This window comes from Malania oleifera, chromosome 4 (genome assembly GCF_029873635.1).
Source record: "Malania oleifera isolate guangnan ecotype guangnan chromosome 4, ASM2987363v1, whole genome shotgun sequence".
In the NCBI taxonomy this organism is placed as follows: Eukaryota; Viridiplantae; Streptophyta; class Magnoliopsida; order Santalales; family Ximeniaceae; genus Malania; species Malania oleifera.
The window spans coordinates 103,152,541-103,296,719 of record NC_080420.1 but is presented as its reverse complement, the minus strand read 5'-3'; the positions used below and the strand labels follow the sequence as shown (position 1 = coordinate 103,296,719).

The following is a 144,179-nucleotide window of genomic DNA, read 5'->3' as shown; positions in this document are numbered from 1 at the left end:
TGGATTCGAATTTTGCAGGTGATTTGGATAAATATCAATCAACTACTGGATATATTTTTACATTTTCTAATGGTCCAGTGAGTTGGAGGTCTACATTACAGTCTACCATTGCTTTGTTTACAACAGAAGCAGAGTATATGGCAGCTTCAGAGGCTGTTAAGGAAGCTATTTGGTTGCAAGGCTTACTTGAAAATTTGGGAGTTGTTCAGAAGTATATGGTTGTATTCTGTGATAGCCAGAGTGCTATTCACTTGGTAAAGAACCAAGTCTACCATGCACAAACGAAGCACATAGACGTTCGGTTTCATTTTATGCGGGATATTATTGATGGAGGGAAGATACTTCTTCAGAAGATTGCTACAACTGAAAATCCTGCAGATATGTTGATCAAGATTGTGACAACAATCAAGTTCAAACATTGTTTGGACTTGATCAATATCTATATTTCACAAGCTGTTAGTATGGTGAGCAGGTATATGCATGATTCGGGTAAAGGACATTGGCAAGCTATGAAATGGATTTTGAGATATATTATGAATACGATTGATATTGGTATAATATTTGAGAAAAATAATATTATTGATCAACGTGTTGTTGGATATGTGGATTCGAATTTTGCAGGTGATTTGGATAAATATCAATCAACTACTGGATATATTTTTACATTTTCTAATGGTCCAGTGAGTTGGAGGTCTACCTTACAGTCTACCATTGCTTTGTCTACAACAGAAGCAGAGTATATGGCAGCTTCAGAGGCTGTTAAGGAAGCTATTTGGTTGCAAGATTTACTTGAAAATTTGGGAGTTGTTCAGAAGCACATGGTTGTATTCTGTGATAGCCAGAGTGCTATTCACTTGGTAAAGAACCAAGTCTACCATGCACGAACGAAGCACATAGACGTTCGGTTTCATTTTATGCGGGATATTATTGATGGAGGGAAGATACTTCTTTAGAAGATTGCTACAACTGAAAATCCCGCATATATGTTGATCAAGATTGTGACAACAATCAAGTTCAAACATTGTTTGGACTTGATCAATATCTATATTTCACAAGCTGTTAGTATGGTGAGCAGGTATATGCATGATCCGGGTAAAGGACATTGGCAAGCTATGAAATGGATTTTGAGATATATTATGAATACGATTGATATTGGTATAATATTTGAGAAAAATAATATTATTGATCAACGTGTTGTTGGATATGTGGATTCGAATTTTGCAGGTGATTTGGATAAACGTCGATTAACTACTGGATATATTTTTACATTTACTAATGGTCCAGTGAGTTGGAGGTCTACCTTACAGTCTACCATTGCTTTGTCTACAACAGAAGCAGAGTATATGACAGCTTCAGAGGCTGTTAAGGAAGCTATTTGGTTGCAAGATTTACTTGAAAATTTGGGAGTTGTTCAGAAGCACATGGTTGTATTCTGTGATAGCCAGAGTGCTATTCACTTGGTAAAGAACCAAGTCTACCATGCACGAACGAAGCACATAGACGTTCGGTTTCATTTTATGCGGGATATTATTAATGGAGGGAAGATACTTCTTTAGAAGATTGCTACAACTGAAAATCCCGCAGATATGTTGACCAAAATTGTGACAACAATCAAGTCCAAACATTGTTTGGACTTGATCAATATCCTGCAAGTCTGAATAATTTTGGAAGGCGCCGATGATGTGGAACTCCAGAAAATGTTGGTGACTGAAAAATTTGTTGAATTTATCGTCAAAGTGGAGATTTATTGTTTTTGTCCTACATTAGTAGAATACTTCCACCTTAGTATAAAAGGTTGTTTTGAATTTTTTATATTATTTGTCCCACATTGGAGAGAAGTGTTTTTTAGACTTGAAGTTGAAGCTATATAAAGAGCTCAATTCTTCATTTGTAAAACACACCTCAAAGTTGTACTTTGTCAAGAAGTAGTGGATTGATCATCAACGCCCGAGGACGTAGGAAATTCTATACCGAACCTCGTAAATTTTTTTGTCTTTTTCATTTTACTGTTTTATTATTAGTTTCTGCATTACTTTAATTTCTTTTATATTCAATAGCAATAGTTGTAGTATTGGTGTTTGGCACAAGTGGGGTGCCTGACACAACATTGCTCGTGTAGTCAGATGGTGTAAACTTGGGATAGGTTGGGTTAACTAAAAAAAGTAATTCATGGTGAACTTTAGAAACCAAATATGTGCATCTGGAAGTACTACTTGCCCACAAATATCTATCCTAAATTACACTCTTAATTAGTCACTACTTAAATGTTAAAAATATAATTCAACTATTTGTTTTTAAAGCATCCATAGTGAATTTCCAAGTGCATGTTTTCAAATCTTATTCCTTACACTTTAATCAATCCTTCCTCTCTTCAAAAACTCAAAATCAGTCTCCAATAAGGTGCAATCTACGTCTACTCTAGGTCATGCTTGGTCGTTATATGCTCAAAGATTGAAGGCTTGTATGCGCCTCCATATTATGTAGTTGATTTGTGGGGGAATCAATGTGTAGTAGTTTATTCATGTCTTGGTTTGGTCCTCCTTGTTAAAGAGTATAGTGGCGGCTGCGTGAAAACCAAGAGTTAAGGAAAGAGTCAAATGTTAAGAGGTGTCAGGGAATGTTTATAAACTTATCTAACTTCTCAAATAAAATATGCATCCAACTATATAAATATACTTCTAAGTATGAAACTAAAAACCTTCTCAAAACATATGCATACAACTATTTAAATATATTTCTAACTAACATGGAATGGGTTAGAATGAGTATTTCCAAATCTTACAGTAAGAATGACAATTGCTTGTAATTTCATATTAATTAGACTAAAACGAAATCAATGTCCCTTTTCCTTACAATATACCATCTTATTCTTTGTAAATAATATTATATTCTTCTTCAGTCACTATTTCATTCTCAATTCCGCGAACCAAACATAATATAAAATAGTAAATTTGAAATATATATATATAAATATATATATAATTTAAAATTATAAAAAATCCTTATAACTTCTTATTATATCCATAAGAGTCAGGAAATTTGAAAATATGCTTACAACTAGTAAAAAATATAAAAAGTGGATATTAAAAGGGAAAAATTATCCTTTCTATATATGCAGAGATGATGATCTCACCAAAACTATTAACTAGGTCAATCAAAGGTTTACTTACTATGGTTTATATGTTGCTAGTTGTGCCGTAATTGTCTTTTTTTAATTGAAATTTTGTTATGGCTTGATTGCAGATCTTGCCATATGTAGGATCTCTGGAAATGCAATCATGACTGAAAATGTTCTTAATGGAAGGAAGAGGCGACTAGACTATGGTGCTGCGGTGAGTACCTGCGCAACTTGTTGACCAAGGGTTTGAGATTTAGATCTCTGCGAATTCCAAGTTCACATGAAAATTGAGCAAGTTCGAATGTAATTCGGGAAACCAACTTGTACCTGAGATAGGAAGTTAAATTTAATAGCCACTCTTTCTTTAATTGCAGAAGAAATCTTCTATAGAGGTCCTCTAAGCATTAGTTGATGCAGGGCTTCACTGACCAAAATTATTACTTAAGTTTTTTATTTTTTGGTGTGAAGTAAGTGATTTATGTGATCTGGTTACGAGTATTTGAAGAGAGGAGAATTGGGAAGGAGAGAGGAGTGGAAGGAAGAGAGGGATTGGAAAATAAAACGCCTTACCTCAAATGTTCTCTAAATGTTTCCAAGGATGAATTTGCCTTCAAAGGATCGATTTCAGTAGTTGAGAAGCATCTCCCCCTCGTTGACGGTGCAGAGGTCTAGGTGACAATGTTGAGGTCGACTGACGGTCTCACATGGCAGAGGAAGGAGATGACCAACCCTTGCCCCTGATGCCTTTTGCCTTTAACGTCAATGAAATAGTGAACTAATAAATGTACATCCTTTATGGCTATGTGCTATCAATGTTTGTGTTCCAAATCTGTAAATTTCAATTTCGTATATTTGAAATATATACATTAAGTGCAAGCGTGCGACTTCCAAATGCATGCCTGTATTATATACATCAGTTCTAAAAAATGCTACGGCTTTCCATTCTACCCGCCACGAATAGACGGCAAAGAAAAAGCTACTTCATTAGAGAAACAAAGCAATTACGGTACATTTACTCATGCAAACGTTCCATATTCAAAAATGTTGTTTGCATCAAAGGAAAATATCCAAGCAAACCAATGGAATGCTATTACACAAATATCCATGACATTCACTATCAAAACAGACTTGCTACTCCAGGAATAAAATCCTAGGAACTCTTTTCAAAAGTTCACGAGTAACCAGATTGGAAGTAAATAACAACATATCTCAGATTACTCCTCCTCTAGATTAATTGAGTCCTTGAATTTCCCATAGAGAATTTTCTTTAATTCACTCATCTGTGCAACCACAGATTCCTTTTCTTCCTCAAGTTTCTCCAACTTCTTACTGTTCACCTCTTTCATTTGCTCTATCCTGCTCTCTACTTCTTCATTTGGCACGTGAGCGAATACTTCCCCAATTTGGAACCGAACAATTTCCTCATCAGTGAGAATCAACTCATTGCTTGCATCTTCTAGATTGTCATTTGTTTCCTGAAGAAAAAAAGCCATTAACTTGCTTATCAAGAGAAGATAATTCAAGAAGTTGCAGATTTAAATGAAAATACAAATGGTCCACCCCCTTCTTTCTTTCTTCAACCCCTGCTCCCCCCTTCCCTTCCCCTTATACATGCCTTTCTTTGATAACACACTAGACAAAAGTATTTGGCAAAAGCATGTTACAGGTGCAACCGAAGTACTCATAGCAAAAGGATTTGACAGTCTTCATAACCTAAAAGCAAACACAAGCTAAAACAGGATCTAAGGTGTAGAGCTGAAGATATTCCTGCAAGAGAAAATATAGCTCAAGGAGGTTTCTGCTTCCCTTTTGTGATCAGTTGGAACCTGTTACTCTGTTAGCCTGAGTGGCTACATGATCCTAATTGCCGTATTTTGATGATAACAACCCATTAGTGGTTCTTAGTTAAACTAATCTTTACATACTAAACTGTGGCAGGTATAAGTGGCAAAATCACACAGATACGAGTTCTAGTGCAAAGATCAAGCGAACATTCTCATAGGCAAAGATCGAGTAGACAATCAAATAGGCAAAGATCAATAGGACACTCAATCGAAAGAGCTCAAGCACATATCAATGGAAGCTAATGTAGAAACATATGTAATGGGGAGTGTTTGAGGTAATATTTGCTGTAACTCTTGTAGTTCTATTTCACACATGTTTAGCAAGAGTTGAGCAAATTGCATGTGCATACTAGTTTGTAAGAGTACATAAGATATCACCGAGTTATAAGTTCGGTACTTATGAGTTTTGTCAAAACAAGAGTTTTATAAAAATATCCTTTACTCAAATGTATTTTTATATGGGACAAGATTTAAATCATATTAGTGTATAATCTTTTAAAGACTTGGTCCTGGTTGGGTTCAAAACCTCATTTATGCACCACTCAAACTCCTCTCTTGAATTTCTTGAAACACCCTTTAGTATTTGGAGCATAACTTTTTCCAGAGAACTCCAAAAAGGACATCTTGGTATCTACGGACAGCTAAGAAAAAATCCCACAACTTTTGTATTGAAGTTTTCGCATATGAGAAGGTTTAGATAATGAACAAACATGGGCAAACCGTCGACGGTTTGCCAAGTGCATCAACGGTTTCAGGCAGAGAGCTGAACGATTTTCTTGCCTGAGGAAACCGTCGTCGGTTTGCATCAGGTTCTGAACCCCAACGACCATTAAACGGCTAGTTTTCAAAGCAAACAAATATTTTATTTAGCCAACGGCCATATAACAGCTAGTAGCCCAATTTGCCTATAAATACAAGTTCAAAGACTTGTTTAAAGATTGATCTTAGTGATTAACATCTTTAGTATATCATTCACAAGCACTTTGCATTTAGTTTATCATCTCAAGTGCTCAAAATCTCTCTTACTCTTTAATCTTGTGTTGATTCATTACTTAAGAGATTTGTGTGAGATTTGTGGTGTATCAAATATTTGCTCATTCAAGGAGCTTTGTTTGTAATTCATCTTCTTGTTGCAAAAGGTTCTTGGTAAACTGAGTTGCGAAGAGTTCTTGGTGAACCAAATCGCAAGGGTTCTTAGTGAACCTTACTAGAAGGCTCTATGTGAGTGTGAAAGGATTTGTTCCCATGGTGTAAAGGCTTTTCCGCCGATGAAAGAGGTTGTCTAGTGGATTGTGGAAACCTTGGGTGTGACTCAAGGTGTGGACATAGGCAAGGCGCTGAACCACGTTAATATTGGTGTTGAGCTTTTCTTCCCTTCTCTTTAATTTATGTCTTGTGCATGATTTATATTTTATATATTGTGATATAATCATTTGTATCTCGCAAAGATTTTACATTTTGTAGAGAAAAGCGAAAATACACAAAAGGGTCCATTCATTCCCCCACCCCCCCCCCCCCCCCCCCCCCCCAAAAAAAAAAAAAAAAATCTAGACTCGACTCTAGGGCCAACAATTGGTATCAGAGTAAGGTGCTTATATTATCGGATTAACTTCTAAAGTGGAAATATCAAAATGGCATATATGGTGAACACCTCTTCCCTAGGACAATCCTTAAACAAAGTACCGAAGTTCAACGGTACCAACTACCTCTCGTGAAAAAATCGAATGATCGTCTTCATTCAAGCATATGACTTGAATTTATGGAAGATCATCTCAAATGGAGACTTCTCCTTCACAAAGAAAAATGACAAGAATGAGGTTATTCTGAAGACAAGAACGGAGCTATTAACAAGCGAAAAGAGGTTAGTAGAACTCAATTTTAAAGCAAGACATTGTCTTAACTGTGCTTTAAATGATAATGAATATAGTCGGATTTGCGGATGTGAAACTGCAAAAGAAATGTGAAATATGCTCCAAAACATCTATGGAGACACACCTCAAGATAACCAATCAAAAATATGCATGCTAGTTAGAGAATATGAGATGTTTAGAATAAATGAAGATGAAGAAATCACATCCATGATCACTCGGTTCATTCACCTCATAACCAACTTAAAAGTGTTTGGCAGAACTTTTACACTAGAAGATTATATTCAAAAAGTTCTCCAAATTTTACCCAAGTCATCAATGACCATTGAAGAAGCTTAAAATCTAGAGGAGCCTAAGAAAGAAATAGATTTTGCTTTTGGTTCATTTAGTTCGACTCACCAAGACACATTAGAAGAAGATGAAGATAATGAGGATGATATAGCATTCTTCACAAGAAAATTTAAGAAACTCTTAAGTAAGAGAAGACAGTTGGGTAGGCAAATAGGAAGAGAAGAGTCGAGCGATAAATGCATTAAATGCTGTGATTGCAATAACACTGGGCACAAAATGACATATTGCCCTCTCAATCAAAACAAAGGGAATTTTCTAAATAGGGATCATAATACCATGAATGGTGCTACTTGGGATGAAATCGATGGATTATCCACCGATGATGAAATAGAGAAAGAAGCACACTCTTGCCTCATGGCAGACGAACAAGACGAAGTAAGTTCGGATGAGGATGATTATGCTCCCTCTTATGATGAATTAAGGATCACATGCACTAAAATATATAATGAATTAGTTGTGATCAAAAGAAGGAACAAAAATCTGGAGGAACAATTGTCAAAATGCAAACTAAAGGAACCTTGTCTTTGCTCCCCCCTAAAAGAAGAAAATATCTCCCTAAAAATGGAAATTGAGGAGCTTACCTCAAATACTCAAAAATACCGTGAAATTTTTCAAGAAGAAGTACGAAATTTGAAAAATCAAATTGAAAATGTTTTAAAAGAAAATACTCTCTTGAAAAAGAAAGATGAAGATCATAGTAAAACGATTGACAAATTCACAAGAGGAAAGGAAAATTCCAATAAATTCTAAGGAGTAAAAAGAAATCATCTTTACAAAAAGAATTTAGGTTATGGTTCCTCTTTTAAATCACATGGTTATGCCTCATCAAGTAAAAATAGGATTAATAAGACAAAACATTCACATACAAACAAAACTTGCTTGTATTGTGAAAGAAAAGGGCACATTCGATTTTCTTGCCCTTTTAGAGGTGCTAGAGGCAAAGCAAGGAAGCTAGAATGGGCAGTTAAGAAAACCAACCCCTTGAGACCCAAGGAAGAATGGCTACCTAAACAAACTACCTAATCTTGTTAAGCTATTACTTCCTTAGAACCTAGGATTAGGAAATTGATAGGAATTAGGTAGATTTAACCATACCTAAGCAAAAAGGGATAAGAGATGACTAAGAGAATTTATTTAACGCAAAATTAGAAACACTTGTCACAAATAACGCTCAAAGTATAAAATCCCAGTTTACGCATAACAACTGCTTGATTACTACGCTGGGGACTTTAAAAAAATTAAGCCAATATTGATGAGTTGAAATGTTAACACCAATATGATCTTTAAATCGTATATATCCTCATTGATTGGTCACTCTTTATAAATGAAAGTATTGGGTATAGTTACGGGATGCACACCCTCACAAGCTCTTTATTCAAGCTTATGCTTTAGGAATAAATTTACGGGTGACATTATAAAAACCTTCTATTTCTGAGATGAACAACCTATGTCATCTACTTTTGATTAAAATCTTAGAAGCATGCCCAAGAAACCCACCTCTTAGAGACAAGAGATGTCTTCCCTAGTCATATGAACATATAATAGTAAAACTCTTGAATATGCATAGTCAGCATATTTCTTGCATAATATTGAGTCTTAGGGAAATTAATCATATAAACAACATGAGTACTACATACCATCCAACCCCTAACTCATTTTAGAACATTATAAGCCAAAAGAAAAGTTCCTTTCTTTTTGATGATGATCAAAGGGGGAAAAGTAGGTTGGTGTTGTAGGTTGGGTACTATAGGTGGGTGTATTAAATACAAATTTGTAGTGTTACTTAAAATGATTTTAATGGAAGTTCAGATTTGTTACTTAATATGTTTTAATGAAAGTTCATGTTATTTGTTAATTTGTCTTAATATAAAAATGAACTTTCTAGTTTGTATAATTGTATGCTATAGCTCCAATGGATATAAAGCATCTAGTTAAATGGTTTAATTTTGACTTATATGCATATAGTAAGGGGGAGAAAATTTTCATCTCATTTAACAATATGCATAAATTAAGGGGAAGCTTACAATTATATCCTATGAAAAACCAAGGGTTTGTCATCATCAAAAAGGGGGAGATGGTTAGCCTGAGTGGCTACATGATCCTAATTGTCGTATATTGATGATAACATTCTATTAGTGGTTCTTAGTTAAACTAATCTTTACATACTAAATTGTGACAGGTATAAGTGGCAAAACCACACAGATATGAGTTCGAGTGCAAAGATCAAGTGAACATTCTCATAGGCAAAGATCGAGTGGACAATCAAATAGGCAAAGATCAATAGGACATCGGAAGAGCTCAAGCACATACCAATGGAAGCTAATGTAGAAACATATGTAATGGGGAGTGTTTGAGGTAGTATTTGTTGTAACTCTTGTAGTTCTGTTTCACACATGTTTATGGAGCACAAGTTGAGCAACTTGCATGTGCATACTAGTTCGTAAGATTACATAGGATATCACCGAGTTATAAGTTTAGTACTTATGAGTTTTCAAAGTCAAAACAAGAGTTCTATAAAAATATCCTTTACTCAAATGTATTTTTATATGGGACAAGTTTTAAATCATATTAGTGTTATAATCTTTTAAAGACTTGGTCCTGGTTGAGTTTAAAACCTCATTTATGAACCACTCAAATTCCTCTTTCGAATTTCCTAAAATACCCTTCAGTATTTGAAGCATAACTTTTGCTAAAGAACTCCAAAAAGGGCGATCTTGGTATCTACGGAAAGCTAAGAAAAAATCCCACAACTTTCGTGTTGAAGATTTTCACAGATGAGAAGGTTTATAATGAACAAATAGGGGCAAACCGTTGACAGTTTGGCCAGGTGCATCAATGGTTTCAAGCAGAGAGCTGAATGATTTTCTTGCCTGAGGAAACCGTCGACGGTTTGTGTCGGGTTCTAAACCCCAACGGCGATGAAACAGCTAGTTTTCAAAGTAAACAAATATTTTATTTAGCCAACGGCCATATAACAGCTATTAGCCCAATTTGCCTATAAATACAAGTCCAAAGACTTGTTTAAAGATTGATCTTAGTGATTAACATCTTTAGTATATCATTCACAAGCATTTTGCATTTAGTTCATCATCTCAAGTGCTCAAAATATCTCTTGCTCTTTAATCTTGTGTTGATTTATTACTTGAGAGATTTGTGTGAGGTTTGTATTGTATCAAATATCTGCTCATGCAAGGAGCTTTGTTTGTAATTCATCTTCTTGTTGCAAAGGGTTCTTCGTGAACCGAGTTGCAAAGGATTCTTGGTGAACCGAGTTGCGAAGTGTTCTTGGTGAACCAAATTGCAAGGGTTCTTAGCAAACCTTGTTGGAAGGCTCTTTGTGAGCGTGAAGGGATTTGTTCCCATGGTGTAAAGGCTTCTCTGCCGGTGAAGGAGATTGTTTAGTGGATTGTGGAAACCTTGGAAACCTTGTACATAGGCAAGGGGCTGAACCACATTAATATCGGTGTTGAGCTCTTCTTCCCTTTTCTTTAATTTATGTCTTGTGCATGATTTATATTTTATACATTGTGATATAATCATTTGTATCTTACAAAGATTTTACATTTTGTAGAGAAAAGCGAAAATACGCAAAAAAATCCATTCACCCCCCCCCCCCCCCCCCTCTAGACTCAACTCTAAGGCGAACAAAACCCATAAGAAAAATGTAAACCATTCATTCCCCAAAGAGAAGCAGCAGTTATTGCCCTTCTATACAGTAAATGATACCATGCTTCAGGTTATGGCCAATGATAGCAAGCGATAAAAATGAAAACAAATGGCATTGGCTTCTCGCATAACTAATGCTGTACTTTAAAAACATGAAAGGGAATAAAATAAAATAAAAAATTTTTTTCCCAAAAGCTCCCTAGTCACATGACATGGAGAAAGGTGCTCGCTTGTTTCACCAGATTCTAAACACAATGCAAATATCAAGACTAATAGCCTTGTAAGGCCTCCTTAACTACAACAAATCATTAGTATTAATCTTAGAGCCAAAGTCCACATGCATGCCCTAATTATGAAGGGAGCTTTCACTTTCCAAATAATATCATTCAAAAGGCATAACTAGAAGCATTATGAACAAGACAATCGAAGACAAGGAACCAACAAAGTCAACAAAATCTCATCCACCATATCATCCCAAAAATGAATGGAATTCCCATTAACAACCCATGAAATAAGCATCCTAGAGTTTGCATGAGAAGCATTACTACATCGTCTAGTATCCCAACCATTACCAATGCATCATACTCACTTCTAAGTTCTAATAACCTTATGCCATAGAGAACAATCCTCCAAGAGAAACCTCCATAACCATTTTCCAACTAAATATATCCTTTTGGACACCACATTACCAAGACCCAAACCCTATGCAGACTTGGGTTTCGGATATAAGGATTTTGGGTTTTTGGAAGAAAGAAGGAATGATGTTGTGGAAGTGAGCTGTGTTTGCTCTTTTTTGGATTTTTGTGGATTGACTGCAGAAAATAAAAATTCTCCCCCTTTACTATGGGATAGAGTTGTTTTCTTGCTCTTTTTCGGGCACATTTTTTGGGATTCTTTTGGGGAGTTTTGATGTTTGATATCCAATAGGATTGAAGGAGTGATTCATTAGAACTATTTGCTTGGCTCCTTTAGGAGGATGTCATATTCTCCAATGTAGTAATTCCTACTCTATTCTATTAGGGATATTCTTTTTTCTATAAAAAGGAAGAGAAAAGAAGAAGAAGCTGATGCTACCATTAGTAAAGTGCAATGAAGACAAACGAGTACACCCAAAGAAAATCAAACATCCCAAGTTAAAATAAATACATGGGGAAAAACCAAAAAAATAAAATTGATTCAAGGCTCTGGGAATTAGAAAAATAGTTACTCTGTGTTTGGGAGCATGGAATTAAATAAAACATAGTACAAAAGTGTATTGACTTTCTTCCAAATTCCCAAATAAATCCAAAACCAAATCCAAGTCTTAAAATCCATGCTCCCAGACACTACCTTAGGATACATGTAATTGATCTCGACTGTTTAAGATAAGGCTATCCTCATTATGTGGAGTTAAGCAATATTGTAAACACCTTAGCATGTTAAACAAGTAGGGGAAGGGATAAAAAAAAATCCCAAGAAGTCCTAAAGATGGCATCATTGGTACTTCTATATGCTAGAAATTAGCATATAAAATGACAAATCCTGATCACAAAACAATCCAGGCAAAAGCAGCAAAGATTTGAAAAAAAAAAATTAAAAATTAAAAAGAAAAGGAAGAAAAGAAAAAAAAAAAAAAAATTAGCTTACATCCCAATCAGATGAAAGAAGTTTTCAAAGTTTCCTATCACCATCCCGCCCCGCCCCGCCCCACCTCTCCCCCTCCCCCTCCCCCCAAACCATCACCACCTACCCCCACAAAAAAAGGAAAATAAGTTTCATGAGTTTTGCTATAAATTCATTTTAGATCATTTTTCATAGTGTATCACAATGAGGTCTTTTCCACCACATTTACTACTTCCACCATTGTGTTTCCAATGAAGCCTAATGAATTTAATTTTGCTAGTAATACATTCACTTCATGAAAACCTAGCAAATTGATCTAATTCCTAGGACCACAAAATGCCTGGATCTTAGTGGCCATGCTATTGTGTAACTTTTCTTCATTTATGACATCTTTCTACATTTTTTGGGAATGTGATGCCCATTCCCACATTTGTTTTAAGGTTGGAATCTAGTGTCATTGTAATCTCACATTCCCCGGTTATGGACTCCCCCCCATGGGCAAGATTCATGAAACTCTTATTTTTAGGACCAAATTACCATAATTATTCTCGCTGATTGGAAATTAATGCCACATAGTATAGTTTTATTACACATTGTTATTATATATTTATATTTATATAACGATAAATTATTATAACAAAAAATAGAAATATATATATATATATATATATGTTAATACAATGGTTGAAATTTGGGACTCCTTATCTTCCCCCTCCCCCCCCAAAAAAAAAAAAAAAACCCCAGAAAAATCATTTTAGTTAATTGGATTATTAAGCATTGACTTTTATTTTTAAACTTATGGTGGTTGACATTTTTAGGGCAAAATTTTAATTTGGTATGCACTCTCTAAGTAGGTTTTTTTTCCTAAAAATATGATTATTCTTCATATATTGTTGATTAAGAATATGATAGTAACCTTTTTAAAATGCCTACTACAACAACAACAAAACCAAGCTTTAAATCCCACTAGGTGAGGTTGGTTATTTGAATCATTTTCCACCAATTTATGCGATAATAGACCATTTCTTTTGACAGATTCAGGGCAAAACAAAACAAAAATATTTCCACAAGGCAAGCATCCCATTCCTTGGGATGAGATCCCCATAAAATATCATTCCATTGAAATATTTTTTATCCTGCAAACACAATGCTGGGTCAGCGTAGCACTACTAGCACAGTGGGTTTCTAGTTTACCCAGAATGGAGTGGCCACTTGACCAGCCAGGCAGCCACAAGCTGTTTTGGGAACAAATCCACTTTTTAGTTGACTTATTTGCTCAGGTAATGATCAGAATAAATACAAGATAAATGAAGCCTAATTATCTCAATAAAATCCTTCTCTAAAGCTTCAAAAAAACAAAAAAAAAAAAGGGACAAGGAAGTCATTTAGAACTTTATCAAATAACTAATTTTTATCAAAGAAGCTATAGAAACCATTAAAAAAGGCAGTAGTTTGAAAGGCTTGTTTGCTCTCTTAACATCTTGGTCTGTACCCACATAAACTAACTCAAGTTTTAGATGCATCTTGATGTGTCTCCTGATTCACATATCAAGACATTGCAATTAGGCTATAAAAAAAAACAGCAATGCTGAGGTAAAAATTAGGCAAAAGAATTTCAATAAATAAATAAATATTCCTCTGCAGAAAGGCTCCACATTTAAAATTTGGAAAATAACTGAAATGTTGGTTTTTACAAAATAATAAAAAAGATCATTTGCCACAAGAAAAGTTCAGGAGATAAAATGTTGAGCGACGAAAAAATAGAATATCCAAAATGTAAAAGTTGCCAAGATGAGAATGCTTAGATGGATGAGTGTTATAACACTGAAAGATAAATTAAGGAATGAACATATTTGTGATAAGTTATGTGTAGCTCCCATAGAAGATAAGATAAGGAAGGGACGACTTAGATGGTTTGGGCACTTTCAACGTAGGCCACATAAAGCGCCAGTGAAGAAGAGCAATTTAGTTACTGAGAGGGTTGTAAAAGGGTTTGTGGTAGACCTAAAATAATTTGGAATGAGATAGTGAATAAGGATTAATAGCTCTAAATTTGTCAAAAGAAATGGTCTATGATCGCATAAATAGACAGAAAAGGATTCATATAACTTACCCCACCTAAGGGGACTTAAGGCTTGGTTTTGTTGTTGTACCTTCCGTTCCTTGCCTATGCCAATTTTGTGCTTAAAAAAAGGGGGAAGAGTACAATTTTAGGGCTTATGCTGCTGTCACAAAACCATTCTTCACTCTCAAATGAGTATAGTATTCTGTCATTGAGAAAAATGAGCAGAGCACTCATCAACTAAAGCGGTACTCATGTTTCATTGTGTTGTTAAGATTCAAAAGTTGCTTTTTTTTTTTTTTTTTAGTAGTTTGCCAATTATTATCAACTTTTTAAGCTAATTGTTTTTTTTCTTTTTAATTAGAAAAACAATATGCAAGAAATATGGTTTTTTTTAATTGTTCATTAGCACCAAAAGTTTAATTTTTTTAATCATTTTTTTCTTGATTCCTTCCCTTAAACAACATAAAGTTCATTTTTTATGTTTTCATTGCCCATTCCCTTACTTTTTATTGTTTAAGGAAAGCAAACACATGAAATATGATTTTTCTACTGTAAAAATTTAAATGAAAATTTCCATTTTGCCTATTGTTCATATATCAATATATATGTATCATTTGGAATAGATTTTGGAAATTTTTATCAAATCTTACAATTTGACTCAATTCATGATTCTTGATCCCGAAAGGGAATTTTCAATGCATGATTCAAATCTCAATTTGAGAACCATGGCCAAGGGATTGCCAGCCTTCTCCCTCTATTTTCTTATTCTTTTCTTCTCTTCTCCATATCTAGCATTAAGTGTGATTTTTTCATAGAATCTTTTTAATTTATTTCAGATTTACAAAAAATATAATGAAGGAATGTAATTATAAAGTGAAAATTTTGGTGATCTTTAGATTGCATGTGAAAACACATGTCCAGTATTGGAAGGACGTGATGAGAAAGTATGAAACAAATAAATACAATGCTTTTTTTATAGTAAAAAAGGATCTATTAACTAAAAAAATAATTACAGAGAATGGAGAATAAGAAATCCTCACGGTAAAAACAGAAAACCAAGGAAGAAATGCAATTACATTAAAGCTGCCTTCCAATCTCTTTGAATATCAGACAGCAATAAACCCTCAAAATCCCAAGAAAATGCACCCAAAAAGAGGCATAAAAAATGACTTTCTCCCAGAGTAAAGGAGGGGTCATCTCTGAAAATTCTGTCATTCCTTTCAATCCACAACACCAGCAACACGGAAAAAACGGCACAGACCCAAAAGTTCCTTATTTTATTCTCCCAAAAGCCTCAAAACTTTACCTTTAAAAAAACAAAGATAGATTCCGAAGCCACCCACTCTTCTCCAAAAAACCAAAAAGATTATTGTACATGTATCTCGGCACCTTGCAATGAAGGAATAGATGGCAAGAACTCTCATTTGAGCCACTACACACAACATACAAATATCTGGACTAACAGCTTTCTAGGGTCTCCTAATTTGTAACACATCATTCGTATTCCTTGTAGAATACAAGAGTCCAAATGAAAGCTAAATGGGACCTTTGCTTTCCAAAAAAAATTATTTAACAAGAAAGGGCCATGGTTAGTGGATTTTGTAAGATCTAAGAAAAAAGACTTTGGTGAGAAAGACCACAAAGTGTCCCCAATCCAAAGCCTCATGTCCTCCTGCAAATTTGGCAAGAAAGAAACCAACACACTCAGCAAACTAGTTAATTCATCAACCTCTCTCTCATTGAGACTCCTAAAAAAGTAAAAATCCCAAGAAAAAGAGCCCCCCCACCCTCCCCCCTAAAAAGCTGAAATTGGTGCTTCATGGATAGAGGAAAGTCTAAACAAGTGTGGCACCAATAGCTCCAATGAAGACTCACCAACCCAAGTATCCTCCCAGAAATGAATTTTTTTTCCCCAATCGCCAATTTGAAACGAGTAAAAGGAATGAAAAAGAAAGCTAATTGTGAAACAAACTTCCAAGGACTTGCATGAGTAGCAATGCCACTTCCTTTTGAATCCCACCCATTCTTTGCAAACCATATTTACTCTCTATTACTTTATACCTTAAGTAATTAGGTTCTAAAGGAAACCTCCATAAGCTATTTCCCAAATAAAGAAATGTGATCAGAAACAAAATTACCAAGACCCAGGCGTCCATCAGACTTAGGATTCCTAACAACATCCCAACTAACTAGGTGATCCCTTTTGTTCTCGCAACCACCAAACCAAAAAATTCCTCATGATCTTCTCCAACTTCCTAGCCACACTGGGAGGTAATTTAAAAAAGGATAGGAAATAAACAGGAATGTTGGCTAGGGAGGCCATAATATGCGTAATTCTACCTCCTAATGAGAGATAAGCCTTCTTCCAATCTTCCAATCTATTGCCCCACTCACAATCACAAGATCTCATAGAACATCAGACAAAGGATTTCTACAAAGAGGAAGACCAAGACATGAAAATGGCCAAGAAAGGGATTCAAAACCTGCTAAAGATCTCAAAGTCTCAAAATCCCTACCACACAGACTGATAACCACTAGACCACTCTTAGACAAGTTGATTTTTAAGCCCGAAATTCTCTCAAAAATTCTAAGCAGCAGAAGAATCTTATGAATTTTGCAGCATCATTCTCAAGAAAAATAATGGTATCGTCTGCTAAATAAATACATGTTCTTAGCAGCCCAATGATCAGACAGCTCTTCAGAAAATGTGTAAACACACAATAAAAATATAATATTATGTTATACTTGAATGAGAACAAAGAAAAATAAACTGTCTATCGAATAGATATAATGTTTGAGATTGTGTGCGAAAACATATGACCATTATTCATTCTTTTTAGTGTGTGTGTGTGTGTGCGTGTGTAGTGCCTGTGAGTATTAAATTATCAATTTATTAAGTGCAAATATAGGGCATACTGATCTACAAAATTTTTAGAAGAACATGAGCAACAAATCAAATAAAAATATTTCAAAATCTTAAACGAACTCGAAATAATAGAATAAAATCAAGAATGAAATTAAACTGATATTTGCATTTTTCTCTTCATTTAAACTTCAAAATAGGCACCTTGGCGGTCTTTATCTCGTCTTCGAGTTCGTGAAATCTGTTGTTCAATCTTCCGAACTTGTTAATGTTCTGCTGGTCCTCCCAAGTCACCTCAGTATCGGAACCTCCACCCTGCAAATAAATTTGTGTATTTGTTTCATCCAAAATGCTAAAATCAAAAAGGAAAGCACATTAAATATAATATTTAGAGCTAAATTCGTTAGGGTTTCGTAAAATTCGGAGCTTCAGTTAAGGTTTTACGTTACCTGCTGCATTTTGATTCAAGAAAGCGATGATGATAGCTGAAAAAGCAAAAACTTGGAAGCGACTTTCAACCTGCGAACTCAGCAAGCTATCATGGCAGGCTGCAAATCACGATCGGGCTGGAGCACTGCGGCGAGCTGGACGAGCCAGTTGGAGTCTCCAGTGAATCTGCAGACGACGGCGCGACGGTTTTGGTTGGATAGAGCGGGCAGCACTGCCACCGGAGAAGGAGAGGCTCGGCGCCGTCCAGTAGGAAGGGAGGAAGTCAGTTTCAGGGAGAGAACTCAGAGAAAGGGAGGGAGAAAAGACAGAGGAGAGATGAGTTGGCATTTATTACGAAAATGACATTAAAATCATCAACATGCGAACCCATGCGGACTCTCGCAAAAACGGATCATATTGGATTCAATTAAATAATAAATTCATGATATATAGATTAAATAATTTATTATTTCCATCATTAGTAATATTTACCATATGATAAATAATTTATTTCAAAAAATAATAATTAAAGTGATTTTCAAAATTATAATTTGATAATTATTAAATATTTAATAACCCATCAAAAAATTATAATATTTTATTTTTCATATTATGAAGTTAAAGACTTTTGTTTTGATAAAGAGAAATAAATATTTAGACTTGAGTTTGAATGTAAATATGAGACAAGTCTAGAGGTAGGTGAGTACAAGAGTTGGAATTGTGGAACTAATTATTGGCTAATAGAGTTTATACTAGTTAGATTGATACTAATAAGCATGGGCATATGGATTATCAATTAAATAGACATTAGTTTTTAATGGATAGATGGATATCCTTAAGATAAAATTCGAAATTTTTCCACGGACTCATTTAAAGGTGGTTAAAAAAAGTTTAAATCATATTGAATGTATTTAATATGCGATCGATAATAAGTCAGTTTAAGTAGGTCAGATTCAATTTATATTAATGAATTTTTATCTATTTTGCCAGGTATAAAATCACCACTGTGTATATACAGAAAGCAGTTCTTATTAAAAACCAGCGGGAGGAATATCTTAATTAGATATAAATTTTCCAATTTATATTTTCAAATATTAAGTTAGTCTTTATAACATCAACTCAAATATATTTTAATATTAAACAATTATATAATTAAGAATTTATATTTATTACAACAATAATAATTTTTTTTATTCAATTAAACTTTTCATCTAAACTATTTCAATGTTTATAAATTGAAAAACTTTCACAAAATAACTATTTTTTTTTTAAATAAGATGAAGTACAATGAAAATTTTAAGAATGCAAGTAATAGTGTTTTCTTACAATTTCTTATTATTTCATTCAACATATAATAAAAAAAAAAAAAAATAGACATTCACATGGTAAATTTATAGTTAAGGTGTGTACTCCATTCAGTGGCAGACTTAGAAATTTTCTTTAGCTGGGCAACACATATATGTTTATACATAAAAATATATATATATATATATATTAATATATATATATATATATATATTAAAAAATGCATAAACAAGTTTTCAAAATTAAAATTTTCTAAGTTTGAGATTGAGAGCTCTAATGTGTAATATAAAAAGAGTTATGGGTGTCAAACCATTGTGGTGTCCCTTAAAAAATATTTTGAATGATTTTTATGTTCACCAATTTAATAATAATTTTTTCACATAAGTTGGATTAATATTGCAACAATCCTACTATTTCATAATTGTAGTGGGATATAATCACATTTTTAATCTAAATATTTTATATTTTACTATATAATATGTTTCCTTTTAGGGGCACTTGCCCCCACTATTTTATTACCTAGGTGCGCCACTGGCTCCATTGACGATTTGTTATGAATATTCCATTATTACAACTACGACAAATTGTAAAGTTTGAACTAGGATGGAGTCAACCCAAAAAAAAAAAAAAAAAAAGTCTTTTTCTAAAGCGTACAAGTTTTTTCATTGAAGTAGAGTCGTTGCAATTCCTCCATTGAATGAGAGTGGTCATACATTTCGTTTTTGTTCATTTCCCTTCAAAGATTTAAATGGATAGCAAGATAACTAAATAAGGTATTTAATATATATTTTTTAAATTAGAGAGAGAGAGAGAGAGAGAGAGAGAGAGAGAGAGAGCACGTCTTTTATAATCAATCGTCGAGGTTGGTACTTGAAATTTTGTTTTTTCTTTCTAATCACTAGTCTCAAAGAATCTTTGAGTATCTACAAGATCATTTAAGCTTTTGATGGCATCCATTGAAGAGCAAGGGAGGGAACAAACATTATGAGCCAGCAGAATTATGCATAAGATAAAACGAAATAAAGAGAGTTGCTTGATAAATTGTATGGGGAAATAAAGTAATTGGGCGTTCCCACACAAAAAGAGAACTTGTTTTGAGGATAAATATAAGCCTTGAGTGGAAAGTGAAACAAAAAGAGCAATTTGTTGTGTGGTACTTGTTACTTAAGAATTTTATGGATAAAGAAATCAAGCTTGATCAAGTGGTGCTTTAGGTTAGGGTAGAAGGTTTACAAAAGGTTATTAAGAGTTGGGAATGGTTCAAGAAGTGGGAAAGCATTTCTGCATGCATTTGGTTAAGGGAAGAAAAACAAGGAGGATAGAGTTGAGAGGGCGAATATGAGTAAGGCCTAGGATCAACACTTGTGATCCTCCATAGGCAAGATATTAAGTGTAAGGTTACTATTTGGACAAAACCTTATCTTCGTAGAAAAATTCCTTAGAGCCACCTTCAGTGTTTTGGCAAGTGTTGCTGCCAAAATTTATCCAGAAGAATTTGTATTAATCACAACTTCAAACATCTACTAAAAATAAAAGAAAAACAGCTTGGAAGACTCGGAGTATACCTCGGAGGACCGCTCTAGTGCCTAGATTATAGAATTTGGAAGGATTATGTGATTGCAACAGTAAAGAAGTGAGTGAGAATGAGATGAGGTGAGATCCTTTACCTTCCTTCGGGAGTCCCTTTTATATGCATTTGAGATTCCTCTTTATTGATTTGTTGCTAATAGGTATTTATTTGGGTTATAGGGGTTACGTTTTGGCTATGAATATGTTACTAAGGAGTAAAAATTGGTGTTCTAACCCTTTACTTTAATTAATGGACGTTACCAACTTTATATTGATCCCTCTTTAATTAATGGACGTTACCTCCTTTCTATTGATCCCTTGATGTCTTTTCATCCTATATAAGTTAACGTTGAGTTTAATGTTGGGGTCTCTTTTAGGTCGTATATCAGTTGCCCCCCTAAAGTCTTAGGGTTACCTTTTTGGCTCAACAGTATATGTCCCAAGAAGCTTCCTCAACCTCATGATTCCGCCACAATACCTTCACTAGCGGTATGTCCTTGGTACGTAACTTCTAAACTTTAAGGTCCAGAATATGAACAGGTACTTCTTCGTACGCTAAAGTAACCCTAATTTCCAAGTTCTCGTAACTAATGACATGCGATGGGTCCAACACGTACCTCCTTAACATGGATATGTGAAACACATTGTGGATCCTCAAGAGTGCTGGAGGTAGTGCAATCCTGTAGGCTACTAGACTCACTCGCTTAAGAATCTCGAATGGTCTGATATACCTTAGGCTTAACTTGCCATTCTTTCCAAATCTCATCACCCCTTTCATCGGAGAGATTCTCAGGAATACCTTATCCCCCACCTCGAATTCTAACTCACGGCGGCGAACATCCGCGTAACTCTTCTGTCAACTTTGAGCTAATTTAATCATTTCTCGGATCAAACCTACCTTCTCAGACGCCTATTGCACGAGTTCATGTCCTAACACCTGACGTTCACCAACCTCATCCCAATAAAGAGAAAATCAACACCTCCGACCATACAAAGCCTCGAACGATGTCATCCCGATATTCGTCTGGAAGCTATTGTTATAGGCAAACTCCACCAGTGGCATAAACTGTAACCAGCTAACCGAAGTCTAACACACAAGCCCATAACATATTATCCAAGATCTGTATTGTTCTCTCCAACTGTCCATCAGTCTGGGGGTGGAACGCTGTACTGAAAGTAAGCTTCGTCCCTAGTACTTCCTGCAAGCTCTTCCAAAAACAAGAGGTAAACCTGGAGTCTCGATCTGACACAATAGACACTGACACTTCATGCATTCTAACTATCTCCTACACATACAGGTCTGCTAGCCTACTCAAAGGGTAGGTAACCTTCATCGGTACGAATTAAGCAGATTTCGTCAATCTATCCACGACCACCCAAATGGCATTCTGCCTGTGAATTGCTTGCGGCAATTCGGTCACAAAGTCCATGGAAACATGTTCTTATTTCCATTTTGGAATAGCTAAGGGTTGTAATGATCCTGCCGGCCTCTGATGTTCAACTTTCACCTGTTGACACGTTAGACACTACTCCACAAACTGAGCAATCTACCTCTTAATACCAGTCCACCAGAAGGTCTCGCACAAATCTCAATGCATCTTTGTGCTACTCAGATGTACTGTATACAAAGAACGATGCGCTTCCTCCAGAATCGCCCTTCTGATCTCGTCGTTGTTTAGAACACATAGCCTAGTTCCAAACCTCAACACACTTCCCTCAGAGATGTTAAAATCTGCAGCCAACCTCTGCTACACTTTCTCCACAGTCTCAACTAACTTTGCATCATAAGCTTGCGCGGCTCTAATACGCTCAACCAAAGTCGGCTGGACCACCAAACTAGTAATGAAAGTCTGATGATCACCGACCACCAACTCAATACTGAGGCTTTCCAGATCCCACCTAATATGATGTTGAGCTACCACTGCAAATACCGCCGCATGCTCTGACTTCCGACTCAGCACATCAGCCACCACATTAGCTTTTCCCAAGCGATAACTTATGGTGCAATCGTAGTCCTTGATCAACTCAAGCCACTATATTTGCCTCATATTCAACTTCTTTTGTGTGAAAAAGTACCTAAAACTTTTGTGGTCAGTGAAAATCTTGCACTGCACACCATACAAGTAATGTCGTCAGATCTTCAGTGCATATACAACAACAGCTAATTCCAGATCATACGTAGGGTAACTCTTCTCATAATCCTTAAGTTACCGAGAAGCATACGCTACTACCTTACCCTACTGCATAAGCACACATCCAAACCCTTCAGAGACATGTTGCTATAGACCACAAAATTGTCATCCCCCGAAGGAATGGTCAAAACCGAAGTGATAACCAGACGGTGCTTCAACTCCTGAAAACACTGCTCACAATCCTCTGTTCAATCAAACTTCACCCCCTTCTTGGTCAATCATGTCAGAGGCCCAAACAACGTAGAGAATCCCTCTACGAACCGACGATAGTAACTCGCCAGTCCTAGAAAACTCCAAACCTCCTAAACACTCTTCAGTCTCACCCAGTCAACCACAGCTTCAATCTTTCTATGATAAACTAAGATACCGCCCTTAGACACCACATGGCCTAAAAACACAACCTAGTTTAACCAGAACTCACACTTCTTCAGCTTGGCATACAACTTCCTTTCTTGCAAAATCTATAGTACCAACCTTAGATGATTTTCATGCTCTTTCGAACTCCTCGAATATACCAGAATGTCGTCAATGAACACTACTACGAACTAGTCCAGGTACTCATGGAAAACCCTGTTCATCAGATCTATGAACACCGCTAGAGCATTCGTCAACCCAAAAGGCATAACTAAGAACTCATAGTGGTCATATTTGGTTCGAAAAGCAGTCTTTGCCACATCTTCATATCAAACCCTCACCTGATGATACCCTGACCGTAGGTCAATCTTTGAAAAGATCTGCATCCCCTGCAGCTGATCAAAGAGATCATCGATACGAGGTAAAGGGTAACGATTCTTCACAGTCACCTTATTGATCTCGCGGTAATCAATGCACATGCGCATCGACCCGTCCTTCTTCTTCACAAACAGTACTGGAGCTCCCCAGGGCGAAACACTCGGTCGGATAAAGTCTTTGTCCAGTAATTCCTAAAACTGCTCCTTCAACTCCTGAAGTTCTGCTGGAGTCATCCGATATTGAGCTTTAGAGATCGGTGACTTACTAGGCAACAACTCTATCACAAACTCCACCTCATGATCCGGAGGTAAACCAGGTAAGTCTTCTGGAAACACATCTGGAACTCACTAACCACTTGAATACCCTCGAGCATCAACTCATCCCGCGATGGTTCCCTCACACAAGTTAGGTACCCCTGACATCCGTCCAAGAGTAACCTCCTCGCCTGTAAAGCCGATAGAACCTGTGGCGTCGAATGCACACACGATCCTACAAATTCATACTCCTGCTCCCTAGGAGGTCTAAATACTACCACCATCCTACGACAATCGATCACAACATAATTGGAGAACAATTGATCCATCCCCAATATGACATCAAACCCCAACATATCGTATACCATAAGATTCTCCGGTAGCAACTTTCCCTGAATTACCACTGGGCAGTCTTCTAACATCCTCCTATAGAATGATACACTCCCAAATGGTGTAGCTACAGACAATACTTCATCCATGACTTGGGTCTCCACCCCACACAGTTTCACAAAATTAATAGATATAAAGGAGTGGGTCGCACCCGAATCAAATAAAACCACTGCTTTATTTAAAAGTAATGTCATAGTACTTGTCACCACATTCCTCGAATGCTCAGCATCAACTGGAGTGAGCGAGTATACCCTTGTTGGAGCTGTGTTCGTCTGGTAAGTTCCTCAGGATACTTGATTACTCCCCCGATTCTTACTCGAAGCGAGCGTACCCCTCTTCGGTGCGTGACAATCCTGAGCCATGTGACCTGATTGGTCACAGTTGTAGCAGTTACCCCTAAATGGCTAACACTCACCGTTATGCCACTTGTGGCACCTGATACAACGATCACGCGTCTAACTCACCTAGGAACTCTGACACTCTGTATTCAAACGGTAACCTAAGCCCTTGCTCTTCTTCTTCTATGATCCCTGACGAGATCCTGACTGAGACCCAGAAGGTACCGACCTCTTCTTTAATTCCTGATCCACCTCATCCTCCCAAATGCCGCTTTCAACCATTGTGGCCTTATCCACCAAAACTGAGAACTCACGGATCTAAAGCATACCCACTAGCCTGCGGATATCCTTCCTCAAACCCTTCTCGAACCTCCGAGTCTTCTCGTACTTGCTCGAGATCAAACACGGTGTGAAACGAGATAGCTCTATATACCGAGCAGCATACCCCTGCACTATCATATCTCCCTGCGACAGAGCAAAAAACTCATCCGCCTTAGCATCACGTGTGGAAGCCAGGAAATATCTTTCAAAGAACACCTCCTTGAAACGACTCCATGTCATCTCTGAAACACCGGCTCTTTGCTTCTCCAGCAGATTCACTACAGTCCACCAATGCCTCGCCTCCCCAGACAGCTGGAAGGTGGCATAGAGAACTCTCTGCTTATCTGTGCAGTGGAGGACTTCCAGAATTCTCTCGATCTTCTCGATCCAGTCCTCTGCTATCATCAGATCGGGTCCTCCTAAAAATGTCGAAGGGTGCATATGTGTGAACCTTTCGATGGTACACCCCGCAGCAGTAGGAGAGCATTCGCGTCTCCTAACATTTCACCCGATCTCCCGCATGACCTGCCTCGTCAAACCTTGAGTCACTGAAGGAGACTCATCATTTGCAGTCTCTTCGGAACCACTCTCCAAGTTATTATCCTTAGGCTCCATTCAAAAAAATAATAGGAATTTATTAATACTCCTACATCATGTACAGTTAACACAATCATCTATAACTAATCATGTTAACTACCACCTCATAGGTCTAAGGCTGTCCTATCACACCGACACGAAAGTCATCAATGGTTTGCCATGATTTTACTGAAATTGTCATTCCAGAAAAAACACGGAACACCCCCAACGAATCCCTGTCTAGCAAAAAAACATCCCTCGACCTACTCTACCCATTTTCCACATCCTATGCTTTGGTGTGTACACATAGCTACTCCTAGCCAAGTCTTCAAGAACTAACAACCTGGTTAGCTCTGATACCGAATTTTCATGTCCTGAACCCGAAAATAGGACCCAGGGGTAAATTAGTAACATAATTTGTCCCTATATCATACAAATCATTAATGACACAGCACAATAAATGAGGGTCTGACCCCATGGGGTTCCTGTATACCCTATACACATTCATTACAATACAGATATACAGTGGAAAAAGGTCTTTCTATACATATTGTGTATCATACTAGAGTCTATACAAAAAGGAATCCAAGTTCCATAATACAAAATATAATCTCGGGTGCCAACCATACCCCAAAACAACAACCCAAAAACAATAGTCCTAGTACTTACACAAGCATTATCCGCAGTACACCGACCACTACGCTCCCAACACAAGGACGCTAGTTCCGGTTACTCGAAGGACCTAAAAAATATGTACATACAGCAGGGGTGAGACATATCTCAATAAGGCAAATTCAGGTTTTATTAATGTGTGGCATATGAGTGTTATCATGACATAAAACATACACAGTTAAAATAGTTTCAGTATTTTCACAAACCAAGCAATACAATCTGGTGTTGTCACACCCTTCGGCTGAAGTCGGGCTGTCTGGTGATATCTCACACCCTTCGGCAAAAGTCAGTAGTCTGGTGATATTTCACACCTTTCGGCAAACACCGATGCACCCGATAACCTGGCATAGCATCAACCCACAATGTTGAATCGGTGCAGATCTGGTGCTTTCACACCTTTTGGTGAAAATTGGTCGATCTAGTGGTATTGCACACTCTTTGGCAAAAGCTAGATATCAAACCTGAAACAATTCGGAACCCCGTTCCTATTTTCTTTCAGCAAAACACAACTAATGCATGTTTATATAACAAATCAAACCACACTCATTTCGTAATCTCAACAATTACGATTTTCAAGAGAAAGTTTATAACAAGTCAAGGCACAGTCATCTCCATAACACAATATATATCACAATATATTCACGATTTTCCAATAAAACCAAAGATGCCACCTAATGCCCCCTTTTCCCAAAACTATAATATGCAAAACCCATAATTTTTACTCGTTAGATTCCCCCAAATGAGTAGTCAAAACACACACAAGACCGTGAACCACAGTTCTACCGAGTCTGATTTCAAAATAACTGACATAAATAGAATCCTCTTACCTTTCCCCCAAACGACCAGTCCTGAACTCTACGGATCCTAACAACGAACCGAGTTCTTAGAACCTATAAATCATAGTATAGAATATACTCACAATTTCATTTCCTACAAAACTACCGGAACAAAAATGAAAATCGAGCCTAAGCTTGCTTTTGAGCCAAAGCCCGAAAATGCCCGGAATGAAGATCCGATCCGCAAATCTTGTAAAGAATCCTTCCCTGATCCTCGTTGTAACGTCGGATCGACGATTCTAGCAACGTACGACGAAGAAATCTAGAGAGAGAGTGTCCTTCGAAATCTAGAGAGATAGAGAGAGGATTTGAGATTTCTTAGTGGTTAAGCAATGAAAAGAGATATTTATAACCCCTTGACTCGGCCGCCCTCATCAACGAGGTACTGAAGACAATTCATCAATGAGACGGTAGCCTCGTCAACAAGCCTGAAATTGCTGATTTCCTGAAACTTCTCCGCTTCTCCTCGTCGACGAGCTCCTGTATTTCATTGCCGAGCAGTAAAGGGCTTTCGTTGACGAACTCTAGCTTCGTCAGCGAAGCCTGCTCAATTACCATTTTACCCTTCCCTTCCTTAATTTAATCCACATATCACGGTTCGGGTTCTTACAATACCTATGAGGAAGGATTCACCATGTTACTTTTGGAACCCAAACCTTCTTAATTCTTTTTAAGTCATACCTAGTTTTAGTGTTTACTTTCCATTCATTCTTGATTTTAACATACTTCTTTTTAAGTGGACAATTAAACTTTATGTGTCCCTTATTCCTACACAAGTTGCAAGTAGTGTTTTCATGTATATTTGTAGAGGATGTATTTACATAGTATTTTACTTCTTTTACAAAGTATCCCATAAATAAGTTCTTCTTCCTTTTGTTTTCAATTCCATTGTAATCAATTCCTTCTTTGTTACTAATCATCCTTTGTTTTCCAACCATCTTTTCAAAATTTTCTTTTCCTCTAGTGAAATTGTAAATGATTTTATCCTTTTCTTCAATTTTACTCTTAAGTTCACTTATTTTTAGGTATTTCTTGCTTTCACCATTTACTTGTAGTTTTACTAACTCTTGAGACATGTTATTAATTTTCTACATTAGATCATCAATATGAGATTCTTTTTCTTTTTCAATTGTTTTAGAACTTTCAAGGTAATTCTTAAGATTTTCATTTTGTTCTTTCAAGGCTACGTTCATTTTAAAGACTTTAATAAACCTATTGTGTAAGGTGAAAAATTCAGCTTGGATTTCTTTGTATGAAGGCATACTATCACATTAATCATTACAAGACTCTCCATTAGATTCTTCTGTTGAACTATAATAGAGTTTACCTCGACATTGTGTGTCATAAAGCACATGTTGGCAATTTCTTGTTCACTTGATTCTTCCTCTGATTCGTTTGAGCTTGTATCGTCCCATGTCTTTCATTGCCTTCTTTTTCTTCTTCTTGTCTTTCGTCAACTGTGAACAATCAGGTTTAATGTGTCTGACCTTCTTACAATTATAACATGTAGGTGGTTCATTCTTAGTTTCCTTTGTGTTTGTTTCTCCTTTGTTGGTTTTTTATCCTTTAAACTTCCTACGGAATTTCCTATTCTTTCTGAATAATTTTCCAAGTTTTTTAGTGATAAAGGCCAGTTTTTCATCATCTAATTTATTGTCTTCATCCTCATCACTAGAACTTTCTTTACTAGCTTTAAGGGCTATTGATTTCTATTTTTATTATTGTTCTCTAAATTTCTTTCATTCATTGTCATCTCATATGTGAGAAGGGATTCGATTAACTCATTAAGGGAGGTATTTTTCAAGTTTCTACCTTCCGTTATTGTTGTGGCCTTTGGTTCCCATATTGAAGGAAGTTCTCTAAGGATTTTTCTAATCATTTCATATGTTGGATAATTTTTCCCTAAAACATTTAAGGAATTTATTGTGTGAGTGAACCTAGTATACATGCTAGTGATAGTTTCTTCCGAATTCATCTTAAAGGCCTCATACTTGCTAACTTGTCCCAAATTTATTTGGTTGACTTACATGTCATGACCTTATTAAACTCATTTACGTCTAAAGCACAATACAGTGCATTCATAGCACTTGAGTTTACTTGCATCATTTTATAGTCATTATCGGTCAAGTCTCTTTCTTCTTTAGGAACTTCTTTACCATCTACTAAGTTAGAAGGAATGTAGTCACCATGTGTGACAACTTCCCATGCTTTCCAATCCATAGTTTGAATGTATATTCTCATTCTTTGTTTTCAAAACGTATAGTTTAAACCACCAAAAATAATCGGTCTAGTTGAGGATTGGCCTTCAACAAAATGGGATACACCTAGGTGTGCCATTTAGACCTTTATATAGTTTCTTAGTAAGATTTGCTATAACTTAACTCTGATACCAATTCAAAGTTAAGGTGTAGTCCCAAGAAGGGGGGATTGAATTGGGTTTATAAAATTCTTTTCGGTCTTTTTAACAAATTCACAATCTTTTGTATACTTAGCAAACACACGAGAATTTTTTGATTTTAAATAAGCCACAATCCAAACACAATATTAATCACAAACCAAATACCTCAACAAATCAATCACACAATACTTAATCAATTTTAAGAGTTACAACACTTCCTTATTTCAGTGTTTGCAAAATCTCAGTTTATAGCCATGTATGAATAAATATGTGTGCGCTTCTTTTAATCAAGATTTTCGCAAATAATTAATCAACATACTTTTTTTAAGGTTTCCGTAAAAGATTAATCAAAGTACTTTCTTAAATTAAAATATCTTCTTAATCTCAATTTCAGCAACCTGCACTTAGAAACACAATTTTTAGATGCTAAAAATTTAAAGTATAAAGGTTAAGAGTGAGATCGAGATTTTTTACGAGGTTTGGCTTATCCCTAGCCTATGTCCTCGCCTTAGGCAAGACCACCTAAGGATTCCACTAACACGTTCCTTTGCAGATGGAACAAACCGTTTACAATCCCTCATTTAGGGTGGAGCACCCTCTCCAAGCAATACCCCACGCTTAGTTACAATGATCCAACGACCTGAACCGTCAAAGAAACAAGAGAAATAAGAAAGATTTCTTTTGTACAAGAGATGCTCTCAGATAGAACTAGTTAGTATAATTGAAAGCACTAATATACTTCAAAACAAATATCAAAGTGAAGGAATTGAAGCTCAAGAATTAATTCATCGGAATACTTCTCTTGATGTGAATCAGTAAATCAGAGGTTTCATCTCAGAGAAGATTGATCAGAGACTAAGATAATCTCAGCAATTCTCAGTATGAAGATGCAAGCAAGAGAGCTTTGAGAAAGCAAGAGCAATTTTGGCTTGAGAGCAGATTTTCAATGCTTGGTATAGATTTGATTAGAGAAATCATGTATTTATAGGCTCAAAAAGGTTTAATTCGTGTTGCCTAAGTTGCTTGGAATATTTCCCAAGTCTATATGAAATTTGGAGTACAAAAAACACAATTTTGAATTTTAAAACTTTTAAAAAAATATAGTCATTAACAGTGTTTAGGCGCCTGAGGTCTTGGGGTCAGTCGCTTGAGGTTTTAGAGAACTCTTTGATTTTCAACCTGCAATAGGGTCAAGCGCCTAAGGTTACCATGGTCAGGTGCCTAGGCCTACACTACCTCTTTAGAATTTCTTCAAGAAAATCTTCAGGTGCCTGAGGGTTAATCTTCAATTGCCTGAACAGTTATAATTTCTGTTTTTCAGGTTATTTTTCAAAAACACTTAGCCATCTTGCTTTGTTATGTTAAAAGAACATTTTTCGGGGTTTTAAAATAAGGTCTCTAAGTCCATGACAACCCCTAATGAGCTTCAAAGCATTTCAAAATAATATTTAGTATGAAGTACTTACATAGGCTATCTTAAAGGCTTTGAACACTCTAAGTTTGAAGTCTTCATATAAGTCTTTACTTTGAATCCTCGTAGACTTGAGCCTGAGTCATCTTTAGGCTTTCATATGCTTTGAACATTTTGGTCCAATTGAGCTTACTTTGAACACATTGTTGATGGTGTAACGACCCGGCCCATCTTACAGATCCAGGTGTCACTCACTCATACATAATACCTATACCAGTTCCAAATACATAGATAACCCACCCTAAACAGGGACATACAGGTGTAACTCATACATAATAATAATGTAATGTTGCAGAAAAACATAAACATTCATTGTGATTTCTACTAGACTTATACCAGAGCTTACTAATACATCCACAATTTACATAAATTCAGACTTAGAATAAATCTTATTATTACAATCCTCCAAAAAGGAACTTCATCTAAGTTTAATACAAGATTCAAATGCTTATGTAATCTAAACCAAAAATAGTCTCCCCAAGCCCTTTAGCTACTAGGACCGACGTACTGATGGACCAGAAAATAAAGGTTGTATAATAGAGTGAGACACCTCTTGTAGTAACCCGACCCCGAAAAAATAATAATAATAATAAATAAATAAATAAATAATGAATAATAAATAAATAAATAAATAAATAAAGAGATATTTTGAAGAAGATATTTTGAAAGGAGATATTTTGAGATATTTGTATATAAATATCTTGGAAGAGATATTTATTTAGATTACTTAAAGGTTAAGTTAGGTTTTATTTTATAAATTCTCTCATTCTCTCTCTCTCTCTCTCTCTCTCTCTCTCTCTCTCTAAGATCCTTCGCCGTTCATCGTCCGTTTCGACGATCAAAGGTTCCTACATGGATCAGAAGGTGAAACTCTACAACTATAGCGGATCGGATCGTTGTTTTGAAGATTTTTAGGTTTTCCCAAAAAATCAAGGTAAGGATCTAATTCCGATTTTGATTAGGTAGTTGTATAGTAGTCGAGATTGCAGTGAGGTAATATTCTATGGTTTTTACGTTTCGAAGATTCAAGGTCGTTGTTTTGCACCAAACCATTCGTGTCTTCATTTCCGGGTTTAAGGTAAGGGGAATTTGATTATAACAACATTTTTGGAAAAACTAAACTGTTAAAAAGTTAGTTTATACTTATATGTATGATTTAATTGTTTAGTTGTTAAATTCTACCGAGTAGAAACGCTGGTTTTACTATTTTACGATCTTTGGTAAAAACGAGGATTTTGGCGTATGATCTCCAAATCTTACGAAAACCACTTATTTTCATTTATATTGTAATAAGAAATACATGAATCCTTTACTTTTCCTTTCAAATGATGTTTACTGGATTTATATCATTTAGCAGATTTTTGGACTAAACTCGTGTGATATATGTTGAAATGGAAATGTATGAATTTTCTATATTATTGATATACATTATGGGAACAGAGTTCCAATTTGTTATATTGAGTATGTGGAAAACAGAGGTTGGTGATACACCGAACTGTATTTGTGAAAAGGGGTAAACCGAGTGGATAGGCGACGGTTTGAACTCGATGTGATTATTTGAATTTGTGAAAATACTGGAATTGCATAGGTTACTATATTTTGCTATAAATTGTATATATGATAAATGGAACCACAACTTGCTACTAAAAGAGTTGAAAGATACTCCAGTAATAGGAGTTGAAAGATACTCCAGTTAGAAGTTGAAAAAGCTTCAGTTATAGGGTTGAAAGATAACCCCCAATGGCAGGGAATATTCTTCAGCTGGAAGGGTACAGTGCAATCATTCATGTTTAAAATCAGTTTGGGTACATAGATAGTCGGCTAGCAGGTGTAATGAAACCACTAGTGAAATAATAAACCAGATGGGGGCAGTCGGACTATATATAGATACTTGACATATGCCTGCACGAACAGGGCATTGTTGGAGATATTAGTGCACAACCCGTGCCACGGGGTAAATAGGCAATACATGTATGACAAACTGGTAGTTGTTCTAATAATCATATGCATGATTTAAATACTTGATGTGCAGATATATGTTATATGTTACAGTATTATAAACAAATGTTTCGAATATATGAGTTTGTATAAAAACGTGCATATATGCAGTCACACACACTGTTGTAACACTTTCTTCCTTAGTAAGAGGTGTCTCACCCTATCATACAACCTTTTTTTTCAGGTCCATCAATACGTCGGTCCTAGTAGCTAAAGGGACTGGGGAGATTATTTTTTGTTAGCTTACGTAAGCATTTGAATCTTGTATTAAACCTAGATGAAAGTCCTTATTGGAGGGTTGTAATAATAAGATTTATTCTATGTCTGGTTTTATGTAATTGTGGATGTATTAGTAAACTCTGGTATAAGACTGATAGAAATCCCAATGGATGTTTATATTTTTTCGCAACATTTACATCGAAGTTATATATAATTTATACTCGTATGTCCCTATTTAGGGCGGGTTGTTTACATATCTTGAACAAGTATAGGTATTTGGTATAAGTGAGTGACACTTGGGTCTATAAAAGGGCTGGGTCGTTACAGTTGGTATCAGAGCCTGTAGCCAGTCGGAAGTATGATTTGATTCATGCTGCCTGATTAGGGATATGTGCTAAACTAAGAAGTTGCTAGTTGTGATAGTCTAGAATATACCAGAGTATAAGACAAGGATAAGACCTTGGATTTTGCTTTGTATATTTGGAAATGAAAATTCATTGATAGACTTCTGTGTTTTTCTGGATCAGTCGAAAGGTTCAGAAAATCACGACAATCCATTGACATTTTTTTTCCTAATAGAAGGGTGAAATTCGAGTTAGAAAGAGGATGTTAAATTTATGGAGTATGTCAATGTTAAGAATGTGAACTTGGAGAATTGACCTTATATTGTGATAGTAGTAGTTGATGGGTAGGTTATTACCTTTCTAATGGGTTCTCGTAATTATTTTCAGAATGGAATCTAAGGATATCACGGCCAACGTGGGTGGCAGTAGTAGTGAGGGTGCCAACCTTGAGGCTGGTAATGACTCTACTAGTGTGTTGTGTGACTTCGCACAACAGCTTATGGCTGAGGTAGTGCAGACGAATAGGGGGCAGGATCGTCCTACGACTGAGATGGGTTGCTCCATTAAGCAGTTCACCAGATTGAAGCCCTGAGCTTTTATAGGCAGTATAGATCCAGTTCGTGCTAAGAATTGGATCCAGGAGATCGAAAAGATCCTAGATGTATTGAACTTCACTGAAAGGCAGAAAGTCACCTTCGTCACGTTCAAGTTGGCAGGGGAGGCTAAAAGATGGTGGGTGTCTGTAAAGTAGATGGAAGAGCACCGACCAATACCAATAGCATTGACGTGGGCCCGATTCAAAGAGCCCTTCTTTGAACGTTATTTTTCGGCCACAATTAGAAACGCGAAGATGGAGGAATTCATGAATCTGACGCAGGGATCGCTAACAGTGCAACAGTACGCTGCTAAATTCCAGGAGCTGTCTCGATTTGCTCCATTCATGATTCCTGATGAAGCAAAGAAGGCTTGGAAGTTTCAGAGGGGTCTAAGGAGCGAGATCCATAAGCAGACGGCGATCTTACAGTTGCAAGACTTTGCTACACTGATTGATAAAGCCACTATGGTGGAGGAGAGACTACTGGAGGACACAGAGGTTCAGGTCCCGAAGAAGAGGTCAGTGCCTCGCAGTTCTTCGTCTGGGACGAGGCAGGGTAACTAGAAAAAGAACAGTGGTGGTACGTCTCAGAACACCGTACATTTCCAACGTTGCTCGTTGTGTGGTAGGAGCACCGGTGTTATTTGTGAAGAAGAAGGATGGGTCGATGAGGATGTGCATCGACAATCGAGAATTGAATAAAGTAACAATAAAGAATAAATATCCGCTACCCACGATCGATGATTTGTTTAACCAACTTCAAGACACGCAGGTTCTCTCCAAGATTGACCTACGATTTGTTTATCACCAGTTGAAGGTGAAAACAGAGGATGTCTCGAAAACTGCATTTCAAACTCGGTATGGCCATTTTGAATTTATGGTAATGCCTTTTGGTTTGACTAATGCACCTGTAGCATTTATGGATCTGATGAACAGGGTCTTTTACGAATATTTAGACCGATTCGTCGTAGTATTTATTGACGACATCCTAGTGTATTCTAAGAGCGCTGCAGAGCATGAAGTTCATTTGAGGTTGGTTTTGCAAATGCTTAGGGATAAGAGATTATATGTCAAACTGAAGAAGTGTGAGTTTTGGTTAGAGCATATTGCATTTCTTGGTCACGTAGTGTCCAAGGAAGGTGTATCGGTGGAGCCGAGTAAGCTAGAGGCAGTAGTGGACTGGGCGAGGCCAAAGAATGTTCAGGAAGTTAGAAGTTTCCTGGGTTTTGCAGCCTACTACCATCGTTTTGTAGAAGGGTTCTCCAGTTTAGCAGGTCCTTTGACACGACTCACGAGAAAGAACGTGAAGTACGATTGGACTAAAGATTGCGAGCGAAGTTTCTAGGAGCTGAAAAGGCGGCTGGTTACTGCTCCAGTCCTAACCATTCCTCCTGGGGATGACGGATTCGTTATATACAGTGATGCCTCTAAGAAGGGTCTTGGCTGTATTCTAATGTTGCAAGGCAGAGTAATTGCTTACGCTTCTCGTCAACTTAAAGAATTCGAGAAGAACTACCCGACGCATGATATGGAATTAGCAACGGTAGTGTTTGTATTGAAAATCTAGAGGCATTATTAGTATGGTGAGAGGTGTGAGATTTTTATCGATCATAAAAGTCTTAAATACTTTTTCACCCAGAAAGAGCTGAACATGATACAACGCAGGTAGCTTGAGTTAATAAAAGACTACGACTGTGTTATTAACTATCACCTAGGAAAGGCTAATGTGGTGGCTGATGCTTTGAGTCGGAAGTCTATTGATGTGTCGATCTCAACAGTAGGAGTTCAGCATCAAATTTGTATGGACCTGGAAAGGTTGGGCTTGAAAGTGATAGAAAGGAATCATCAGGCTGTTCTTGCCAGCTTAGTGGTGCAGCCGACCTTACGGGAGAGGATTTGTATGACGCAGAAAGAGGATCCGGAGTTAGTTGAGGTTATGGAAGGAGTTCAGAATGGGTTGAAGCTAGATTTCAGTATCTCAGGCGACGGAATATTGAGATTTCGCAACAGAGTGTGTGTACCGAATGATGCTGTGATTAAACGGGTCATTCTAGAGGAGGCACACCGTTCGCTTTGCACTGTGCATCCTAGTAGCATGAAGATGTACTAGGATTTGAGGGAATCTTTCTGGTGGTCTTGCATGAAAAGAGAGATCGCCCGTTTTGAAGAGCAGTGTCTGACTTGTCAGTGGGTCAAAGTAGAGCACCAAAGGCCAGTAGGACCACTTCAACCACTTGTCATCCCCGAGTGGAAGTGGGAGCACGTTTCGATGGATTTTGTGACGGGATTACCTGCGGTGGTGCATGGGCAGAATGCTATATGGGTTGTAGTAGATTGGCTGACGAAGATTGCACATTTCATACCAATCAAAGTCAGCTATTCTCTGAATAGGCTGGCAGAGCTATACGTGCAAGAGATTGTACAACTACACAGTGTTCCTATTTCTATTGTTTCAGACTGAGATCCTCGTTTTACGTCTCGTTTCTGGAAGAGTCTACAAGATGGCTTAGGATCACAACTGACGTTCAGTACATCTTTCCACCCGCAGACGGATGGACAATCTGAGAGAACTATTCATACGTTGGAGGATACGTTACGGGCTTATGTACTGGATTTTGGTGATAGTTGGATACGGTATCTACCGCTTGTCAAGTTTGCGTATAACAACAGTTACCAGGCTAGCATAGAGATGGCACCTTATGAGGTACTGTATGGTCGCCGGTGTCGATCTCCGTTGTTCTGGGATCAGGTAGGTGAGCGGCAGGTACTGGGTCCAGAACTAGTTTAGCAAGCCTCTGCAAAGGTTGAGTTAATCAGGGAAAAAATCAAGGTAGCTCAGAGTTGACAAAAGAGTTATGCTGATACTCGTCGTCGAGAGCTGGAATTTGAGGTAGGGGATATGGTTTTTCTTAAGATCGCTCCGATGAAAGGGGTGATGAGGTTCGGAAAGAAGGGAAAGTTAAGTCCTTGGTATAACGGGCCTTTTAAAGTCCTGAAAAGGATAGGTTCGGTTGCTTATCGAGTAGCTTTACCTCTAGCACTATCCAGAGTTCATGATGTGTTTCACGTCTTGGTGCTGAGGAAGTACGTGTCGGATCCTTCGCACATGCTGAGTTACGAACCTCTAGAGATCAGTGAGGCTTTATCATATGAGGAGGTACCAGTACTGATATTAAATCGGAAAGTTCAGCAATTACGAACTAGAGAAATACCGCTAGTGAATGTATTATGGTGTAACCATGCAGTAGAGGAAGCTTCATGGGAGTTAGAGTCAGAGTTATGCTAGAAGTACCCTAAGTTATTTTCGGATGGTACGTAGTTATGTATAGTAGTATAGGTGGTATGGTCTTCGGGAGAGTTTTGTGTGTGTGTAATCTTCCGAAGCATCACATTGTAACCATGGTATTCCTCCGCCATAAGCGAGGGTAGATAATAAATTCGGGCCAGAGCTGCTTTGAGGGTGGCTTCTAACTCTTCTAGAGGTCTCCGACGTAAGGTAGAGTATGCTTGGTATCAGTTGGTGAATTTCAAGGACGAAATTCTTATAAGGAGGGGGGATTGTAGTAACCCGACCCTGAAAAAAAAAAGTAACAATAATAATAATAAATAAATAATGAATAATAAATAAATAAATAAATAGATATTTTGGAGGAGATATTTTGGAGAAGATATTTTAAAAGGAGATATTTTGATATATTTGTATATAAATATCTTGGAGGAGATATTTATTTAGATTACTTAAAGGTTAAGTTAGGTTTTAATCTATAAATTCTCTCATTCTCTCTCTCTCTCTCTCTCTCTCTCTCTCTCTCTCTAAGATCTTTCACCGTTCGTCGTCCGTTTCAACGATCGAAGGTTCCTGCGTGGATCAGAAGGAGAAACTCTACAACTATAGCGGATCAGATCGTTGTTTTGAAGATTTTCGGGTTTTTCCCAAAAATCAAGGTAAGGATCTGATTCTGATTTCGATTAGGTTGTTGTATAGTAGTCGGGATTGCAGTGAGGTAATATTCTGTGGTTTTTAGGTTTCGAGGATCCAAGGTCGTTGTTTTGGACCAAACCATTCGTGTCTTCATTTTCAAGTTTAAGGTAAGGGAAATTTGATTACAACAGCATTTTTGGAAAAACTAAACTGTTAAAAAGCTAGTTTATACTTATATGTATGATTTAACTGCTTAGTTGCTAAATTCTACCAAGTAGAAATGCTGATTTTACGATTTTACAATTTTTGGTAAAAATGAGGATTTTAGCGTATGATCTCCAAATCTTACGAAAATCACTTATTTGCATTTATATTGTAATAGGAAATGCTTGAATCCTTTACTTTTCCTTTCAAATGATGTTTACTAGATTTATATCATTTAGCGGATTTTTGGACTAAACCCGTGTAATATATGTTGAAATGAAAATGTATAAATTTTCTATACTATTGATATAGATTATGGGAATGGAGTTTCAATTTGTTATACTGAGTATGTGGAAAACAGAGGTCGGTGATACACCGAGCTATATTTGTGAAAAGGGGTAAACCAAATGGATAGGCGCCGATTTGAACCCGATGTGATTATTTGAATTTATGAAAATACTAGAATTGCACATGTTACTATATTTTGTTATAAATTGTATATATGATAAATGGAACCATAGCTTGCTACTAAAAGAGTTGAAAGATACTCCAATTAGAAGTTGAAAAAGTTTCAGTTATGGGGTTGAAAGATAACCCCCAATGGCAGGGAATATTTCTTAGCTGGAAGGGTACAATGCAACCATTCATGTTTAAAATCAGTTTGGGTACATAGATAGTCGGCTAGCAGGTGTAATGAAACCACTAGTGAAATAATAAACCAGATGGGGGCAGTCGGACTATATATAGATACTTGACATATGCCTGCACGAACAGGGCATTGTTGGAGATATCAGTGCACAACCCGTGCCACGAGGTAAATAGGCAATACATGTATGACAAGCTAGTAGTTGTTCTAATAATCATATGCATGATTTAAATACTTGATGTGCAGATATATGTTATATGTTACAGTATTATAAAAAAATGTTTCAAATGTATGAGTTTGTATGAAAACGTGCATATATGCAGTCACACACTGTTGTAACATTTTCTTCCTTACTGAGAGGTGTCTCACCCTATCATACAAACTTTGTTTTCAGGTCCATCACTATGTCGGTCCTAGTAGCTAAAGGGATTAGAGAGATTATTTTTGGTTAGCTTACGTAAGCATTTGAATCTTGTATTAAACCTAGATGAAAGACCTTATTGGAGGGTTGTAATAATAAGATTTATTCTATGTCTGGTTTTATGTAATTGTGGATGTATTAGTAAACTCTGGTATAAGACTGATAGAAATCCCAATGGATGTTTATGTTTTTCTGCAACATTTACATCGAAGTTATGTATGATTTATACCCGTATGTCCTTATTTAGGGCGGGTTGTTTACGTATCTTGAACATGTACAGGTATTTGTTGTGAGTGACACCTGGGTCCATAAAAAAGGTCGGGTCGTTACACCTCTCAATAAGGAAGAAAGTGTTACAACAGTGTGTGACTGCATATATGCACATTTTTATACAAACTCATACATTTGAAGCATTTGTTTATAATACTATATTATATAACATATATCTGCACATCAAGTATTTAAATCATGCATATAATTATTAGAACACCTCTAGCTTGGTATAGCAATTTGCCTGTTTACCCCGTGGCGCGGGTTGTGCACCAATTGTCTCTAACAGTGTCCTATTCGTGCAGACAAAGTCGAGCATCTTTATAGTCCGACCGCCCCCCAATTTATTTTTACAAGCAGCTTACTAACTCCTCGCAGGTCGACCATCTAATATACTCGTACTGATTTTCTCAAGTATGGTTGCACTGCCAGCATCGGTACCTAACCCTAGAAGTTTATTTCAACCCCTTTTTCTGAAGTTTTTTTCAACCTCTTTTGGTCACAAGTTGTGGTTCCAATATCATATATACAATTTATAGCAAAATAGTAACATGTGCAATTCCAGTATTTTTACAAATTCAGATAATCACATTGGGTTCAAACCGGTGCTTTTCCACTCAGTTTACCCCTTTTTGTTTACTGATTCAACTCGATGTTTCACCGGCCTCCGTTTTTCACATTCTCAGTATAACAAATTTGGAACTCCACTCCCATAATCTATATCAATAGTATAGAAAATTCATACATTTCCATTTCAACATATATCACACAAGTTTAATCCAAAACCCGCTAAATGATAGAAATCCAGTAAACATCATTTAAATGGTTAAGTAAAGGTTTCAAGCATCTCCTACTATAGTATAAATACAAATAAATGATTTTTGTAAAGTTTGGAGATCATACGCCGAAATTCTCGTTTTAATCAAAAAACATAAAATCGTAAAACCGGCATTTCTACTCGGTAGAATTTAGCAAATAAGCAGTTAAATCATACATATAAGTATAAACTGACTTTTTAGTAGTTTAGTTTTCCAAAAATGTTGTTGTAATCAAATTCCCCTTACCTTAAATTCGAAACGAAATTTCGTACAAACCCGGTCCAAATCGACAACTGGGGACCCTCAAAACCTAAAACCACAAAATATAATCTTACTATATTTTCTACCACTATCTAAATATCCAATCAAAACTAAGATCAGATCCCTACCTCGATTTTTGGGAAAAACCCGAAAATCTTCGAAACAACAAATTGATATGCTAAAATTGTAGAGTTTCCTCTTCTGATCCATACAATACCCTCTGTTTTTGGAAATGGACGACGAACGGCGAAGAATCTTAGAGAGAGAGAGAGAGAGAGCTTTCGAAGAGACTTAGCTTCTAAGCAACTAAAATGGATATTTATAGGACTTTTGACCAAGTCCAACTCATTGACAAGGCGGCGTCTTCAGCGACGAATCCCCACACAACTCGTCGACGAAGCCATCCCTTCGTCGCCGAGCCCAAGTTTCGGATATTTTTACTGACCTACTCAATATTTCCTCATTGTCGAGGCTCTGAATTTCGTCGACGAGGCTTTGAAGGAATTCGTCGACGAACGTGACCCTTCGTCGACGAACCCAGCTTATACAAGTTTGGGTCTCTACAGATGGAGTATGGCTTTATAATACTTGTGATCTTGAACTTGCATTTCTTTCGATCTTTTGAACCTTGTTATTCAAGCTTTCCTGAAATATCATCACTTAAACACAACATGTTAAATCAACCTTTATTTGTTATCATCAAAACGAGATTTGAAAGTCATGTTACGCCAATAGTTATTTATGCACAATATTCAACTCATGGCACACATTTTCTCTGATAATCTGTACTTTAATGTACTGCTGATATCATTATCCCTAGGGTTCTACTCAACCCAATCCAACCTACACAAAATGTATATCATTCTGAAACTCCCATTTCATAGGTCTGTATACCCAAGAAAACTCAGATATCATTTCTGAAATCACATACTATAATTTAAGCAGTTAACTTTGTAAATACGTATGACATAATATATTCTTCTTACCTTCTTACTGAGAATATACCCGTGAGGATCCTAACACGATACTTGTGGCGTTCGTACAAAACCTGGTATTCATAAACCCTAACTTAATCAGCTCAAACCCAGAATAATAATCACATTCACATTTCCTAGGCCTACACACTTCCAATAATTGATTAAACTTTAGAAATAACTAACTGATATAATTTCATTATCCTTACCCCAGCTTTGGAGTGGTTCCTAGAATGTCTAAATCAAAAATCTACTTCAATTAACTTGCTAAGGGTCGTTCCTAAGACCTCGTGGTGGTGTCTGATCGTCGAATCGGGCTGAAATCAGAGAGAAAATGAAGAGAGAAAGGAGAGGGTTTTCCGTCGGTTTTTAGAGAGAGAGAGAGAGAGAGAGAGAGATTTATATTTTTTGTTTAACCAAAAAAAAACTGTAGGATCTCTTTTATTAAGCAATGCCATACGAAACCGTCGACAGTTTGGATTTTTAACCCCTCTGTTTTCACCGTTTTACCGTTACTAGGCCGCAGTTACACAAAACCATTAACAATTTTCTGGCCTCCCACCAAACCGTCAACGATTTGGTCTACACCAAACTAAATTCCATCTTTTCTTTGTGTTTCTCATCATTTAAATTTTTTTAGGTCTCTACAAATAGAATATTAGAAATTTATTTCATATTCTTTTAAGAGTGTTTGTGATCAGATTTTGTTTGTGTATAATGTAAACTGATATCAAAATTATATTTTAGGTTTCATTGTATTCTGAAAACGTATTTGCTGATTCAATACACATCGATCTGGCAGGGGCAAATAATGTTTTAAGGAAAACGACATTGTAACGTGTCTTGAAGCATTTTCTATTCTACAGCTAATTTCTCTATCTTTTTTTCTACATTAGCAAGTCCAAACAAAGAAGGAATCTCATGCCATATTGGCAAGCCTGCAATGTTACTATTCACACCATCTTTGTACATACCCTAGAGTATCACTAACCTTGCTTAGACATGTGGCAATTGCTCAAGTGGCAAACAAGCCAAACTTGAAGAGTGACAAATATTTAACCAAGCAAGAGAAGTTGCCCAGCCATTGGGTGATAAAAGGCTACCTAGTCATTAAGGATATCACCTAGTCATAAGATAAAGACCTACTAATAATCACCTAGGCAAGACCATAAGGATTCAACTACAGTAATTACGCTATTTAATGTTTGGTAACTCAAAATTATGGTTGGAATTATTATTTAATTTATACTTGTAATCATACAAGTTAATGGTAGCAATGATTTGGGCATGATCTGGATTTCAATTATGATTCCAACTTTGACTTGGAATGGGTATAAATAAGTGTATGATTTATCTCCTCCTAAGGTTCTCCAATTCAACTCAACAAGTATCATGCAATAGCCCAACATTAAACAAGTTTCAATGTCTTTTCTCCCTCTTATCTCTTTATCTCTTTTTCCCTTACTTTCTTCTCCTCTTAGCATGTGTTTGATAAAATTTAGCAATTAGTGTTGATTTCATTGTATATTGAATGCAATTCTAAATCTGTTAATCAAATTCTGAATATAATTATTACCAATTTCTGAATCTGAATGTTGAATTATTTTAGTTATTTGGTAATTAACCTCTAAATATATTATTTTTCTAGTTTTTTAAACTATCAAGGGAAAACTTATTTGTTAAAATTAATAAACATTTTGTGAGATCAATATTTATATATATATATATATATATATATATAAAATAATGTGACTCAAATATAAAACAAAAAAACCATTATTTGAAAATATTTTCTAATATAAACACTTTAAAACATAAAATATTATTTATTGAGACACATAATAAGAAATCATTTTTTCTATTTAGCACTTCAACTAAATACTTGCTTTTTCTCCATTTTTTTTTTCATTTTATTCTACAAAAATCTCAGTTTTATAATTTCCATCAATGGATCTAACATTTTAATTATTTATATATGTAAAGAAAAATCTTCACATATCCCTCACAACGAAGTGGGAGAGTTAAAAATTCATTGCATTCATGACCTCCTTTTTATGTGGGCTTGGATTCAACGGAGAGCAAAGTTCATTTTAATATTTGCGTCTTTCCAAAATTGAAAGCCACACTAGTTAGAGATAATTCAAGCAAGATGGCCCTTCCCAAATCATATTTTGAGATCTGTAGTAGACAAAATCAAAGCATAAATAGGAAAAAAGAAATTAAAAAAAATGAGAACATAAATGAAAAGGAAAAGGGAGAAAAAGAAGGGAGGAAAAAACATACAGTGTTGAAGGAGCAAGGAGAATGTCAAAAGAAGAGAAAACACTAAAGGTGTTCGTTCAACATGGAGAGACCAAAGAAGTGAGAGTTTGAAGAGATAAGACATAAGTCGTTTGGGTGATTGAGGGAAGAGAGCCGGGGCTATGTAATTTGTACTATTTTTTAGGGATTCAAAAGTCAAAAAAGCTTCTAATTTGTGATCTTACTAAATTAGCACTAGAATAATTACTAATTCTCTTAGAGGCAATCTAAAGCTATTTCAAAGGTGGACCAAACAAAATTGGCTCGCTGAATTTTGAACTGTTAAAAATTCAACCTCTATTTAGAGGTCATTAAGTGCAAACAGACAACCCCTTAGTCTTTCCACTTTGTATCTCTCCTTACCCTTTCTAATCCAAATTTCTTACTTATCTATTTTCTCCTTCCTACAATTTCTACCAATTTTATGATTCTATACAGACCCCTTATTTCACAAGATATCATAGGGCAATAGGACAATCCTTACACGTCTAACAAGGGCTAAAATGTCAAGTCCATTTCACCACATCTCAATCCCATCATCACCATCCCTTAAAACATGATTGGTTTTTTTATCAAACATATTTTTGACACCCCTATATGGGACCCATTATGCTACTAGTTACCAAAAAAAAAAAACCCAAGCATCATGTCAATAAGGTCTATCAAACTCACAAATATTGATCTAGTGATGTTTCGACAACATTTTTTTTTTTTTGCCAAAAAGAGTTTTCATGCAGTCTCTCAAACCTCTCAAAAGGTAGTGACCATGATGAAAATAAATTATGGACAATTTCAAAGATGACATGAGATCTTAGATGGAAAGCATAGGAAAAGACATGCTCAATGATTGAAGACTCACAATAGAAAGGCACAAAGAAAGTCTTCTTGCAGCTTGCTCATAATCCTTTGTTGAGCATGGCCGAACCATCACCTATAACGACTACAATGGATTCAACCAATTTGTTATTTTAAAGGAAGACATTAGTAGGCAACTCTAGTTCACCTTGCAAAGCTTTATGGTCGAACCATCGCCTATAACAACTTTGACAGATTTGTCCAACCTGCTCTTTTACATGAGAACATTGGAGGGCAAATTCCACTCACCTTACAATTGCCTTATGGCCAAGTCATTGTTCGTGATGACTTGAATAAGACTTGGAAATGCAAGGAATAACAAAAACCATTGATAAGTATCATCAACCAAAAGGATCACAAAGATCTTCCATTGACCGATTATGTAAAAATGGCAAAGAGCCCAAGCTTACCACTAATGAAAATCATAGAGCTCTTTAGAGACCAACTATGATGAGGGAGAGGATTTCAACATGATCAAATATGAAGAGTTCACTGACGACTCAAAGCTTGTTGAAGGCCAAGGCATAGAGAACCAAAATAATTTCAAGACTAATTTGGAGATTGTTAAACTCATCAACGAAAACATTGAGTTGAGTTAGGGTCATCCTTTGGCTTGGCCCAAATTTGGTATAGGATGATCATGTTTTATCTTTCACCCCCAATCTGTCAAAATATGCTTCGTATCCAACATGATTTGGGGGGGGGGGGGGGGCAAAGCCCATAACTAAATTGATTGATTGGAAAACTATTCATCCAAGGAATACAACGAATATAATATGTATTTTAGGGAAAAAGGAAAAAAAAATTATGGTTGCTCATTTATAAACATTAAATGTACTAAATGGCAGAGTCGCGAGGGCATTGTCCGTGCTACCTTTGTGCATATCTTGGAGTGAACAAATATCACCAAGACATGTGGCAATCACCCAAGTGGCAAAAACTTATTGCGAAACTTGAAGAGCAACGAGTATTTAACCAAACAAGAGAGGTCATCCAGTTGTTGAGCTATAGAAGGCTGCCCAATCACCAAGGATGTCATCTGGTCATTAGGCGAAGAATTGCAAATAGCCACCTAAGTGAGACCATAAGGAGTCAACTATAATGATCATGTTATTTAATAATAAGTAACTCCTTTGAATTATGATTGAATTCTTATTCAATTAATACTTGTAATCGTGCAATTCAAGGGTCAACAATTCGAGAATGATGTGGGTTTCAATTGTAATTCCAAGTTTGACATGGAATGGGTATAAATAGGCATGTAATTTAATTTTTAAGGATCTCCAACTCAATTCAACAAACATCATACAATAGTCAACGCTAACAACCCTAATGTCTATTATTCCTCTTATCTTTTTACCTATTTTCCCCACTTTCTTCTCTCCTTAATCTCTTACCTCTTTATCTCTCCTTATCTTTTATAATCTAAGTATTTTCACTTTCCCCTTTTCCCACTTTGACGATTTTTACAAATTTTACGATTCTATCCAAACCCCTTATTCCACAATATCTTTGTGCAATTGGACACAATCCTTACACCTCTGACGGGAGCTAACATAATAAGTCCATTTCACCTATCTCAATCTCATCACCACCATCCCTTAAAAAAATATTTGGTTTTTGATCAAAACAACCCACCCCCCCCCCCCCCCACACTATTGCAACAACCATTTTGTATCATTATTGTAGACAAAATATTTGGCCAAAACCTACAATAAAGAAGACCTCAATTTAACATAATTAGTCCACCATAGCACAGCCATAGAAGATTCTAGTTACAAGCATTCCTCTAGATATCAACCTTGCACACTTCTAGCATGAACAAAATATTTGTACAAAAAAATTAAAAAACATATATAAATATAATGAGATAATAATGACAGTGATGAGGATTATGACGATGATGCTAATAACAACAGCGATGACGATGATGACAAAATTATAGAGTAGCATAGCCAGAGTAGAGAAATATTTATGCTTAGGAGCACAAATTTCAAGCCTTGAGTTTGGATTTGTATAGAGTTAAAAGGAGGCTCAATATAATTTTATCCTATGTTTTCTTCAACTCCATATACAAATTTGAAGTTTAAACTTTGAACTCCGTGCTCCCAAATACATGACTAGTATTGAAAGGTACTTCAAGATCAAGTGATGGCAATATTCATTTTTTTTTTTTTTGCACCCTTGATATTAAAGATTAAGGTGAGAACAGGGTGATGATTATTCCCTCATGGCACCTCATGGCAAAAGGGGGAAAAGCAAACAACATGATAAACCTTCCAATATGATGGAACATCGAAAAAATGGAGATAAGTAACTTAAAAGACTTAACATTAACAGTGTTGAGCAGTGGCTCAAATTGGAGTGGATTTGCATGCTCTACTAGTGATTGGAAATAATCTAATCCAAAATCAATGTGTGCTCAAGTGATTTATATGTTTGAGGCTTTGTATGCATGTTTTCTTGGGTGTTACAAGAGCTTCTAGGAATAAGGGAGAGTTATCATTTGAGTGTTTAGTGATTTTAATGTGTACAGTTGCTTGTGGATTGTGTTGGTCATCAAGGCAAGCGTTGAATCATGTTAAATCTTGTGTGGTTTCCTCCTGGTCTTGCTTTTGCATGTATTGCCATAACAATGGGTGAGACAAGTGAAAATTATTAAATTAAAAAACAGTACATTCTATATATATATTCTAGATATTTCGTTGAGGTTTTGTATGTGTTATGGGGATCAACAAACAATTGCGGGTATGATGACCGCTTTCAACAACTGCCCTACTTTCATAGTTTCATTATTGTCAAAATCTAAACACAAACCATGATAAAAATAACCAAAATGACACATGATTTCACATTTGTTTTGAAGTCAACAAAAAAAAAAAAAATATGAACCAAGCAATTAGCAAAGCTACCCAAATACCCGGAACAAACCCTACCAAAGTCTGACCAAACATTTTTTAGATTAATTACATATGACTAAATTCACCAAATGATTGATTCAAGTTGTTGGCGCGAATAAACTTGCAGCTGGTTGATTCACCAAGAAAGGGGGCCATGCACTAAACAAAAATGTTGTCGGTACCTCTCACAATTCCACATGTGGCAGAAACAAAATTAAGTCAGAGAATCACACTTAAATTACCAAAGCATAGACATTGGCTGGCATGAAATTTCTTCAAACAGATAATTCACTTCCCTATGTATATTGCCAAAATAGCATAAGCCCAACCTAGCTTTGATGACTCAGTGGTGGTGTTATCTACAAATCTCAAATTCATCCCCAGCCATAATCAAGCTACATGAAAAGCCAAGTTGACGAGGAAAAGAAAAGACAACATTCAAATCCGACTCAGCTTCATCCAACCATCATGAATCAATTTTCTTCAAGTTGCACACAGTTCACCCAAAACTTGAATGACAGGGAAAAAGCAAAGAATTCTACTAAATCCTCACTTCAAATTGAAGTCCAAAAGGACCAAGATGCATCCAGACAAGAAGAATTACCTGTTCAAGCTAAAACTAACTCCACCATAATAATGGAAAAAAATTGCTTTCTTTACTTTGATTTGCAGTCTATAACACATAGAACTGTGACCAGAATCAGAAAATAGAATCCAGCATCAACAAAACCAGCCAGAAGCAGAGAATTTTCACTCCCAAGTTCAAATTTACCGCATTGCATTAACCAAAATAACCACCATCCTCATTCAACTTAGAACTCATAACACTGAAAATCACCAAAAAATTGTCACGACGAGTATCATGATGCTAAGCAATTCAGTATCAGGCACAATTAAACCTCTGTATAACACCAAGTTCTGCACAATTCGCTCAGAGCTTCAATGAAAGAAAGACGGCAAAGAATTTACCTTCTGCTGCAAATACTGAAAAGCAATACCCACCATCCCCACTTGGAATTAAAGCAAAGAAACACCCAGATGAATAAAAGCAGAAGATTAACCTCCTCAAGTTAAAACCAAATCCAGCACAGCGGGAAGAAGTCCAAACACCACTGTCGTCACTTCGATATAGAGTCAATAGTAGCAAGAACTGCAACCAAAATTCCAACAATAATTCACGGTGAGAAAGCCAACAAAAAGCAGAGGATTTTACCTCCCCAGGCTCAAACCAACCACATCACAAAAATCAACTATCCTCGACTCAACAAGTGTCCATAACACCAAAAATGGCGACAAAGTTCACCACAGAGAATCATAATTTTTCTTGATGATTCAGCATCGAAGATCATCAAATAGGAGAGTAAGTTTGCCGCGAAGGAGAACTCCCCACGCCCGAAACCAACCCTCCTTGGACCGCCTCCTGCTCATCCATGAACAAGTCCTCTGAATTTCTAAAAGCCGCGTGCAACCCCACAACCGAAACCCCAATAATCAAAGACACCAAAACATTCAATCCCACATGGGTAAACACCAATGCGAGAATGGTGACCAAGCAAAGCACACACATCACTACGCGATCATCCAGCGTATGGCCGAACAGAACAATTGGGTCATCGCGGAAGAAGTACAGAAAGAACCAACCCACAAAGACTATCAAGAACACAATCATTGAAATGGGGTGGTACACGAGGCTTAAGAAGAGGATCAACAGCACGATCATGGTGTAGTTTACTCGGAAGTAGTTGGCGTTTCGCTTGATGCGAACCATGGCGTCTGCGTAGCTGTAGGGGCGAGAGAAGGATGACAGATCGACGAGCTCTCGCCATGGGCGGCGCGTGGCGTAGACGGCTCGGGACGTGCTGGCGGCGCGTGAGATGAACGTCGGGCTTGAGTCGGGTGGTGTGGCGATCGAAGTGGGGAATGCGCCGTATTCTGCGGGTGTTTTAAGCGACATTGATGAAGATTTTGATCTGTAAGCCCAAAACCCAAACCCTAGATCATAGAAACGAGAGAGCGAGAGAGAGAATGATACAGAAAAAGTATAAATATTTAAATTTTTTATTGAAAAAGGTTAATGATTTGTAGCACTTAGAATCCAAAAGTTTTGATTTTTTTAAATGGACGATTAATATGTAATTTTTTAATATGTGGTGTTTATTTATAATTTGTGTCTTCTGGAAATAATATGAGATTTGATTTTTTTAAAAAGATCATTGACCTTAAAAAAAATAAATTAAATAGTAATTAATCAATATGACCTTATAATTTTTTATCATTAATCTTAAAATTCAACCGAAGAGAATGCTAGTGTCTTCTATATAATACCTTATTTGTGTAAAAAGATTATGACAGATGGCAAATGAAACATATAAAGAAATGATATCAATTTTAATGTGTACTATGTTTTTTAGAAATAATCTTAGATATTGACTGCTTGAAAGGGTAATTAACCCCTTTAAAGATAAATTAAAATAGTTTATGAAAAAAATGGAATTATAATAAATTTAATTTTCCATCTTTGATTTCACAATAGGCCATGCAAAATAAAATTCAACAAAGAATGTTTGATGCCTTGATTGTGTCATTTATGTGCACTCATTGGATTTATGTTGAAAGATGGAGAATTGATCATATAATAATAGTTCAATCTAAATGGTCAAGGATTAGAGGTTGATGGTTGCCACTCAAAACGAGCTCAAGGTCTATAACGTGCCCTAAGATTCGCAATCAGCAACCGATCCAAGACTTGGAATGGGGGCCAAAACTCACGCGTGATATATTTTAAATTTTTTTACAAAATTAATTGTTAGTTTTGCATGAGGGACACATTAAGCTGGGATTCTCATGAGATGTTTGCTATAGAGAACAAGCATTATTTCCCTAGATTTTTAGCCGTTGCATTAGACATGCTAAAGTGTGTTAAGGTTTGTCAAAGGCATGGCCACCACAAAGAGTTCTAGCTATGGAGTTGCATACATAATGAAGCCTTCGTTGTTTAGAGAATGGGCAATGAAAATCTATCCTCCATCTTTCAAAGAAGCATAGCTCTGTGATCGTGGCTACAAATTATTTCGCCAAATGAGCTGAGATGGTGCCAGTTAAGGAGGTGAGAATCAATAGTTCCACACTTCAAAGGTTTGGCCTTGTTCATTGAACTTTTTTCCTTTTGCTTTGGCGAATGGTAGGGGCCAATTCCACCGACAAAACTAGAAGGGCTGGAACCCGAAAGCCTAGCATGAGCTGTTATCAAGAGTAATTCAGACTCACTCAGCCACTTAAGTCATGCCATTCGCTTTTACATCTTCTCCAGCTGATTTCTATTTCCCAACTTACCATTTGGTCTTGTTTTGTTCTTCTGTGATTGCAAACTGAGCCTCATTTTATACTTGATATAATATTGGCTGAGGTTGAAATCAGAATTTTACCAACGTGCCAAATAGAGATGAAAAATAATCATTACATTTGAAAAATCCAAACCATGAATTTAAATTTCAACAGATTTTAGGTAAAATTCAATACAATTTTATATTACATTAATCTAAAATCCCACAAACCTAAATTTAGGACTTCTCCCAAAGGGTAAGCAAATAACTTGTAACTTGTCGTATCAATGTGCATTAGTAAGTTGCCATCAACTAATATTTAAATTTATATAAACAAAGATAAATCACATTCTTACGCAAATGTAAATTTTCTCATTCAATAAACACTAAAATGGTTTAAGAATAATCAAATCTCACACTCATACAAATTACAACTCAATTTGACTCCTCTTTAAAAGACAATTATTACTCTCAGAAGATAAAAATATTTTAAGGAAAAAGAGTTTGATCATCACAAAAAATAAAAATAAAAATAAAAATAAAAAGGACAACCCGGTGCACAAAGCTCCCGCGTATGCGGAGTCCAGAAAAGGGACGGACCACAATGGGTCTACGTAAAAAATATATAAAGATGAGAAAAAGAAAAAAGCTTCCAATGAGCAAATATTGTAAATGTAGAAACATGCATTTAAAGGTATTTAACTTATTTGTCATTCCATTACAACCACATGAAATTTTGTAATTTCGAGTCATTCTGCGTGACCACCAAATACAATCATTTCATTTCCACCTTCATTTCACTCTTTTATCATAATTTTTTTCCTACTTCAAAAGAGACGTAATATTAACCTTCAAATAAATTTCTGCCCAAAAAAACTTCCAACTAATTTCATCAATTCCTCAAATTTCATCTAAATATAGCCGTTATGTACATACCTCAGAAATATTTTTGCAGGGTTCAAGTAAAGACAACAATGATAATAAAATACATCTCTAATAACAACTAAAAATGGAAAGCCTTCACGACATGCACCTGTCAGGGTTACCACTGCATCACCCACTCGTAAATCTCTAAAGCAGCACTACGCAATTTACTTGTCTGTTCCATGAAACTTCCTTCCAGCTTCAACAGCTTCCCTGCAGATGTAGACATGGTAAATCGAGAAGAGAATATTGCAGACAATTCTATCCTATTGCCTCAATAATGTTGATAGCCAACTTTAAACAGGTGCCAAAAGTCCAGAGAAAATATACTATGAGGCTCCAACCAGAAAGGAATTTAGTTTTGGCAAAACCTAAGGTCTATTTCATAAGACACCACGTGTTATGTTAGGTTGGGTTCCTAAAAGTTATTTTTTGTATCAAGATCTAGTGAAAACATCTTACTTAAGAGGCTTTCTCAGAAGTAATATTGGAATGCTTTTGGTGCTTTTACGAAGCAAACAATACCAATTTAAAAGTGTGCACTGTTGACAACTGGTGGCAAGCTTCTTAAAAAACTGAGGATAGGAAGTTTCAGAAATGAACTCAAGACCCACCATGCCTATAATTAAAACTCCAACCATGGTTCTTTCATCTCTCCTTTCCTGAAAGGCATCACTCCAGCAACAACTTCTCAGCCGATCTACACATTTAGATTAGCTTCTGTGTCGATTATGAGGTTTTGGGTGAGCTTGGAACCTCCTTAACATGTTCTCAAATCCCCATGATGGAACAGCTAAAATCCCTATCTAGCCATCTTCAGGAAATGCCATGATCTGGTTCTTGAGAAACAGCCTCATCATCGCAGGGTTTCTCAGATGAGTATTGAGGAATAAAGTGGTGAGCATATTTAGTTTAGATCTATATGATAACTGGCGCTGTCGCTGGAAGGCTGCTGATCTCACTACCAGCAGATCACAGCAGTCGCCAAAACATGGATCAATCCACCGTTGGCAGACCCAAATTTTTCTAAAGATGAGTCTCAATTTCTTTTTAAGCCACTCTAAACTATGATAACAAGGAAGTATGCAAGTTCAATTTGGAAAATGAACAAATAAAGTCGAGCAATTAGCTGTCACAGGTAAACTCTGCTACTATTAACTATCATTGTCAGATGGCGGAGGTCCCACTGATAGTTCTGTATAAGAAAATATTGTGGCACAGATGTGCAAATATAAAAGATGAGATGACCTACTTTTTTATTCTAGAAGCAGGTCTCAATATTTTTTAGCCGCTCTAATTTAGAACACGGAAATATGCAGGTTCAATGTGAGAATTGAATGTAATAAGACAAGCAATTGGTTGTTAAAGCAGAACTTGTGTCTAAAACATCTATAGATTTCTACAGACCACTAATCTAACCTCTACTAATGTTTAATTATCTTTGCCTTCCAGATGGAGGTAGTTGCACGGATGGTTTTGTGTTAGAAAAATTTATTGCACAGATTAAGAATTGATGCAAAGAAAATGAGGTGATCCCACTTGCACTATAAATTCAGTACAATTATTGTCCTCAAATGAGGGCAGACCTCGGATCAACAGTAAGGTTGCTCCTTTGTGACCGGGTGGCCACGGGTTCAAGTCCAAGGAAACAGTCTCTCTGCATAAAAGCATAGGTAAGGCTGAGTACAATGTGATGACCCTCCCCCTACCCTCACAAAGCGGGGAGCCTTGTGGCCCGAGGACACCCTTTATCGTCCCCAAATAGTTTCCTTCATTTCTATGAAAAGGACAAGTAAATTTCTTGAATGAAATCCAATATTTCTTACATGGACCATTTGACAAGTAAATATGAACTGTTCTATTCAAGTTTACTTCTGCCATACGGTTGGCAGTCAAAACGCTACTTATTTTACTAGTTCTTAAAATCAATACTTATTTTGTAACACAATAACAATGCTTTCTTCTATATTATGTATGCCCAAAGTACTTATATTCAATTTTACTTTTTCAAATTCAGTGCTTATCATTTTAGTAGTTCAAAATGACACATAAATAGAACTGAAAACCAGCTTTTCAAAAGGTGTTGAAAAGACCAGGGAACATACTATCCATGGTTTAAACCAAAAAAGAATTCAGTTTCAACAAAACCTGAAAGCATTTACGAGCTCCTTATTTTCAGGGTCAAGCTTCACACCCTCATAAAAAGAATTGGCTGCTTCCTCAAACCGCTGTAAACAAGAAGGGTAAAATGAAATATATGTCAAATAGCACAAATGATGACTTCTAATCATGAAAAGGAATATAACTTAAGAAAGAGGCATACCTGCAGTAAACGTAGTGCTGCACCTTCCCGGTAGCAGCCCTTTGACCAATCCGGTCTTAGTGCTCTGCACTCTTTTGCATCAGCTAGGGCATGGTCAGCCTGTCCCAGACGGACCCAACAAAGACTTCTATTGGAGAGCAAAGTAGCATCAGTGGGATCAAAATCAATTGCCTGTAAATCCATTAAACAACAATTTAGTTACAACACATAAAACTCATGATAATTATGATAACTTATTGGCAATAATTTCATATAGCTTTCAGCATTCCTGGTTCCGGTATGGAAGTGAAACAACTGAGCTAGGCATGTTCACATGTCCTCTCATCCTCAAAACATCAAGTGAAAATTCTATGTCAATGATCCAACAAACCTAATCGCATACAAACAATGCCCAAGAACTAGTTGTTGACATTATAACTGCCTAAAAACGTTACCAAACATGCCTTTGTACTCGAAAATCCACACTTTTCGGTCTTTGAACGCTTATATAGTAGTGATAATCTTATTCCATATTAAAATAGAAGTGCTAAAAATCCATACAACGAACTGCCTCGACTCAATCCAACCTCAACCACAAAAAGAAAACATCAGTGCTCAGTTTTGATTTGACAAATTACGCAATCCAAGTCAGTTCAGTTTTCAGGTTCATCCACTATAACAGACTGTAAACCAAACTGAATTATTGTCAACTACATTAAAAGTTCATATTCTTGTTTATCCCTGCCTCCTTTCCATTCCCCTCACATTTTGGTCAATTCTTTTCTATTAAATAGCATGATATATACATTGTTGGTGTTGCGACATCCCGGGGCAGAGGCCCCAGTGGCCGCGAGGGAATAAAATTGAAAATTTTGATTTGGAATCGCCACCAATGTTCTATAAGGCGTAAGGCGAGGCATAAGCACTAAGGCGTTGGGGCATAAGCCTTTTGAGAATTTGTTTTTTAAGATAAAAATTTGTTAAATAAATTATATAGATTTAAAATAAAGTAAAAATTAAGAAAATCACAAATATAATGTAAAAAAGAAAAACTAGATGTACTTCGCAAAATACTTGTTGGCCATTCAAAAATTGCTAACTTGAATACATGACATAAATCATGGCAAGGGATAGCTATACCATTACAAAGTTCAAACTATTTTCATGACTTAATATACAAGTCTAGTTATTTTGGAAAGGTTGAGGTTTAAGAGTTTTAGAAATAAACTCATATTATGACATTCCTTTTGTAAAAACATGTAGTTAAAATTTTATAACCAATTCGAACTTGAGAATCACACACCCAAAATGCGTAAGCCTCAACTAAAAAGGCGCAAAAGGCGTGCTTTTTGAAAAAATGCGTAAGCCTCGGCATATGTAATGTGTTAGCCTTTTTGGAATTTGGTATTTTAGATTGAGCCTCAAGGCGTTTTAAGCATGCCTTGCCTTGCCTTGAGGTGAGCCTCGATTGAGCCTTTTAAAACACTAGTCGCCACTAACCTATTTTTCATTGGTGCAATTTAAACACCTAACAACTACTCATTTGATTGGTCACTAGACTAAACCTAGGTCAAGGAACCAGTAGTCTCGGTATGCTTATACCAGAATTGGGATCAGGAGTTCGGTTATGCGAGAAAAGGTATTCACACCCCCTACACACTCATTCTATGAACGGTACCCAATTGATTATGAATTATACTCAAATTGAACTTAATAACCTTTAATTAACTCTCTAAAATAAATGAATAAATGAACAAAATTTCAAGTAGATTAAAAATTTTGGTGTGATTTAGGAATGTCAAATAGGACCTCAAAATGAGGAGATCTTATTAGATAAACCTCCCTCAATGCTAATACAAGTGAGGTCTAAAATACCTCATTGCCTTTTTTAAAATCATAGGGGCACACCCACACTAAAATCAAGAAAATCATCAAAAATTATTTTTAAAACATTCCCAAATTTTTTAATACTTTGTAGAAATTTTCTGAACATTTTAAACATTTTTTCAAAATTTTACGGGATTTTTCAAAGATTTTTTCCCATTTTTTTTTATTCCAAATCAAAATAACTCAAAACATTTTGCTTGACTTCAAAAATATTTGTTCAAAATTTTCCCTATTTTTTCTGATTTTTTATGATTTTTATGCTATTTTTATCTAATTTTAAAATTAAAAAAAAAACTAATTAAAAATTTAAATTTTAAACACACACACACACATAAGAAAAACGGTTTGAATCTAAATCAGGTCAACCGGGCTGGTTTGGTTTAGGAACTAGGGTCCACATGTCAACCACATGTGGTAACACATGGCAATAAGTGGTTATTCCTTTTTTTTTTTGAAAATAGGGTAACGTCTGACACATATCAACGCTTGGTTATTCCCCTTTTTTAATTTTTGAAGACATGTGTCAACACCTGGTTGACTCATACTTTAAAACGCGGATTGCTGACGTGGCTAGGATATGAATTGTCCAAAGAAGACATAGATCGAACGGCCCAGATCTCTCCACGCCTCTCAAGTGAGACTTGGTTCAAATTGAAAACATAGATTGGACGGTCCAGATCTCTCCATGTCTTTCAAGTGAGACTTGGCTCAGATTAAGCCATGTTGACACGTGTACCCCTTAACCCTAAGTATATAAGCTCTCTCTCTCTCTCTCTCTCTCCTTCCTTTTTATGCTCTCAAATCTACAAAATTCTCTCTCCATCTATGTAATACTCTCAGATTTGCGAAGCACTCTCTCTCTCTCTCTCTTTCTCTCCATCTCTTCTCTGTGTGTATTTGATCTTGGATCTGGTGTTTTCTATTTTGCAGGTTCAACAAAAGATGGTTGGGGGGTTCTAAAGCCTCAGATAAGTTCTCCCCTCTCTTTTCCTTTTCATTCTTGTTGGTTTTGGAATGATCCATGCAGACCTCCTTGATTTGTACCTTGTGCTTTGATCTGAGTTCAAGGGTGAGTTAGCTCACCGAGCTAGTCAACTCACCACATTGGGATCCAAGATAACTCGGGGTGAGTCAACTCACCAAACTCAAGTGTGAGTTTGGGAGTCTGGTTGGGTTCTGGGTCAACCCACCGAGTTAGGTTGACTCGAGGGCTTTGGATATTTGGGCCTTGAATTTCGGATTTGAAAAAAAGTGGGCCTCCCCGGGGGGGGTGGCGCCTTGTTTTTTTAGAATTGGGCCCTAGGCTCCACGGCCCCCTTTTTTTAAAAAAAAAAAAACAAATGAGGCTGGTTTTTTTTTTAAAATAGGGCCCGGGACCTTTTGGATTTAAAAATGGGGCCGTTTTCTTTAAAATTGGGCCCAGGGACCTTTGGGTTTAAAAATAGGGCTAGGTTTTGAAATTGGGGCCCGGGCCCTTTGGGTTTTAAAAAAAACTACTTGGACCTTTTATTTAAAAATTGGGTTTGGGCCCTTTGGGTTTAAAAATAGGGCTAGGTTTTGAAATTGGGCCTCAGAACCTTTGGGTTTTTAAAGGTTGGGACCCTAGGGGCCTCTGGGTTTCTTTAAAAAAGCGGGCCTGGGTTATTTATTTAAAATATTGGGTCTGCGCTCTTTGGGTTTTAAAAGTTGGGCCCTTTATTAAAAATTGGGCTTGGGCTCTTTAAATTTTAAAAGTTGGGCCCTTTTATTTAAAAATTGGGCCTGGGCTCCTTAGGTTTAAAAGAAACGAGTTATGGGTTTTGAAATTGGGCCCTGAGGGCCCTTTGGGTTTTTTTAGGGGCCTCTGGGTTTTTTTAAAAAGCAGGCCTAGGTCATTTATTTAAAAAATTAGGCCTACGCTCTTTGGGTTTTAAAAGTTGGGCCCTTTATTAAAAATTGGGCCTGGGCTCTTTAAATTTTAAAAGTTCAGCCCTTTTATTTAAAAATTGGGCCTGGGCCCTTTGTGGATTAAAAGAAACGGGCTAGGGGTTTTGAAATTGGGCCCTGAGGGCCCTTTGGGGTTTTTTTTCAAAAAGGGTTAGGCCTTTTAAAATTGGGCCCTAGACCCTCTGGGTCTAAAAAAGGGCTTGGGGGAGCTTAACGCATGGACTCTGGGGGGCTTTTTGTTTTAGTCACAAGCTTCAGGACTTCCCAAAGAACATGAATTTGTGGGTTTAGGTTAGAATGTGGGCTTGGGGGTTACGTTGGACGATGGACTTGAGGGTCACGTTGGACAGTAGGCTTGTGTGTGGCGCATGGAAGACACTCCCTTCCTTTTCTGACTAAGTACCTATAGTATAGAAAAACTATGGAAATAGAAAGCAATAAGTAACCAAACTAATCTTGTGTCTTTTGCTCCTTCGGGTTTTCTTATCCCTGCGTTCTCCTCTTTATGTGCTCCTCTGTTTAGGGCGTTCTTTGGTCTAGGCTTCTGTCCCCTCTAGTTGGTAGGGAAGCCTTCGGGTTGCAAGGCAATGGGCTTCGCAGCTCTCTTCTCTGAGAAGGGTGGGATGTTACCCTCCTTTCTTTTCTCTAGGGTTTCACCCTCAAGACTTCACTAGTAGACCACTTCTCTCACTATGATACCTCTCAACTCCTTTGTTTTCTTTCATTTCTCTCTTTCTTAATGTGTGTTCTACCCTCTGTGAAGGCCCCCTATTCATAGGGTTGAGGCCTCAGCTAGGGTAGACAATAGACAGAACCTTCCTTTTCCAACCCTTTCCTTTCCTCACATATGCTTTCCTTCCTATAGCAAGAAATCCCATCCCTATTGTGATTTGGTCGATTCTCTTTCCATATGGGTCCTTGGCCGAAGATTGGGATTGGATACATGTCAATTTACAGAATCACTCAAATTCTCTTCCTTTATTGCTTGATTTCTTTCTAATTTTGGATGCAGATACACACGAAGATGCTTGGGATATTCTCTGCAGCATGCTGATTTTTTTTTTCTTTGCCCCCCTGTATTTTTTTGTATTTCTGCATTTCCCACTGTATTATGATGTATTTCCCTGTATTCCTACCTTTCCCTATATTTTCCTTTTATTTCATGTATTTCCCTATCTGATTCAAATAGGAGGAAGACAAAGCATGAGCAGTTACTTTCTGATCCCTCCCCCCTCCTCAAAGGCATCCCTATCTGTTGCCGTTTTTCAGATCTGTGGATTAAAGTGTGTAACTTTAAAAACCAATGTTCCTTCAGGTCTACGGACTAGTGTTTAAGTTTTGGGTTCACCTCTGTTCTGATCTTTAGGTACATGTGTGAAATCTTTGCAGCTAAAACTGGACAACCGCAACCTATAACCTAACCAAACTGATTGTGTTGATATTTTTGGGTGAGTTGAAACTTTACCCCTAACCCAATGAACTCAATGAAAAGGACACTCCCAAGCTTCATTGCCTGTAGCAGGTTTACCATCACTCAGAAACAATGTTATTAAGCAGAGTGCATGAATCAAATCCCTTTACCTTTTTGGTGCACCAGACATACAGATTTCAGGCCATGTAAAAATTGTTGTTTTCTAAACTTGATAAAGCTATACATTGCTTGCTATGCATATTTTGAATAAAATTATTTTTAACAGAATGAACACAGAGCTTGCTATGCATTTTTATGAATAAAACTGTTCTTTCCATATCCCAATGGGAATTATATCAGACAAAAGCATAACGCTTTTAAAATCCTAAAGTCACAAGATGGTCAAAAATAGTAGTCGAAAGCAAAGTCTTAAATTTCAATTCAGAGTCAAATTTCAAATCCCCAATAGCCCAGAAATTTTGATTTCAATGTCAATTTCAATGTCAATTTAAAAAATAATAATAATGGAAATCAATAGTAAAGCATAGCATTCTTTCACGATATTTTAGAAATGGTTGATAGACATAAAACTATGTAAGTTTTAGGACTAATATATTTACAAGTTGAATACATCTATGTTGTGTATGAGGTGGAAAAGTTGTAATATAATGTGTATCAAACATATTTGTGATATAATGTGCATTAAACATATTTAGTTAATACAAATGAAATTCATTAATCATTTAAGTGTTATTTATTATAAAAATAATGATAATTTAGACATGAATGGTTAAATGAAATGCTGTTGTAAGTTTATATGAATTCAAATATTATTTATTATACAAATAATGATAATTTAGACATGAAAGGGTAAATAAAATGTTGTAAGTTTGTTTTTTCATATAATTTCAAAAGCTCTTGAAATAATTTTTTGTTTCGATAAAAAATAAAATAAAATAAAATAATAGAGAAATTTCACTTCACTCTGAAATCTCCCATTCGAATTCTGAGGAAGTTTCGTTCTATACTTAAAATTTCGACAAGTTTCACTAAAATTTCGAGATTTCAATGAATTTTGGATGATTTGTCGAGACTTCAACAGAAATTATGTAAGATAGAAATCAACTGCCATTTCAATTTTGAGGATGACGGAAACCAGGAATTTTGACAATTTCAATGAAATTTAAGACCATAGTCCAAAGCAAATGCACAGAAAGCAGACCTGTGTGTACGCATCCACAGCCAAATGATAATCCTTCCTTTTGAAAGCATCATCTCCTCTTGACTTTGCTTCCGCAGCTTTCTTCTTTGCTTCAGGTGTCACCTAGATAGGTGGTTCAACATTTTTAAGGGCATCAAATGCAAGTTACAATTTGTAATTCAATTAATAAATCAAAATGGGAAATTTTATTCCATGCATACTGTACCCATAGTAATGTCTTTAACAGTAAACCAGGGAAAGAATTATGACCATGGTTGTTAAAGGCGCAAGGTGAGAGGTGCTGACTTATAGCTTGCAAGGGTGAAGCTGACATTATTAAAATTGTATATCATGGATTCTCATTTAACACTGATACTTGAATTCAAAAATACTAAAAGATCCAACAAGAAGTAGAGGAAAAGCGAATGAGAATAAAAGAAGAATGAGAAGAAGAGGAAAAGATAAGTGAGCAGAAAAGATGTAAAGGTAAGGAAAAGAAAATCTTAATTGGTCATGAAAGGAAAAGAACGAAGAGGAAAAGAGATGTTCACAATCCAGAATAACATTACCCCAAACATAAAAATAGTCGACCAAAGAACATTTAGATGCACACATCGCTTTACGCCTGCATGTATGCCCTCCTGCACACCTTAAAGGCTGTCCCACCTTAGGTGACCAGAGGAGCTAGCCTCTATGCCTCAGCCCTAGGTGCATCATTTACAAATATGATAATGAGGAATGATATCTATGCATCTATGCCAAACACAAACTAGGTATAATTTCTCAACTGCTAAATCCAAATTGTAAATTTCAAAACATGCAAGTTGATCATAGCTATGGCTCTGTGTGAATCATTTTCAGTGTGCAGACACAGAACAGCGATGAGAGGCAACCCCCCCAACCCAGCCAAAAAAAAAAAAGCTACAACGACAACAACAATAGCAAGCCTTATGCCTTAAGTGGTCGGCTACATGAATCCTTTTCCGCCAATTCACCAGATCCAAAGCATTTTCCTCTATTAGATTAAGGATTCTTAAATCCTTCCTCACTACCTCAATCCAAGTAATTTTAGGCCTACCCCTATCCCTTTTCATGCCAAAAACCATAACTCACTCCTCTACTAGGCCTGTGTTTTAAATGCTCAAACTATCTAAGTCTCCCTCATCTTGTTTTCAACCGGTGCTATAGCTAAATTTTTGCGTATATATTCATTTCTTACTTTAAACCACTCATCCACTTTAGCATACGCATTTCAGCAACTTTCATTCTTTGTATATGTTGTTTCTTAGTTGCCTAGCATTCTGAACCATAAAGCATAGCCGACCTTATAGTCATCTTATAAAACTTTCCTTTTAATTTTAAGGGTATTCTACGATCACACAACACACCTGACGCACTCCTCCATTTTACCCAACCTATATTAATTCTATGTACTACATCTTCAATTTCCCTTTCACCTTGCATAATAGATCCAAGAGATCTAAATCTATCCGTGCTATTAATCTCTTGATTATCCAGTTACACCAAGGGATCTCATCTTGGATATTTAATTTCATCAATTCGTAAAGTAAAAAGATAAGGACTCAAAGTAGAACCTTGATGAACACCTATTGAGATTGAGAACTCTCTAGACTCTCCTTATCCAGTCATGACACTAGTCACTACTCTATCATACATTTATCATGGAGACTGATTCACACATACACATAGAAACATATACGTATATGATATATATTATTACAACACTTCAAAATAATTAGCAACTGAAGATCACTGCACTACTTCTGCTCCCCAACATAGATTCTTCCAGAATTTTCCAAATTATTTTCAAAATTCTCATTAAATGCTTTTAAAAAAAGTTTCTCAACTTCTTTGCCACGCTTTCCTATTCATTTCAAAACATAATTTATTCTTTGCAGCTTAATAATTCATTAAAAAAATTCCAGAAACCTCTCTCTACCAGGAAAAATCCAGAAAGCATCTACTACTACAAAATCTAAATATTGCTTTGATGAATCAATTAAAAGAAGGGAAAGAGGAGAAGGGAAAAAAAAACCTAGACGATAAAATATCAATAAATTTAGATAGAAAGTGTTTATAGAAGTATCACAAAATGAAATGAAGTGTAATACAGTCAAGAATGGCACCTTACAGATATCTTGCTTTGGTATGCCAATATCCCCTTCCTTCAGATTTCTAGTTTCTTCCTGCATTTTTGGCACTTCGACATTAATTTAACCGTCAAAACAAAGAAAGGGTAGACAATGAAGTATATGAGAATGCTGCCATCCTAATTTCAAGAAGAGGCTTTCACATTTTGCACTTTTCCATAAGAAATATTGCAACAGAGGAGTCACTGTTGGGCCATGAATTGATTTAGGAGTGCAAGCAAGCCAGGCTTGCAAGCTACTGGGCTCTACTCGACTCTGAGCTCACCTCGGCTCAGACTATTCTCAAATTCTTGAGCTCCTGGAATAGTTTCTCAAGTCTAGTTTGTCTCTTGTGGTACTTGACTCTTAGGATTGCAAGCCATATTGAGCATTTATTATTTAGTTTTTGTTTATATAATTATAATAAAATATCATATAGTATGCAATAATTAAAAAAGTACACAAATTGGAAATATTTCATAAGTTATGGTTCCATATTGCTCTCTCATTTCAGTCCCAAACCTGATTGTCACTTTGTTTCTATCACCAGCTACCACAGGTTTCTACCATCCAACATCAACACCATCACCTTCTCCATCAATCTTTTGTGAGTGTGGTTTGTCCCAGAGGATGAGTTACAGTGCATCTTAAGCATGTAAGAAAATTTCCCGAACCTTGATGATTGTTATTGTCGTCATTATGGCAGCAAAATAGAAAGAGACTCCCTCATGTCTCCTCTCACTCTCAGAGAAACAGGTGGCAGATTCCACTTGCAACCAAGGTCTTAAAATTCGATTTCGATTCAAATTTCGAAACTCCAAAAGTACGGAAATTTCAACAAACATTTCGATTTCGATGTCAGTTTTGATTTCAATTTGAAAAAATAACGGAAATCAGTAGTAAAGCATGGAATTCTTTTATGAAATTTTAGAAATGGCTAATAGACATAATAATGTAAGTTTTAGTACTAATATATTATAAGTTAAATACATCTATGTTGTGTATAAGGTGGAAAAGTTGTAATATAATATGTGTAACAAACATATTGGTAAGATAATGTGCAGTAAACATAGTCAATTAATACAAATGAAATTCATAAATCGTTTAAATATTATTAATTATACAAATAATGATAATTTAGACATGAATCGTTACATAAAATGTTGTAAGTTCATTTTTTCATATAATTTCAAAGCCCTTGTAATAATCTTTTGTTTCGATAAAAAATAAATTAAATAGAGAGAGAAATTTCACTTCACTATTAAATCACTCATTTTGAATTCCAAGGAAATTTCATTCTAAAGCTAAAACTTCAACAAGTTTAGCTCAGATTTCGAGATTTCGATAAATTTCGGATGATTTGTAGAAATTTCGACAAAAATTATGTAAGACAGAAATCAACTACCATTTTGACTTTGAGGGTAATGGAAACAGGATTTCGACAATTTTGTGGAATTTAAGACCATGCTTGCAACAGTCTTCCCTGCACATATTTTGCTTAAGTATTTTCTTCTATACACCAGGTGATTGCACATTCAGGTGGCATTGGTGAACTCAAGTTGCCAGTTCAAGCTTGGAGCCATTTCACCATATTGTCAATAACTTGGTGGAAAAAAATAAATTTGGGCTGGGAAATTGAACAACAAAATTGACACAAAAAGGGAATCAATGCTACTTAAGCAAATATTAAGGCAATACCCTGGCCTTTCACTTCAGGTTTGGTTCAACCATGTTTCATAATTTGAATATCCATTATATACATACATACATATATATATATATATATATAACAGAATATACTAAAGTACATAGCTCAGGGCTTCATATTTCTCTCTCATTTTGGTCCCAATGCTGAGTGTTATTCCAATGCCGGCAACCATAGATTTAAACATCCAGCACCAACAACAACTTCTTCCTTCTCCTTCAATTTACAGTGCATGTGGTCTGACAACAGAGGGCGAGTATAGTGCATATTCAGCCATGAGAAATCCTGTATCTTGATGTTTATGTGCTTGTTTTGTTTTTTCAAGGAAAACAAAACAAAGGAGATGTTCCCTCCTTAGGCTCTCAACCAGACAGTGGCAGACAGCACTTACAATAATCTTACATATCACATCTTGAGAATTTTCTTCAACTGGGGCCATTTCACCACATACTCAATATTTGATGGATCAAAATAGAGTTTTTTTTGCTATGAATGAATGCACTGCTTTGGAAATTGATACAGAAAGAAAATCTATGCTTCTTAAGCAGAGACCTTATTGGTGATTTGGCTAGATGAGATGTACACATTTTCCATGATATCTCTACTGATTTTATGTGGGACAGGATCATATTTTTGGCACTGTTATAGGTGTTTCATTTCTCTGATCTTCAGAAAAATTGGTTAGCAGTGTCAGCTTGATGTCTCTCTGTCTTTTTCCTTTTTTTTGTTCTTTTGTTTTGTCATTTTTGTATTTTTGGGAAGATTTCTTGCCATCCTTGTATATTCTTTCATCAATAAATAAATTTTTACTTTTCTTAAAAAAAAAAAAAAACAGCTTCTCAAGTGGAGATTATGCAATGCCCAGGCACTTTGTATTTGCTGAAATGTTTTTCATTGTTTATTATTTATTTATTTGTTTATTGTAATTATTGTAATTGAGTTGAGCAGAGCTCTAGAATCTTACTCTTGAACCGAGTTCAAGCACAATAAATATAGATTCTCAGTTGAGTTCAAGTCAAATTATAGGCCTACAGTTACATTTTACATTTGGTTCATGAAACAGAATGGCAATTGTACAGAGAAAAATGCCAATCCAAGACAAATTATCATGAAGAAGTCAGTCTCATTCCAACAAATATGGAATATACAAGGATGACTATTCCCAAATTTTACCATGAGAATTTATATTCCAATTCTATTCCATATTAGTTGGACTAAAAATAACTTTTGCATGCTTGCCTTAAAATAACATTCTCTTTCTATTAGGAACTATTATATCACCATACAATAACTATTCTGTTACACAAACCAAACATAATCTAAGGTTTTCTGTTCTCATGAGCCGGAATCTCACTGTATCAACTTGAGCAACTAAAATACACCACAAAGTTGATTGGCTAGCATGGTTCTGCTAATGAAGCAGCAATTATTATAGCAAAGGTCCTTCTGCCTCATAAGTGTTGGACAACTTAATTCAGATGATTTTTTTTTACCACCAGAATTATAAGAGAAATACCTGTTGTTTCCCAGTTTCAGACTGCATATATTCAATTATTCCATCAATGGTCCACTCTGCAATTGTTTGAACTGCTGATGTCAAAGGGAAAAGAATTTCAACAGCTCTATGATTGCCTCTTGCGGCAGCGACCTGAATCGGTTTCTGGCCATCCTGTGATAGTAAGAAAACATGATGAATACCAGCTGATCAACTGGGAAACACTAATCATCTCTACATTGCATCATTTGGTAGGAATCATAGAATGAAAATTATAAAACCATGAGAGTTTAGAAATGAACTCAAACACCAATATATTATATTGAGTACATATAGTCCAAAAGCATAGACAAAACTCAAGATTATCTGTTGAACAAAAAATGGACTTACTGCATCTCTACTTTGGGGATTTTCTTTTACCTCTACACTGGACTCAATATCATAGCATACCCAATTTAATCATGGCAAAATAAGTCTGATCATGTTTAATAGGAGGATATTCTGATAGCAATTAAAGTTAACAAGCACTAAGGAGAATAATTGCAGGCAAATGCTCTGATCTGCATGTGACCAGTTAACGGTTATTTAGTCATTCAGCATTATTAGTATGTGTTAAGAGTTATGTTAGTAAGTGTGAGTTAGCAAGGGTATCATGGTCATTGGGATTGTACTCAACACATTATAAATAGAGGGAGAGACCTATCAGAGCATGAGTCTGAGACCTAAACCCTAATTGTTGCAACCACCATAAAAACCAAAGCATGAAACCCTAAATCCACTGCATGTCTACAAAACAGCCAGCAGCTGCCAGAAGCCAGACCAGTCACTGGAAATTTCCCAGGCGACACTGCCAGCTCAGGAACACAAAATCTGCTATAGATTCTGCAAAAACACCATAGTCACCCATAGACACTGCCGATCTGCCCCCTACTGAAATCTCATCTCCAGACAGTGCCCACATGCCCTCACACACAATTCAAAGGCTGCGAGGGCCGACCACACACACTGGTGTGTGAAGCCACCTTCAGGCATGTTTTTTGCCTGAATTCATCCAGCAGTGCTCGAATCCCTCTATAAACATATTAATTTTTCATGATGTTTATTGTCCAAATGTCTCACCTTTTAAATTGCTTACGTGTAGCACCTGAGGAATGGTTGTTTGATGCTTCCTGAAACAGTTTGCCGATGGTTTTTGAGTTTATTGGGTCTGTAAGAGTGATATTTACTGTGTTTCTGATTCAATGTTCTAATTCCTTCCATAGACCATAATATCAAGCTGTCAGGCATGTGTTTTGCTTAAAGATCCAATTTTTCGACTATGCACTCGTGGTAATCTGTTAGTTGTTGTTCGGTATTAGTAAAGGCCATTGGTGAGTCTCTTGGAGCAGTAGCAATTTTCATAAGCTGTTTTTTGTGACGCTATGGCAGTGTTGTATTAGTTTGTTGGTGACTTGTCTATGGTAGTTTCAGTGGTTCGCATTGTTTGTGGGTGCTCCAATTGTTCCAGTGCTGTGTGTTGGTTTCTTGGTGCTGTGTGTTGGTTTCTTGGGGCTGTGTCTAAGTTTCTTGGTGCTGCGGCAACATTGTACTGATTTATTTGAGACTCGTTCATGGTGGGTAACCGTGTTCGTGGTTGTTATGATTGTTCCAACAATGAATCTTGTCATGATTAGTCTAAGTTTGTGTGTGTTGGGATGGAGTTTGCAAATCCCAAAAGAATGGTTCCCTCATTAGTCACACGTTTGAGTGAACCGCATACTGTGACTATATCAGAGGAGTATTCAAGGTTTCTACAATATCAATCGTCTCGACAAGCATCTTATCACATAGCATCTTTTGCCGAGAAAGGTAATCCTACAATTTGTATTTCATTTGGTATCTTTCCCACTAGTCCTTGGGTTATTGATTCTGCTGCCTCTAACCATATGACAAGTGCAACCAACTTCTTTCCTGCCCTCCAATATCCTAAAAATCTACCTCAAGTTACCCTTGCTGATGAATCCACTATTGCCGTTAAGGGGACAAGAATAGTAAATCCTACTCCTTTCATCTCTCTTTCTTCTAGTTTTATACATTCCTAAATCCCCTTTCAATCTCATTTCGGTTAGTAAGCTTACAAATTCATTAAATTGTTCTATCACTTTTTTTCCCCCCTAATTTTGTGGTTATTTAAGATCTAAAGAAAAGAGAGACTATTGGCACATGATATAACACTCATGGGCTTTACTACTTTGAATCGCTTTCTCCTCCCATTGCATGCACAACCGCTGCTACACCACTTCAAATCCATTGTCTCCTTGGTCATCCATCCTTGGACAAGTTGAAACTGCTAGTTCCTACATTGAGCTCTGTATCTAATCTTGATTGTGAATCTTGTCAATCGGGAAAACATCATTGTGTTCCCTTTGCTTCCCTAGTTGATAAACAGGTGGTTAGTCCTTTCATGCTTGTCCATTCCGATGTCTGAGATCCTAGTCGTGTCACGTCGAAGTTTGGGTTTTAGTACTTTGTAATATTTGTTGATGACTACTCTAGGATGACTTGATTGTATTTAATGAAAGATCAGTTTGAGTTGTGTTTAATAACTTTTGTGCCTTTTGTTCTCAAACAAAGACTTAATTTGATATGCTAATCGAGATACTTCATAGTGATAATGCTAAGGAGTGCTTCAGTACCCAATTCACTACCTATATAACTAATCTGGTATGATCCATCAATCCTCTTGTGCCCACACTCTACAACAAAATGAAGTTGCAAAGCAGAGAAACACACATATTCTTGAAGAAATTAATATCATATTGTATCAAATGTATGTCCAGTTTTTTTGAGTGATGTTGTGCTCACAACTTGCACCCTCACCAATAAAATGCCATCCTCTGTGATTGGAAGTAAAATCTCATATTTAGTTGTCTTCCTTAAGGCTTTGTTCTCCCTTCCTCCTCATATATTTGATTGTGTCCTTTGTCCATCAATTGCCTACAAAAACAGATAAGTTGGATCCCCGTGCTATCAAAATATATTTTTATAGGCTATTCCTATAATCAAAAGGGATATCAATGTTATAGCCTTACTTTACATCATTTTTTGTATTTGCTAATGTCACATTTTTTTAGTGTACACCATACTGCGTTGATTCCTTGAGTTCTGTTGACCTTGATGAGTCGCTTCCTCTCCCTTGCCTTCTAGATCCCAACCTATTATTTGTGCTCAATCCTCTTACATCTTCATCCAATTAGAGTCCTTCTCATCACTTGGATCATCCCAATTTGCAAGCATACTCACAGAGACTCAAGGGAGGAGAGCCTCCTCCAACTTCTACTATTGCACCTGTAGTTCCCTCATCAAATGATCTTATTGCCCATGATGTTGATCCTCCTATGAATGCTCTAAAAGGTAAACGCACTTGAACCCAACATCCAATCTCTAAGTTTGTTTGTTATAATTACTTGTCACCCTCGTACTACTATTTCATGGAGGACTACAATGGTTGAAGAGATACGTGCTCTACATGATAATGATACTTGGAATTTGGTACCCTTTCCTCCTGAGAAGTTTGTGGTTGGTAGTCGTTGGGATTACAATGTGAAAGTCAATCATGATGGTTTTGTGACTCGTTTGAAGGACCACCTTGTTGCTAAGGGATAACTCAAGTGTACAATTTGGATTATTCCAACACATTCTCTCTAGTCGCTAAACTTGCCTCAGTACATTTGTTCATCTCTTTAGCCACTACTTGTCATTGGCCTCTTCATTAGTTAGATGTGAAGAATGCTTTCCTACATGGTGATCTTCAGGAGGAGGTCTATACGGAGCAACCACCTGGGTCTATTGCTCAGGGGGAGTTAGGCTCGGTGTTTCAGCTTTAAGAAATCATTATAAGGATTAAAACAATCTCCCAGAGCGTTGTTTAGCCGATTTAGTGTTGTAGTACTTAAGTGTGGCCTCCAATGGTGTGCAGTAGATCATTCTGCATTTTATCATCATATTCCATGTCGTAGGATTTTGCTTATTGTGTATGTGGATGACATTGTGATCATTGTTGACGATGATCAAGGCATCCAGGTGCAAAAGCTTTTCCTACAAAATTTCACACTAAGGACTTGGGTATTGAAGTATTCTTGGGTATAGAAGTATTGAAATCTCATACGAGAACCGTCTTGTAACAGAGGCAGTATGTTCTTGATCCTTTAGATGAGGTTGGGTTCTTAGGATCCAAACCTATTGATACACCCATGGATCCCAATAGTAAGTGTCAAATATGGTTGATTTGTTGCCTAACCCAGGACGGTACTAGAGACTTGTTGGGAAGCTTAATTATCCCACCGTCATTCAACCAAATATATCCTTTGCAAAAAGTGTTGTGAGTCGACTTCTCAATTCCCTGAGAACAAGTCACTAAGATGCAGTACTTCGCATTTTGAGATATCTCAAAGGTGCACCGGGAGAGGTCTCTTATATGGCAATTGAGATCAGACTCATATTTAGGGATACACAGATGCAAATTGGACCGAGTCGCCTTCCAAACAAAGATCCACAACTAGGTATTGTATCTTTGTTGGTGGTAATTTGGTGTCTTCGAAGAGTAAGAGACAAACTGTGGTGGTCAGATCAAGTGCTGAGTTAGAGTATAGGGCAATGGCGAACACTACATATGAACTTGTTTGGTTGAAGGACATGTTGGAAGAAGTAGGTTTTAGCTTATTACAACCACTTGTGTGGGGTTTGAGTTTCAACTTGCTAATTTATTCACTAAAGCCTTGGGAGGCACTAGTGTGAAATGCATTTGTAACAAGCTAGGAGAATGTGATATATATGCTCCAGCTTGAGGGGGAGTGGTAATGGTTATTTAATCATTTAGCATTAAAAGTATGTGTTAAGAGTTAAGTGTAACTTAGTAAGGGTATTATGGTCATTGGTCTTAAACTTGACATATTATAAGTAGAGGGAGAGACCTATCATTGACGTCAGGTCTTCCATTTACCCAACTAGGCAACTACACAACATGACCAACAGGGAAATGCATTTAGACAATCAAAATATTAAAGTTAAAAATAGAACTAAAGCCTCACCTCATCAGGGGCATTGGGATCTGCTCCAGCTTTTAATAGGCAATTTATAATATCTGGGCTCCCATTATCAGCAGCAATGTGCAAAGGTGTTGCCCCACCTGCAGTAATATTCACATTAGCACCTGCCTGTATGAGAGAAGATGCAATGTTAGGTCAGTAAGTACGCTAGTGATATTAAACAATACAACATCAGAAACAAGTGTATGCTGACAGAAGCTGCACACCAGCATATATTAAAAACATGGCATACAAGCAGCCAAACAATTCAGATATAATAGATAATATAGACAGAATAAAATTATGACAGTTGTTTTAAACAAAATCTCATCAAGGATGACATACAGAGAAAAGGCATGTTCAATGTACAAATTTTTTCCTGAATACATCAAGGCCTCTAAGTATTTCAACTATAAAGTAGAAACAAACATTAAAGCCTAGAACTCAAAGCCTAAAAGACTTTTTTTTCAAAAATAAATAGTTTTGGCCCATCTTCCTTCAAGTATTGGAATGATAATCCAATGCCATCAAAAGCTCTTCAACTCCTCGTCCATCAAAATCACACGAGGAATGAAACCCCACACATTTTCCTCCTAAACAAATCTTACCAAAGCATGAAGTTCTGCTCCCCCTCTCAATGACTAGAAACCACATAATTCCTAAAAGATTGACAGCAAATCTCCAAGACTCCTAACCATAAGGCCATGGAGGAAAAGGTGATTTAACATATTCTCCTTCCTTCTTTTAAAATGAAGCAATTGTTCACCATACCTTTAAATAACCTTTTTCCGTAAATCATCAAAGGTTACATCACACTCTGCTAGTGGATTCCTGGGTGAAAAAGGCAATTTTAAGAGGAGCTTTTCAAATAACCTTTCAAGAGAATTCAGTAACCATACCAAAGTTCCTAGAAAGCATTATTAGTAGCCAAAATCAATCCGACATTATCATTAACCCCCACCGTGAATGGAAATCTGCAAAGCTTTTGGAACAAAAACATAGAAATCCTCTCAATCACAATGACCATCCCTTGGAAAAGTAGGCTACCAAGTACCCCCACTCTCAAAATGAAAGAAATTTCCTACCAAAGTGTCTTTATGGTCAGCCAAAACAAACAAATTATGAGATTGGGCGCCAAGAGATCGCTCATCAAACCAAATACCACACCAAAAAGAATTGGCAACCCATCTCCAACTTGTAAGGAGATTAAATTCTACGAAAATGCTTAAGGTTGTGTTTGGGAGCATGGAAGCCTTGGATTTGGATTTGTGGATGTGGATGACTTGGATGGATTTGGATGAAACTTAATACAAATTTTGTATATTTTATCCAAATCGGCACAAATCCAAATTCAAGGTCCGAATTCCAAGCTCCCCACATGGGGTAAATGTACATAAAAATAAAGGCCTTCCAAGGTCTTAAATTTTGATTTTCGAAGCTCCAAAAGTACGGAAATTTCGACGAAAATTTCGATTTCGATTTCAATTAGAAAAAATAACGAAAACCAGTAGTAGAACATGGAATGGAATTCTTTTATGAAGCTTTAGATATGATTAATAGACATAATAATGTAAGTTTTAGGACTAAAATATTACAAGTAAATACATCTATGCTGTGTATAAGGTGGAGAAGTTGTAATATGATATGTGCGTCAAACATATTTGTAAGATAATGTATTTAGTGAATCAGTTAATACAAATGAAATTCATAAATCATTTAAATATTATTTATTATACAAATAATGATAATTTAGAAATGAGTGGTTAAATAAAATGTTGTTGTAAGTTTATTTTTTCATATAATTTAAAAAGCACTTGTAATAATCATTTGTCTCGATAAAATAAATTAAATAGAAATTTCATTCCACTCCTAAATCCCTCATTTGGTTTCCGAGGAATTTCATTACATAGTACAAATTTTGACAAGTTTCACTAAAATTTCAAGATTTCGATAAATTTCGGATGATTTGTTGAGATTTCGACGGAAATTATGCAATACGGAAATCGACTACCATTTCGATTTCAAGGGTGATGGAAATCAAAAATTTCAACGAAAATTTCAACAATTTCATGGAAATTTAAGACAATGGGCCTGCCACAACTAAGATGGCAGTATTTGTGGGGGGAAAGAAAAATATAATCAAGCCTAAAAACCCCTCCAAAAAGTAGATAGCCACTCAACATAAATAACAAGGGCATAGGGATTACAACAAAATTCACAAAATTATATGCGAAGAATAATTTAAGAGAGAAAAATCGAGGGAAGGTGAAAAAAAAATAGTTGCTATAATTGTTCATTGGTCAAAATTTGAATTAGGTAAAAATTGCATCTTTCTTTTGGAATGAAATATGAAAGAAATATATATGCCAGGGGTTTCTGTTTGTGGTAATAGCCTCTAAATAGAGGATATCTCTCAATTGGTTTAGTATTAAGTGAACAAGTAGCATATAGTGTAACCTCTGAATGTCTAAAGAGTCTCTAACCAAAAAAGACATTGGGCAATTCAGTCATAAGACATTGAGCAACCTCTTATTCCATTATAGGTTCAGGGAGAACAAAATATTCCCTCCCTTAAGAGTGTTGTCTGCTCCTCATTCATGCTCCCTCTCTCTCCCTTTCTCTTCTCTCATTTGTGCAGGCATCAATCTCCTCCTAACAATATATCTGCCTCTGTTAAAGGCCCAAATTTAAGCTTCTATTTCAGGCAACTGTATCCCCTCTTATCCATTCGTGGCTGCAAATTCAGGCACCTCAATCATCTACCTCACCCTCCTGCTCAATTCCAGACCTTATGCAGAAGAAGAAAAAGACAACTGCTGCCAGCAGCCATGGAGTTGACAGTGACAATAGCAGCAAATCTGGAATTTGGAGGAAGATATTTCTCCCACTCCTGTGATTGCAGGCATCTAAATCATTTCTCCACCCCTCCAACTTTTTTTCCATGTGATTGTATTGTAGATGCAGATTGGGTTTTTTTATCAGTAAAAAGAGAGAATTCATTGAAGGGCACCAAGAGAATGCCATTGATTTACAACAAGAAGAACAAAACAGGAATCTGACCTATAGTGTCCAAAAATCCAAAATAGGATATCTAGCATATACAAGCCACTAAACCAGTTAGTGGTCAGCCATCTATCCTTTGGTGTAGTTTGTGATTAGGCTGGCCCCTCAAAGGCCCTTTTGTTCCTTTCTCTCCACATGGACAAAAGATGGTGAGAGGAATCAAAGGCATAGTTCTTTACTTCTCTTGCATGGAAGATTTCTCTTTAAAAAAAAAATTAAAAAAATCAGTCCAGTGCACAAAACTCCTGATATGCAGGGTTCAGAGAAGGGGCGGACCATGATGAGTCTACAGTATGCAATCTTACCTTACATTTTTGCAAGAGGCTATTCCTAGGCCTCGACCCCGTGGCTTCCAGGTCACATGGTGGCATCTTTACCATTGTGCCTAGAAGATTTCTCTTCCAGGCCCAAATCTCCTTCTCAGCTTTCTTGATTGTAACAAATTGCTGCCCAATCATTGCTGGAGCTAGATTAAGTTCCTAGTCCATAGGGAATGAGGGATGATACGATATATGGATTCAGCATATTTCATGCACAAGAAACACCCATAAAAGGAACTAGGCCCCTCTTCCAATGGTTGTTAATAGCAACTTCCCCCAAAGCAGCTTCCCACGTGAAGAAAGCAACTTTGGTGGGAACCGGAGCCTTCCAGATCCTTTCCAAGGGAAGGTGAAACAGATTGCAACATTAGTGCTCGGCTTAAGTACGAACAGACTTAGAATTTGCTGCTTTGTCAAGGGTCCACGGGGGCAGTGTCGTAAATTTTGGCTAGAAAATCAAATAGTAATCAAGTTCCCAGTCATTAGCAAGAAGGATGTCCTGCATAGCCCCATTTTCAGAATTCAGACAGATGAAAAAGCAAACCAACTTTTGGATCTACATTACTTAAATCCATCAATGTTGAAGTGTGCTCCCATGACTTCCCCCCTCTCTACCTATTTTTTGCAAATATATATATCTATATATCGCCACGCACATGCACGCACACACATAAACATATGTGAGACATTAGAATATAAAGGTGAGATGATCTGGGGTTTGTTATTTACTACAAACTATTTAAGGACTTTTCTTTTGATTAAGCAAGAACAAAGTGATCCCTATTGGTGGTCAAGAACTAACTACGCCAAAATTATCAGCAGTTCAGTTGCACTAAAGGATTTGTTGTCCAATCACAAAAACAAACACATTAGTCACATGCAAATAAGTATGAGTGAAGACCAACGACTAAAAGTTTGGTGATTCTAACATAAGTGAAGCTAACCTCCATATAAGAATTAACAAATTTTTATAGACCAAAAAAAAAAACTGCAATGTGTAAAAGGCAGCTGCATAATACAGTATATTAGGCATACCATCTGTGCATGCTAGGTAGCACACACATAACAAATTAGATATCGTAAGAGGACTCGGTGCAGTGATAGCTTTTGGCCTAAATGTAAAGCTATCCTAAAAGAGCAGCTTTCTCCCAAAGATAACAAGTCCAAGCTTTTAGAAAATGATCATTTCACCCAACAAAACGCTGTTGTAAAGTGCCATTAGCAACAGCCAAACAAGATTTCAAGTAATGTTCTAGTTGCCAGTGAATCAAAGTTGCAATATAGAGACTAAAGAAAATACGTGACCTGAATCAATAGCTCTAAGCACGCCAAGGAACCGGCTGCTACAGTGGACAGCAATGGAGTAATATTATCCTCTGTATCAGCATTAGGCTGCGAAACAATAAACAAAAAATAAAAAATAACAAGAATACGATAATCATATCAAAACAAAAGCCTCTTCAAGTATACCTTGGTAACTATAGCCCCAGACCAAAACAGAAAAACACAGGCAACAAATTGCAGTATAACAAAACCCAATGCACAAAGAATTTTTTTTTTTTTCTAATAAAAGAACTTCATAGCAAGAGTAATGAAACATAAATAGCATCTTCTCAGTTGGTTTTATCATATGCTACCCGAGCAAGACATAATTTGTTAGGATGTAATCACTTACTGTGGAAATTGATTTCCTGTGATGATCCCTTACAAAAGGAAAAAGGTCTTGGCAAATCAATGTCTTTAACCCGGCATGGGGAGTTCAACCATATTCTTCTTCATTTTCCATGTGCAATGTTAGTTATTTTTGGGTATGCTCCAATTTGTGGAAGCATGTCCTCTTTGCTCAGCAAGGGATTCATGGATGGAAAGGAAAAAATAAGCCTTAGCCCATTGTTCCCTCACTTACTTTTCCGATCCTATGGGTACAAAAGAACAAACAAGCCTTCAAAGATGTAGAGTTTTCTTTCCAAATTTTAAAGGAGAAGTGGTTTCAAACATTTAATCTTTGACATACAATGTTGGCCCTCAAGCTAACAACATAAGAATTTAGGTAAAGCAGCAATCCATCATGGTATCAGAGGCATGATTGCCAGGAGGTCTTGCATTCTATTCACGTTGCCCATGTTTATTATCAGTTTGTTAAAATTCTGATTCCCATAGTGGGTATCACTTATCATTTGTTTATCTCTCCAATGCAATCAAGCTGCACATTCTGGGGAATATTAAGGATTGATATATACTGTTGGTCACTCGGTCCATAACCTAACAGCTTAAGATTTTGCATCAACTAGCAATCTAACAGGGGTTTATTTCAGATTTCAATGACATTGGACATTTTTCAGATAGCCGCATCTTCATTTCGCAAGCCTCCAAGTACCCTTTGTGCCTTTGACTATACCCGCGACTTCCTTTGTGGACAAAATTCAAAGGTAAAAGAATATGTGATGCAGCATCCAAGAAAGAGTTATTTTACTCTTCTAATTTTGATTATGTTTTAGTTTCCATTATCAAGGGTATTTTTTTAAGGATCATATCTCCAAGATTCTAGAGTATAATTATTTAGGAAGCAAGATTATTAAGGAAAATGGCATTTTAGTTTAGGATTCTTAACTTAGATTTCTTAGTCTCTGAGCTTGGTAAGCCAATAAAAAGCCTCCTACATATTAGTTTTATTCAGACTAGAACTGAGAATTGAAGTTGTCAGGCGCTTGTCCTGGATCAAGTCGCATCAGAGCAGGCTCTGATCCAATGCGACATTGCGACTGCCAGTTTTCTTGACCAGTTTCGCAAATTGTTTTGATAGAAAAAGCAGCTTTATTGAAACTAGCAAGAAACAGATATAAAAGCAGAGAATAATAAGTCCTCACTCCTGAAGACAGGAAAAGAAAAAATACATAAACTTCATAGAGCCGCCCAATCTCAGATGACATCCTTAAAGCAGCAGCCCTTAAAACAGCTTGCACTATAAGCCCAAAGTGAAGCCAAATACCACATCCTGTCCAAAGAAGCCCCATTGATAATCTCTACCAACAAAAAATTCTTGCATTTCTTTCCAACCAAATTCCCTTTTTAACACTGCATTACAGCACACCTCCACAGCCTCGTAACATCCTTACCTTTCCCAAAACCACTAAAAGTAATAAGCATACAGGAGTATCTCTACCAACAAAAAATTCTTGCATTTCTTTCCAACCAAATTCCCTTTTTGACACTGCATTACAGCACACCTCTACAGCATCATAACATCTTTACCTTTCCCAAAACCACTAAAAGTAATAAGCAAAGAACTCCTCTATTGACTATGGATAAACCCACTCTTCAACAAGAATAAAAAGTGTATTCCACAAGCCCCAAGCAAACAAAAAGTGAAGAAACAAATGAGATGCATCTTCAAAGCAATTGCCTTTATATATATACACATGTAAGGGCAGCCTGGAGCACAAAGCTCCTGCGCATGCGGAGTCTGGGGAAGGATTTTTTTGAAAGAAAAAGAAAATAAATTAATGTATAGGAGAAAGAATTACAAAGAAAGGAGGATGAGAAATCCTCCTAACACAGAAAATACAAAGGTAAACAAAGAAACAAATGAAAACATTTACATCAAAGCCCCTTCCCAATCCCTTCGAAGTTCTGATGACAACACTCCTTGAAAGAAATACAAAGAATGAGCACAAAAAGAAGCCCTGAAAGTAACTTCATTCCAAAAGAAAGGCACAGAATTCATTTTTCTGTTGAAAATCCTTGCATTGCTTTGAATCCACAGAGTCCAAAAAAGCCAAAAACTACACATTTCCATAAAATTTCCCCCCTGTTTCTCCTCCCAAAATCTTTGTACCACACCATTAGGAAAAAATCAACAGTCTCATGAAGCATCAGAGCCTCCTCAAAAACCAAGAAAAGATAAGCTCAAAGCTGACCAGCCCCTCCACAATGTAGAAATAAATGATTGCTAATCTCACTTGCTTCCAAACATGTGGCACAAATATTCATACTTATAGCCTTATAAGGTCTCCTCAATTGCAACAAATCATCAGTATTAATCCTATTAAAAATCAGAGTCCACATAAAAGCCCTGATCTTACAAGGAACCATGCCTTCCAAATAAAGTGGTCCAAGGGGGGAAAAAAGTAGGATTTGGCCTTTTCAACAACTAGGCATGAAAAGATTTTGTGGAAAATGAACTAAAAGAATCCCCAATCCAAATACTAAAATCACCACCCATTCAAGGAACAAAAAATCCAGCACATGCAGCAACAATGAAAATCTCAAGAAATAGATCCCCCCCACCCTCTTTTCAAAAGATTAAAAAGCATTAATCAATGCATTAAGCGAGAGGGACAATCTAGAAAGACGAGGGAATAAAGATTCCAAAGACACCTCACCCACCCAAATATCTTCCCAAAAATGAATATGATTCCCATTCCCTACATGATAACAAGTAAGAGGAAAAAAGAATTGAGCTACCTGAGAAATAAATTTCCAAAGACTAACATAAGAAACAATATGACTACCCCTAGTATTCAACGCATTCCTGCAAAAGCCACACTTGCTTTTAATAACCATGTGCATAAAGAGTCAACCTCCAAGAGGAACCTCCAAAGCCATTTACCCACTAAGGAGATGTTTTTAGATACAAAGTTCCCAAGGCCCAACCCCACCCCACCCCACCCCCCCACTACCGTCAAGACTTAGGTCCTTTCAGCTTCTCCCAACTAACTATAAAAGGTCCAATTAATTTTATTCAGGCAAGAATTGAGAATTTAAGTTGTTAGGCACTGGTAGTACATCAATATGGAGTCCAATTGTGGAGAAACATGATAAAATGACTGACCAGATAGAAGGGCCAACTTCTATCCAAGGAAGGGAATTTACCGAGTCAAAGAGTTCTGTATCCCATCTACCCATTTATGTAATGCCTTTATTTGTCTTATTCCCCACACTAGGATCGGACGCAATGAAGACTGTAGTTCAGAGGCGAATTTTGTGGGGAAGCTTTGATGGAGCTCCTAGGTACCACCTTGTCAGATGGAGGTTCATCCAAATTTCCTTTTTTGATAAAGGAAGACAAGAAGTTATTGTTGCAAGTCATGGACAAAGCCTTGTTGGGCAAGTAGTTAAGGAAATTTATCCAAGATAAAGCATTTGTGAACAAAAGTGGGGGTAACCAAATATTGGGAAACAAAAACAGGTGAGAGATTATTGAGGTTGCATTTGATCCACTAAATGTCTATTCCCAGGAATAGAAAGATCACACTCATCACAGTATAAGAATTTGATAGCGTATAAAAGATGTGTAGCCACTATATCAATGCAAAATATTTATGAATCCATAACATAGAATAGGCGAGGAATGGATGGCTATTGACTATTCCCAAGGAATGTCTATTCCTATCATATTCCATGTGGGATAGAGCAGAAGCTTTTCACATGAGTATTTTTTTCTAAATTATTATGTCCATGCATAATTTTTATCACATTTCCATCTTATTGCATTCTATTCCTGAGAATAACATTTGGCAAACCGAACAAAACCTGAGAGTAGAAATCCCCACAGAATTGCGCTCTGTAAATTTATAGGTAAGATTGAAAGGAATTCTTCGAAGGAATTTAGTTTGAGGTGGGTAATGATAGTTCCATGGTTTGGTTGGCACTATGTTTGGTGATAACAAGGCATTGAAATTTCAATTTCTGATCTGCTAAGGCTACTAGTTACTACTGATAAAAGCAGCCAGGTTAGTGGCTGTGCAAAGATGAATGAAAACTGCTCAAGCTGGAAGAAATTTAAGAATCATGAAGAGAACCTACCACAAACCTAATGTATCTTCTTCAGGAAAGTGACATCAAAGGCAGGGAGAAGATAGAGCAGCATGGGATTCATATGAAAGGAATCACAGCGTAAAATAACTTAATCCTACTACTATTAGCTTCACAATAATGAAATGGTAGCAGGGAAATGTAGGATACCACAAAAAGTCATTCGGAGGTCTGAACCCCAAAGCCCTATCCGAATTTATTTTTTTGGGATTGGGGAGCAGTTTGAGACAGAATACCCACTCAGAACAATTTAAAGAAGATAAGGCCACATGTGGTTAATAATTCTGTGTGAAGAAAAAGAAACAAGAAATAACCTGTTACTTCACTGCATTTCAGGAAAAAACATCTTGGGCCAGATATAGGTAATGCTGGAGATAGTTCGGTCATGGCTGTGCTGAAGATGTTGACAAAAAAATAAAATCTAGGAGATGTTCGGTTTTTAAAAGGATTAATAACGATCTATGGGATACTACTTCAACTGGAGCCTTTTGGTTGGTTTGGAAGTAGAGAAACGTGAGGACATTTGGAAAGAAAGATCTTTGGACCATATCAATTTTTCCAGATTATTACCATGCAATTATGGGTTAAAGAGATACCTGCAAAATATTGATATCTTCGTATATTTTGTAGGGAAAATGTGTTTTCCCTTTTTTTAAGTTCATGAATGCTGTACATGGGTTCTCCCCTTGGAGCCTCTTCGCAATTTCATACAAAAATATACTCATCCAAAAAAGGTCGCTCCAGCCAACCTTGATGTCACAGGTCAGAGTTATAAAGCAACCTGCCCACATGTAGGAGGCAATGCTGCATGCATTAGACCACCTTCCACGGAGTCTACATTGATGGAAGCTTCATCCACTAAGGCTTTCGTTTTATTATATTTTCAATGAAATGTATTTTCATTTAATTGTACTATGTGTCTACGCATTGCTATAGGTTCCATTTTATTAATGTGATCATCAGGAGGAGAAAAATGTTTTATCATTGGAGATGCTTGGTTTGTAAAAGGATTAATAAGGATCATTTGGATACTATTTTCATTAAGAGTCATTGGTTAGTTTGGAAGCAGCTAAACGTGAGGGCTTCTGGAAAGAAAGATCTTTTAATTCTATCAAATCTTTTTGGCTTATTACCATGCAATTAAGGGTGAAAGAGCTATCCGCAAAATATTGATATCTTCATATATTTTGTAAGGAATATGTCTTGCTCCTTTTTAACTTTCAAAAATGCTGTACATGGGTTCCCCCTTGGAGTCTCTTTGCAATTTAATACAAAAATATGCTTATCCAGAAAAACGGTTGCTCCAGGCGACCTTGATGTCACAGGTTAAAGTTATAAAACAACCAGCCCACAAGTAGGGGACAACTCTGCATTTATTAGACCACCTTCCACAGAGCCCACATTGGTGGCAGCTTCATCCACTAGGCAGTCATTTTATTATATTTTCAAATGAAATGTATTTTCATTTAATACTACTATGTATTCTTGCCATAGTAATAGTAGTGTTAGTAGTAGCAGTAGTAGTAGCAGTAGTAACGCTGCATGTATTAGACCACCATCCACAGAGCCCACAATGGTGGCAGCTTCATCCACTAGGCTGTCATTTTATTATATTTTCAAATGAAATGTATTTTCATTTAATTCTACTACGCATTACAAGACTTTCCACTTAGCCAACCAACAAAAAAATTTTAACCGTCATTTTTTTAAAAATTTGAAGAAATGATATTTTTTTTTTATAAAAAATAGTACAAAAGGGGATATTTCCAACAGGAAAGGCTAGGTGGAAAGTCTAGAATACGATCAGTTAGATGCTTGAGCTTGTGAATGCTAACATGGTGAGACATGATTGGCTACAAGGCTCTCCTTGTACCTCAACATTAATTAAATAACACAACTATAAACGAGAACGAGGATAAATTCAAACTCACATCAGCATGGTGTTCTAACAAAACTTCAACAGCATCTTGCTGGCCATGACCAGCAGCCCAAATCAGAGGAGTACCAGCATCGCTTTGCGAATCAACATCAACCCCTCTGGAAAGTAAGAACCTCATCAACTCAATGTCTCCTGCACAAAAGAATTCATTATATTGAAAGTGAAATTCTTAGTGCATAATAAAGGCAAAACAAAAGATAGAAAATTGCAGAAAGAAAAAATTAAACTCAAATTACCAAGTTTGCAAGCCACTTGTTACAATAAATCTAGAAACGATTCACAGCATAATGCTCTTTCATCCAGTTATGTTACACAAATACATGAAGACTTGGCACAAATAAATCCATAAAATTGTAAAAAAAAAAAATAATAAGAAAAAAATAAACATGGCACAAAGACACTCACCTCTCCTAAGGTTTGACAAAAAGACAAAGACCTACCGGAGATTTAAAAAATGCCACAAACCTCCCCTGAGGTTTCAAAAATGCCACAGACCTCCCCTAAAAAAATTTGTCTTTTTGCAAAATAGAAGGGGAGGTTTGTGTCTATTTAACAAACCTCAGGGAAGGTCTTTGGAATTTTTAATACCTCAAGGGAGGTCTTTGGAATTTTTGAAACCTCAAGGGAGGCCATTGTCTTTTTGCCAAACCATAGGGGAGGTTAGTGTCTTTTGCCAAAAAAAAAAAACAATAACCTGCACCCACCAATATTGATTTTTTTTATAATAGAGGGCCTCAACCATAAATTGACCAGCGACACTTGGTGCAGCAACCCCCAGCAAAAAGTGCCCACTTAAGTTTGATCTGGTGAGGAACCAAACCCAAGACATCTGAGTTGGCAACTCGCCCTGAAGCTCACCATTACAGCTAGTCTAATTTGTGAAGGTTTTTAAAAAATTGATTTTTTTTTTAAAAAAAATTCATAAGAAAAACAAATTATTCCCAGAGCAGTTGCTGAATTGCATTTTTGTGGGAGGCAGGTGAAGGTTTTAGCTTCCTTGATAGAACAAGAAGTATATCAAGAATAGAGGAAAAGTATAAATTCACGAGGACGTTGTCCTCCAATAACTAGAAAAGAACACTTGTAAGCTGGCTCTTTTTTTTTTTTTTTTTTGATAGCAAAAGAACTTGAATGCTTACTTTGACAATATATTGTAATAAAAAATAAATAATTCTAAAGGCACATTGATCTTAAAGTTGATTTACACAAGAACACAAGATGTCCTCCAACAGTCCAACATCTATTAAGAAAATTAACAATTGGGAAGCGCCACACCCATATTCCAAAAAGTTCCAGAAACCAAAGCCTAAAGAGAAGCTAGAAAAATGACTCTATCCATGAAAAGTAATGAGCTGGACCTTGGTCTTTGAATATCCTACTTTCCCTTTCACTTTTCTCTAAAAACCCCCAAAAATATAAAACCATCCATTGCCTGAGGAATCACCAACATCACACTCGCAAAGGAGAAAGGCTCACTCCAAAGCTACAGCCTAGCCACTTGACTATGAAGAAAATAGTCTTCATGCATCTTATTAGAAGCTAAGCACATTGTATAATATTTAAGCTAATTGATCTCTCCACTAGGTCGTTAGTATCAATTCTATTAATTTTTTTATCAGTAAAGAGAAATTCATATTAGCAAGGCATCAAGGAGTTGCCATCCAGTGGTACAAAACATCAACCACTCAGTGTCGCAAACATCAAGGATTACATCAAGATCATTAACAATTTTCCTACTAAGCCAGCTGGAAACAACAGCAATCCACTGCTCTATGCAAACCTGAAGCAGAGCAGTTGCATCTTTGAAGGCTCTCTTATTTCTTTCTTTCCAAGTGCACCAAAAGTAGAGAGGGATGATGAGGTTCATAGCCTTTTGCTTCTCCTTGGTGACTCTGATTCCTTCCAAGTCCAAATCTCCCCTCCAACTGAATTTTCCGTAACCCACTGCTGTCCAGCCAAGAATAGAACCAAATTCCAACATTTCCTCATCCAAGGGCAGTGAAGAACAGTGTTTTAAAAGGCGAAGGCATAAGGCGAGGAATTTTACCCCTGTTGAGGGGAGGCATAAGCCTCAAGGCATTGAGGCGTAAGCCTTTTGAGATGTTGAATATAAATAAATTATATATGCAAAAAATGATACGAAAATTATTCAGATGAATTATAAATTCTGTTGTCTGAATTTTAAACTAAAAAATAGCTTAACTAAAATCAAAACACATTAACTAAAGCTGTCTTTATTGCCCATAGACTGTGTTCCTGTAAGTGTAATGTTACAACCATTTGGCTTTTCCACAGCCATGTACCCTCCTTGCAGTTTGCCTTCCCACCTAGTCAAAGAAATATTGCTTTTCTAGTTGCCTCTCACCATCTTCACTCCACAGTCCACTACCTCCATTGAAAAGGGTCTCTAGCCGAGAAAGAGACACTCAAGATGAGAGAGAGAGAGAGAGAGAGACTCGATACGAGAGTGAGAGACAATTGAAGATGACCCAATTATCTCGCTGCAAAAGAGAACAAGAGAGGGAAAGAAAACTAGATCAATGTGGCAACGCAGTGATCCCATCAGATGATCTAATCAAAGAAGATGATAGTGGCTCTTTGCCAAAGTGATGGAGCCCTTGTCAAAGGGGGGAGTCTTTGATTGTTCAATTCTTCGTCCATTCATTGATAGAAGCACAAATGAAAGGGCATGTCTGCCCTATTTTTCAGTTTCTTTAATTTTTTTATATTATTAAAGTTAAGGGCTAGTCCCAAAATGCATGCACCTTCCTCTTTGACGCGTAAAAAATGCGCTTTTTTTAGTGGAGGTACTCCAACCTAGAAAGTGTAGCCATAGTAGGATTTTCACTTTTTGAACTACGCCTCAGTGCGTTCTAGCAGCAAAATGCCTCGGGGAGCGCCCCTCAAACCACTGGTGGATAAAAATGTGGTTAACTAAATCTGCATCACCCATACAAAGAAAAAACCTATTTGTGACTATAAGCCCTCTTCTGCAGATTGTCAAGGGTTAAAATATTTCCATGTGTGGACTCCCAAACAAAAAAGGCAACCTTTGAAGGGGCTGCTGTCCTCCAAATGTGAATCCAAAGGGGACTCGTTGCAATTTGTTCCCATCGAGGAGAGCTTCTTGTAGAAAGATTTAACAGTGAAAACACCATTTTTGTCCAAAGCCTATTTTGGTTCATTGGGGATGTTTTAGTAATGGGAATTATATAGATTTATGTGAAAGTCAAAGAGTGCATGAAGTTCCCAATCTATCACATTCCTATTTAAAAAATATTTCCTTGTTCAGTGATTTGCAAAGGATGACTGATAAGGTAACTTATGTCACAAACCAAGTTGTAGATGGAAGGAAAGACAGCTCTAAGATTACTATTCTCACACCACACATCATGCGAAAAGTAAACATTGACCTCATTTCCCAGTTGAAATGTCACAAATTGGAAAAATCCTTTCCTAATTAATTACCAAACCCCCACTCCATAGGATCCCCTACAGCCATACTATTGTGTGTTGTCCAGCGGTCCAACCACTATGCTTAAGCCCATATTTATAAACAACAATATCCCACCAAAAGAGGTCTTCCCCCTTCATGAACCTCCATAACCACTTCCTAACAAGGGCTTTCTTGAAAGTGAAGAAGGATTTCAGCCCTAAACGTCCCGAACAAATAGTTGTTTAACTACTCCCCATCTAACAAGGTTTTCTTAAATTCCTCCCCTAAGCTTCCCCAAAGAAATATTCTCTAAATTCCCTCCAATCTCCTAGCTACCGAGGTCAGTAAAGGAAGGAGGGGCATGAAATATACTTGAAGATTTGTCAAAGTACTCCTAATGAGGGTGAGTTTGCCTCCATTTGACAAGAAATTTCTTCACCATCCAGGCACCCAAAAAAGATACTTAGCACAATTGGTTGGCCTCGTACTCTCCAATTGGAATAAGCTCACTTTTACCAAGGTTCACTCTCAAGCTTGAGACAGCCTCAAACCCTAACAAAACTAACAAAATGCATCGAAGGTTGAGGATATGAAGGGGATCATCTTTGCAAAGAATGGTAGTATTGTCTGAAAAAAGGAGATGAGAAACTTCTGTAAACCTTCCATTTCATCCCACCTTGAGACCTCTAAAAACCCCTCTTCCAGTAGCTTCCATCAACATGAGGCTAAGCACCTCCATAACCAAAATAAGCAGAAAAGAGGACAAGGAATTACCTTGCATCAAGCCTCTCAAGGAGCAAAAGAAATCAAAAGAACAGCCATTTATGAGTACCAAGAAGCTTGGAGTTTTGATGCATTGAGCCATCCAACTACACCAAAACTCCCTAGAGCCCATGCTCTTGAGGAGATAAAAGAAGTTCTAGCTGACATGATCAAATGCTTTCTCCATATTCAGTTTGCACATTATTCCCCCTTTTTCCTTCCTTCAGAGAGGCATCCGCCACCTCATTAGCCATAAAGACAGCATCCATAATCAGTCTTTAAACCACAAAAGTATGCTGATACTGACCAATGACTTTCAATATTGCTTTTTTGAGCCTCTTCACTAGGACTTTGACAATGATTTTTTATAAATGCTTTCCACCAAGCTTCTAAGGCGGAAATCCTTGATGTTTAACAGCCCCAACTTTCTTCAAAACAATACTGACAAAGGTGGTGTTGATGCAATTGAAGAATTTTCTTGATCTATGACACTCCTCAAACACGATTAAAATGGCGTGCTTGAGAAGGCCCCAATTAGCCTAAAAGAAAGCCAAGAAGAAAACATCTGATCTAGATGATTTATCCCCATCTCTCAAGCCACCCCATGGTGAACGAACTAAGAGACTTGAATTGATGCCATCCACTATAGCTCTCCTAGTCTCAGGTTTAGTATAAAGGTCTTCATAAAAATCACAAATACCATTTCTAAAATCCTCTTACTGGTTAAGGTGATTTTTCCCCAATTTCAATGTTGGATAAGGTGTTACCTCTACAATGGCATTTGTTGTTTAATGAAAAAATTTGTACTACAGTCCCCCACCTTGAGCTAGAAAGCAATGGATTTCTGCCTCCAAGATATTTCTTCAATATTAATAATCTCATTTAGTTCCTTCTTAAGCATCTCTTTTGGCTCTCTATTCATCATCAAGACCATGGATTATCTCCTGCTCATCAAGTTCTTTGATGCCCTTAAGGATAATAGACGTCTTTGCTTGGACATTCCCATAGGTGTTTCTGTTCCATATCTTTAGCTTTCCTTTAATTCCTTTCAATTTTGAGACAAGCACAAAACTAGCCTTCCCCGTGACTAGAATAAAGGACCACCAAGTTTTCACGAACTCCCTGAAACCATCATGCTTTAACCACATATTCTTAAAGTGAAAGGGGGTTGGCCCTCATTTAACTTCTCCAATGTCAAGGGTGACGGGGAAGTCATCTAAGATGGGCCTAAGAAGCAAACTCTGAAATATGTGAAGAAAGTTAAGTTCCAAGTCTATCAAAATAAGGAACCTATCGATCCTTGAAAAGGAAGGCATCTCCCTTGAGTTAGACAAAGTGAAGTTGTCACCAATGAAAGGGAAATCAATAAGGGCATTCACGCTAATAAAGTTAAGGATTTCTCTCAATGCTACTAGTTCAAGGCTGCCCCCACTTCTTTCATGCTGATAAACAATCATGTTGAAATCACTAAATGATCCAAGGAGCATCCCATCTACTCCTAATCTCGAAGAGCTCATTCCAAAAGAGAGACTTGGAGGGTCCATCACCTGGGCCGCAAACCCTTGTGAAATCCACTGAAAGTTATTATCCATGCTATTGAACAAATAGGAGACTAAGAATGAATTAATGGAATGGTCCAACAATTCCACAACACTAGGCTTCCACAAGACAAGAATACTCCTTGAGTTGCCTACTACTCCAAGATCACAAATGTCAAACCCCCAAAGATCTTTGATCAAAAGCTACTCCACTGTTTCCACCATAGTTTCTTGCAAGCATACCACATCACCCCTCCAATTCTTAAAAAAGGACTTGATTACACTCTTCTTGGATTTGTAGTTAAGACCTCTCACATTCCAAGAAATTATTTTCCTTAAAATGATCTAACACAAGGGCTTTGGCTATTGCATGCCTCTGCCACTTTCAAGCATCCTCCAGTTTTTTCCATAGTTCACAGTGCATTACAAGCACTTTAATTCCCTACTGGTATCCAACTTTCTAATACTGACTCTGATGGTTTTTTGTGATTACTTCCCATCCCCTCTCTTCTCGTTCTTTCAATATCCTCAAACAATTGTAAGGCTCTGTCCTCAAACCCTTCAAAGGACGCACCTATGGTTTTTCTTACCAACTTCCAAAGAACCCAGATACCTAATTGTTGAAACGAGTGTTGTCTGAGTCCAAGTCATTCAAAGTATCAAAATTGGGTCTATCAATCAAATCCTCGAAGTTGGGACTTACACACAAGGGTCATAGCCAATGCTAGGGGCTCGAACAAGGGCTAATCTTTCAGCATTAGTTTGAGATTTAGGGGGTTCTTGCTCCAGAACAACCTCCCCTCAATTTTCAGCTGCCTATGAGGAGAGATCCTCAAGAAGGACAGCCTTCCCAAAGTGGATTATTTTTTTAGCAACTTCAGAAGGACCGTCATGAAGCTTAAAGGGAGAAAAAGAGCTAGGTTGGGACTTCGAGTAGTCAAGAAAAATTGCAAGGCCAATCTTGGTATTTTTTAGCTCCAAGGCCCAAGTTACGGCCCACTCCAAATGAGAGAAAATCTTTGGGCCTGCCTTTACCCTACATAGTGGAATCAAAAAATCTGTCTGCAGCACTGCTCCTCCCCCACAACACTCACGAAGAACACATGAGGTTACTCATCTTCCCCACCACTTGCGAGTTGGGTGTCAAGCCACCACTCAGCAATAGACTCAAAAGGCCTACCACAATGAGGGCAAGGGCACAAGGGAGCTAGCTTATTTGTTGAGGAATGGATTCATATCCACTGGGGAGGTCGTGGGCTTCTTATGCACCTATTGAAAGATTGAAGATGTTAAATCATCCTTTGGGGGGGGGGGGGGGTGTGGAAGACAATGGCCTAGCTCAACTGCCAAGGAGGAGATCCTCATCTAGCCCTTGAATTCATACCTATTCAGAAATGCAAGGGCTATCCAACCACCACTGTTGGTCACCATAAGGGCAAGGTAGTTTCCAAATTTATTCGATTTCAACTACGAAGTAGGAGTTCTATCCTTGTTCCTTGTTCATTGTTCAACAAGACCAAGAAGTTGCTTGGGGTATAGCTTTTTCCAAAGCCCGAAATTCCTCCCAAAATTCAAGGAACCATCTGAATTCTTCCATCTCTATGACAATGGAGATCTTTCTTCCCTGTGGTATTCAATGATTTTAAGAAAATCAAAACTTCCCCCCTTTAATGACCAAGTTGAAGGACTTCCTTTCGACCACCACAGTCTGCTTCCCATCCCTCGACATCTCGTCAAGGCAGTCAATGAACAAACAAAGCCAAATCCCTAAGAGAGTGTAGGGTCCACCAGAGAAAAAGACCTTCTAAAGAACAACCAAAGGCCAGCTTCAAACTGTAGGAGCTTGCGGACACTAGAAAACAAAAGATTGTGAACCAAATCCAAACGCAAAGGGCAACTTCAAACAGGTGGATGCTTGCGAGCACTAAAAAAACAAAGAGAAGCCTTGTGACTACCAAAAATCTAGAGCCAATCGAATAGGGCAGCTTCAAACAAGAGGAATCTTGTGAGCACCAAAAAGCAAAGAGAAAGGTCGAGAAGACAGCCAAAGAAGATGGCCCAGTGTGTGGCGAATGAAACAAAGGTAGGCTAAGGAGAAGAGAAGAATATGAAGGGTTGGCCAAAAGAAAGATGGAGAGAGGATTCAAACTAGGGCTTACAGTGAAAGGACAATAAGCTGACTGCTCAAGCGAGAGAGAAGGCAAGGTCGAGTGGAGTCTCATGTTTAGGTTGAATCGTGAGAAGAAAACCTCCATTGTTGTCAACGAAGGGATAGGACGAAGGGAGGCAGCAAGGGTTGTCAGCAAAGGGAGGCGTCGTCAAGCAGCATCGCGTTGACAAATCAAATCAAGATGCAATTTTCCAGTGCTTACTAACAAGTAAAAAGATTGCAATTGATCCTTCAACAATGCACCCTTCCCCCACAATCACTTTATGAGTAACACCCAGTGCACAAGGCCCCCACACCATACTTGGCTCCCAACTCTATTAATAACCAAAGACCATTTAAATGCTTTAATCTTCAAAGGGAATTTTTGCCTTCCAAATGTAGAATTACACGCTCTAGATGAAAATAAGAAAAGCCTCAGGATTTCAAAAAATGAATTAGAAAAGCTTTAGAAGAGAATGTACAAGAACTATCCCCAGGCCAAATATGAGTATCACTCCTTAGATGAACAGAACCCAAAACTGCCATTAAGAATTGGTTTTAATACCAATAGATTTTCTTCCAAACCATCAATTTTACCCTGAATCTCATCCACACACGCTTCTTGCTACTTAATAAAACCCATGTGGTCAATAGCCACTAGGACAGGCTCACTTATTGTTCTCTCATCATCACAAGATTCCTCTTCCACTAAGGGAGCGTTTGATTTGCAGCATCTTCCAACATTCTAGAGAATGTGATGCCCATGGCATCTCATTCCCACTTTTGTTTAGACACTGAAATCCAAAGTGGCGGGCATCTTAACAATACTGGGAATGAAAGACCCCCTCAAAACATGGGCATCCCATTCCACCATTCCCTATAATAAGTCTTCATGGAAATCCCATTTGCATGGGAATCCAACTTATACCAAATTGTCCCCACTGTTTTGGCCAATTGGACATCAATGCAGCTACAATATAGTACTGTTAGATGCTATTATTATTATTATTATTATTATTATTATTATTATTATTATTAAAATAATAAATTATCAATAAAATGAAAATAATATTATTGTTGTGTTATAATACTATAATATAATGGCTAATATTTAAACATCATATTGTCCTCAATTATTTCAACTAATTGGATTATTTGTGGAATTTTTCAAATTATTTTTGAAAATTTTAGGGCATAGATTCAATTAAGAGCATATTTTAAGTAGGTTTGCGTGGTGAATATATAACTACTTTCCATATATTGTTTACGCATATGTAGTATAGGACAGGACGCAGGTGCTTGGATGGATCATTTTGACCCAATTTGGAAGCCAATGTCAAAAATAGGGTCAACGGGTTATTAGGTCCTAAACCTAAATGTGCTTAGTTTATTACTCACCAAATTGAAGCATACCACTAGTTCCTTTCTTATCAAGTGTGATAATTCTATTCATGGTGATGGATTCCTTGGTGCTTTTCCCTGACTTGTTTTTGGAAGGAGGGAATTGATGTAGGATTTGAAGCGGGCATTTGTATGGATCGCCCAATTTGGAGGCCTTTGTCAAAGAATAGGGGTCAATGTATTGTTGGGTCCTAAACCAAAACGAGCTTAATTGATTAGTTGTTTATTATGCGTGTTTAGTTTTATTATGGTAGGATTATGTGTTTTGAAGGCTTGTTTGTAGCATTAGTGTACTTTAGGGTTGCGTTTGTAACTTCATCTAGTTTTAGGGGCATACACGTAATTTCTCGTGTTATAATCCTTTTTTATAAATAGTGTGTGAAAGCCATGCAGGAGTTGGTTATTGTTGAATTTGAATTGAGAATTGACGTGTGTTTTCCCCCAAAGAGTATCTCCTTCTTTCCCTTCTCTTCTTCTTCTTCCTCTTCTTCTTCTTCTTCCTCTCTCCACAATGTCTTCGAATTTTCTTCCTTGGCAGCAGATCCTTGATGCTGCCTGTGTCAACCTGTCAAGGTTGTAAATTTGTAATCATCATCTTCTTCAAATGCCTTCCAATTTCCATGTTGAATCAAACATTGACATGGGAATCATGAGTGCATTCCTGGGAATCTTACAATGCGAGCCAAACAAAAATATTTCCATGAGATAAGCATCCTGAAATGACATTCCATGGGAATATTTTTTTATCCCATGAACCAAACGCCCCCTAAAGGTATAGAAACATCAACTGAACTCCCAAAGTTGACCAAACTAAGTCTGGCTTTTACCAATTCTCGCCCTTCAAGACTCCCTAAACTGGTATCTCTTACCTGTGAAGAGGTCTAGCCAGCTGCTTTCACCAACTGTGAAACAGCTGTAGTAGTAGGTTCCACAGCTTTACGCTACCATTATGAGGCTTTTGAGCCTAAATGTACCCTCTTTTACATTAACAGATCTAATTTTGACCCAAACGCTCAAAATAGAGTTTTACATGAGCTTTGGTCCTAATTTCTAAAGGAAACACCTTGCAGACTCTCAAATGGATATTTAAGCCTGCTTCGAAGAAGATAATTTGACTGAAACCATCGGCTACCCATTAAAATTAGTTGGATCTAGCCCATTAGTACCAAAATCTGACCCAAGTGCAAAGCAATGTTAGTGATACCTGGTGCATCCCTACTCCAACCCCATCCCATTATCCTTGGACTCCCAAGCTCTAACCCCTTCCATGTCACAAACACTAGCTGTAACATAATTCCCTGGACTAGCAGCCACTGCCACATCCACCAGAAATCGCACCACACCTCCACAGATCTTGCAGCCCCGCCCACCCTCCTGATTCTTTGCAACAAACCTCCCACCAACACATCCTTCAACTCTATTGACCATGAAGCTCTAAAGATTTTTTTACCAACTCACTCTGGAAATTACAGTCCTTTGTACCTATCAGCAACTCCAAAACTTCAACAAATCTACTCCAGCTCTCCCCTTTCAAACCCCCTGGAATGAAAATAGAATAACTGTGTACAGTGGGTGGTGACTTGCTTCTGAATTGCAGTTGGGTGATGGGTGCTGGCACGTAATATGGATGGGAAAGTTGGCCTGGCCAGGCTTCGGAAAAAAAAAACACAATAGCCTTCAATGGGATTCATTCTTCTTCGCATAATGGCTCCATACTATTCAATTTTTACTGAACAGGCTATTTTTAAACAGATACTGGTTCTTTTGTAGATTTTGTAAATAGCTTGCTTGATCTACATGAATTTCTTGTTTGTGCGTGTCATACTAACACCCCCTTGGATTCCTTTACACAAAGTACTGAAAAAGAAAAAATCACATAGGGGGAAAAGATTGTGCTAATGACAGTTGCAGAAGAAAAGATATTGATAACAAAAATTGCACAATAGTCTATCAGATGCACTAAGGAAGGAAAAACATGCACCTATTCCAGCAGCATGATGCAGAGCTGTGGCCCCCAATTCACTAGGTATGGCAGGATTGGCACCACATTCAAGAAGATATTTGGCAGTGGCAGTATGTCCTTGCCGAGCAGCATGAACAAGAGGGCTTTCACCTGAAATACGATCACAAAATGGCAAGATAAGAAAAAGCAACCTCGTTTAAACAAAGTTACAACACTTTCAGCCATGAGAGGTCTTAACAGATCATATGCAACTAAATGAAACTCACATACACACATTCCATATAGAAAGGACAAATTTTGTTTTTTAAAAAATTAAATGATGGCGTGAAGCACTAAAACCAAGGGGAGAAAGAGATCCACACAGAGAATAAATCAATAAAGCCCTATGGCTTCTATCCCTCCAGACTGGCCAAGAAATAGAGGGGTTAGTCAACGACTCAGCAATCTCTCTTTTCTCTATCTTTCAGCATACCATCCAGCCTACAGCTCTCCCTTCATAGACCCAACCACCACCCATTTTATCCCATCATAGCCAAGGCACAATCCAATAGGTGTCTAATCCACCTACAACCAACCACGAGGTGGAACATTGTCTCCTCAACGCCTCTGCACAGATAGCATCTATTTGCCAGTGCACTATCCCTTTTAGGTAGACTATCAAGAGTCAAGACTCAAGATCCTGTTACTAGAGGCTTCGAGGCAAAGAAAGCCACCTCAGTGTAACCTCTATTTTCCATGTGGCCTTCCATCAAAACAAACAACTTTCTTCCATTGGTTGCTCTGAATCAATTACATCAAAGTAACCACTTTGTATCTTCTTTGATTTCACCTCATCCTCCTCAAAACCAATTAGCAACTTCTCGCATAATCATTTGGAGAAATAATAAAAAAAAAATTCAAGTTCCCAATCGATGCAAGACCTACACACTTACACATAAGGGATAGACTGTATTAACTCAAACCCAATTTGTATTATTCAAAACTGTTTACAATTGTAACTAGCACACTTCGTAATCAAGAGAAAAAAATACAATCATAAAACTTAAGTATTACTTTCGTAATATCTAGATACCTAAATCTTCTTATTTGAGACCTACTCGAAATAATACCAGAAAGCATCACAAAAATGGGGAATATATTACAGCAATATCTTTAAATTGTGTAATTAACTCCAAATTCCTTAATCTTGCTCACAGATGAGCACTAAATGTCCTCCATCACTCTCCCTCCGTTGAACAAAATTTGAAAAATTTGGAAAGAACAGAAGAATCAAGCAAGCTTGTATAAGAATGATAAATCTCCATGCATCAAAAATAACCATGCAAGTGCAAGGTCATTGAAGGCAAATATATCAGCATTAACAAATTTCATATAACCAGTCTCGCCCATGTCTTTAAACCTTAAACTCCATAAATTTACTTTCCATGGATAGCTTACTCTTTGCAATTTCCGCCTTCTCAGTTTATCTTGTGACTTGTTTAGACTTCAGTGTCAATTTTGGCCCAACTCTTCTTTTCTCAGATTTTATTCCAATTCAACAGGTCACAGCTCAGGTTTCAACATTGGCTTACTAAAGATCTCCTTTTCTAGCATAATCTCTGCTCTTTCAATCTTTTCATGCTATATGGAGTTATGAACTAGAACAACATTTGACAAATTACTTAGTTCTACAATTGCACAAATAGCTCAGTTTTCAATCATGGTAAATCCATCCATGAGATTTTGCATGTGTTCTCTCCAGCACACAGGTTCCAACTGACCTTTGCCCACCATTTTTCTTGGACTGGTCAGATATATTCTGTTGAGCTGCTTTCAAAGAACACAACTGCAGGTTATAGTCTGCTGAAATTTTTTTTTCCTAATCTGACTAGTTTGATTCTGCCAGCCTAGTTGACGTGAGTCCGATTCAATTAAACAAACGGGCTCAGGACTAGACGCCTGGTTCAGGATTGGAGCATGTTACGGAAAGGTTAAGAAGGGAAACTACCTTTTTTCTATCTACTATTTTCCACATGGCTCCTGACTCCTGACTCCTGACTGTCTTTGAGATAGAACCGAGCAAATGGCAACACAAATGGCAAGAGTCTCCACAATGGGCTTTGGTAAATGCAGGTGATCATTGATGGGTTACCAAACCCCAGTGTCAGGATTTTCTATTCATCGTGAAGATTAGCATGGTAGGTCACAGTAACTCTTTGTCAGCTGCAGCGATGGCACCCTAATGGCAGTGACAGTTTGACCTGAGGACATACCTTTGATTAGCTGAGAGATACACTACGCAGGATCCCAATGAAGTTTCAACATCATTGGGTTAAGTGCACTCAACACAGGCTGTGGTGACTCAAATGAGGCTGAGGAATGAAAGATTGCAGCAATTGAGACTGGTGATAGGTGAGGTGGACAGTGGTGCACTAATGGCAACCATGGCGGCAGGCTAACCAGTTCTGGTACCAAATGGTGCAGGACACACAAACTTGTACAAAAAGGATAAAACTGAGTAGCTCAATTCATATCATCCAACATTCCATAAAATCTCTTACAATCATATTTTACAGGCCCAGCATGCTTGGTAATCAATAAAATAAGTAATAAAATTAAAAAACTACTTTCCTAATAGCTAGATTCCTAAAATCTTCAAATCTGACCAGTAAACAATATTTTTTACAGCACCTGAATACATATAATTCGGAAGCGTCAACATGCAAAAATTGATTAGAAGGGTAGTGAAAAAAGATAGAATAACAGAGGAACAATAATTGTAACAGACCAGTACCCTTCTGCTTTTTCATATGTTGTTGACTCTATGAGTCCAATCCTGCTTTGATAATTACAAATCACTTAGTATTTTACCTGTGCATTGAGATTTTAAACATGATTATTAATTAGCACGCACGGACAGTAAAGATGCTATGAAGGCCATGAGGAACTTAAGGCGCATACGACTTGACTCATTCCATGGAAATAGAAGAACAAAAGGATGAAGATGGTTCAACTTTTCAATTGTAATTTGTACTTAGTCTTGTTTGTATTTACATGTCTCATAAGATATGATAGAAAAGCTCAAAATGACCAATAGACTGACCCTAGGATGCATGTTTTTCATGACATATTCTTATACACTTGACCTAGGTTGAATCTGCATTTTAGAAGGATAATAGGGCTGAAAAACAAGGCACTCGTCGACTAGTCCCCTGGCCTCATCAATAAGCAAATACCGAGACCCTAATTTTCTCAAATAGGCAACTCGTCGACTAATCCCTTGGTCTAGGTGACGAGCGAGTGAAGAACACTCGTTGACTAGTTCTCCACTCGTCGACGAGTATGTCGGGCAGACCTGACGCTCCAGCGCTCAACGGGCAGATTTTTTTTAATTAAAATATATTTTATTGATCCAACGGTTAGAAAACGTCCATATGCCAAAAATACCTATAAATATCAAACCCTAAAACTTATTTTACACCTTTTGCCAGCACTCTATCAGATTCAGACACTTCTGGGCATGCTCTTAGTTTTCAAAGGGCTGGAGCGTTTATTGCAAGCATCTTTGGTATTGAGGTTTGATAAAGAAAGTATTTTCTTTGGGCATTCAATCTTCATCTTCAAAGTTTTTCTTCTCTCATACTCTTATATTTAAAATCTTATTGAGAGCAAAAACTCTAGTTTTCCACATATCCTTTGTTTGAAAAATATTTTGGGAAAAAGTTTATACTAGGGCTTGAATCTTTGAAGCATTCACTTTCATATTTTTATTCAAAGATTACATTTTTGCAAAAGCTATTTAAGAGTGAACCCTAGGATCTCCAACACATATTATTTGAAAATCATTTTTTGGTGATATATTGCATTGGATTTAGATCTTTGAAGAAACTCATCATACATATTTTTTTAAAAAGATCATATATTCTTTTATTACAAAAATCATATTGAGATCAACGCATTTACTCTATTGAGCTTCAGTTATATCTTGTGAGAGTGTTTAGGTTTCATTGTACTTATTAACTTATTGGGAAGCATCTGAGCGTATTCAAAATTATCTTTCGTCACTTGTATTGACAATTCGGATTGTGAACCGGGAGAAGGAAGCTACGCCTCTTGTACAGAGTAGATTGTAAGGAGGTAGCTACGCCTCTTGTAAGCAGCAAATTGTAACAGGAAGCTCCGTCCCAGGTTAAGGAGCAGTATAGTGGAATACTTGGGTACTTTGCCCAAGGCGAGGGCGTAGGCCAAGTTGGCCGAACCTCGTTAAATCTAGAGTTTGCATTTCTCTTTCCCTTATCTCATTTTATTTCCACTTGCATTTGATTATTTATTTCACATTTGCCTATTGTGTATGTCTTAAATATATATTGCACTTGTAATTGATTGATTGGTTGTGGAATACATAGCTTGAATCTATTAGGTTGTGTAATACTGAAATCTGTGTATCTCCAAACTTGTGGTTGTGTGGTTGTGCCATTTTAAAATTAGGACTTAAAGTCTTAAAATTTTTAAAATACCCAATTCACCCCCCACTCTTGGGTTCACACCTAAATTCACATTTGTTATTAGAGTCTCGTTACATTTAACTTAACCGTTTTTGAAAAAATCACGATGGCTCACGTTGGTATATCCCCATTCGGTGAGGGACTATCTTATTCTAGTCCTCCAATATTTTGTGGTGAAAATTTTCAGTTTTGAAACTAAAAATGACTATTTTTATAAAATCACTGGATTGGAGGGCTTGGCAAGTAATCGTTAAAGGAATTAGTATGCATTGACTGAAAATAATATGCATGCAAATTCAAATGCCATGGATATGTTATATCGTGCATTAGATTCTAATGTTTTTCATAATATCATGGCATGTCAAAATGCAAAGGATATATGGGAAGAGCTTGACATGAGATATGGAGAGACCAAGAAAGAAGTGTCCACCACTCCTGAGGCTTCACGCTCAAACGTGCTAGAAGTGGTAATTCATGAACAAATTGCATTAGTCAAAGAGGAGGTACATGTATCTTAGCTTATTTTAGTTAATGATTCATTTATTGATTCATGTGATAATTTTTGCAAAAAATCGTGTGATATATCTTATGAAAAATCATATGATGAATCCTACGTTACATTATGTGATGAATCAACTGATATCTCTTGTGACAATACTGTTATTGATGCATGCAATGATTCATGTGATACATATTGTGAAAATTCTTGTGATGAATCATGTGTTGTACTTATGAGGAAATCTTGCCTTCTTGCAAACAACTAGAAATTGCTTTATCTGAAATGCATAAGCTTCTAGTTAATATTCCTAAGAAGAAAAAGTTCTTAAAAAAAATAAAGTAAACGGTTGGCAAAAGAATTAGAAGGTCTAAAAGAATAATATGTCATGCTAGAAAAGAAAAAGATTGAGAAGGTGGGGAAAATCACTTGCTTGGAGAGAGAAATAGGTGAGTATTCTAGAAGTGCACCAAAAGCCAAAAATGAAAAGAGCAATCATGATAAATCCTTAGGAGTTAAAAAGAAAAATCCTTTCAAAAAGAATTCAGGCTCATCAAATAAATTCCATGATCATTTTTTTATTTTAAAAGTAGTTTATTGATAACAAAAATGAACACCAATTACACAAGGAGTGTACATGGGGTAAACAAATCAAAAACAGAAATTACAAGAATCTAGTAAATCAAAAACAGAAGCAAATGGTTGGTTTCGCAAAGCAGCCAACCAATCCATCAAAGTTGTAAAGGAAAATAGCTTCAAGTCCGAATTGGATCTTTCCTTATCTTCAAAACACCTACTATTTCTCTCCCTCCAAAGACACCACAATAAAAAAAGAGGAACCATCAACCAAATAAACCCATTTCGATAACGACCAAAGCTGCCTTGCCAACATGCTAGAAGTCCCACTACAGATTGCGGCATAACCCAGCTCACTCCAAACAAACCAAATACCATAACCCACAAGTCCATTGCAACCGGACAATGAATGAAAAGATGATCAACCATCTCATTATTAGACTTGCACATGTAGCACCAATCCAATATCAAACCTTTCTTTTTCGTAAATTATCAATCATTAAGCATTTCCTTGAAGCAGCAGTCCAAACAAAAAAAGCTACTCTAAATGGAATTTTCTGCTTCCAAATACTTTTCCAAGGAAAGCCACAATCTTTGGAGCCCATTAAAATACCATAATAACCTTTAACCAAAAAGCCCTTCTCTCTATCAGATTTCCAGCACATCTTAACCTCACCAGACCACTTCACTGAAGCACCATATATGGTATCCATAAAACCAGCCAACGCCTCTAATTCCCGAAGATGCATACCCTTAAAGAAACTAACATCCCAAAACAAAACTCCATTATCAAACTTCATAAGCTCAGCCACGCTAGCTTCTTTATCTCAGCAAAATTTATACAAATCAGGATAGCTGACTGCAAGAGACGTCTCACCACACCAATGGTCTTGCCAAAATTTCACCTTAGACCCATTTCCAATTCCCCGACAAATATTTTTCCACAAGCCAACACCATGTGGACCATTAACAGGCCTAGTACACCAACCACCCCATTCACAGCCGTATTTCACCTCTCACTTGCCTCCAAAGAGCAGCCTTCTCCATCCCAAATCTCCATAACCACTTCCCAAGCAAAGCTTCATTAAACTGTCTTACCTTCCTTATCCCAAACCACCTGAAGAAATGGGATAGCAAACAGTATCCCATTTAACCGAATGGAATTTTGGTTCATCACTAATGCCACCCCATAAAAAATTCCTTTGAAGTTTCTCAATACGGTTAGCCAAGGCAGCAGGAATAGGAAATAAAGATAGAAAATAAGTGGGTAAATTAGATAGAGTGCTTTTAATTAACATGACTCTACCTCCCTTAGATAAGTACAAATGTTTCCACCCTGCTAACCTTCGTTCTATCTTCTCCAAAATTGATCCATATTGTCTTATCCTTGTATTTGGCTCCCAAAGGAAGACCCAAATGTTTCATAGGAAGATTACCTTGTTTACAGCCAAGGACATGCAAGAATAAATCAAAATTAAACACCGTACCAACAGGAACCAACTCTGACTTGCCCAAATTTATCTTTAAACTAGAGACCACCTCAAACCACATAAGTATCACACGGAAAAACAAAATCTGATCCAGATCAGCATCACAAAAAATTAGAGTGTCGTCCGCAAAGAGAAGATGAGACACCACCAAAGCTCTTCCCTCTATACGTCCCACACCAAAGCCTGACATGTGACCATCATGGACAGCTTTATCCAACATTCTCCCCAAGGCTTCCATAACCAAGACAAACAACAAAGGAGATAATGGGTCACCTTGTCTCAAACCCCCTAGAGCTCTCAAAAAATCCACAAGGAGTGCCATTTATCAGAATGGAGAAACGAACTGTAGATATACAAAAGAAAATCCACCGCCTCCATTTTGCAGAGAACCCACCCCGTTCTAGTAACCGCATAAGAAAACCCCAATTTACATGATCAAAAGCCTTCTCAACATCTAATTTGCAAAGAAGCCCCGGCATCCCATTTTTCAATCTACTATCAAGGCATTCATTAGCAATAAGTACAGGGTCAAGAATCTGCCTGCTCCTCACAAAAGCATTCTGGGAAGTTGAAATTATATCTTCCATAACCATGCGAAGTCTGGTGGCTAAGACCTTAGCAATGATCTTATAAATCGCCCCAACAAGACTAATAGGGCGAAAATCCTTTACTTCAACTACTTCATTTTTTTTAGGGTTGAGAGTGATGAAAGTAGCATTCAGGTTTTTCTCAAACTGACCTTTATCAAAAAAAATGATGGAACACAGCCTTAAGATCAGGTTTGAGAACCATGATCATTTATATGCCTCATCTATTAAAAATAGGCTTAATAAGAAAATTCTTTCACACGTAAACAAAGTATGTTCATATTGTGAAAGATCAGGGCACATCAAAGGTGCTATATGCAAGGATAGAAAATTGGTATGGGCTGTCATGAAGGTAAACCCCTTTGGACCTAAGGAAGAACGGGTTCCAATAGGAATTGCATGACTATTTAATTCTTCCTTAGTACTTAGGATTAGCGATAGAGGTAGTGAATTTAAAAATCAGGAATGGAAAATTACTGTGACACTCATGGCATATCCCATAATTTTTCTGCACCTAGGCCACCACAACAAAATGGGGTAGTTGAGAGAAAGAACAGATTACTACAAGAAATGAGTAGAACAATGCTGAATGAACATAAGTTATCAAAATACTTCTAGGCTGAAGCAATAAGCACTGCTTGCTATGTATTGAACAGAGTTCTGATTAGGCCCACTCTTAATAAAACTTCTTATGAATTGTGGAATGGCCATAAACCTAATATTTCCTATTTTCATGTATTTGGCTGTAAATGTTTTGTTCTTAGAGACAATGAACATCTAGGAAAATTTGATGCAAAATCTGATGAAGGTATTTTTCTAGGTCATGTCTTGGATAGTAAAGTCTATAGGGTGTATAACAAAAGAATGTTGACCGTTGTAGAATCCATCCATGTAGTGTTTGATGAGTCCAATCCCTTCTCTAAAAGAACTAATGAGGATGATCTTGAGATAAGAAAGGAATTAGAAAATTTATCCATTGAAAACAATGTAGATAAGAGCACTAAAATTAAAGAAATACCGACTGAGGATAAACAAGTGGAGAGTGAGGTATATGAACTACCTAGGGAATGGAGATTTGTAAGGAATCACCCCATTGATCAAATTATAGGTGAACCATCACGCGGAGTAGCTACCCGATCATCACTTAGAAATATGGTTAGCCACCTTGCATTCTTGTCACAAGAGGAGCCTAAAAATGTAAATGAGGCCATTGAGGATGAATCTTGGATGTTATCTATGCAAGAAGAATTAAACCAATTTGAGAGGAACAAAGTCTAGACCTTGGTTCCTAAACCTGATGATCACACTATTATTGGAACTAAATGGGTCTATAGGAGCAAGAAAGATGAAAATGGAATAGTAGTAAGAAACAAAGTCAGACTAGTAGCTCAAGGGTACAACCAGGAGGAAGGTATAGATTTTAAGGAAACCTATACACCTGTAGCTAGAATGGAAGCCATTCAAATGTAATTAGCATATGCTGCTTTTAAGAACTTCAAATTATATCAAATGGATGTTAAAAGCGCATCTCTAAATAGCTATATAAATGAGGAAGTATATGTTGAACAACCTCCAAGATTCTAAAACCACAAATTCCCAAATCATGTTTATAGACTGACTAAAGTCTTGTATGGATTGAAGCAAGCTCCTAGAGCTTGGTATGAAAGGCTTAATAGTTTTATGTTGGATAATGGGTTTACCAGAGGGAAGATAGACACAACACTATTTATAAAACCTAAAAATGATAACATGCTCCTAGTACAAATATAAGTAGATGACATCATTTTTGGAGCAACAAATGAAGACTTATGTAATGAGTTTGCCAGTTACATGCAAAATGAATTCGAAATGAGCATGATGGGTGAACCTAATTTCTTCCTAGGACTTCAAATAAAATTGGCCAAACATGGAATTTTTTATAAACCAATCAAAATATGTTAGAGACTTGCTCAAGAAGTTCAATATGGAAGATAGTAAAATCTTAGGAACACCTATAAGTTCTTCCACAAAATTAGATAAAGATGAGTAAGGTATACCAGTAGAAGTTAAGCTCTACCGTGGCTGGTAACCTATCAAACCTGACTACTAGCAGGCCTGATATTATGTTTAGTGTATGTTTGTGTGTAAGATTTCAAACTGCACCTAAAGAGTCACATCTATTAGCAGTTAAAAGAATACTTAGATGCCTTATTGGGACTATTGAATTAGAATTATGGTACCCTATGTACACCTCTTTTGAGATTGTTAGTTACTCTAATGCTGACTTTGCCGGTAGTAAAGTAGATAGAAAGAGCACGAGTGGCACTTGTCACTTTTTAGGACAATCTTTAGTTTCTTGTTTCTCCAAGAAACAGAACTCAGTTGCATTATCCACAATCAAGGCTGAAAACATAGTTGCTGGAAGTTGTTGCGCTCAAACGCTATATATGAAGCAACAACTCATATGCATTGCACTATGAAACTGTACCCATAAAATGTGATAATATAGGTGCAATAAATATCTCAAAGAAACCCATATCACTCGCGAACTAAGCACATAGAAATTAAACATCACTTTATTCGTGACCATGTGCAAAAGGGGGATGTGGCACTTGAGTTTGTGTGCACAGATGAGCAATGGGCCGATATATTCACGAAACCACTTCAAGAGGATAGGTTTATTCAAATCAAACATGAATTAGGCTTGATGCATAGTAGAGAAGTTGCATAGAGATATTTTGGAGTGCATAATTGAGGGGGGGCAACTTAACTTAAAATTAAGCTTTCTCACGATTATCTTATTTTACACTTATATACTTTTTAGTGAGCTGCATGCTTAAATTCTCTTATGAATAGTTGATGCATCTTGCTAAAAACATGAATTCTGACTATACTGAGCTGAATTGTTTGCATGTTTGTATAAATGCTGCTTGAAATACTGTTTTGTGCTCAACATAAAATTTTTTTTAAACGGAAATTTTTTAAAAAGGAAATTTCTCTAAGCTAGGGATTCATTTAAATACTTATATCTTTTTGTCTTAGTCCTTTTTTTTTTGTTGAAGTCAAAAGGGGAAGAAATATCTTCTAGCAAAATTGGGCATATTTCAAGTAAGAAACATTGGGGGAGACTCAAATTGCATATTGAAAGACTCAAATTGCATATTGAAAATTTTCTATTGTCTTTATTCTACAATATATTTGGATTACATTACAATATTATAAATCATGCATAATCTTAGAGGGAGCTTTTTTTTAGGCTTAACCCATTTTTACTTGTGTATTTGTCATCATCAAAAAGGGGGAGATTGTTGACTCTATGAGTTCAATTCTGTTTTGATAATGACAAATCACTTAGTATTTTACCTGTGCATTAAGATTTTAAATAGGATTATTACTTAACACACAAGGATGGTAAAGATGCTATAGAGGCCATGAGGAACTTAAGGCGCATAAAACTTGACTCATTCCATGGAAGTAGAAGAACAAAAGGATGAAGATGGTTCAACTTTTCAATTGTAATTTGTACTTAGTCTTATTTGTATTTACATGTCTCATAAGATATGATAGGAAGCTCAAAATGACCAATAGACTGACCCTAGGATGCATGTTTTTCATGACATATTCTTATACACTTGACCTAGGTTGAATCTGCATTTTAGAAGGATAATAGGGCTGAAAAACAAGGCACTCGTCGACTAGTCCCCTGGCCTCGTCGATAAGCAAATACCGAGACCCTAACTTTCTCAGACAGGCCATTCGTTGACTAATCCCTTGGTCTAGTTGACGAGCGAGTGAAGAACACTCGTTCACTAGTTCTCCACTCGTCGATGAGTATGTCGGGCAGACCTAACGCTCTAGCACTCAATGGGCAGATTTTTTTTAATTAAAATATATTTTATTGATCCAACGGTTAGAAAACGTCCATATGCCGAAAATACCTATAAATATCAAACCCTAAAACTTATTTTACACCTTTTGCCAACACTCTATCAAATTCAGACATTTTTGGGCATGCTCTCAGTTTTCAAAGGGCATTCACTCACATTTCTTGCAAGCATCTTTGGTATTGAGGTTTGATAAAGTAAGTACTTTCTTTGGGCATTCAATCTTCATCTTCAAAGTTTTTCTTCTCTCATACTCTTATATTTAAAATCTTATTGAGAGCAAAAACTCTAGTTTTCCATATATCATTTGTTTGAAAAATATTTTGGGAAAAAGTTTATACTAGGGCTTGAATCTTTGAAGCATTCACTTTCATATTTTTATTCAAAGATTACATTTTTGCAAAAGCTATTTAAGAGTGAACCATAGGATCTCCAACATATATATTATTTAAAAATCATTTTTTGGTGATATATTGCATTGGGTTTAGATCTTTGAAGAAACTCATCATACATATTTTTATACAAAGATCATATATTCTTTTATTACAAAAATCATATTGAGATCAACGCATTTACTCTATTGAGCTTCAGTTATATCTTGTGAGGGTGTTTAGGTTTCATTGTACTCATTAGCTTATTGGGAAGCATCTGAGTGTATTCAAAATTATCTTTCGTCACTTGAATTGACGGTTCGGATTGTGAACCGAGAGGAGGAAGCTACGCCTCTTGTAAACAGCAGATGGTATGGAGATAGCTACGCCTCTTGTAAGCAGCAAATTGTAACAGGAAGCTCCGTCCCAGGTTAAGAAGTGGTATAGTGGAATACTTGGGCAGTTTTCCCAAGGCAAGGGCGTAGGCCAAGTTGGCCGAACCTCAAAAAATCTGGAGTTTGCATTTCTCTTTCCCTTATCTCATTTTATTTCCACTTGCATTTGATTATCTATTTCACATTTGCCTATTGTGTATGTCATAAATATATATTGCACTTGTGATTGATTGATTGATTGTGGAATACATGGCTTGAATTTATTAGGTTATGTAATACTGAAATCTGTGTATCTCCAAACTTGTGTTTGTGTGGTTGTGCCATTTTAAAATTAGGACTTAAAGTCTTAGAATTTTTAAAATACCCGATTCACCCCCCCCCGCCCTCTTGGGTTCACACCTAAATTCACATGTGTCAATTTCATCAAAAGCATCAATTCTTCACTAACTAAAAAGATCAAAGTTTAAACTTAAGATTTGTACACTGCCTATATCAGCTAAGAATAAATTGTAGCGCTAACCCTCACCATACAAAGTCACATAACTGAGCACGTTGAGCAGCCATGAGGCGGGTGGAGAAATAAACCACTAAATCTATAAAAACAAGATCATCAAATAAAGAGTTCAAAGAACAACAACAGCAGCAACAGCAAGCCTCAAGTCCCACTAGGTGGGGTCGGCTACATGAATCCTTTACTTCCAATTCACCCGATCCAGAACATTCTCTTCTATTAGATTAAAAGCTATTAAATATCTCCTCACTACCTCATTCCAGGTAATTTTAGGCCTACCCCTACCCCTTTTCATGCCAAAAACCATAACTCACTCACTCCTTCTCACAAGTACTCTACTAGGCTTGCGTTTTAAATGCCCAAACCATCCAAGTTGCCCCTCCCTTATCTTGTTTTCAATCGGTGCTATACCTAAATTTTTGCATAAATGTTCAATTTTAGCATCTGCATCTCAGCAACTTTCATTCTTTGTATATGTTGTTTCTTAGTAGCCCAACAATCTAAACCGTAAAGCATAGCTGACCTTATAGCCGTCTTGTAAAACTTTCCTATTAATTTTAAGGGTATCCTACGACCACACAACACACCTGATAAAGAGTTCAAAGAAACTAACAAAAATAAATAAATAAATAAATAAATAAAACGTTTGGAGAACCCATTGTCCTTCTTACGCTGCCAACAAAAAGCTCCAAGGAGAATATTAAAGAACTTCACACAATTTTAATGCATATAAACATTAAAAATTGAGGGGGAAGAGAAGAGGAGAATAGAAGCTAATACTTGCATTGGTGTGATATACATATCTGTAATAGACTATGATCAAAACAATTCATAAGAAGATAAAAAAAAATTCCATAAAAATAGGCTTACACCATGAATCAGCACTAAAGTCCTATGCATTGACCTAAAACATGGACAAGTTAGGTGAAAATAGAAAACACACACAAAGACATCCAATGAAGTCTTCTCTTTGCCAAACATTTCAACTACTTTATACAGGATTGGAAGATGCCTAGAACCCAAAATGAAATCATGGAAGGATGGCCAAAAGGCAGAAGGATAAAAGTAATCTGTATGAAATGGAGGTGACCTTCTAAAGTATCATGCATCATAGGCATATCTGTTTGACTGAATAAGGAGTTTCATAAGACCAGCTAAGTTGTTAAAGAGCATGCTCATGGAAAAAGAGCAAGCTGCCTTATTAGTCCTTGGAAGTGCCATCTTACTGCACTTCAATACCGGATATTTTCCCTCGGTATTTAACTCTGTCAGCTTGCAACCAAGTTGCAATGCTATCCCTGATCATCAAATAGACTAACAAGCTTTAACCACTTTACCCACATGACAAACATGTGATTAAGCCTTACAAGGCTTTCAAACTACATTTTTGCCACGTTGAGCTAAAAAAAACCCACTACAGCTCCTGCCTAGCTTTTGCACCTTTAATCAAAGGAGCCTAGCTTTTGCACCCTTAATCAAAGGTTGAAATTAGGGCCTCTTGCAGCTCAGAGGGTGTGATAATTAATATAATGAGGACATGGTCGCACATTTGTCATATGCTTCTTAAGGATGACATACCAACTTGGTTGCAAGCTAAGGGAATTAAAACTTAAAATTAAAACATCATTAAACAAGTGCAGTTGGCAAAAACTTCAAGGGCTAACAGTGCATTTAACGCAAAAAAATTTGGTTCTACTCTACCTTATGACTAACCAATATTATACGAAATAAAAGAATAAAATAGATAAATTTTGTGTATTACCATGGAAAAATAAGTTCAAAGATTCTAAGAAAATTAGCAATAAATAGGTGTTTCAAGCTCCGATTGCATGAATTAGGGAACTAGATTTCATTGAAATGGTGGAACTTCCAAAAAAAATTCAAAAAATTGGATGATTCCAAAAGAAATCACAGGTATACTTTAATTTTTACAAGATGTCAAAATTTTTTAGATTTAAAATTATTCCCTTGCCACTAAAACTTACTAATTTGTTTTATAAAAGTGTCCATTTTTGTTAAGCCTGAACTCTAAACAACTTAATTCATGTGAATGCAGATAATGCAGGCAATGAAAGCTTACCATCTTCGTCTTTCATATCGACATCAAGCTTCAATTCCCCCACCAAATATTCGCACACCTCAGTCCGGCCCTCTCTTGCTGCAAAATGAAGCGCCCCGCGTTTGTTCGCGTCCTTAACATCTGCCACAGTCTTCGACGGTCCCTTCCCATCATCGAGCTGCGCCGCTAAGTCTATCCAGTCCAAATTCGACCCAAAGAAAAAAATCTCAAACAACAAAAACGAAACAGATGAAGACAAACACATAATAAACATAAATCAGTTCAAACATACTCTTGAAGAGGTCTAGATTCCCAGTACGAGCAGCGTTCAGAAACTGTTGAACTTTCTGCCTCACTGCACAAAAAAAAATGTCAACAAATATCGTAAGGCTACGTACTTAGAAATCGAAGTTGAGAAAGAGAGAGAGATAGAAGGGAGAGAGAACCAGCAAGTGCAGCAGAAGCATCAACCATGGTGAAGCAGATGGAGAAGTACTTCTCTAAAGCCCTAGAAAGCTTTTCCTGTTCGGCAGTGAACTCCCAGTACAAGTACAGGCAAGTGGAAGCAAAAATTATATAGAAGCTGCCGACTCAATGCGTGTTATCGGAGCCGGCGGCGAGGGGAAGGAAAAATAAGAGAATCTTTGCAGTATGGTATTATAGCTCCCAACCGTCCGTTGCCTTTGATGCACGTTTTGGACAGGACCGAGGGATCGTTTGGAGTAACTTATTATTAAAAATGTGAAAACACTAATATAATAGGAGTTTAAAATTACTAAATATAAATTTTTTATTAAAAAAATATTTACTTTTATCAATAAAAATAACTTAAAATATTCATTAAACAAGTAGTTATTTAAGTGTAAATCAAACACTATTTATTATAAATATTTATTTAAATATTTTTCATAATAAATATTTATTTTGTAAGATATTTCAAACGGGTGAGTACGATTGATCCTTTTATTAATTTAAAAACTCTAGAAAAAAAATAAAGTGTTCATTTGGTGGTAAAAAATATTTTTACTTTTTTTTAAAAAAAATTTATGAAAAAAGTAAATTTTATTTTGTAATTTTTCAAGATTCTCGTACGAAATATAGAAAATTTTTAAAAAAATGTATTTAGTTCTGCAAAATAACTTCTTATTTTTTAGAATAATTACAAAAAAAAATTTTAATTTTTTTAAATATTACATTAGATAGTAGTTGAGATTATGGATTTGAAGCTTGGATTTTTGTCTGGAAAAAATTTTATACATAATCCGTACAAATCAAAGTTCAAAATCCGAATTATATTTTTGCATATGCAAAGTAAAAAATAAAAAATTGAAAATAAGAAAAAAAATTATTTTCTAACTTATATGTATAGATTTCATAAATTGAAAAATATTTGTAACTATTTGAAAATTTTAAAATAAAAAATAAAATTATTTTCACAAGTAAATAGTTCAAAATGTTTTGTTGTTGTATATTTATTTTATATAAATGTTGTAAAAGTTAAAAATTAACTTATTTTTCTGTGATTCTTTGGAAAATTAGAATAAAAATTTAGATTTATTTTTCACAACTAAATGGGTATTAAGTTAAAGAGTTACTTTTTTGTTAATAAAATTGTAATGTCGAGATTTTTTTTGTAGTTATTAGAGACTCAATAGGTGCAGTATATATCATGTTCAAAAACTAAGGCAGTGTCTTTAATTCTATCTTTCTTTGCTCATTTTGTCAACCCCAAATTTTCATTAATCTAATTTGGCAATAAAAAATAATTATATTATGATAACTTATAAAGTTCTATTTATTTGAGGAGTTAAAGTTCTATTTATTTGTACTTTTATTCTCTCAATTGTAATTTGTTTTTGACTCATAAAACCCTAAAAATATTAAAGGTACGACACCAATGAACTAAAGTTAAAATATTAAAGGTACGACACAAATGAACTAAATTTGAAAAATTGGAATCTAAGGAAGACTTAACCAAACTTTGTAACAATGGGCGGTCAACCAATCCAAGTACAAGCTAAAAGCAGACGACTGGTCCTTGAAGATTGTTGACCAATCTGGCAAGTTTTGTCTACAATAGTTAGTTTTTTCTTTAACAATTAGTAAGCGATTTATCATAATCAATAAACAGTCGACTAGCCTAATCAACAAACTGACTCTAATGGGCATAAAACAACTAGTTTTTCTCTAAACTTTATATATATGCTCTTCAAAGCCTAAGGAATGTTAAAAATACATATCTATAGTGAATTTCTAAGTGCCCAAACTTTTAATTCTTTCTTAATATCTCTTATGCCCTAAATTGCTTACTTTTGAAAGAAACATAAAAAACTATTGTCCCATAATTTTTAATATTATATGAGAGTTAATTGTGAGCTCAAATTGTAAATAATTTCTTATTAAAATTTTGTTTTATAAACATTCTTTTATTGGTTTCCTTGTCTCCAAAAAACGAAGGGTTGTATTGGTTTCCTTGTCTCCATATAAAACAAGGGCCACTGTAAGTGGTTTCCTTGGTGCCAAGAAATAAAGGCTACTGGAATCTCAAGGTAATTTGCCATAAGAGAGTGGAGGTAAGTGGGCTGCCGAACCACTATAAAAGGAGTTTGCATCTCCCTTCGCTTCTCTCCTTTGAATTTACTGTTTTATATTTGTATATTTTCTTGTTTAGTTTAATTTGCTTTAAACTTTATATCAAGCACTTTAACTTTTATTAAATCCAATTTATCCATCTCTTTGGTTGCCACTTAGGCCAACACAACTAATGGAAGTTGACACTTAAGGAAGGTAGCTTTTCTCCTATTATGCCCCTTTCATGTCTTCTAAAATGCAAATGAGAAAACTCAAAAATGGAAGTTGACACTTAAGGAAGGCTTTTCTCCTATTATGCCCCTTTCATGTCTTCTAAAATGCAAATGAGAAAACTCAAATATGAAAGTCAAGCGTTTTAACTATTTTAACTATTAAGATATCAACAAAATTAGATTGAGATTGTAACGACCCATAAAATCTAAGTAATAAAAGTAATAAAGGAAAAGAAATGAAAAAGCGAGAAGGGAAGAAAAAGGAATTTTTAAAAAAGTGTCAATGAGGATTCGTCGATAAACCAACCGGTCTCGTCGACAAAGATTTACCGAGAGGGGTTTTAGACATTCTTGAATTTCATCGATGAACTCACGGCTTCATCGATGAATGTTCTTTATGGGATCATTGACGAATCCACATGTCTCGTCGATGAGTCCCTACCTATATATAGCGTTTGCTTTCATTTTTCAGCGAAAAAATCTTTTGTTTTTTTTTCTCTCTCTCTCTAAAAATGGTATTTCTACCTTCTCTCTTCAAATCCGGCATGGATTCAACCCAGTTTGACAATCCGAAACCACCACGAGGTTTGTGGGATCGTTCTCTACAAAGTTATTAGAACAAATCGTTGATTTGGGATTTTGGGGCACCATCCCAAAATCAGGGTAAGTAAGATATTTTAGGATTTTATTATTATTTTGAAATATATGGAACCTAGGAAGTATTAAATGAGTGTTTTTCTGATATTTGAGTTCCGTTCGGTTTAGGCAGGAACTTGAGGAGCAAATAAGGGGAAAACGTTATAGCAGCCTTTTAATTAATTTTTGAACCGGTTAAATCCCAGTATAAAATTATATATATTTAGGTATAATTTTCTGAATGGTTAGACTTTTAGATCAAGGATAATTTTAATTAAATATATGGTATTTGGGAAAATCGTGTGGCATGGAAAATAACTTTCATAATTAAATGGTTAAGAGTACTGCGAGATTATGATTTATTGTGTGCCCATGGTTACTGTTTGGGCCGCAAATTCTACTTGATTGAAAATGCTGATTGGTTGTGAATATTGGTTGATTGTGTATACTGTGGTAAATGCATGGATATGCTTAAGTGGTTGTACTTGATATAAATCGTCATATAACATTGATAGTGGTATGAGGAGGTCATTACATGGGATTTATATTAAGGGGATAAAACATTGGCAGTGGCATGAGGAGTTTGTTTTACCGATTTACTATGAACGATGTTGACTCTATGAGTTCAATCCTGTTTTGATAATGACAAATCACTTGGTATTTGATCTGTACATTAAAATTGGGAATAGAAACAATATTTAGCATGCACGAAAGGTTAGAAAGTCATGGAAGTCATGAGGATTAAAGGATATACAACTTGGCACAATCCATGGAAATAAAAGAGTAAAAGAATGAAGTTGCAAGTGGCAAGTTCAAGATCGTCACGGGAATGGATATTTAGAACATAATGTATTTACATATTTCATATGATTTAATTTGAAGTTCAAAATATATCCTAGATTGACCTTAGGACTCATGCATCTCATGAAAATCTTTTAGGAGTTATTCATTGACTTAGAGACTCTATTTAAAACCTTGAAAAATTTTTCATGAAGAAGCAAAGCAAGAAAGTAAAAAGTTTTTTTGAAATTAAAAAAAAAAAAAAACTAAAGTTGGACTGCCCAGACGACTGAGAATTACCCTCAGACGTCTAAAAATGCAACTTCAGACTACTGGAGTTTTACTTTAGACGCCTGAAGAATTTCCTCAAAAGATTGAAGAATTAGTTCAATCATCTGAAAAATTAATTGCTAAAACTCAGAACATGTAGAACACCTTCAGACGTCTGAACCTTCAATTCAATCGTCTGAAGCAGGGACTTCAGAAATTTGAACCTTAAGTTCAGTCGTCTGACCCTGTGCCCAGTTTAATTTTTCAAAGCTCTAAGGAACATCAGTCGTCTAAACCCTAATCTTTAGTCTTCTGAACCTGCGGGAAGTTTAAAAATTGGATCTTTAGTGAGAGAACACGCGGGTTATACACTTGATCAAATTGATCAAACAGTCAAGACTTATCCTAAGGCCAAAATTACCTATATAATCAACCTCTAAACCCTAATGCCCCAAAATTTTTTGGATAATATTGAGAAACTTGAATATATTGCAATACGTTTGCCTGCACTCCAACTATATTCATCAAGTTTAGGCAAATCATCTCAGCTTTTCGAAGGGATTTCATTTACACATCTTGAACGCAAGCTCTGGTGATTGAGGTTTGGTAAACAAGGGATTGGTTTGTGTTCTCAATATATAGATATCTTGAAGATTTTTTATGTCTCATATTCATACATCTATTACTCTTATTGAAAAAGGAAAAATCTTGTGTTGTTACATAAAAATTTATTTGTGAAAGGATTTTCTAAATATTGAATATTTGAATATTTTCAAGTTCTTATTTTCATTCAAATACTCAATATTTTGTTATTGCGAAATCTACTTGATTGAAAAGTCTAAAGGTTCTCAATATATATTTGTGAGAAATTTTGTTGTGACAAGTAGTGTTTAAATCTTTGCAATATTCAAAGTCTTTTATTTATTCAAAGATTCAACTTCACAAATTATTTGATAGCAAGAACTTGGATCTTCATAATATTCAAGACCAATTTTATAATAAGATCACATTCGGTATACTTACATCTAGTATGTTGAACAAAAACCCTAAGTTCTCAAAAGCTTTTACTTATATAATTATTTTGGGAGATTTGATCAAAAGGAAATTTTGTGAAGCATATCATTCATATAACAATTACATCATTACATACATACTGAGCTTCAAGTTTTATCATATGGATATGTGTTAGGTTTTCCATTGTACTCACTAACTTTGTTAGAAGCAATATTGAGTTATTTTGCAGATTTGAAATTCTATATTGTAATCATGGTTCGGGTTGTGAACCGGGTGAGGAGGAAGTTGTGTCTCTTGCAAGCAGCGAATGTAAGGGAAGCTCCTTCCCGGTTAAAGGAGTAGGGATTTAGTGGAATACTTGAGTGAGTTGCTCAAGGCAAGGACGTAAGCAGGGTTGACTGAACCTCGTAAAAATTGTGTTTGCCTTCTCTCTTCCTTTACTCCTTTTAATTTCCGCAACGCATTTTATTACCTATCTTGCGTGTGTGTATGTTGAATAACCTCACACGCACTTGATAATTAATTGGGTAAAATAGAATTTATTGAGATAATAATTTGAATTAATTTCAAGCCCCTGTAATTAATTTGTTAAATATAGAAATAGGGATAAGTGGTAAAATAATCTTGAAGATTTTTAAAATACCCAATTCATCCCCCTCTTGGGATAACACCTGAATTAACATTAGTATCAGAGCAGGTTTACATAGATTTAACCGTCATTTTTTTAAAAAGATCGTATGGCACACATTGGTGTAACTCCATTCGGTGAGGGACACTCGTCCACTAGACCCCCTATTTTCTGCGGTGTAAGTTACACCTACTAGAAAAGAAGAAAGAGTATATATCTTTTAAATGTGGATTGGAAAGTGTGAAAAATTGTTTCCAAGGGAAACCATGTCCCTATGAAAGTAGTTGATAAGGTAAATGTACCCAAAACTGAAGATGAGTATGCTAGAGAAGATTGGAAATCTATGCAAATAAATGCTACTGCAATAAACTTGTTATTCTGTGCACTAGATGTAAATGAGTTTAATAGGGTGATGGTCTGTAACATTGCTAAAAAAATTTGGAAAAAATTAGAAGTTACATATGAAGGTACTAAGAAAGTGAAAGATAGTAGGATAGACATGTTTACTAGTGAATATGAGGCATTTAAAATGACTGCTGATGAATCTATTCAATCCATGTACACTAGATTCACACACATCACGAATTCTTTAAATGCTTTTAGTAAATTTTACCCTACTTATGAGTTGATCAGGAAGATACTTAGGAGACTACCTCCAGTTTGGGAAGCTAAAGTTACTGCAATAATAGAAATGAGAAATCTGAAGGAGATGTTTGTTGATGAACTAATTAGATCGCTCATCACCTATGAGCTGACAATAAAAGAGAGGAAGAATGAGCAAATCAAAGTAAAGAAAGCTACATCACTTAAGGCATCATCTCACTGCTCCAGTGAGGGAAGTGATTCGAAATCGGATGAAAGCATGACACTTATCACTAAGAAATTTGGAGAGTTCATGAGAAAGAACAAGAATAAACCAGAAAATTCAAGGGCTCAAAAACAGAAAAGGGAGAATCAAGCAGAAGGAAGCAAAAGGATGATCCTCCCATGTGTTATAACTGTAGAGAATTTAGACATATCAAGTCAAATTGTCCTCAGTTGAAGAAAGTATCTAAGAAGAACAGGAAGAAGACTCTAAAGGTGGGTTGGGACACTCACAGTACCAGTAGTTCAAAATCTGACTCCAGTGATGACGAGATTGCCTATGTCTGATGGCTCACAATGACCACGAGGTACAATCTTTTTATTCTGCTTCATCTTATTATTCAAGTGATTCAGAAAATTAAAATTGCATGCTCTCTTATGATGAATTGCATCAAGAACATTTGTATACCCTTAAAATGCTTAAGAAAATGAATAAGAAAAATTTTGGTTTGAAATTAAAATTAAAAGAATTTTTGAAGTTAGTTGAAAGTCAAAATGAATCTTATGCATCTATCATGAAAGACAATGATTTGAAAATTGAGGAGTTAGAAAAGAATTTGAAAGATAAATCTAAGATTATTTGTAAATTTATAGAAGGTCAAAATAATTTTAAAAAACTCATAGGAACTCAAAGAAATTCCCTAGAGAATGAAGGTCTTGGTTTTAATAGGAAGGAGAATCTAAAACAGAAACATCTCTACATGAGATATTTTATAAGAGAGTCAAAATCGTATGTTTCAACTAAAGACTATCATAGAAATATTATATATTTTAAATGTAAGAGGTTGGGTCACATAAAATTTGACTGTCCTTTCAAAAATAAAGACGTCAAAATTAAGAAAGTCTAGAAAGTCAAAGGAGAATCTAGTACTAACCCCCGTGACCCAAAAAAATCTGGGTACCAAAAGTAGTTATCTGATTATATCCTGCAGATGTACTTGAGATTGTCCTCCTCGAAAGACAAGTGGTACATGGATAGCGGATGCTCGCGACATATGACAGGAGATAAAGCTAAATTCGCATCTATCTTATCCAAAGATGAAGGATTTGTTACATTTGGGGATAACTCTAAAGGTAAAATCATTGGAGTTGGTAAGGAACCTTCACTTGTCATTGATAATGAAGTGACCCGAAGAATAATAGTATTTTAAAAATAAAAGGGAGGAAAATGGAAACAGGAACAGAAGGAGGCAGTAGGCTTCGTCGACGAATATAGGGATTCGTCGATGAATGTCTTCAGGATCTCGTCGATGAGGTCTCGTTTCGTCGACGAGAAAATACCGAGCGAGGATTTTGGGCTACTCTGAAATTAGTCGATGAAGGGTAAGGTTCATCTACGAATTTCCTTAAGGACTCGTCAACGAGATGACGTGGCTCGTCGACGAATCCCGCAGTATAAATAGCCCTAAATTGATTTTTAATCACAGAATTTCAGCTGAACCCTCTCTCTTTCTCTCTCTCCTCTATGACTCCTACTCCTTCTTCCGTCAATTTTGGTCCTGTTAGTCGCCGGATCGATGATCTGAGGCCACCACGACATTTTTGGTGGAGTTTTCTTCAAGTCTGCCGGAACGGATTGTTGGTGAAACGAAGTTGGAATTCATCCCAAATTCAGGGTAAGGTCTTTTATTCAGTTTTTGGCTTCCTAGCAGTTGTAGGAAATGATGTAGGCCAAGAAATATTGATGTTTTGTTCTGGAATTTATGGTTTTCAGGGTGTTGAGTGGAGAACCCTATGGGTGTTGGACCCGTTATAGTAGGAGATTTTTAGTAGGAAACAGGTAAGGGAAATATGCAATGCTAGGTTACATGAATATGTTTTTAGTATGAAATTATAAATGTTTCATCAAAGTATTGTTTATAGCAGAGATTTATACAATTTATCAAATGTGATTAATATGTTTTAAAAGTACTGTGTGGCTTTAGAATATAGATATAGTATAGAAACATATTTTACAGTATTTTCAGAGATGTGTTTTACAGAATATATAGATAGTGAATGTATTTTACAGCAAATACTGAATACCATGATTATACAGTTGATATAGATACAGTTTACAATACCATAACATATAGTTTTACAGTTAATTACAGAGACACAGTTAATATAGATACAATTTTCTACAGGGTCATTGTTTATACAGTTATTACATAATCATGGTAAAACAAATAGTTGTATATAGAGATGTATTATATAGTATCAGACCCTGTTGGACCATATAATTTACAGAGCACGGTATCGTAGCTACATACAGTTTATAGAGTGCAACCACCTATTTAGATAGTACATGGTATAAAGGTCGATCGCATAGAGCCCACGAGTGGACATGCTCCCCATCAGATATGGGTTGAGGAGGGCTGATCAGACTATGGAGTATAGTGATTTATTCCTGGTTGGCCAGCCAAGGTAAATCCCGCCTACGGGCCGCACAACCCTGTCATGAGGGGTTAAATCATGACACACAGTTATCCATAGGGAAGTTTACAATTATTGTTATGTTTATACAGCTTTACAGAAACAAAAAATATATACATATATTAGCAGTATTCTGAATAGAAACCTAAAGTGCAGGAATGTTAAGTAACAAGTAAAAGATGAAGATTATATTTCTAGTATTGTGCTTTATAGATTCAGTGATACATGACTATATAGTAATAGTTTTTCTCAGTATTGTAGCCCAATTGTCACACACTAGTAATAACATATTTCGTCTTACTGAGCTTTGGCTCATCCCAGTGTTGAATTATTTTTCAGGTGATCCAGGTAGGTGAGCAGACCATGCTCGTAGATAGAGGGTTTCAGTACTGCCCTGTTAGAGAGAGAGAGTGAGTATATTTTTGGGAATATTTTTGTATACCCCTCACCGGTTGGGGATACTGGGGAAACAGTGATATGTGTATATTTTGGGGAAACATGTTAGCACTTTGGTATTGTATTGTATATATTTACATATGGTTATGTTTATATAATTTATGCTTCTCGCTGCTTAGGTTAATGATCGGGTTCAATCCAATATGGTATCAGAGCATGTTAAATATCATAGTATATATAAAAAAAAACTCAGTTAAATAGCAAGTCATTAGAGATAACGTGTTATTAGTTGATGGATTGAAACATAACTTATTGAGTATAAGTTAATTATGTGATAAAGGTTATTAAAACCTAAGGTGTAGTCCCAAGAGGGGGGGTGAATTGGGTCTTTTAAAAATTCCTTAGATCCTTTTTGTTCCTTTTTACAATCTTTTAAGGCCTTCTTGTATTCTTGTTAATCGGGAAATCCACACAAACTCCTACTTCCTCTAATTAATCCACAATCACAACAACCACAATTAATCAATCAACTATTCAAGCAAAACAACCATACACCAAGAAATCAATTTGGAATATTTAGCGACCGTGTATATGAATTTGAAGTTCCTGTAGTTGGCTTTTGAATTTGAATATTAAAATGACATCCAAGCACCTTTTTAATATCAGAATTTAAATAAACCTTCAGCTAATAGGTTTTTGGATGTTAACCAATCAACGTACTTCCTTTCAGTTTCCGCAAAAGATCGATTAACCAACGTACTCCCTTTCGGTTTCTGCAAGCCCAAAAACAAATTAGACTTTGGGTTTACTTAATTTCCAATATGTGTTACTTTATGATTAAAAATATTAAAACATCTACGCAAGTTATATCGTTGCTAATATGTAAACGAGAGTAAGGGAAAGGGAGTGACACCACTACTTTTACGAGGTTTGGCTTACCCCAGCCTACGTCCTCGCCTTAGGTCAACCACCTAAGGAATTCACTATTCCTTGTTCCTTCCGAGTGGAACAAAAACCTTACAACAATTACCCTTTTTTTAGGGAGAGAAACCTCTCCAAGCAACAACTTGTGCTTGGTCCAACAATCCAACAAACCTTTGAATTGTCAAAGATCAAGATGAAAGAAATAGATCTGCGTACAAAATACTCACACAATTCAGAGCAAGTTGCACATATTAAATTCTAAATTTTACTTCAAAAACCAAAGGTAAATAGAAAATGTGAAGCTTTAAAGGTTTAGAAGTCACCAATAGTTCTTAAAAAAAATTTGAATGCAACTTGGAACTAATCTCTTATTTGTCAATCCTCCAATATCGTATAGTTTTTCTCCAGTAAAATGATGTGAGCACACAAAAAATTTTAGGAGAATTTCAATGCAAGGATCGTATATAACTTTGGCGTATTACTCGTTTGATCTTTTTGCTACTTTTGCTTGTGTATTTTTTCATTGCTCAAATAAGGTATTTATAAACTTTTTCAAAGAAAAGTTTCCTCATTTAACATGAAGTATTTATGTAACTTTTCAAAAAGTAGTAAATTATAGAATTAATTTTGAAAATCTTCCATATAGGTAAATTTTTCAAAAAAATATTAAATTATAGAATTATTTTGAAAATCTTCCATATAGGTTAATTTATTCAAACAAATATTAAATTATAGAATTATTTTTGAAAATCTTCCATTTAGGTAAATTTTTCAAAAAATATTAAATTATAGAATTATTTTTGAAAATCTTCCATTTAGGTAACTTTTTTAAAAAAAAATTTAAATTATAAAATTAATTTTGAACATTTTCCCACAAGTTTGAAATTCAAAGATTTTTAATTTTGACAATCTTCCCGCAAGTAAAAAATTCTCAATTTTGACAATCTCCTCGTAAGTTTGAAATTCAGAGATTCTTAATTTTGACAATCTTCCTGCAAGTCAAAAATTCTCAATTTTGACAATCTTTCCGCAAGTTTGAAATTAAAAAATTCTCAATTTTGACAATCTCCCCGCAAGTTTGAAATCAAAACATTCTTAATTTTGACAATCTCCCCACAAGTTAAAAATTCTCAATTTTGACAATCTTTAAAACTCTAGTTTACTTGAAAAACTTAATTAGAACATTTTAAAAAAAAATTTAAGAGTTTTTCAAATAATGATTCCTAGGTCTTTGATTCTTAAGGAACTTTACATATCTAAATAGCATTGACTTTGAAGTACTTACAACAATCCTTCTAATCATGGTCTCCTTAATCACTAAGTCCTTCAGCCTCCTTCAACCTCTCGAGGTTTACTTTTGATTTTAAGATTTGCTTGGCTTTTAACCTCTTCATTTGTCGTTCATTGCTTCAATATTCCGAGGAGTTTCCACCAAATTGATATTGATCTTCAGCTTATCAACCGTGAGTGTCCTTTTACCTAGATTTGAAATCAAATCACTCAACACCACACGTTAAAGCATCTTCATTTTGTTATCATCAAAACAAGATTGAAAAACCCAATTAGACCAACAATTTCCCCCTTTTTGATGATGACAAATGAGGAGCAAAAAACATGAATAAGCGTTAAAAAAAAAAAAAAAATCTCCCCCTTACAATTAGCATTATTCTACTCTTCCTTATAATAAGCGTTATTTTAACAATTTGTAGATTCAAGACTAATCATGCTCATTGTACAATATCATGCTCATGACCAATCATGTTCATTGCTCAATTTTTCATTCTTATCATGTTCAACATGCTAAAATATGATTTTTCACTATCATGCTTGACATGTTCAAAATTCAATATCATGCTCTCAATCATGCCAAAATTTTTGCTTAAATACTACTCTCCCTTTTGACATCAATAAAAAAGGGTAAACATTCAAATGAACATATGATCACACACTTCTCAATCATGCCAAAATTCAATATCATATTTCATATTGGGCATTCTTATTATGTGTTGTGACATCTTTGAATTTTCAATCATGCATATGGTGCCCAACATTCATATTTATGAAAAAAAAAATACTTAAAAAAAATTACATTTGTCATGCATAATGCATATTCAAATACTAAGATCATGACAATATTACCAATGCTCATAATTATGTTGTATTGCTCAAAAATCAAGTGATATATTCATGGATACCAATATACATCTTAGATATTCATCTTGAAGTTTTATCATGCACTTCTCATAGATGCCAATTTTTCATTTATTTATGTGATCATCAGCATACATGGTCGAGACATTTCAAAAATCATGTTTCATACTTAATAAATTTATGCTCAAATTTTCAAAATACCAATTTCAAGATACTAATTTTTCAAACATCCACATGTAGCCTGTTGAATATCACATATCATGAGCCTATTTTTCAAACAACAAGGAAAGCAATCCAAGCTAAGTGTTGTATTATACAACACATCAAAGTACATGCTAAAACAAACTTAGATCACACAAAGATACAAACCCCTGGTTAGTTAACTAACACTTTTAAGTTTCACAAACAAGTCTAGGGTTGCTCTATCAGTCAATAGGCTGACCTTAGTGTCAGTTGGCTAACTGCTCTCGGGTTCAAGGCAATTTACCTCAATCAGTTGGCTGACCTCAGGGTCAGTTGGCTAACTAGCCTCTGTTCCAAAATAAAAACACTTCAGTTAGTCGGCTAACCTTAGAGTCAGTTGGCTGAATGTAGATTTTTCTTTAAGCCTTGTCATTTTAGTTTGTTTCTCTACTATGTAGTAGACCAAACTCTATTCTAGTGGTTATAAATCTATCTTCTGAGAGTGATTTAGTAAAGATATCAACTCATTGATCATTTGTATTGATGAATTCTAGAATGATGTCTTCTTTTTTAACATAATCTCTTAGGAAGTGGTGTCTTATGTCAATGTGCTTTGTTCTTGAGTGTGAAATAGGATTTTTAGATATGTTAATCACACTCATATTATCACACTTAATTGGTACAGTTGTGTATTTCAAATTGAAACTTCTTAATTGTTGTTTCATGTAAAGAGTTTGTGCACAACAACTACCAATTGCTACATATTTGGCCTCAGCAGTTGACAAAGCCACGAAATTTTGTCTCTTAGAAAACCAATAAACTAAAGATCTTCCTAAGAAGTTGCATGTGCCACTTGTGCTTTTTCTATCTATCTTACAACCAGCATAGTCCGCAGCAAACATGTAATTTAGGTAGAGTTAGATACTCAGGGCAAAAATGCAGGGAGTTCTATCTCGGGTCAATAATATTGTAGTATGAATGGGTATGTGAAGCAGGTAAAGCTACAAACTCAGGGCAGAGATGACGTTGTTCATATTGTAGGGAGTTTCAGCTCGAGAGACCAGCAGGATCATGGTGGGCCTATATGCACTATCTAACCACCACTCAAGTATAAATTTGGCATTCTAGAGTTTTATGCATTCATTACTACCAGCAAAAATGTTCCTACTATTTTTCAAGTTGTCGTGCACAACAAAGGGAAAAATAGAAGGATAAGTGTTATGGTGGAGGAAATGGAGGTATTGCATATGTACCGGGTGTGTGACTTGGTGAGGCTTCTAGTGTGGAAGAGGGTGATAGGATGGAGTGGAGTGATGTATCTATTTTGTATAAATGACATGTTATTGGTTGGGAATGCTATGACTAAGGTTTATCAGTTGGAAACTCTGTTAAAAGTTATTAAATGAATGTGTTAGGTACGACCAAGATGGTTCTTGGTTTTCTGATTTACAAATACAAGACTGCAGGGAGATTGGTGTTATCTTAGGGTGGCTTTGTGGATGGAACCATAGGGAAACTTTGTTTGTTGTTTCAAGGGGGTTCCGTGGAGAATTTATGTGAAATGTCTACCATTTGGTACCCAAGGATGGGCTGTGATGTCTAAGATATGTCAAAAGTCCCTCATGATGGTGTAATAAGGTGTTTCGGCAGACAAAAAAGTGGACTGTCAATTGTGAGATTTGTTGAAGACTATGCAGGGGGTCTTGGTGATAGAAGGCTTGTAGCAGCATTTATTTCTATTATTGTAGGAATGCCTTGTTGGAAGCCTAGGGAGCAGTCTCAGGTCGGTTTTGCATCCACAACTGTATCGGGGTTAATGGTAGAAGCTGAAGCTGCCATTGGCAAGTTCAAGTGGTGTTGCTTGGACTTGGTGTCTATCTTCAGTTGCTAGACGGGAGACGGTCCCAACCTAACGTCCCAAGTTCAAGGTGGAGCAGCGGGTTCATGTTTTCAGTTTCTCCTAAGGGACGTATACTTGCCCAGGTGGATATTGTTGTATTTTTTTGGCTCATATACTTAATGGATTGCATAAATAAGGAAGAAGACATAGTGGAAAATCATATGTGCTGAGGATCAGCAGGGAAACAGTCGACTATTTGGCTCCAGAATTCATAAAATTTACATTCTGTCTGAAATAGTTGACCTAGCCCAATCAGTAGACGATTTGGCTTGAGATGCCTAGAACAGATTTCAAATTTTGAATAAATGGATGTCAATATGGTTAGGTTTTAGGGGGAAACCTCCGAAGAGGCTTATATATACACAATATATGTTGTATATGGTGAGTAAAGTGTGGTTTTAGAGAGAATTGAGAGGGTTCTTGTATTACTCTTGTAATTTACACAAGAAGATAATGAATCCTTGTCGTTTGCTCCCATGGATGTAGGCATTGCCGAACCACATAATTCTATGTGTCTTTGTGATTGTTATTGCTTTAATTTACTTGGTGTGGTTGTGGATTGTTTTGTATATTCACCATTAGATTACTGCAGTTTGTGTTTGATCCTTTACATATAAATATACATTCCAATGTGCATTTTTGGGGTTTTTACACAATAGTCCCAATGTTTGACTTGAGGATCTCTCTCCCGGTCTGGTACTCGACCTCAACCACAAGTTTAACCTGGTAAACACATCAACATTAGGGTTGTTCCACATGAGATAAACCAAAACCTTTAGCGATACACTCATGAAAAACATATGTATGCCCTATGATGCTATCCTTAACGGTCCATAAACATTTGAAGAAATGTAGTCACCCATATGCCTTAACTGCATATGCCACAGAACATTTGACTCAGATTCTACAGCTGCAGCTCTGCCCACAACCATAACATCCTGCAGTGCATAGATATTTCCCGCTACCTTTTCTCCTTTCATTACTATCAAGTCACCTTCACACACTTTTATTTCCCCACTTTTAAACTTGTAATTATACCCATTATAAGCACTAGAGTGCCTAATGAAATAACATTCTTCCTTAGGCTTAGTACATAACTTACATTACATACGGTTCTCACAACACCATCATACATTTTGATTTTGACATTTCCAATACCAAGTATTTTCCATGAAATATAATTTTCCATCAAAACGCAACTAGTATTAACTGACCTATAGGTGTTGAAGCATTTTCTATTTTCTGGCATGTGATAAGAGCATCTAGTTTTAGGATCCAAGAATCATCCGTGCGGCACTCTGAATTTGATGAAACATATTGCGTATCACCATCACTTCTTTTCAAGTTTTTTTTCACAACATTTGCAGATTTTTATGGACCTTGCTGATTTTTAGCATTCCCATTCTTCCACTCTGGACAGTCCAGTCTTATGTGGCCAGTTTTACTGCACCTAAAACACTTCACATCCTTCTTCCCGGACTGCAATCGAGATCCGCTCTGGGACTTACGTCTCCCATGTTCTTGGTTACTTTTCACCACAAGCCCTTCACAATGTGAAACATCATTGCTTGTCATTTTTCTTCGATGAAAATCAAGCAATGCACTTGTCACTTCTTCCAAATTCAGGCTTTCCTTGCCCCATGTAAGAGTGCTAACCAAGATCTCATAAGTTTGAGATGTAGGTAGGGAATTTAATAGCATCAGCGCCTTGTCTTCCTCCTCAAACTTTACATAAACATGCACCAAATCACCCACAATCTAACTGAAAGTTTTGATATGCTGGTTCAAATCCAAACCCTCCACCATCTTAAGCTAATACAACCTTTGCTTAAGAAAGAGTTTGTTCGATAAAGACTTATACATATACCGCCTTTCCAGTTTATGCCAAACTGCTGCGGAAGAATTCTCATCCATGACATGATACAACACGTCATCATCCAAACACAAATGGATGGTTTAGACTGCCTTTGCCTCCAATTCATTCTATGTTGCTTTATCCATACTTTCCGGTTGAATTCCATATAATGCTTTCACCATCCCTTACTGCACCAAGAGATCCTTTACTGTTCTCTGCCACAAATCGAAATTTCTAGTTCCATCAAACTTGATAATGTCAAATTTCACAGAAGAAGATGTAGATACCATTACAACAAAGCTCTGATACCAATTGTTGGGTAAAAACCCCCAAATATGCATAGCAGAATGTATATTTATATGTACAGGATCAAATACACATTGCAGTAATCTAATGGTGAATATACAGAACAATTTACAACCACAAAAAGTAAATTAAAGCAATAAAAATCACAAATACAGAGAATTACGTGGTTTGGAAATGCCTATAGCCATAGGAGCAAATTGTAAGGATTCACTATCTTCTTTTGTAAATTACAAGAGTAATACAAGAACCCTCTCAATTATCTCTACAACCACACTTTACTCACCTTATACAACATTTACTATGTATATATAAGCCTCCTCGAAGGTTTCCCCCCGAAACCCAACTGTATTAACGTCCATCTATTTAAAATTTGAAATTTGCGTTGAGCATCCTGAGCCAAACCATTGACTGTTTCAGACAGAATGTAAATTATCTGAATTCTTTAGCCAAATAGTCGATTGTTCCAGCTGAATAGTCAACTGCTTCCCTGTTGCTCCTCAGCACATGTGATTTTTCACTATGTCTTCTTTCTTTTTTATACAATCCATCAAGTACATGAGTCACAAAAACACAATACAAACTAACCACAAGTTGTCGTATACAACTTAAATTATTATGACACAAAATAAATTATTAATAAAATTATATGTGAGAATGGCAGATTTTCTACCCATCCACCATTAATTATTCGACCTATAACCACCTAATTCGCCCCTTAAATGAGTCGAATATAGATTATGATTTCTTCACCTGATAATCAGCCTTATCCACCATAGATTTTTTGACCCGATCCGCTTTGCCAGGTCTATAATCAGTATTTTCATAATATCTTAAATAATAAACAAAAAATTAATGCAATTGAGTCAAACTCAAAAGTATGAAATGGGGAAGAGCTCCGTTCAAATTCGACAACAGTTGGTTAATGAAATATCAATTATAGAGGAAAATGGAGGATTGGTGGAAGGATATGAACTTTAGTGGCACAACATCCTACGTATTGAAAAAAAAAATTAAAAACCATGAAGGTTCATTTGAAAAAATGGAGTAAAGAGTTTATGACGTCCGAATCATAGTTCAAGGCTTTACGATTATTAAAGGCGGACTACTGGAATAGAAAGGAAGAGCAAGGTCGATTAAATGAAGAATAAAAACCAAAGAAAGAGGAAGTAAATAAAAAGCTCCTTCAATTGCTAGATGGGGAGGAAGAGTCCTAGAGAATCAAGTTAAGAGAATTATGGCTGAAAGCCAGAGATAAAAATACCAGATTCTTCCATAGAATGGCTTCATTACATAGAAATAGGAATTTCATCACAAGGTTGGTAATCCATAGTAAGGTGTGCATGACCTAGGAATAATTAAACTCCAAAATCACAAAATATGTCCATGACATTCTTCAAGAGCCCTGTGAGTAAAGGCCTATACTTAAAGAGGATGGAGTTGCATCCTTATCATGTAGACATAGGGAAGATCTTGAGAGACCATTCTTAGAAAACGAGATTTGGAGAGCTATTTCATCGCTAGATGGGGACAAATCGTCAGGCCTAGACGAGTTCATCATCTTCTTTATTTATAAATGCTGGAGATTCTTAAAGGAAGATTTCAAAGATGCTTTCAAAGAATATCACAATGAAGAATGATTTGCAAAAAGCCTAAACACCACCTTCATTGTAACCATCCCAAAGAAGCGTGGAGCTGAAAATTATTAAAGACTTCAGGCCAAAAAGTCTAGTGGGTATTTTTTATAAAATCCTAGCAAAGGTTCTTTCCAATAGAATTCAAGAGGTTATACCCTTGCTCATCTCTAACTAGCAAATGGCCTTTGTTGCAGGAAGACAGGTCCTTGATGCAGCTTTGATTACAAATGAGGGAGTTGATTTCCTGCGGAAAAACAATATCAAAAGTTTTGTGTGTAAGCTTGATTTGGAAAAGGCTTTTGATCATGTCAATTGGAAATGTCTCATCAAAATGCTTAGAATAATGGGATTTGAAGAAAAATGGAGAAACTAGATAGATTGGTGCATCTCAATGACATCTTTCTCGATTTTAGTCAACGGAATGGCAACCGACTTCTTCAAGAATACAAGGGGTCTGAGACAAGTTGATCCATTTTCTCCTTTGTTGTCATGGAAGGTCCTTCAAAAATGATAAACAGAAGTTTGGATACCTGTCCGTTGAAGGGAATTAGTCTTCATAATTCATCTCAATCCACCACATTATCCCATCTCCTTTTTGTAGATGATACATTGATTTTCTACAGCAGCACTGATTCTGAGTTCATAAACTTAAGGGCCATACTTCTCTATTTTGAAGTAGTTGCGGGATTCAAAATAAATCTATATATATATATCTAAAAGCAGTATTTTTTCCAATTGGAAGGGTTGAAGATGCAGAGTGGAAAGCTAAAATCCTTAATTCCACATCTTACCTGGGGCTCCCACTTGGAGATAAATCAACTTCTATACATATATAGGACTCGATGGCTAGTGGAAAAGATGGAGAAGAAGTTGGCCACATGGAAATCAAAGTACCTATCTATGGGAGGTAAAGATCCTTATAAATTTTGTGCTATCCAATCAACCCATATACTACATGTCTAGGTTTCCCATTCCCAGGAAAGTGGTATAGCTTATTGAAAAAAATCCAAAGAGACTTCCTTTGGAGGGGTACAGGGGAAGGCTTTAAATACCCTCTCGCCAAATGGAGCTCAGTTATTCAATAAAAAAAAAAAAACAAGGCAGATTAGGAATCAAACAATTAGAGAATATGAACAAAGCTCTTATAGGAAAATGGATATGGAGGTTCAGTAGGGAAAATGAAGCTTTATGGAAAGTGGTAATAAGCATCAAGCATAGGTACAACGTCACAAACTGGTACCCAAATTCAAATTTCAAAATTACAAGTTAGGGCCTTTGAAAAAATTTTAGCAAACTTAAACCTATCTGTTGGGAACACATGAAGATCATTGTGGGAGGCTTGAGTAAAACAAAAATTTGGTTGGATAAATGGGTCACTAAAGCTACTCTTATGATCTTTTCCCCAACCTTTTACAGGAGGCTAGACAGAAGAATGCTAAAGTGGCAGATTTACCAAGCTACCCTAACAATAGACCTTTCTAGGACTTACTATTCGATAGACATGTCGGGGTCAAGGAATAAAGTCATGGAATTGTTCAAATTGTTATATGTTATATTTGTATGTGTGACTCTTATACTTAGGGCTCATAAACAAAGGAAAAAGAAAAAGCATATGGAGTAAATGGTGCTGCTCAGTAGGGACTCGTTGACAAGTGCCCTGTGCTTGTCGACGAGCAGATACCGAGAGGCTCAAAAGCTCAGAGGTTCTGAGATACCGAGAGCAGGGAAATGAAATATGTAAATACTTGTCGAAGATTAACCATACTAGTCGACGAATGGTCTTTCATGTCTCGTCGAGAGTATCCTGTTCTCGTCAACGAGTGCATTTGGGCTTGCGAGAAAGAATTTGAATTGGAACGTTGGGGTGGTTTGGAATTTGGAGGGAAACATCCGAGGGGTCGATACATATGTTGTTCTGGGCATATTTTGTGAAGGAGAGAGATCACTGTGAAGTGTATTGTGTACTTACTAATTTCTTAGTGAAACTCTTGTGCCGATTGCTTCCGTGGATGTAGGCTTTTCCAAACCATGTAAATCCTCATACTGATACTTGTTGTTTCTTATTTTTCTAGTTGTGTTTCATTTACTTGTTGTGTTTTACTTATTCTGCTGTGCATCCTATATCCGATAATCACAACAAATTGGTATTAGAGCGATTGTTGCCATGGTGTCGGGATCATCTTCTGCAAGATTTGACATTGTAAAATTCAATGGAACTAGGAATTTCAGTTTGTGGTAGAGGAGAGTTAAGGATATACTTGTGCAATAAGGAATGACTAAGGCTCTACTTGGTGTTCAATCAGATGGAATGGATGAGGCAACTTGGAAAGAATTGGAGGCAAAGACCACTTCTACAATACGCTTGTGTTTGGTCGACGAAGTGCTCTATCGTGTGATGAAGAAGGATTCTCCAGTGGCTATATGGCAAAAGTTAGAAAGCCAGAGCATGTCCAAATCACTCAATAATAAACTTTTTCTTAAACAGCTTCTTTATTGGCTTAAGATGGTTGAAGTTTCAAACTTAAATCAACATATCAATGTCTTTAATCAAATCATAAGTGATTTGATGCGGGTTGATGTTAAGTTTGATGAAGATGATAAGGCTTTGATGTTACTAAACTCCTTACCATCGGCTCATACTTATGAAAATCTAGTTACCACTCTTACATGGGGAAAATAGACTCTTGATTTAGAAGAGGTGACAAATGCCTTACTAAATTTTCATCAAAAGTTGAAAATATATGATGAAGGAGAAGGACTTGTGGTGAAAGGTAACAATGAGTGTGGCAAAGGAAAATCCAAATATGGATTGAGTCAGAAATCCTGTACTCAATCCAAGAAGAAAAAGGATATCCGGTGTTATAAATGCAGTAAAAAAGAGCATGATAAATCAGAGTGTCCGGATTGGAAGAAAGGAAATGCTGAAAAGCATGATGGTACTTCAAATTTTGCGAATGTGGCTTAAGAAGGAGATTCCTTTTGTAGTGATGGTGATGTTCTTTCAGTTTTGATAGGGTTAGATAACCTTAAGAACTCATGGATACTTGACTCGGCATGTTCTTACCATATGACTCCAAACAAGGAGTGGTTCAGCACCTATAGGTTGGTAAAATCAGGTTCAGTTTTTATAGGTAATGATGTTTCTTGTAAGATCATTGGTATAGGAAAGGTTAAGATAAAAATGTTTAATGGTGTTGTGAGAACCTTGAGCAATGTAAAACATATATCGGAATTAAGAAAGAGTTTGATTTCACTTACCACCTTGGTTTGTAGTGGTTTCAATTACAAGTCCGAAGGTGGGGTTATGAAAGTATGGAAAGGAAATTTAAAAGTGATGAAAGGGCAAAAGCTAGATGAGAATATCTACACATTGTAGGGAACTACTGTTGTAGGTGGAGCCGTAGCCGTACATGTTGAATCTAATGAAATATTATTGTGGCATATGTGTCTTGGGGTTACATGGTATGAAGGAACTACAAAAGAGGAAATTATTGAAAGGTATGAAATCATGTTAGCTAGACTTTTGCAAGATTTGTGTTCTTGGAAAACAAAACAAGGCAAAATTCAAGTCAGCTGTTCACAATACGAAAGGTATTCTTGATTATCTGTATTTCGATGTTTGGGATCTGGTTAGAGTAGCAACAAGAGGTGGACATGTGTCTTATGTGAGTTTTGTTGATGATTACTTACAGAAAGTCTGGGTATACTTCATGTGGCACAAGTCTGATACATTTGCCAGGTTCAAGTTGTGGAAGGATGAAGTGGAAAACTAGACAGGGAGGAGAATCAAATATCTAAGGTCGGACAATGGGATCGAGTACGTGGATTCTCCGTTTATGGAGTTTTGTGAGCAGCAGGGCATTAAGAGACACTTTATCATTTGCCGGACACCTCATCAAAACGGTGTGGCTGAAAGGATGAACTGAACTCTGGTTGAAAGAGCTCGGTGTCTCATACTTAATGCAGGGCTATCGAAGAACTTCTGAGCTGAGGCAATTAGTATGATTTGTTTTCAGATAAACTGATTACCAGGGGCATCACTAGAGGGTAAAGTGGCAGAAGAGGTATGGACGGGAAATACAGTAAACTACTCCGAATTGAAGGTATTCGGGTGTCCAACTTATGTTCACGTGTCTAGTGAGGATCGAAGCTTGACCCAAAATCTCAACATTGCATCTTTTTGGGATATCAAAAGGGTGTGAAGGGGTACAAGATGTGGGATCCAATGGCAAACAAGGTGATAATCAGTAGAGATGTAGTCTTTGATAAGAAGGCTATGGTGAAGTGTACCCAAAATTGTGATGAACAGAAACAGGAGCCAAAAAATTGGGGCAAAGATAAACATGTTATGCAGGTGGAGTTGGAAGCTCAGGGCAACAACAATGATCATGGTCCTATGGTTGCAAGGAGCTCTAACTCGGGAAACTAGCAAGTCGACAATATTCCTATACGGAGATCTAGATGTACTATCAGACCACCACCAGGCCCTAAGGGTTTGAAAAGTTAGTGTCTTATGCTTTTCTTACCAGTTGCAACGATCCAACTACATTTTAAGAGGCAGTGCAAGACCAAAAGAAAGGTAGGTGGATGGGTGCAATGATTTAAGAGATGAAATCACTACATAAGAATCAAACTTGGGATTTGGTGGAGCTTCCAGATGGGAAGAGACCAATAGGTTGCAAATGGGTATACAGAAAGAAGGAAACAATTTCAGAAAAGGAAGGAGAAAAACTCAAGGCACAGTTAATGGCAAAAGGGTACTCACAGAAGAAGGGAATATAATATGATGAAATCTTTTCGCTTGTGGTCTGACACACTTTTATGAGGATAGTGTTGGGGTTGGTAGCTTATTATGATTTTCAATTGGAACAAATGGATGTGAAAACGTTGTTTCTTCACGGTGACTTGGGGGAACAAATTTATATGGTGCAGCTAGAGGGATTCAGTGAACCAAGGAAAGAAAACTTAGTTTGCAAGTTGAAAAAATATCTCTACAGGTTGAAACAGTTTCCAAGGCAATGGTATAAAAGATTTGATTCCTTTATGATCAAGATTGACTAAAAAAGGTGTGAGTATGACTGCTGCGTATATGTGAACAAGCTTGATGATGGTTCTCTTATTTTTCTTGTTATTGTACGTCGATGACATGTTGATAGCCGCAAAAGATTTAATTGAGGTGAATCAGTTAAAGAACTGTTGCATAAGGAGTTTGACATGAAAGATCTAGGTTTAGCCAAGAAAATACTTGGGATGGAGATTCGTTGGGACAGAACTGCAGGGAGGTTATGGTTATCTTAAGGCAGTTATGTGAAGAAGGTGTTGGAAAGGTTTAGCATGATCGATGCAAAACCGGTGTGTACACCTCTAGTGAGTCATTTTAAGTTGTCTATTGCAGATAGCCCAAGTACAAATGAGGATATCTGGGACATGTTAAAGGTCCCCTATGCTAGCGCTGTGGGGAGTTTAATGTATGTTATGGTGTGTATGAGGCTAGACTTGGCACATGCTGTGAGCGTGGTAAGTAAGTTTCTCTCTAATCTAAGAAGACAACATTGGGAAGCCGTCAAATGGATATTCAGATACTTATGAGGTACATCGAGTTATGGCATCATATTTGGCAAGCAACATACTAGTCCTTCAGTTATGGGATTTGTTGATTCTGATTATGCAGGGGATATGGATGATAGAAGGTCTACAATGGGTTATCTTTTTACCCTTGTAGGAGGACCTATATATTGGAGATCCATGATTCAATCTCTAGTTGTATTGTCCACAATTGAAACTGAGTATATGGTAGTTGCCAAAGCAAAGGAAGCCTTACGACTTACCAATTGGGTCAAAGAGCTAGGCTTACAGCAAGACGGGGTTGTGCTGCATTGTGATAGCCAGAGTGCTATTTACTTAGTGAAGAATCAAGTGTACCATGCTAGAACCAAGCATATTGTTGTGAGGTTCCATAGGGTTTGGGAGTTGATTACTTCAGGTGAGCTTGTATTGGAGAAGGTTCACACGTTTGAAAACACAGCGGATATTTTGACAAAGTCGGTCACTAGTGAAAAGTTCAAGCATTGCTTGAACTTACTTCATGTCTCCAAGTGATAGAAGGGAGACAAACCCAACCAAACGTTCCAAGTTCAAGGTGGAGCAGTTATATATGTTTTTTGGGTTCTCCTTAGGGGTGTATAATCACCAAGGTGGAGATTTTTATTTTGTATGTCTGGCTCTTATACTTAAGGCTCATAAACAAAGGAATAAGAAAAGCATATGGAGTAAATGGTGCTACTTAGCAGGGACTTGTCGACGAATGTCCTGTGCTTGTCGATGAGTAGATACTGAGAGACCTGAAAGCTCAAAGGTTTTGAGATACCGAGAGCAGGGAAATCAGAGATCTAAATAGTCGTCGATGAGTGATCATACTAGTCGATGAGTGGTCTTCTGTGTCTTGTCGATGAGTGTCCTGTTCTCATCGATGCGTGCATCTAGGCTGCGAGAAAGAATTTGAATTTTGAATTAGAACGTTGGCGCGGTTGGGAATTTAGAGGGAAACCTCCGAGGGGTCGATAAATATGTTGTTCTGGGCATATTTTGTGAAGGAGAGAGATCATTGTGAAGTGTATTGTGTACTTACTAATTTCTTAGTGAAATCTTGTGCCAATTGCTTCTGTGGATGTAGGCTTTACCGAACCACATAAATCCTCGTATTGATTCTTGTTGTTTCTTATTTTTCTTGTTGTGTTTGATTTACTTGTTGTTTTTTACTTATTCCGTTGTGAAAACTAAGGTGTAGTCCCAAGAGGGGGGGTCAATTGGGTTTAAAAAATTTCTTTTAATTCTTTTCAAGAATCCTTAACTTCTTTTAATTTTTTTAATGAATTCTTGACTTCTTGTTGATTTATCCAGTACACAATAAATACTTAATTCTCAAAAACAATATTCAATCCATAACCATATACTAACAAAGTAACCAATCAATTAACCAAACTTTAAACCATTCAATCAAGAAAGCTTTAGCAATTCTCAACTTTTGCTAACAGCCCTATGTATATAAATTTGATTTAAGCCTTGTAGTAATGAAATTTGTTTCTTCAATGCAAACCACAACTCAAATTCCCAACAATTCAGAATTTAAATAAACTCTTAGTTAATTTATCTTTGGGTGTTAACCAATCAACGTACTCCCTTTGAGGTTTCCGCAAAGTATTAATCAACCAATGTACTTCCTTCTAGTTTCCCCAATCCCAAATCAAAATTAAACTTTGGTTTATTTAATTTCCAATCCACGTAGTTTTTATGATTAAGGAATTTAAAACATTCACGCATTTTATATGTTTGCTGGAATTTAAAGAGAGTAAGGTAAAAAGAGTGACACCAAGTTTTTACGAGGTTCGACTTATTCCCAGCCTACGTCCTCACCTTAGGCAAACCACCTAAGGATTCACTAAACCAGTTCCTTTCCGGGCAGAACAAAATTGTTACACACTCCTTCAATAGGCTAGAGCACCGCCTCTCCAAGTGATACCCCACACTCGATCACTCCTTCAATAGGCTAGAGCTACACCCCTCCAAGTGATACCCCATACTTGGTCAACGATCTAAACACCTTGAATTGTCCAAGAACTACAAGAAATATGAAATAAATGTTGCGTATAAGAACACTCTCAAACAGAGCACATTAGTACAAAATTCAGCACTATGTACTTTCAAGAATTTAAATATCAAGATGAAATAGAATTGAAGCTCAAGTATAGAATTCACTAATTCCTTCTCTATATGAGGATCAACAGTAAAGACTAGAGTATGGATTCAGAACTTCAGATTATCTCAGTAAATCAGTTTTGCAATGAGTGAGTAAGAGAAGATTGAAATTTTAGAGCTTGAATGCTGATATTATGCTTGGATATTTGATTCCTTGGGTTAAATGAGTAATTATAGACTTTTTAGGATGAGTTTCCTTGTTTCCCAAGTTACTTGGAGTGTCCACCAAATTTTTATAACGTTCACATTTGAAAAACTAATTTTTAGAATTTTCTCGTTGAAGTTCAAAATTTGAATTCCCGTAGGGTCAGTCGGATGGACAGGCGACTGGGTAGGCATTTTATACAGGGTTAGTCGGTTGGACAGGCGGTTGAGACCTTTCTGTCTACCAGAAATTAGTTTCACTAAATTGTCAGTTGGTTGACTGAATACAGTTCAAAAAGTGTTAGTCGGCTGACTAATCTTAGTTCAAAATGATCAGTCGGCTAGACAGTCCCCTTGTCAGTTGGTTGACTGAACTCAGTACATTTTGTCAGTCAGCTGGACAGTTCAGTTTAAAGGTTTTAAAATGTTATGGAAGGTCAGTGGGCTGAGGAACCATAGAGCAATCTAGTTAGTCGGCTGACCAGTCAATTTTTTTAAAACTTCTATTTTTTTAAACTTTTAAATCTTTTGTTATTTGAAAGACTTAAATGTGACTTTTCAAAAACATTTTCCAGGGTTTTAAAAAACTAGTTTCTAAGTCTTTGTTACATCCTAATGAGCTTCAACATATTTCAAAAGATATTTAATATATGAAGTACTTATATAAAGACTTCTAGGATTTTTGACATTCTGAGTGCTTGACTCTTCATGCTTGTTTTTCTTTGAGCTCTCTTGCTCTACTTCAAGTTTTGATATGTTTTAAGCTCTTTACTATCTATGCTCTCATATTCTTCAAGTTTTGATAAATCATCCTTGAATCCATGCTTTAAGCTTCATATGATCATTCTTCTTTGAAATAAAGCTTTTATGAATCCTTCTGAACACTTGACCTTATTTTCACATAGTTGAGTCCTGAAATGTCATTACTTAACCAAATATATTAAGTTCCACTTTTTTGTTATCATCAAAACATGATGTTAAGTCTTGTAAGGCCAACATGTTGTGCATCCTATATCCGATAATCATAACAATATACAATATCAACATTAGCAGGGGGAGAAAAGAATTGTGTTCTTGGACTCTCAATACATCTCAGAACTTCACGGTGTCAAGCCTTTGCAATCATCTTGCTAGCTAGCATAAATAATTGTAATTACGTTAAAATCCTTACAACCAATTGTGGAATTCTTTTATTCCATCAAAGGTGAGTGTTTTTTGTTGGCTGGCAACAAATAATAAAATTCTTACTTTGGATAATCTACAAAAAAGAGGTTGGATGTTGGCCCCTAGGTGTATTATGTGTAAGAAGGAAAGTGAAGACGTGGATCACATTTTCCTGCACTATCATTTCAACAAGCAGATTTGGGTTATTGTGTGCCAAGGAACGTGTAATCATATGGTCATGAAGAATACATTGAAATCAATGTTCTTAGCATGGAATTATTCAAAGCTTAAAGGGTTTCTTAGAAAGATAAAAACAACTATTCTGGCACCTGGGAAATTTGGAAGGAAAGGAATGGAAGAATCTTTAAGGAAAACTACTTCAAAAGGTGTATGATAAGTGTTTATTAAATTTGTATTTTTGGACTAGATCTAATTTTTTGTTGTCAAAACTGGATTGGGAGGAGTTTTCTTGCATTTTTTCAAGATTTAGGAGGGTGATTAAGTTCATCCCTTCCCCTTTCTATTGTATTTTTCCTCCGGGAGGAAGGATTGAAACCTATTGTTTCTCGCTCCTTTAATATAAATTTACCTTTTTTAAAAATAAAAAAAAACATGTATGCAAGTTGTTTTTTTTTTTATAATCCTGGGACTTTTGCCACCATCGTGCTACATTAGACACTATGATACGACGCCAAGCCCAGAGGAGAGGGGGGGGGTGAAAGCCGTTTGTCCATTAACGCACTCCTAGTAATTCACCGGTATGATGCCTTAAGAGGGAATCAAACCTGTGACCTTAGAGTTTCCAAAGTTATAAGTTCGCCCATACCACTTAAATAAGAAAATTCAATCTTTATGAAGCTTGACCTGGTTATTGAAAGGGTACTTTCAAGTTTCATATTAGCTCTGCTAGCTGGTGAAAGAATCATATACTACACTCATGTGCTATGTCCAAACGAGCCTTTACTAAATCTAAACTGCATTTGCTCAACGTTGGTTCATTTGATGCAAGTTCTAAACTTAATATAATTTTTTTTTTATAAAATTTTGACATGAGGATTGTGATATTAATTAATTAATACACATGATACTTAAAAAGGAAGTCAGATGATGACTTTTTGAAGGCTGTGCGTCTGTGCTTCCATTATCAAATGGCACAGATCGAATCTGCTTACATATAAGTAAATATCATGAGACGTGCCAAAAAATTTTCATTTAAGAAAAAATATATATGAAAGTTATGGGGCATAGAAATAATTTCGAAGTTCTAATTATAAAACTGATGGAGTCAAAGGGATGGGATCCCCCAGAAGACCCACATGCCTTTGTGATTGCAATATCATAGTGAACAAAGAGTATCCTATAGCTGGAACCAACCTCTCCCTCATCCTTATCTCGTCCTCTCTCTCTCTCTCTCTCTCTCTGCTTCTGATCGATCAACCTGTTTTTTTTTTTGGGTCGATCTCTGTACAAAGCCATCCACGCTTCACTGAGATTGCATCACAGAGCAAGCAACTGCTTGTGCCCAGTGCCTCAACTTAGTCTTCACCCGTTGAGGATTATCTCCTGCCAGAAGAAACCATATATATGAAAATCAGACAAGGGAACCATTCATATATGTGTATAAGAAAAACTATGATCAACTTACATACTGTAAAGCAACTTTGCTCTGACTACATGCGTCATTATTTCAATTTTTCTTTCAAAATGAATAATCAAACCTTTTCAGTAAAAAATACTTTGACATTAAATTGCACAATTAGTTGAGAGGCTTGAGATGACAACTTTCTCAAACTAGCATGAGACACAAATTATATGTAGCACAATGAAGCAATACAACTACAATTTAATGATCTGGGTTCAATAAAGATAACATATACATGTATATATCTTGCAAATTTTTCTCATTCATCAACACGTTTAATACAATTTGACACATGCATGTAGAATTTAGCTAGCTAGGTAGGGAGGTATGAGAATATCAAACTAATTTGGAAATCAAACATTTTATTTATTTATTTATTTAGGGTCCATTTGGAATAAGGATTTTAGTTGGAGAAATGAAGGAAAAGGAAAATAAGGGGAAAACTATATATATTTTGTTTATATTAAATACTATAAAAAATTTTTAAAAATTAAATATTGATATGTAAAATCAATATTTTGTTAATAGGTTGGATACATAATGAAAAGGATTTTAAAAAATAGAATAAAAACAAAAACAAAATGCTCTAAATCATGCAAACTGATGCCAACCGATTACCACCAATCAAGGTAAAGCCTAATGCTAGCTAGAATGAGTTGGAATATTCGAGTTTTTTTTTTTTTTGAAAAAAAAAAAAAAAAAATCTCAAACAGCCATGATAAGTCCATCCCCTATATTCAAATTAAAGAACCAACCAAAATCAATAAAGATTGCTTCAAAAAATTACATGCATATATATATATATATAGAACGTACTCTATGCATGCATGCACATATAATATATAATTAGATGAAATGAAACTAACCTGGGCTGCAAATCTTCCAATCAGAATCGCTCATGGGGCTGCCGAAAGACGACGACCGGCCGCCGAGCGAGGTGGAGGAACCGCCGGAGCAACTGTGGGGCGTCGAGACGGGACTGGGTGAGCTAAGCTGGCGGTGGACGGCGAAGTAGAGATCGAGCGCCGGCAAAGTGTTGCACAGCTTCTGCCCCTCCTCCTCGCAAAACCCAAACCCCAGCTCTATGCACCCCTTCAGCTCATGCAGATCCTCGTCCGTGATCAGCACGTCCTCACCGTCGATCCCGTTCCTCCGCCGCTCCTGCCGCAGGATCTGGCGGCGCCGCCTCTCCCACGCTATGTCGCGCGGCGTCTCGCACATGGACAGCTGCTTCGACAGCCTCTTCTTGCTCTTCCAGAACGGCGGCGCCTGCACCAGCCGCTGCAGTTCCTCCGCCTCCTCCGACTCATACGACGTCGTCGACGACGCCGACTCGGCGCCTGCTTCCGCTTGTACTTCTCGCTCCTCCTCCTTCATATTTAATTAATTAATTAATTAATTAAAAAAAAGCTAGCCAGCTGAATTAATTGGGTTTGCTTCGTTTATTGAAATTAATTAATTAATTAAGATCGATCTGGTTGTTGACGCGGTGGGAGGAGGAGGGGGGCCGCCGCGCCGGCAGCGGCGGACGGTGGAGGAAAGGGGCGGAGGGGGTTAACTAAATGGGAAAGTGTGTGTGTTTTGAGGGGAAAGGAAGATTTTAATGGAGCAGAAAGAAGAAGGGTGGTGGGATGGATGAGAGTGGGTTTAATTGTGAGGAGGGTCGTTTAAGTTTAATGGAGGAAGGAGCGTAGGAATAGGGCGGATCCGTTGTGGACGCCACCAATATAATTAGTAATGGCGATTGGTTTGAATGCTGTGAGTGGAGATTTGGGAAGCGGGGGTAGCTTTGTTAAAATTGGGGTGCTAAATTTAGGCTCGCCGGAGCTAAGTTCGCGAGGGGCCGGGGTTGACCCCAAAGTTGTTAATTGGGTTCTACAACCATCGGACGTGGCACGTGGGTGCCATGCACGCGTCTCTGCTTTGCCCTTTAATTAAGAGGCCTTTTTTTTTTTTTAATGAATAAAATAATAATAATAAATAATAATTTGGGTTAAAATTTAAAATGGACCTACTAAAGTTTTTTGAACATGGCATTGTGTCCATATGTTTTTTTTTCTTTTTTTTTTTGGAATTACTAAAAATTCTCTGACCTGATTTGTTTATGATGAAAAAAATTAAGTAGAATTGGGTTATTTTTGTTAACAAAATTATAATATAAAAAATTCAGAGATTTTTTTTAGTAGTTTTTGGTAATTCATAGGGTACTGCAGCGAGTGTCGATCCGACGTCTCTAGAACTTATATGCCCATATGACCATACACACACATAATAAAGATATATAAAGATACCGTCATTTGATGAAATATTATTAAGTTTGGTTACATGATAAGTAACAACTCGGACAATTAATCGAATTCTTAGACTCTTGGTTATTTCAAATTGATGTTTATCTATTTAAATCAAAAATCATTTAGGATAGAAGATTGATTTGATTGTTGTGATAAATTTGATGTAATTAGACCATTGATAATACTTTTATTTCCTAAATTATTAAATCAGTGTTCGTGTTAAGTGTAAATAAAGTTATATTTTAAGAAATTAATTCTTTGGGTATGGTGGAAAAAATTACTTATATGGTAAAGTCATGACTCCAAATCACACATCAAAATCATCGTTATTTGATTATGTGTAACTCATTCTCTCTATATTAAAGAAATTAATACACACATCAAAATTACAGCAATTTAATTAATTAAGACCTAACTCATAACCTACATATGTTCTATAAATTAATAATTTCAATATGTTGGAAATTCGGAATCAAATCTTCTATATATGGTGATTTTTTATTTTGAAGGATATACATATCGGTGACAATTTAATTCAAACCACTTATTACTTGAATTGCTTTTGAAATGAGATTAGAGGTATTTGGCGGAACGAAGTGTTAAATGTAAAGTTTGAATTCAAATTATATGATTTTATTAACTAGTTATAAATTTTAATTTGATTTAATCACTAAATTTGGATATGAATGATTTTAATTGTTATTTCTCAACTCTCTAGGTTATGTGTTATTTTTTGATTTTAACTCTCAATATTATCTAGAATAGAATAACTGTTTAATAAATTTAAGAGATAATTGCATAATTAAAGTTTCAATTTATAAATTTAATGTAGCAATATTTTTCTTGTCATACAATATTTGATGATTATGAATAAAAATATAATAATTTATTTTTTAAAATATTTTATACTAATTTTAATAATATTTCAATAATTTATTATCACATAAAAATAAAATATTTTATCTTAATTTTAATAATATTTCAAGTCATGTATCATTAGCAGTGTAATTGTGTAATGACTGTTGGGCTGACCCAAAATATGAACCCCATTCAAACCAGCTCCCTTCGGGCTACCAAGTCAAGTAATTTCTAATTTGTGACTCACCAAGACCGATCAAGTGACTAGTTCGAGTTGAATCTGTTCGGATTAGCTCAGTCCGATCTAAGTATAAAATCTATGGTTTTAAATTTAATATAACAGTACTTTTATAATCATATTATTCAATAATTATAAATTAATAAAACTACATAATTTATTAGCATACAAAATTAGAAATTATTTTTATTTTTCAACACTATTTCAAGTCATGGATCATTAGTTACTGATGTTATGTGGACATTACTCCTACCCATATATATGTGTGTGCGCGTTTATTATATAAATTATTAATTAGTTTAATTTATGGCTTTGAAATTAAAATATGCTTGTTAATTTTTTATTGGCCTTTTGCGAATGAGCAGCAGGAAGGTCATATTCTAAATTAAGTTGGAGTGAGGACTGGAGGTGGCTAGGACTTTCATGATCAATGAATACATATGGTGCAATACTGATTGAGACTTTAATAAAGAGAATAACGAGTAAGAAGAAACAAAGCATGAGGGTGGAATTATTGAAAAGAGAAGAAGAATGATTCAAAAAAGGGGAAGCTAGTGCACATTGTTGGTTGAGCTGTGGCTCGTATTTGATATATACTTGAAGGATGTTGCAACGTTTCAGAGGGCCAGTCCTTGAAAAAGGGGTAGGATCATGTTTTCGAATTGCCTTGACTGGGTGATGAACTCAATGTTATATGAAGCCTGGTGTAGTATATGGGACTTAAAAATGGGTTAGTTAAAATTCAATGGAGTTGCTACTAACCTATTTATTTTAGATACGGTTAGGACACCTAATTAACACACCACTAGTTCATTGGTCACTAAACTACATTTAGGTCCAAGGAAACCAATAGTTCATGATCTGCGTCAGTAGGTTTGGATTCGGGAGTATGGTTATGCAAAGAGAAAATATTAGCACCCCTTCACACTCGTCCATCGAACGATACCTGATTAGCCTAAAATTATCTTCAAAGTTTACCGATCAAGACTTCAATTTTTTTGTTTATTCATTTACCTGACCTTTAGTTGCAGGAGGACTTGCATAGCAAGACTTATGTTGCACTAAGTAAGATTGGTTGTATGAATTATTTTTTGTCAATTTACACAATCTTAGATAATTTGCTTCGATAATTTGAGGGTGGTTAATTAATTCTTATTCGCTATCTCTTGCCAAGTTATATATATATTAAGTCTACCCCTAGGGGAAAAAAATTAGTCCTTTGGGGGGATCAGTGTGGTCCTCCTATCTACAAAGCTCTTACACCAATGAAAACACTTCAAATAGTAGGTCCTACCAAATTATATGTGGACCCTATTATGTGAAACCCACATGGGATATATTTTTTGGATTGCTTTCATTGAATGGGAGGACCTAACTAGGGCCTATGCTAGACCTCCTGGAGGACCACGCTGGTCCTTTGGAAGGACCTAACTTTTTTCTCTCTCCTTCTATTGCCATTAATTATAATGGTAGCTTGCTCTCTCTTTCCCAATTTCTTATTTAATTTAATTTTTAATTTTCAATTAGAAACTCTTACCCTATGTTTGGGAGTCACCTTGAAGGTCGATTCATATGTGAATTTGACTATAATACAATTATCTTAAAATTATCCAAATCGATCCACACAAATCCAAATTCAAATCTATTACAAAAAAAATGTCCTTTTTACTAACGAAAGTATTACTGACCAACAAAAAACGGTCACCAATAATACATCATCTGTGACGAAAAAAAATCCGTCACTAATACATAAGCTATTAGTGACGAAAATTACAACCATCACTAATAACCGGTTATTACTGACGAATTACAATTCGTCACTAATAAGTTCGTCACTAAACGTACATTTTTTCGCTCTAACCATGACATCAATATACTAGTAATGGTTTTTTGGTCATTATTACGTATTAGTGATGAATTTTTGGCCGGTCGTTGTTAGCATTTTCAGTGATGGTGTGCCTCATCACTAATAATTTGACATATTCTACATTAACAAAAATTCAGCTAATATTTATAGTAGTGACAGTTTTAAATCCTCACTAAAACAATCTATAGTGACGAAATCCATATTCGTCAGTATTAGTATATCAATAATACTTTATAAGACTTCGGTTAGAGTTATTAGTGATGGTTTCAGAACCGTCACTAATAGTTTGAACTATTCTTCCATTGAATTAAAATTATTTACACTTTATAGTGATGGATTTCAAACCGTCACTATAATAGAACTAGACTTGGAGTGACGGTTTCAAAACCGTCACTATTGCCCCCTTCTACTTAATTGAAGGATATATATAGGCTCTGTAGTGACGAAATTAGAGTGGTTACTAATAGTATACTTTTAGTGACGGTTTTAGAAACCATCACTCATGGTTTCAATGCTGACTAGTAGTGATAATTCTTGAACCTTCACTAATAGTGGACTTAGTGACAGTTTGTGAATTGTCACTATTGACCCCTTCTATTTAATTGAAGGATTTGTGTAGGCTTTGTAGTGAAGAAACTAGAGTAATCACTAATCGTCTACCTTTAGTGACGACTTTAAAATCATCACTAATAGTTTGAATACTGATTAGTACATAGTGATGATTTCTGAACCATCACTAATAGTGAACTTGTAGTAACGGTTTCTAAACTATCACTAGTGCCCCATTCTATTTAATTGAAGGATTTATATAGGCTCTGTAGTGACGAAATCAGAGTGGTCACTAATAGTATACTTTTAGTGATAATTTTAAAACCGTTACTAATGGTTTGAATACTGATTAGTAGTGACGATTCCTAAACCATCACTACAAGTTAAAAATCTTCAATTTTAGTGACGAAAATTGAGTCGTGACTACTACTTCTCATATTAATAAATAAATAAAATTAAAATAATTTTTTTAGGCTTTTAGTAACAATTTTGATCTGTCAGTTCAAAAACGTACGTGACATTCTAGTGGACATGTCAGAGCTGACAGTACCCAAAAACTCATCTCCAGTAGAAAATTAGATGCTCAGAAGAAAATTGAGTTTCATAGTTTAGGTACTTAGTTCATTTTTGAACTCAAATGTCCAAATCGGGCATATAAGGTCAAAATTGAGCAGAGTTAGCTCCAACACATCCATGACATTGAAGTGGACATGTCG

The 144,179-nt window shown here is 36.2% G+C and overlaps 4 protein-coding genes across 4 annotated transcripts; all 4 read right to left on the bottom strand.

Moving 5' to 3' along the window:
- Positions 1-4,076: 4,076 nt before the first annotated feature.
- On the bottom strand, positions 4,077-18,226 carry LOC131152631 (probable prefoldin subunit 4). Its single transcript, XM_058104382.1, has 3 exons — positions 17,827-18,226; positions 17,582-17,692; positions 4,077-4,593 (listed from the first exon to the last, which is right to left on the bottom strand). Exons 1-3 carry the CDS (start codon positions 17,833-17,835, stop codon positions 4,333-4,335), a joined length of 381 nt encoding a protein of 126 aa, XP_057960365.1. The 5' UTR covers positions 17,836-18,226; the 3' UTR covers positions 4,077-4,332.
- A 29,223-nt stretch (positions 18,227-47,449) lies between these two features.
- LOC131152630 (PRA1 family protein E) lies at positions 47,450-49,666 on the bottom strand. Its single transcript, XM_058104381.1, has one exon. It carries the CDS (start codon positions 49,540-49,542, stop codon positions 48,937-48,939), a length of 606 nt encoding a protein of 201 aa, XP_057960364.1. The 5' UTR covers positions 49,543-49,666; the 3' UTR covers positions 47,450-48,936.
- A 2,132-nt stretch (positions 49,667-51,798) lies between these two features.
- Positions 51,799-108,919, bottom strand: LOC131152629 (uncharacterized). Its single transcript, XM_058104380.1, has 13 exons — positions 108,642-108,919; positions 108,488-108,550; positions 108,217-108,387; positions 93,382-93,513; positions 82,107-82,246; positions 75,667-75,753; positions 70,982-71,107; positions 65,934-66,086; positions 62,710-62,769; positions 60,584-60,685; positions 54,159-54,329; positions 53,984-54,063; positions 51,799-52,048 (listed from the first exon to the last, which is right to left on the bottom strand). Exons 1-13 carry the CDS (start codon positions 108,667-108,669, stop codon positions 52,003-52,005), a joined length of 1,359 nt encoding a protein of 452 aa, XP_057960363.1. The 5' UTR covers positions 108,670-108,919; the 3' UTR covers positions 51,799-52,002.
- Positions 108,920-137,501: 28,582 nt separating this feature from the next.
- LOC131153914 (uncharacterized) lies at positions 137,502-139,037 on the bottom strand. The gene is made up of 2 exons (XM_058106359.1): positions 138,527-139,037; positions 137,502-137,581 (listed from the first exon to the last, which is right to left on the bottom strand). Exons 1-2 carry the CDS (start codon positions 139,035-139,037, stop codon positions 137,502-137,504), a joined length of 591 nt encoding a protein of 196 aa, XP_057962342.1.
- Positions 139,038-144,179: the final 5,142 nt, after the last annotated feature.

Coding starts and splice junctions, on each gene's coding strand:
- LOC131152631 (XM_058104382.1), bottom strand. Junction 4,594..17,581: donor ACGAGATAAAGACCGCCAAG/GTGCCTATTTTG, acceptor TTTTTTCTTCAG/GAAACAAATGACAATCTAGA.
- LOC131153914 (XM_058106359.1), bottom strand. CDS start 139,037: ATGAAGGAGGAGGAGCGAGAAGTACAAGCGGAAGCAGGCGCCGAGTCG. Junction 137,582..138,526: donor TTGGAAGATTTGCAGCCCAG/GTTAGTTTCATT, acceptor TTCTTCTGGCAG/GAGATAATCCTCAACGGGTG.
- LOC131152629 (XM_058104380.1), bottom strand. CDS start 108,669: ATGGTTGATGCTTCTGCTGCACTTGCTG. Junction 75,754..82,106: donor TGTTAGAACACCATGCTGAT/GTGAGTTTGAAT, acceptor ATTGTTTCGCAG/CCTAATGCTGATACAGAGGA. Junction 54,064..54,158: donor CAGCACTACGTTTACTGCAG/GTATGCCTCTTT, acceptor TCTTGTTTACAG/CGGTTTGAGGAAGCAGCCAA.
- LOC131152630 (XM_058104381.1), bottom strand. CDS start 49,542: ATGTCGCTTAAAACACCCGCAGAATACGGCGCATTCCCCACTTCGATC.